Source organism: Pholcus phalangioides, unplaced genomic scaffold (genome assembly GCF_987345545.1).
Source record: "Pholcus phalangioides strain wild (caught in Gottingen) unplaced genomic scaffold, Ppha-v1.0 ptg000027l_1, whole genome shotgun sequence".
Classification (NCBI taxonomy): domain Eukaryota; kingdom Metazoa; phylum Arthropoda; class Arachnida; order Araneae; family Pholcidae; genus Pholcus; species Pholcus phalangioides.
In genome coordinates, this window is record NW_028301617.1 from 13179322 (window position 1) to 13323500 (window position 144179).

Sequence of the window (144179 nt, forward strand, 5' to 3'; positions counted from 1 at the left end):
GCATCTCTTTGTATCTGTCAACCTAAAATTTATGGTTTTTAGTGTTGACAATACGCATGCAAAACCAATTCAGCGACGCGTTTTCACAATCTGCAAAAACTGCTTGGATTTGATAGTTGGAAATGATGTCTAAATGCCAAAGATTTGGAGTTCGAATCAAAATGAAAATGTCAAATAATTGAAATTGTGCATCGTATAAATGAAATATTTTAATATTGAAAGCTATATATATAGAGATTAATCTCGTGCCCGTAGTCATACGTCTCATAAATGTGAAATTTTGTCATAAAACTGAGAGTGAGACACGAATCCCCTTGCGCACAAGTGGAATTTCGAGGCATTTACGCACAACCGAGCCCGACTTGGCCATTTTTCTTTTTCTTCCCACCCTTTCTTCCTTTTGTTTCCTTCCTAACTTTATAAAAGTAAAAAGGACATAATCATTATAAAAAGGACTGCTTTCAGATCAAATTGCCGAAGTTCAATTAATTTAGTGGAAAAATATCAGATTTTTTTTGGGGGAAATACAGTCAAACCCAAAGCGTATTAAAGACCCTTTATTAATACGATTTGGTCAAACCCCATTAGACCGGAACTCCAAGAGGCCTGAGAAATCACTTCGTAATAACGAAATTTCGTTACAAAGGAATTCCAGATTTTTATATTGTTCCTATGTAAACCTATCCGAGGGATTTTCGTTAAAACGATATTTTTCCCGTTATAATGGTATTTGTTAAAATGAGAGTTGACTGTATTTCGTCTCAAGCTATTTTTTTACGTGTGGGCGGCTGCATGGGTAACACGGCGTATGGCACTTTACTGGTCGGCCATTAGTCTTAGAGACATACCCAACTAGAAAAAGTATCCAAATCACTTGTCCAACTCAGATATGTCATTCATGTTGTAAGGGGTTGTATAGCTATAAAATGAAAAAAAAAAAGCCAACTTTTTATACCGTCCCCTGTGCCAAAGAACCCAATTAAGAAGTTGTGCTCTGTCTTTCCCGACGCCAACTAAAATAATTTCATGTTTCTAAGTGCAATATTCACCGAGATATGCGAATTAAAAAATTGAAGAAATTTGGGAAAAAACAGCATTAAATGCGGGTAAAATGGTTTCCCCTCATTTAATGCTGTTTTTTTCCAACTTTCTTGGAATATCTCAGTGAAAATTTGAACTTAGACACGTTGAATTTTTTTGTTGGAGACCAGGAATCAACTTTACAATTGGGGTTTGGGGCACAGGGTATCCGCATAAACAGTTAACATTTTTATTTTAATAACTCTGTAACCCCTGGCAACATGAATCAAATATCTGAGTACTACACATTATTCGGGTACTTTTTCCAACTGGAAGTATGCCTCTAGGACCAATGGTTCGCCAGTAAAATGCCATATGCCCCTCTACCTATGCGCCCTGTATATTAAACATAGTACGGACTGTTATGTGAAATATTGTGTTGTGTTTAAGCCAATACGCACGTTGCTTCGTTCGCCTGCGAGAGAGCGGTCACATTATGAACCAAAAAGCCACTTGAAGGTAGCTTGTCATCCAATGAAATATCAGATTTTCACCGTATCGAAATTGAATCGAATTCAAATCGAAAATTATCGAACCAATGGCGTCGGAGCCGGGGGTGCTGTGGGTGCTCGAGCACCCACGGAAGTTTGTAAAACAGGTCCGAGCACCCACAGAATTGATTCAGAAATCGAAATTTCCTGCATGGAACTCAAGACGAGCACCCACAGGTTCGAAACACTTCCGACGCCCCTGTATCGAACTGATAATTTTCTTATTTGAAAATCTGATTATTTATATTTTCCGATGGGCTTGAACTCCTGATAATGAATCATTATTATGTTCACACGAACAGTTTTGTCACTGCGTACAAGATTTCTCTGGAATGAATGGTTCAAACAAATATTTAAAAAAAATTTCACACGCATTGTAGTTCTTTTTTTAAATTCATAGTAGGGCCACAACATGAACCTATATCCTTGATACATGTATTATTGTTGAAATCGATGTGAAAGGTTGAACTTTTCAATTGTGATTCATTTGTGTGGCTACTCCCTCGTTACTACTTTTATCCGCACGAAGAGAATAAAATTAACAAAACAGCTTGCTACCACTTTTTGCGATTTTTATCATTATAAGAATGCGTATTTTGGGAGCTACAACTGACATTTCTCAATGAAATCATAATTATTTACACACAAAAAAACTAATTTGGAAATAATAATAAATTTCATCCAGTAAAGTAACTTGATGACATTGTGCCGTCTTCGAGCGCAGAGTTTACATTGATTGCAAATATTTTTTTTTTAAATTGGACTGACACAACACATAAAACATACAAATCAAACTGAGAAAAACACAAAACAATAAACTTCACAAAAAGTAACAATACGATGATACAGACCCTTTGTGACCCCAAGGGATTTATTCCATTTTTACTGTATTCTATTGTGTTTATTTTGCTTTTTCGTTATTTTCGTAAATTAAAAATTAATCAAATTAAATTCAAAAATATTTATACTTCAGACAATTTTTGAATAACTATCTTCTAATGGGAAAACGGGGGGGGGGGGAGAAAGGAAGGGGGAGTAGAAAATTATTCGTGTTCACAAGGGGGCCACAGGAACGAAAAATGGTTGAAAGGGGGACATGGACAAAAAAAGGTTGAGAACCACTGAGCTAGTGTGCAATTGACTTTATGAGTGAATGACCGTATGAGTGACCACGTGACTGACCGAATGGCCGTATGAGTGAGCAAATGAATGACCGCATGAGTGAGCAAATGAATGACCGCATGAGCGACCAAGTGATTAACTGTATGAGTGATCAAGTGAGTGATAGTGGGATTGACCGTGTCAGTGACAAAGGGAGGAATTGAGCGATGGAACGTTTGAGTGAATAAGTGACTGACCGAATGAGTGACCAAGTGAGTGGCTAATTAAATACTGGTGTAAGTTTCCTAGTGAATGATTGAGCGTATGAGTGACCGAGTGGCTGACGGAATGAAAGACAGAGTGAATGCTTGAATAAATTTGCGAGTGATTGAGCATATGAGTGATCAAGGGAGAGACCGCGTGGTTAACTGCATGAGTGACCAAGTGAGTGACGGTACGAGTGTTCAAGTGAGTGATCAAGGGACTGACCGAGTGAGTGACCAAGGGAGTTACTGAGTGAGTGACCGAAAGATTGATAAAGTGAATGACCGTATGATTGACCCAGTGAGCGACTGAGTGATTGACAGAGTGAGCGATTGAGTGATTGCCAAAGTGCGAGGGTGGAGTATCTGCAAAGATGATCCTCCTCATCCCCTCCTTTTTTACAGGTGGTTACGTAGTACTGAGTGACTCACACTTTAATGGATTCTAAGAATTTGGAATTTTCAGTTTGAGCATAAAATATTTTTCCCAAATTTACGACTCACACCGGTGTGGTCACTCACACTATCATTCATATATTCACTCATACGGTCACGCGTACGGTCAAGGTAGGCAAAATGACGGGGGGTCAATTTCCGATTCACTTGATTACTCACTTAATAACTCATATGGGTAACTCATATGGTCAGGGCAGGTGAAATGTCCAGGGATAAATTTTCAATTCACTCGATCACTCATGTATTCATTCACTTGGTCACTCATGCGATCAGGGGAAGCAAAATGTCACGAGTAAATGTCCAACTCACTTGATCACTCATGTGGTCACTCACTTGGTCACTTGTACCATCATTCATATGTTCACTCATACAGTCACGCGTACGATAAGGGCTGGCGAAATATCAGAGATAAATTTCCGATTTACTTGATTACTTACGGAGTCACTCATATGGTCACTCACTGGGTCACTGATATGGTCAGGGCAGGCGAAAGGTCAGGGCGAAATTCCCGGTGTGAAATGTCCGGAGCGAAATTTCCGGGGGCTAAATGTACCGGGGTGAGATGTCAGGGGCGAAATTTCCGGGGGCCAAATGTACTGGGGACGAAACGTGCCAGGGGCGAGATGTCGGAGGCGAAATATCGGGGGCAAAGGTTCCGTGAACCCGGAAATTCACATGTAATCTGAGCTATTGAAATGTGAATGATATGAACACAAATATGCGGTGACAATGACGTGTGATAGATTAGGCGTTACCCAGAGTGCACCACGGGGAGGCCTATCACATTACACCCCTCCTTGAAATGAAACAGTCATTCCCATCTCCTCGATTCTTCCCACAGAAAGGAGGTTACCGTCGAGCTCTGGTACGTACAGAACGTCGGCTAGATAGAATGTTTCTTTACCACAGGATTTAACAGGCTCCAAAACAACATCACCTTTTCCAACCACTTCCATTTTCTCGCAATTAGCTATTTCCACTTCGGACTTCACAGTTGTCAAGTTGAGAAACTTATATTTTTGTGAACACATGTGCTCCGTTGCACCACTGTCTAGATAACAATCGCAGCTAGGCTTCTTGTTACCAGCGTTTGCAGTCAGTGTTCGATTCGCGTTCTGCAAAACCATCTCGGCCCGATGGGACGTGTTCTTCGACGGGCAGTTTCTGGCTATGTGTCCCCAAACACCACAGGAAAAACATCGAATTCTTCTCTCATTATTTCTGGAGTATCTCCCTGATTGCACGCGAGTTTTTCCTATATCGTCAGTTTTAAGAGCTCTGTCGCTCACAGCTACGCGATTCGTTTGCGTATATATAGTCACGCAGTAACTTCTTCTCTCCCACAATCAGATGCGATTTTACCATTCTTGTGGACAGTTCGTTCTCATCACGCTCTAAGTTCAGTATCAGACTTTCGTATTCTTTGGGTAGACCCATTAACATCACAAGAGCGACTTCCTTGTCGGTGAAACCATATCCACAGGACGCTACCTTTCGATGTAAGTCCATCAATCTTCCCAAGTATGCACTTACGCATTCGTCAGGCCTCATCGACACATTAAAAAGCTCTCTAAGAAGCTGCAGTGTATGTAATAATCCGAACTTCGTGTGAATGTCCCTCAAGGATGCCCAAGCGTCCCTCGCTCTCGTACAGTCCGCGATATCGTCTAAAAAGTAATCTTCGACCACTTAAAACAGAAACGTGAGGGCCCTTTCATTGGTTTTCCTCTCGTTCTCCCTCAGTTCTGGTCCGTATCCGGGTTCTATGGCATCCCAGCAGTCTTTCTGCACCAGTGCGGCGCGAGTCCGAATACTCCACGCGTTGTAATTGTCCCTATTGAGCTTTGAAATCTTCAATTCCTCCATCTTTATCAGGCTTAGTTGCGGGCGCGTGTAGAATTTTCTTCGATCCTTTGTGAAACTAGATTTAACTTATCTACTTCCCACTTACCGATGAAACGTCTATCCAGGAGCCTTCGTGCTGATAACGTGTTGCGAAACAACGGGGTGGGTGGACTGGATACATCGTATAAGTGAAATACACTAACTAATCACACAAAGAAACGCACGTCCTTCATCATCACACTTTATTTACGGGGACCATTCCACTTAGCATGATGCCAAAAAGGGCCAACTACAATACTCTTCATGCTTTTGGCATAACCAGCCATTATCAAGGCTTCACTTTTATATCGTAACAAGTTTTTATTTAGCCGTGATTCTCCCATAATTTTTATTTAAAAGTTACCTGAATATGAAGAAAACAAAGAAAGGTCATGAGATTATTATTTTTTTTATAAATTTAATCCCTCTCTCTCTCTCTCTTCAGTATCCTTACGATTATTTTACAAATGACAAAGAATTAAAAACAAATTTGTAAGATTTTCTGCGAACAATACTGTTTATATTTACAGATTTATTATTATTATTTTTGCAACAGTCTCCAAAAGTAATTCGGCGTATTTAATTTCTTCACAAGTTTTACTCTTTCATAGATCCAGATGTTTTTTTTTGTCGAAATTTTCATTTTACGTTGAAGAGAGAAGGTGGGGGGCTTTTTTTTTTTCCAGAAATCAAGAACAGCTGATTCCACGCAGCCAGCTAGCAAGCAAGATACCACAACCAAAGGAAATTCTACTGGAAATGAAAGAACGAACTCATATATTGTACTTGTTCCTCACCAGCAGACCAGTTGCAAATGCTTCAGAAATAACACTGGGAAACGAAGCACCAACACAGTGGAAAAAACTCGGAAGGAAAATGTAATATGTGAAGAAGTATGGTCTGTACATGTAGTATAGTTTCCTTTCGACAAATGTAAATTATTTTGCTTATGGCTCGCCGCATTTTTCCGTAGTTCTCAAAAACTCACAATAAACAAACCATTTTAAAGGGGTCATCAGCTTGCTGAACAATTATGTATCCGTTTACAATCATACTAAAAATTATGGCTTTTCTGGCGATAATATTCGCAAAAATATTCATTTCAGTGACGTCTTTTGCTACCTACAAAAAAAAAAAAAATTGAAATCCTATTCACAGAAATGAATCTTTTACCAAGTTTCGGGGTTCCAGTTGAAATGAAAACGCCGTGTAATTGATGTTGTGCGTCTGATAAATTAAATATTTTAACGTTAATATGTATGGAACTCTCTTCCCTCCACTGTGGTTGATTCACCCAGGCCATTTATATATTTCAACAAATGTGAAACTTTTTTCTGTCATCAACCGCATTCTCATGTTTAGGTCGGCCAACATTATTATATATATAAATAAATAAATAAATATATATATATATAGGAATAAACTGTGACCGAAGCCAAACGTATATAATGAATGAGTAAATGTCGTATAAATGAGAGTCGTATTAACGAGTGTTCCACTGTATTGTGGTTTCATGAGGTTTTCTGTGTATACTGAACCCCCCACTAATGTGAGTTTGTGAGTATACAATACTTGAAGAGTGATTCCGTCACTATATTGAATCTCAAATGTTTGTAAAAATTAGAGGGGGGGGGAAGGGCAGATTGGCATGGCGCTTGTCTTTGGGGGATGTATTCATGACAGTATCTCTTTGTGATGAAGCTAGCCAATGGTCACTCTCAAGCGGGGCCATACAGTCATAACAAACCATAAAAAAAATATCAATCAAGACATGGGGTATCATATGTCAACGCCTTTTTTAGGAGGATCTGAGTTACGTAAGATGAAATTTGAGATGATTATAACCGAGAATTTCATGTTGATAATTTATTATTCGCAAATGCGGACTCGTGTAAAAATTACATCTTGTTCAGATTTTTGAATATTTGTTTTTCATCTCTTGTTGTGTTCTTTCTGGATTGTTTTCTTGTTATAATTGAAAAAAGATAGAAATCAAAAATCTACATTTTAACATCGAAAAAAGGGTAGAATTTTTTTCTTGTTTTTATTTTCCATTCTAAAATTTGAGTGTTTGCACGTGTTTCTTTAGTGCCTGCTCAAGCTAGAACAGTGTTGACAACTTGGTTATTTTCCAACTAGATCAGGCCTTTTTCTTGGCCATTTGGATGGAAAAAATACCCATCTAGTTGTTTGCCTTTTTCAAAAAAATTTCCTGTGTACTAGTAGTCTATTATTATAAATCACGTGAAAATACGGGAATGTTCCAGGAAATACGAGACATATGGTCATCCAAATAATGATTAAAATTAATTTTAGTTGTTAAAGTCCGGTTTCTAATTGTTTTCGATGAAGAGATGAATCCCTTTTTTAAAAAGCATCATTTTTCTACGTCTGCTATGCAATGCCATCTTGCTTACTTTTGTACCTGCAATAATTTTCTACCTCGCATGCTTTTTATATCGTTTTGAATCAATGCCAGCGCCTCGCAACCCTCTCCGATCATGCCCAAACACTCTTGTTTTTGCCTATTTAGTACCTATTTTTGCAAATGTTATACACTCCTGTTCTGCATGTGCTATACAACTTCACCTTACATCCTTTTGTACATGCAATAATTTCATACCTCTTTTTTTTCATACCTGTTTTTTATATTGTTTCGAATCAATGCCAACACAATGTGTCATTATCCCCATTGTACATAATTTTTAATTGCAGCTCGCTCTATAAACTTCTGATAAAAGCATAGCAAGAAATCTTTTTTTCAAGTTTATATCTCTACCCTCCCTGTTTTGTATATGTTATGCATCAACACAGAAAGAGAGTTATAATTAATTAATGAGTTTAATAATTTCATTAGTTAATGCTTTTATTAATTAATATTTTTATTGATTAATGTTTTTAATAAAATTTGAAATTTTTTCCTGCTATATGTCATTTGTACGGAACAGATTGAAGCTTAGTCCGCTTCGAGTGCCTTCTTTTTCCAGTGCCCCAACAGTTTAAATTTCTTATAAAATGGCCTGCACGATATCGTCTCCAGATCTCCGTGCCTTCGGGCAGCAGCAATTGGCAGCACTCATTTTGGTTGGAGTGGCACGGGCGACCGAGAGATTACTATTGTTACAGAACAAGATTTTCAAAGAACTATAATGGATTAAGATTTTTAAAAAAAATGTAATAAAACAAAATTTCTACTAGCTACTATTAAGAAAAAAAAATTTCAGCTAAGTTTGATTAAACATATCAACCCAGTTCGTAAGCCCTCTGGCCACCCCCAAATGGTGTGATTTGTCCGTCCATGAAGCTCGTTTTCTTTTCCTTTTATAATATGTATCGGTACGTTCTGTTCGTTCGACGCATGTCTCGCTTGTGTATGGGTGCGTTCGTAGTGAACCGCTTCTCGCGGCTGAAAAAAGATCGTGAAAACTAAATTGGGGCGGCCATAGTGCTCCCGCCTACCTACTTCTATCGGCTCAAACTTCGTTTACCCGCTTTAACCGGAATGAATTATTTCTTTTTCTCACTTTCACTGCGGAGGGCCTTAAAACGGCTTCTTTCCTCTAAGTATTCGTTTTATAGTGGACTAGTAAATCGACGGAGTTTTTGTAACGATTACTCATCGTTGATAATTATGACAATACAAGCAAAATCTTTATTTAATAATTAATTAACAGTAATTAATGATTTTACTGAATCCTACGGAGTTTTTGTGATGATTATTAATACTAATCCTTAGTTATGACTAGGGACCCCATACGTCCCGTATTTTCTGGAGCAGTCCAGGTATTTCCTGTATTTTTGGTCGTCCCGACTTTTTGGCAAAAGTGTCCCGGTTTTTCCCGTATTTTACACGAAGTCAACTTGAATTATTCTTTATTGAAGTCAAAGATTGAAATTATTTTTCAACTCATAAATTATATTGTGATAATTGCAACTACGAATGAGAGTATTAATCTCCCACATTTGTCTTGGAGAACGTTTTGTTTTGCGTGGAATTCTCATTTTAATCCACTGCAATTTTTGTAGTAATGCTTCATTTCCCACCATTGTGTTTTTCCGTAATTTCACCAATATTTGGCAACTTTGTTCGGATTTAGCGTCATTTTTGGCGATAATTGCAATGTCCCGTATTTCTCTCGAGCAAATATGGTCACCCTAGTTATGACAATAAAAGCGAAATCGTTAATTAATCAAAATACCGTTGGAGTTAGTTTTATCGTAAAATAGTTAACTAATTAACGATAAAAATAAATCCAACGGAATTTTGTAACGATTAACTGTCGTTTTTCTAATCAAAAATTAATTACGACACTAAAAACGAAATCGCTGATTTATCATCAATTACTTAACTATAATTAGCGATTACACTAAATCCATTACAACTTCAAGGCGAGTCCTATCAACACCACCTATAGAACAAGGCCTCTGCACGAAGCTCGTGACGTCACTGGAGGAGGCCATTTCCCCTATTGCCATTGGATATAGCAGGCCGATGCGATATCTTTCCCTTTTCATGCAATATCTGCCTTCATTGACGTCACAAGCTTCGTGCGGAGGCCTTGTGCTATAGGTGGTGTTGGTCCTATTCATTTCATGAACGTTCGTCATTCTTTCATATTTAATTTTATGATAAATATTATCAGTTATCAACAATGAATCCCCACGTGATAGCTCCAACTGATCATGCAGGCGGACGCTCCCGCGAGCGGTGCACTGTAACCACCACCACCGGCTAGAATCGCGCGGGATCATCTCGATTTCTGCAACTGCCGCTGTTTAAGCGATAAATCGAGAAGCGATGCACTATGGACGTACCCTATTAAGTAAATAAAATCATTTTCTTCTGCGATCTTTGCTCTTCCATAATATAAAGTTTTTTCGACCACGACAGTAACTGTGCACTTTATGCAGTTGAAGCTACAAATCTCAAACGTTTAGACACAGAATTCTCGAATGCTTATTATGTGTTAGTGAGTATGAATTATTATATTAATTAGTAATGTCTAAGAGTGATGTGTAAGCATGTGAGCAGCATAATTGGAATGAAGCAACCTAGTGCTGCATATGCAAGTTAAAATTAAAACTATACAAACGGTAAGACATTTTTTTTCCCCTTTGCTAACTGTAGGAAAATGAGAGGAAATAAAATTTCATGCTGCGTAAATTTAATTTGCAACAAGAAAAACAGGAACTCGTATAAGTTTTTCGGATCCTGGCCAAACTGCAATGGAATTTAGGACCTGGTGCCAGGGCCTCCACCAGAAGAGTCGAGCACACAAGCACGAGTGCCAATTCACCCTTTAACATAAAGATTTGTACACCACCTACATTTAACTGCATTGATCATTAGCGTTATAATAATTACAGCCCGAAGTTTAGGAACTAAAAATGGTCGAAATAGGAAGGCAAAAAGGCACTTAAAATACCTGAAATAGGCACTAAAAAAAGGCATTTATAATTTTTGGAAGGAAATATAACTAAAAACTAAGGTATTAAGGGTCAAAAAACTAGCTGAAAAATTGGTTGCACTTAATCCATCAACTGTTTTAATTATGGTTTATAATTTCATTATTATCCAAGTTATATTGATTCAAGCCCAAAATAAAGTATTTGAAGTTGTTCTTCGGGCCAATTTCAGGGCCACCATTACCAGACGCGGGGCCCGAAGAGAAAATGATCTCAACGGGTGCCTTCGAGTTGCGAATAATTCTCGTTTATTTGGAGCAATCACTATCATTTCTATAGTTGAAACATAGCTATCTTGTTCTATTCTATTGTAAAAAATATATATTCCCCTCATACGTATGAGGGACTCCTCCAAGAATGGGGCCCCTGTGTGGCCGCATTAGTCTGATACCCCCTGAGGGCGATTCTGGTCAATTTAACTGAATACCAAAAAAAGCTATGGTTGTTTGCAGTGCATTTATAGTGTAAAAAACAAAATTAAAACAACATGAGGCCCCCAGAATCCTGTCTTCTCCTAGCTCACCTGTGTGAGTCATGATGTCAACTGATGATCTCTTGGGACTATCACCGATCTCCTCCGATGAGATTGTCCACACATACAATGCTTGAGCGAGACATATAACGTGAAGCATGTGGAGAAGCAAATCACAAATTTTCCTCTGCTCTTCTAAAAGTGGGCCGCGTTCATCTGAAACAAAATTATTCACGTCTAACATCATCCGGTCAAAGCAAAGTTAATATGCATGGCAACACCGAGTTCCCTATTTTTCAGATCACTAATTCACGTTCAAATGGGTCTGGAAGGCGGGGCTTTCTGATGATTCCAATTGATACTGAGAGTTGGAAGATTTTAAAAAGTGTAATTCTTTTGTTTTCAATGCTCAAAATATCCAAGTTTGCATAATATGGCCCCTGAAATGCACCAATAAACTTAAAACTGCTAAAAATAGGTCATTCAAAAAAGACATTTTTTTTCAGACAAGCATGAAAATAGGCATTTTGCCCGAACTTCCGGGCACTAATGATAATATAAATATATCAATTATAAAATTTGGGATTCTTGTCGTGAAAACATCGTAATTGACGTTGTGTGGGGCATAAATTAAATATTTGAAGTTTAAAAAGTATAGAGTAAGCGATGTCGAAAAAACGTCGTATAAACGGGGTTCCAGTGGTAATAAGGGCCCTTTCACACGGAGCGGGTCCGGAAGAAGTTTTAACAATTGGAATATACTGCGCCTTTCAGACGAGCCGAAAAATCTCCGCACCTAGGAAATGTTCATGCGGGTCCGGACGTCGTCCGCATGTGTCAAAACCTAAGTGCGGGCTCCGCATCCGCACATAGAAGTTTTGACAATAGGTTTATTCGGGGCTATTCAGACGATGCGGAGCGAATTCGTCCGCATCTTTGGCTACTTTTTGAAGGTGATTTTTCACGGAATTTTTTTAATTATTTGCCATAAATACCCTTAAAAACACCATGTGATGGTCCCTGCTCGTTAATATTATGTACCTACATACGTCTATCCCTCCGTTTCCTTCTGAGATGGAGATATAGCAACTTCAACTGCCTTTTGTCCATATTTCACAATTTTATACAATAAAACGTGTCAACAACGGCCATTGGCGGGACCAAAATTATAAGCCGTTCTGTTCATTACGAATATTTAACTGACTACATACTTTAATAACTTTTAAATTTAATTTAAAAATTTTAATTTTTTTCTTTTTAAAATTATTTAAAAATATCTGAAATATTATTTTAAATATTTGTCATTTTTTAAAATTTTTAATCTGTTAATTTTTTTAAACTTAAAAGAAAAATACTTTCATTAAACAACGTTATCCACGTACGGTGTTCACTCAGGGCCGGATTAAGACGTTTGAAGACCCTAGCACTTGAATATTTTTGGTGGTTCCGTCGATACCTACAAGTATATTTTACTCAATATTTAGACTATAAACTTAAAAAAATGAAATTTTATATTTCAGAAGTGACTAATCTAAGGATGGGATTTCACTCTAAAAGGTTTATGAAAGTTATTTTATAAAACTTGAAAAAAGCAACTAATAAATTGCAAGTGCAACCGATAAATTTATTAGTTGCTTTTTTAAAAGAATTATTATAAAATTTTTATAGTGTAATCCGTACTTGAGGCCGGGATTATACTATAAAGTTTTGTAAAAGATCTTTTATAAAAGTTGAAAAATTCAACCAATAGGCGCATCGGTTGTATTCAAGCAAATGCAACCGGTGATCTTAATGGTTGAATTTTTCACGTTTTATCAAAGAGCTTTTACAAAACTTTTATAGTGTAATCCCGGCCTAAGACAGAATTGTGATGTGAATATTTCTAAGCACAGACATTTTAAAAATTCCAAACCCCTCCCTTTTTTTATACTTGCAAATTCTTTGATATTTGCTGAATTTTTTTTTTTTGGAACATCGAATATTTTGGATGTTTTTGGATTGGATTTTTCGAACATTGGATGTGTTTTTGGAATTTTCTTTCATATTTTTCCGAAAAGACAGATTTTTTTTCAAAATTTTTTGAAAATATTTTAAGATATTTTCTCCCATCGACTAGTGAGGATCGGAATGGAGGCATCTTTAGGCTCAATGATAAAAACCACCAAAGAATGCCTCTAGGCCGCCTATGGGCACTGAATCAGGGGTGAAGGAGAAAAATAATTACAAAAATTGCGAAAAAACAGTTTTTATGCACGAATTTCGAACTAAAGATGCGGGCGATTCGTCCGCATCTTCAGCGCTCGTTTGAAAGGGTATGCGGACCCGCGTCCGCTCCGTGTGAAAGGGGCCTAAGTGCGGGCTCCGCATCCGCACATAAAAGTTTTGACAATAGGTTTATTCGGAGCTATTCAGACGATGCGGAGCGAATTCATCCGCATCTTTAGCTACTTTTTGAAGGTGATTTTTCACGGAATTTTTTTAATTATTTGCCATAAATACCCTTAAAAACACCATATGAGGGTCTCTGTTCATCAAATACGATGTACCCACATACGTCTATCCCTTTGTTTAATTCTGAGATTGAGATATAGCAACTTTAACTGCCTTTTGTCCATACTTTACAATTTTATACAATAAAACCTGCCAACAACGGCCACTGACGGGACCAAAATGATAAGCCATTTAATTGACTACATACTTTAATAACTTTTAAATTTAATTTAAAAATTTTAATTTTTTTCTTTTTAAATTTTTAAAATTATTTAAAAATATGAATACCTGAAATATTATTTTAAATATTTGTTATTTTTTTAAATTTTTTAACTGTTAATATTTTTAAACTTTAAAAAAAATACTTTCATTAAACAACGTTATCCACGTACGGTGTTCACTCAGGGCCGGATTAAGACGTTTGAAGACCCTAGCACTTGAATATTTTTGGTGGTTTCCCCGATACCTACAAGTATATTTTACTCAATATTCAGTCTATAAACTTAAAAAATGTAATTTTATATTTCAGAAATGACTAATCTAAGGGTGGGATTTCACTATAAAAGGTTTATGAAAGTTATTTTATAAAACTTGAAAAAAAGCAACTAATAAATTTATTAGTTGCTTTTTTTTAAATAATTGTTATAAAATTTTTATAGTGTAATCCGGCCGGGATTATACTATAAAGTTTTATAAAAGAACTTTTATGAAAGTTGAAAAATTCAACCAATAGGCGCATCGGTTGCATTCAAGAAAATGCAACCGGTGCACACACACACACATTTTGCATTCAAAAAATTCAACCAATAAGATAATATTGGTTGAATTTTTCACGTTTTATCAAAGAGCTTTTACAAAACTTTTATAGTGTAATCCCGGCCTAAGGCTGGTATTACACTATAAAACTTGAAAAATGTAACCAATAAACACATCTGTTACATTCGAGCGAACTTAACTGATCGGCCTATCGGTTGCATTTTTCAAGTTTTATAAACTAACTTTTATAAAACTTTTATACTGTAATCCCAGCCTAAGACAGAATTGTGACATGAATATTTCTAAGCACAGACATTTTGAACGTTCCCACCCCTCCCCTTTTTTTCTACTTGCAAATTCTTTGATATCTCCTGAATTTTTTTTTTAGGAACATATTAGTTTTGGATGTTTTTGGATTGGATTTTTCGAACATTGGATGTTTTTGGAATTTTTCTTTCATATTTTTCCGGAAAGACAGATTTGTTTTCAAAATCTTTGAAAATATTTGAAGACATTTTCTCCCATCGACTACTTGTGAGGATCGGAATTAAGACATCTTTATTCCCATATTCTATGTGGCTCTAAACTAAACCACCAAAGAATACCTCTAGGCTGCATATGGGCACTGAATCAGGGGTGAAGGAGAAAAACAGTTACAAAAATTGCGAAAAAATAGTTTTTATGCACGAATTTCAACCTAGAGATGCGGGCGAAACACCCGCATCTTCAGTGCTCGTGCGAAAGGGTATGCGGACCCGCTTCCGCTCCGTGTGTAAGGGGCCTAAGTGATTAACACTCGGGAATTTTCGAGAAATTCCATTTCCGTTGGCTTTATACAAATACAACGCCACAACAGGCAAATTGCCCAACGAGGTGGCTGACTTAAGAACATCGTGGATCCCCGAGCCATTTTTTGGAGGCCCTACCTACTACTGCTACACCACACATGCAACCCCCCCCTCCCCCACCCCCAACGAATCGATACATGCGGGAAGGTACGTGTAGTGAAACCTGACGTGAAGTTTTTTTTGTTTCTCTGTAATGCTTGTTATGTGTAGTGCTGCAATCTGCCACCAGTTTTTCTAACTATGAGTGAAGTGTTATGATTGAATGATTTATCGTTGTAGGACTGTTGCTCTCTGTGACGAGACTTTTTTACGGGGAGATCGGCTCGCATTTGCGCCTTGAAGTTGGGAACCACAGAAAACCAACTTCAGCCGACCACCACTGTGGGGTTCGAACCCGGATCCTCGCATCGCGAGTCCGTCACTATAACCACTCGACCACCACAGCGGCGGGGATTCGGAAATCCTACGGATGACATTGCATTCTGCTGTATATATACGGAACGTCGGACACACTTGATCCCAAATATTTTCTTCGTATCAGCATCACTCGTTACTATATTAGTTATCTGATTATAAACACAGCAAAATAATTTTAATGCGTGATAAATTTTTCCTAAAAAAATTAAATTCTTAGCAGATAATATTGCACCTTGAAAATTGAAAGGTATCCGAAGGTTTTGGGTTTATCTTTTCAGCATCTCAGATTGATAACATAAAAATTTCCCCCACTCCCAAAAAAAACTGCTCATATTATTCGAACGCTCGAAAAAAGGAATTTATAATGCAAATAGTGCACCCAAGATCGATTTCTTGTTTTAGTCATCTGGTCTTGAATGCCTTTACAATTTATATTCCCACGTGTAATACATATATTCACGCACAAAAGATGGAAGAACAATCATTTTTCAGGGTGCAATATTACCTGCTAAGAATTTAAATTTTTAGGGAAAATTTATCATCCATTAAAATTATTTTGCTGTGTTTATAATCAGATAACTAATGTAGTAACGAGTGATGCTGATACGAAGAAAATGAGTAAATCCTTTCAATTTTTCTTGGGCCATTTGACATAATAACAAATAAATAAATATGGCGATTCAATGATAAACTTCTTTAAGTGAAATACATAACACATATCGTTTGTACATTCAATAAGAGACGTTTCTTATATCCACATTTGATACTGAAATGAAGAAAAATACTATCTGTGTAGTTGACAGTATGAATTGGGAAAGTTCCGTTGATATTTAAGTTTTCATGTCAATCAATAAAAGATTCGCAGAAAACTACTTAAGCTCGATGAGGGGCAAAAACCAATTCAAACTTCTCACAGAAAAAAAAAAAAATTATAATAAAACAGACTTTTTAAAATAGATTTTGGAAGAGTTCTTACTGAATTATTTCCCTCTAACACTCTTCAAAGAGGTGCAGGTTCTTCCACTAAAATATTGTGGTAAAGGTAAGACATACTTTTATGCTAAGCCATATTTGCTTGAAGCTACCAATTTCATTTGAACTCTTTCCAGAAGGAAATTGAGATTTTTCAGATAAGAAAGGGTGAAAACTTCCGGTAATAAAATTGCATTCGCTTGGCTTCTCACCAGGGTGGGCCTTATCGTGTGCTTCCAATTTCTGCTGCTGGAAAACGTTTTTAAACAGATGATGCACTTGTGCTGCTTCTTTCCACTATGGACCTTTTTGTCAGATTTTAAACTAGAGAAAATGTTTTGCACACAGATTTGACACTCGTGTGGCTTTTCTCCCATGTGGACTAGCATGTCTAAATCAGTTACGAGAGAGAGAATGTTTTATCACAGATATCAGATTCATGTGGACTCTTTTGTGAATGTTTAAATGACTACTTTGAGAAAATTTTTTATGACAAATGCCACACTCATGTGGTTTCTCTCCAGTGTGGACTCTTTTGTGAACGCTTAAACTGCTACTTTGAGAAAATGCTTTATGACAGATATCACACTCATGTGGCTTCTCTCCAGTGTGGTGGACTCTTTTGTGAATGTTTAAACTGCTGCTGTTAGAAAACGTATTGCTACAAATATCACACTCATGTGGCTTCTCTCCTGTGTGGTGGACTCTTTTGTGCATTTTCAAATTGCTGCTGTTAGAAAACGTTTTACGACAGACTTCACACTCGAACGGTTTCTCTCCGGTGTGAACCCTGTGGTGTAATTTTAGATGGGACAGTTGAGAAAATGTTTTACTACAGATATCACACTTATATGGCTGCTCTCCAGTGTGCAATCTTTTGTGCATTTTCAAATTGCTGCCGTTAGAAAACGTTTTACGACAGACTTCACACTCGTATGGCTTCTCTGCAGTATGGACTCTTTCGTGTAGGTTTAAATGGTCCATTCGGGAAAAGGTTTTGCTGCAAACTTCACACTTGTGTGGTTTCTCTCCTGTGTGCACTCTTTGGTGTAGGTTTAAATGGCCCATTCGAGAAAACGTTTTGCTACAGACCTCACACTTGTGTGGCTTCTCTCCCGTGTGCACTTTTTTGTCCATGTTCAAGTTGCTGCTACTAGAAAGCATTTTACTACAGATATCATACTCATATGGCTTCTCTGAAATATGTACTTTGTGGCATCATTTTAAATGAAAAAAGATGAGAAATGTTTTTTTTACCACAGATATCACACTGTGTGTGTTTTCCTATGGTGTAGACATTTCACAATAAAATCTTTACAGACATTAGTCTAAATCATTCCCTCTCATTTCTGCAGCACTGACATTCATGTGAGTTTTCTTCAGTTAGAAATCGATCAGAAACTATAGATTGTGCTTAAATTGGAACCAAACTGATGTTGCCTTCATCCACATCATTCTTGTTCTTAAAATGTGTTTGAATAGAGAGCAGGCAGTCACACAGATTCTCTTGCAGTTTCTATGATTTTTGTAAAGTTTAAATTTCTCTCTTAAAATTTCTCTATAAAGATTTAGCTGTTCAATCCTACAGATTCTGATGGGAATCTCTGGTTACCTGCAAAAGAAAAAGTATAATCAGAAAATCTAAATCAAGGTTGGAAAGGTTTTGGGTAGTATGCCAAAAGCCATGACATTTACCAACACTGTTCAAAGCACCCACCTAAAAAACTATACATAAAAAATGTAAGTAAAAATATTGTCTACAACAGGGGTGCACACAATTTTTTCAGTCCGCAGGCCAGATATATGGTATTTCTGCTGCTCGCGGGCCATAAACTATGATATATACCATATGATCCGTATTTTATGGGGCATTTCTATTATTTTAGCCGCCCAACTTTATCTTTTTTTACAAAATGCCCCAATTTCTCCCTTATTTTCAACAAGGCTTACTCGAATTTTTGAAATCAACACTTAAGACTACTTTGATGACTTGTGAATTATATTATCATAATTATGACTATCATAGTCATGTTAAAAAAAAATCATCTCAAATATTAATCGTAATTGCCAAACATAAGTTTTTAAATGGTTTACATTTTCACCCATTGTGACTTTCAGCCCCCTATTTTCACCATTGCCAATTTCATTAATTAATTGTCTTAAAAATGTTTGTGGCTGTCATTGTCAACAATACTGGTTTTTGACAGTTTTTTTGGCCATAGTCAATGAATTCACACGCGTTTGACTAATTTCCTGAAGGCAATTGGAAATTTTGCTTGCCTTAAACAACTTGGTTTTACTGTAATAGTTGTACTTCAAATGCTTTCAACAATTATTTCAGCTTTAAAGCCAGGGACCCGATACCATCCCTCCCACATTAGAGAAATGGACTACTATGGTGGCAGAGATGTCATGGTCTGGGCAGGCATCATGCTGGAAGGCAGCACACACCTTCATGTGTATAACAGAAGGTTCTTGACTGCTAGTTGGTACAGAGAGATCTTAGAACCCTATATTTGACTTTTAAAGGGGTGCAGTTGGCCTTATGTTCCTGTTCATGGACACACTCGTCCACATTGAGCTCACCTGGTCAATGATTATCTGGAAAGTGAGAATATTCAGCGTATGGATTGGCAAGCCAGATCTCCTGATCTAAACCCTATAGAACATGTCTGGGGCGCTCTCGGAAGGGAAATGGAATCCTGTAATCCCCTTCCAAGAACCATACAATGCATTAATAACTCCTCCATCGATAAATTTCCATCCTGTTGAAAATTTTAAACACTTTGATCATTTTGATACCCGAGCTCTTCAAATGTAAGTATTTTCAGAAAATCAAGTCTCTCTTCATAGCTTAAGCCCTGTGTGCCATCTAGAGCATGTGTGGCTCTTCTCTGAGTCAATGTCAATGTCCAAGGGAATCACGAGGCCTTCAAATGTTACACGGAGGAATCATCACAGAGTAATTTTGAGATAACCAAATCCACACAAAGCAGCAGGTAACAACTAGTAAGTTATGTAACTACTGCACTTGTATAAACACTGCTTTGAATTCTTTTATTTGCATACAAAAATTGGCGTTTTATTTCTCATGTATGATTTTGACAGTTTTGCACAGTAATGTGGTTTTAACAATATACTGTCTAAAACTTTGCCAACCCTGTTTAAAACATCCGTGTCTCCAAAGAGTACAGTAAAAACCTGTTAATTCGTCACTCCTGTTAGGTCATAATTTTTTTTCGGTCCCATCTACCTTTCATAGATAAATATTATTAAACCCTTGTTAACTCATTGCTAATTTCGGTGAACTCGTCACTATGGAAAAGTTTATAGAGAGAGAGAGGAACAGATGATTTTTCTGTTTCTTATATTGATTATACTCCCTTTAAAGAAAGAGCTTGATAACATCATTGCCTTCATCCATCATTCAAAAGTGATGATTGAACTGTTTTGTAGTGGCACGTAAGTCGAAAGACTTATATACCTCAACCAAACAGTTCAAGTAATGAAAGTTACATTGAGAAAGATCGTTTGTGCTAATTGCATAAGTGCCAATTCACAGACTTGAAAAATCTGTAGTTTATTCCAGATGACACACATCAAAGAAAACGTGTCAAACAAATAAATTGGAAAAACCAGGGATTTTTTGAAATTGCAATGGGTGACCATATATAAATCCCATTTTTCCAGGATGCATTTTTCCCTCTCCTGATTTTTTTAGTAGTAATTACCCACTTTGCTTGCTTTAATCATCATATTTGGTGACAATTACCAATTTTTCTTAATTGAAATCCTGATTTTCATATTTTTCCTGAGAAAATGGAGAAACGGTCAACCTGAAATTACAAGGACTGGAAGAGTATTTTCTTTAGGAATTTTCCATTCAAAGAAGTTCAGTTTGAGGACTTTTGATACCAAGCTGCAAGATTACTTTGAAAAAATTACAGCCTGCTGCTGCATTTACCCCGGGTTGACCCTGTATATATAATTACTTACAGCTTTAAACACTGCTGTAAAAAGAATTGGAAGGACCAAAGGATTTCTACCTTCACAGTCTTACATCAGAGCACACTAAAGATAAACTTTCGGCTACAATTTCTGCTGCATTATAAACAATATCCGTCTAGAACATCTAAGGAAAAAAATGAAAAATTTGGATAATAATCACACGAATGGTACACAGTTACAAAATCTATACATAAAAAATTGATTTTCTCTGTGTGTGTCTACCTGCGTGTGTATGCTCTCTATAGAAATCTACAATTTTAGATTGATTGTCGCCAAATTTTACATATATATACCACACAGGGCCACAGATTGTGAATGATAGGCTACTTTAAAAAATTTCAGAGGCGGGCAAATGCCCGAAAAGGGCGAAAAACAGTTTGGGCAGCACTGGTTTTTGGGCCTCAACAATCACTTTCGGAATGTTTACCTTGGTTACAGTGGTTCCCTAGCAATACGTTTCAGATACGCATGTGCCTGTACAATGGTTTGTCACTTCTTTAATGCTGCCAGAAATTGAAGAAAACCCAGGCAACACTGGGTATTATAGCTATTGACTTATATTTTTTCAAAACATTAGACTAAACTTAAATTTTTCATAGCGTTTCTGAAAGCCATTTCTGTAACGGTAGGAAATGTTGAAACTAACAGATCTGCCCACAGGTCATTAAAAAGAATTTTCTTGTTTGACAGCGTATGGGTTATAGACAAGAAATTGTGGCACTAAGTTGTACAAATATTCAAATAAATAATGACGTTTTAATCTAATCCTTAAATGAGATTTAAAAAAAAGATACATAATTGATAAAAAAATTATTCAATACAAAAACAAATAATAATTTACAGTTGAATTTTGGATATTTGATAAGAGTAATATTTTGTTCCATTGACGCTTTCCCCCATAAGTGAGACAGGACATGAGGGAGGTGGTCTGTCTGTGGTAGGTCTGAGAAGTGTACTAGAGAAGGAAGCCTATAGCAGGGATGCAAGTACCACTCATCTAGAGATGTAAAATTCTTGAGAATATTTTCATCGAGGAGAATATTCTCTGTTAGGACTACTATTATAAATAACTTCAGAATATTCTTATAAGTTCTTGATGAGGATATCCTCCTCTTATTTAATATAGTTACATATAATATCCTTGAGAATATTCTCTGCAAGGACTACTTTCATAAATTAATGGGGAATATTCTTATACAAAATAATAAGAATTATTCTGAAGTTATTAATAATAGTCCATGAGAATATTCTTCAGTTACCGAAATCTTTCCAGAGAGTATTATCAAGAATATATGTAATAACATGTATTATAATAAATAATCTTGATAAATAACTTGAGAATAATTATTTTTGATAAGAATATTCTCTAGTAATTTATAATAGTAGTCCTTCGAAAGAATATTCTCCGGAGAATGTCCGTCTCTCTTCCCATCAAGAAGATGAGTATATTGAAGTTTATAGACCACAATATTAAAGTTTGAAAGCAAGAAAATTAAACCAACATGGGGCTGAATTGCACACAAAAATTTTAAAGAAATGTGAGTGATACAGAATTTAAGTGTATGTGCATTGAAGAAAAATGAATATTCTCGATTATTATCCAATTTTTACATCCATTTCTCACCTCACATCTCTACACTCATCCACTTTGGAACAGCAAACTTTCATTTTTGGAGTAGAAATTTCGAAAATGGAGCAGGAGTTAAAACGGAATATATCTGCAATATAAGGGGTCATTTTCCCTAAAATGCTGAAAGTTTCGCCAAAAATGGTTAGATAATTTGACAGGTTTGACAAATTCTAAATAAATTTTCTTCACAAATTAAAGTAAGCCTAAGCAATACTGAAATGACAAAACCAACTATTTGACTTTTTTCAAAACATACAAAGGCATTCTAAAAGCAAAAGCAATAATTTACATCCCCCCCCCCCCAGACAACATATATAGCACAATAAAAAAAAACTTAATTTTTTACTCAAACGGCAGAGGCCCTCAAATAATTCAGGAACATTCAATGCAATCCATCCCTGCATATGCATTTTCGGTCATCTGGCAACCCTAGACCATAGCATGCCTTCTCGGAGCCCCATGGTAGAATTTTCTTTGGGGCTCTCCTTGAAAGGGTTATGAAAGATTATTATGAGAAATAAGTGTAAACTTTCGGTGGGGCTCCCATTCAGCTGGGGGGAGGGGGGGGGCCCATTGCCTCAGCCTAGTTACGGGCCTGCCTAGATCCACTGCCAATGTTTTTGTCATATCAGAGCTCTTTCGGCACCTATGATGAAACTTTCCGAAACATGCTCCGCGGCCACGCCCCTGAAAATGCATCCTGAGCATCAAAACTCCTGAATACACTATTGATCTGTATTTACCCGAGTCCACACCAGCCTCGTTCTGTTGCGAAGCGCTATGACGAGTAGCAATAGTGGGCTCAAATCAGGGCAGAGAAGTGCTTAGAACAACGTTAAATGGAGCGAGGTGTGAACCATTATTTCATACTTTGCCTGAAATGACCAGGCATTGTATAAAATGCCTGGATTTCATACTTTGCCGGTAACATGTACACTGCAAGGAGATTTTCAGAAGCACTCATTTTCACACTCCGATCGGCACAGGCTGTCAGCCAAGCGCGGATTCAGGGCAATGTGTTGGGAGGGGCGATCTATTTTGTGTACGTCGGTTCGGTTGTCCCATATTTTACGGCCAGACCAATTATTTCCCATATTATTCGGCTGCTGGGAGGGGCGATCGTACACCTCTGGACCCGCGCCTGCTGTCGGAATCAAAAAAACCTGCCTGCACCTGCATAACAACTCTTACCACAAACCGGAATTGGCACAAATGCGCAGGGATTCAGCACTTTGACGCACCTTGTAGCAAGAGAACTGTTTCAGATCATTTCTTGCACCCCTGCTATAGAGGACTTATCAGTGGGGGGGGGGGGCGGTGTTTGTTAGTCCACAAACTAAGAGTTTTTTTGGCATTCTCAGTAAAGGTAAAAGGTAGTATTAACACTATTTCATATTTTATAAAGAGTGGTTGATGACGTAAACATCATTCAACCCCCACTCCCATGTCATCAAAAGTTAGCAAATCCACTCACCCCCTCCCCTTATCGTTGCTGATGTAATGGGGTCATTCAAGTATAACGTTAGCATCGATGGGGGGGGGGGGTTAATGATGCTTATGTCATCAACCACACCCTTTATAAGAATAGAAGATATTTTTAGTGGTATTTCACAAGTTGTACCAAAGACAAGAAAAAACCTTTCCCTAGTTTTTGGGCACCTGAACTGACATTCTTTCTATTGATAAGTTCTCTATAGAACCACTATAGTGATCCCCAAATATCTCACTGATCCTTCAAGTGACCTGGAAATGTGTCTGGGCCGCTCAAGTGTTCCAGAAATATGTGCAGCGAAGCGAGCCGCTTAAGTGCTCTGGAACTGTGCTGCACGTCACTCATCTGTAAGTATGCTGCGGATCACTTAAATAAACTGGGAATGTGCAGCAGGCAACTTCAGTGATGTGAAACTGCACCTGCAGGCCACTTAAGAGCTCCAAAACTTTGGCGTGAGTCACTCAAGTGATTTGTAAATGCGTTGCGAGTGACTTAAGAGATCTGTGAATATGCCACAGGCCTACTTGAGTGATCTGAAAATGTGCCGCAGGCCGCTTAAATGCTCTGGAATTGTGCCACAGGTTGTTTAAGTGATCTGTAAGTGTGCCACTTAATTCATTTTTACAAAATTAAGTTTGAGGTGGCGGGCCACATTCAGTCCATGGGTCATAGGTTTAGCATATATGGCTTGGACGGTGGGTCGCAATGAATTTCTGGAAGAGAAATTTTGAGTTTTTAGCCTTCAAATAGCATTGAAATGAACAGAAACTAATTATATAAACATATAAAGGTATTTTATTCCAAAATTTAAATTAAAACAAATATTTTTTTTTGCATAAAAAAAAATCCAGGGGGTGCTCCATGAGCCCCGCTATGCCCCCTCCCCCCTTGCATCCGGTGTATGTCTCTAATCCCAATATGCATTGGCAGGTGGCAGGGGATATGCAGTCAAAAATGGCTAAAAATCTGCTGACGTAATACTTGAATGGCCCCTAAGAACTATTTATCTGATCAGAACAGTAATGCTTGGTTTTTAGAAGCTGCCATGGAAGCAGTTAGAGACGCAAAGTTTGCAGTAATTCAAAAATGGAATCCTGAAGCTTGTATGACTGTCATTATCGCATACTAGTCACAGTTTCTTACCGATCTCCAATATTATTGTTGGGTAAACATTGTCTGGTTCTTGTGTAGAAAAAATATGGATATATAATAATATTTCCCACATGAAACATGAAATATACTTTTGGGCTTCTCATGGATATGGTTCGGTTATTATTATCAGAAATTCCAGAGTCCTCCTGATGCAATCACATGAAGCGGTGTGCACCATAGATCTTACGAACATTCCCGAGGCTTGATAAATCTAATAAAAGCGCCCAAGTAGTGCAAGTGGTAAGATACTCATCTTCCACCATGAAGGTTACCATTAGAGTCTACTGGTTTTATCCCGGGGGACAAAACCAGTCAAAACCAAACAAGTTCTTTACCTACTCACCACTGATAGATGGCACATACATTTTCCACCCTTAGCTAATGTTAAATCCAATTTTCTCAAATTCGGATTCGAATAATTTCATTTTCAAATTTTATATTTTTGTGCATTGGGGTTGCTCTGAAATAATCATTATTCAATCCCCCCCCCCACAGTGTCATTAAAAGTATGCAAAGGCGATACAAAACTCTTGTCACCCCTTTTTTCTCCTGCTTACATATTATGGGGCCATTGAAGTATTGTTAGCAAATTTTTAGTCATTTTTGACCGCCTGTCAGCGAAATTTTGTCAGCACTGGCCCCTACCTCCTGATACATATTGGTGGGATCAGAAACGTATGCGGGAGGGGGGAGGTTATCTGATGTGGCTTGCCCCTCAAACCTAATTTTGTAAAAATGAACTAAGTGCCACATTTACAAATCACTTAAATGACCCGTGGCACAATTCTAGAGCATTTAAGTGGCCTGTGGCACATTTTCAGATCACTGAAGTAGGCCTCAAAGATCACTTTCACATTCAAAGATCACGTAAACAACCCTCGACACAGTTCCAGAACACTTAATTGATTGACATGTGGAACAGTTTTGGAGCCCCAGTGTGGTGTCACATCACTCAAGTTACCCGCGGAACATTCCCAGATTGATCCGTGGCATAATTACGGATCACTTGAGTGATACATGGCACAGTTCCAGAGCATTTAAGCGGCCCGGACACATTTCCAGAGCACTCGAAAGATCCGTGAAACATTTAGAGATCACTAAAGTGGCTATGTAGGGGAAATGCAGCGGATCAATAGGGAAAATGTTAGTTCAGGTGCCCAATAACTATCGAAAGATTTTATCTATTTTTGGTGCACCAAATAAGATGGCATTAAGGATATTTCATAAACGGTGGTTGATGTCGTAAGCACCATCCTAACCCTCCACCCTCCCACCTTGTCATCAAAAGTCAGCAAATCAGAAACCCCTTTCCTTCCCTCCATCGATGTTGATGTAATATTTGAATGACCCCTATTCTGAATGAATACAAAACAAAAGCCTGCTTTTGAAAGGGATGATCCAAATCGAGACTCACTATATATATATTGTTGCGGATAATTTTCCACAAGACTTCGAGGTTGCAAAACAATAAGCGGTTCGGTGGACAAACACAGATTTATTTACAGAACAACAATTTACACGTATTTACAGCCTAATCAGACAGCTAACAACTTTCTCGCAAACTTTAAACACGACTGACTGAATCTCCTTGTGCCTCTCTGAGCCTGTCTAGCCTGCCATCTTGTGAGCGCAACACTATTTATAACCACGACAGAAACTTCGAGAAATAGAACATTCCAGAAAATTCTATCTTACAGTTTCCTAGTCGGTGGCACTACTGTACGGAGTCCCTGGACATGTTCTTCTGGTAGAAGAGCAGCATCTATTGGTCGCCGAAACATCAGATCACCTGGCTTGCGAAGGTACTGTCCCATCAGCAATGGCGAGTATCCGGTGCTCTCGTGGGCAGTCCTTGGTAGCGGGCGCAGGATGTTCGGGACAATTACTTTGACGGGCGGCGCAAGCATCGCAATCCTTGCACCACTCGTGCACATCAGTCCTGGATTTGTCCCAACAGAATCGTTCACGGACCTTCTGTAGAGTCTTAATCAAGCCGAAATGTCCACCGGTTGGGCTTTCGTGCAATTCTTTCAGCACTTCTTTCACACGGCTCCTTGGCAGGACAAGTTGCCACCGGAACGTCTTTCCATCCTCCGACTCCCATCTGCGGTACAGCATGCCATCTCTCATCTCCAGAGAGTCTCATAGCGCCCAGTATCTCTTGGTCATCGGACTGGAAGAGGCGACGTCTTGCCACGCTGGTTTACTACCGGTGGATTCTTTCAAAACCATTATCGGCCTTACGTCATGATCTTCTAGTTGGGCCTTTCGGGTGTTCTCATCGCTCCACGGATCGTCACTTGAGACTTGTGATGTTACCTGTCTCTCTAGAGGGTTCACCGGTCCACACTCCTCTTCTGCATTGGGGCAACGACGACGGTAATGTGTACCCGGTCCTCTTGTCAGGGCGTTGGCATCTCCATGCGCTTTTTCTCTACGATGAAGCTGGATAGTCTTCTTCATGCCATCTGACCCTTGTGAGAGCACAGTTCCGGTCCTGCCATTGGTCTTCTTTCCATCGGCGATGCACTCTTTTTCTGCTTCTGGAATGTCCATCACTTTCTTTGGAGGTACTTCGTTATGACCACATCCGAGCAGGTCGATACGCTCCTTCGGCGTGTGCAGCTGGTCATTCTTCACGTCCATGGAAAATCAGTGTTTCCTCAAGAAGTCCACTCTGATGATGCACAGATCCCTTATGTCTGCCACGAAGACGGTGTGTCGATAGGTGACAGTGGTGAACTTCAGTGAGACTTCCAATTTTCCGCGCACAGTCATTTTCTCACCCGTGACTGTCCGCAGCGTCAACGATGGTGGTAAGTAGAGAAGTCGTTGCTGGAATTTCCGCGCCAGGTCCGTCCTGACAATGCTCACGTTGGCTCCGGTGTCGATGACCATCCTACACGGCAATCCCTCAATCCCTTACGTGGAGTACGTGGTCTCCTCCGTGCAGCTGCGAGACGTGGTACACTCGGATGGCGCATCTTCCGTACCGGTAGCTGTGACATATGCTCCGCAGGTGGCCTTTTTCGTGGAGTTTCCAGGTTCCCAACGACTTGTCTTTCTCGGTCTCACGATCGTTTTTGGCAATCTTCAGATCTTTCAGCTCTCTGACGCAGCAATGGAGGTGGTGACATCTATCACGGCTGCCTTCATGTCCTCTAACTTCATGGCTTCGATGCCTGATTTCATCTGGCCCATCAGAGACATCAGTTGGTTCAGCTGTTCTCGAATTTCGTCCATGTCCATTCTTCTTGTCTTCATACAAGTCTTCAATTATTCCACTTCTGATACCAAACTGTTGCGGATAATTTTCCACAAGACTTCGAGAAATGCAAAACAAGAAGCGGTTCGACGGACAAACACAGATTTATTTACAGAACAGCAATTTACACGTATTTTCAGCCTAATCAGAGAGCTAACAACTTTCTCGCAAAGTTTAAACATGACTGACTGAATCTCCTTGTGCCTCTCTGAGCCTGCCATCTTGTGAGCGCCACACTATTTATAACCCCGACAGAAACTTCGAGAAATAGAACATTCCAGAAAATTCTATCTTACAGTTTCCTAGTCTGCGGCGCTACTGTACGGAGGGGTTGGACCACTGTCTGAAGGGGCGGGGCTTTCTAGAATGTTCTCACCAATAGCATCTTCCTCATATGAACCGAAACCGGTATCAACCGATTTCGATATTTCTGCGAGCCATCGAACAAATCGCGCCATCTATCGCCTACAGACCGTAACAATATGAATTGATATTTTTCTCAAAAAATTACCTCTGACAAAATGCACACCATTTGCGTTTGCTGAATTGCGATACAATTTATTTATTTATTACATTTTTATACCGTCATTCATGAAACATTCCATGACCAACATCACATAATTTGTGGTTACCTTTTGTTTCCGGTATATTATACACACAAAAGAAATATATAAGCACAAAAATTATAGTCTTACCGAATTAAATATTAAAATTTATATTCATATGTGACATCTATAAAAAAAAACCCATCAATTCTCAATATACGGTATACTATATTGTCGCCAAATTTTCTATGTGATAAAACAGCAATATGTCGGCAACATAATTCTTCCAGATCCTAAAATGTAGATGGTGGCATTGCGCAAATTTTTTTTTTCCAGCTTATTGTTGCTATTTCCTTTTACTTTTTCCATGACGTTTTTTTCATACCATTTCCTGGCTTTTTTTCAGAGTTATGGCCGTTCACGCAATTAATGTATCTGCATCAGCTACAATTCAAAGGGCAGAGAAGCGGCATCGACTTCTGTATGAAGATGGGCCTGTGTTTGGGCAGTAACCCTAGTGCACAGCACCTTGCCATAGCATTTGTGGTGGTCCGAAGTTGATATTTTCAGGTATGGGGGGTGGGGCCCCATTGGCAAATTGGCAAGAAGCGACGTCCGAGCACGAATGCGGGTAGCAAAGCCATTTGCATGCACCATACATGAGCCGTACGAAATACAGCTATACAGGTGTTTGATTAAATAACAATTATTAATCTTAGTATATTATATATATATATTTTATTTCCATGTTTTCAATCGTTTTTTAGTATTGGGAGGGGGGGGGGTAACCCTGATGCCAAAGTGGGTTTGGCGATAAAAAAAAGTCGCCAAATCATGGTATACCATATATTGGGAATTTACCCAATGGGACGAAATTGCTGCTGTACACGCACTTACTAACACTGTAGACCCTCTCACACAATAGATCTGCATGGAATACACCACCTTGCACTCACACACACATGCATACCAGTCTTTTCATTTATAGAAAGATATGGGTACTCAATGCATATATATATATATATTTTATAAATAACGTGAACCTCACGTATTCGCAAGGGATCAGCAGGATCTGTCCAGGGTATTTGTTAATGTTAGTAGACACTTTAGTGTAGTTTACAAAGAGATAATACTGTGGGGAGAGAGAGAGAGGGGGTGTTTTCAATAGACAAATTATCTCCCGAAAATCCATTGCAATGGAAGGGTGAACGTCATTGCAAATGGTAGCATGAATAGACTCGTGGAGAAAGGGTGGGGGAGAGGGAAAGTGGTCGAAATTGAGACAAGTCCACTTCAAACACAAAAAACAAGGTATTTTCACGAACCTCCCCGGTCTTCTATACAGGAATTAAAGAGTTAATCTTGGCCCAGCTAAAAGATGTTTTTTTTTTGGGGGGGGGGGGGACAAGCATAGTTCCCACATCCTGGAGCAAATTCCCTAGGCTGGGACCTTTACGGGCTGCTTTATAGTGAATTTATAGGCATGAGAATCGTCCCAAAACTACTTATCCTTCAGGAAATGATGAAACAGTGAACAAGTTACTAGTGCTTTACGCATACTACACGTACTTTCATTCACTGCGAAAAAGCACAGCTTACCGGTGATGTTAATCTCTAGTCACCGGAAACCACGTACAGCTTCGGTATAAGAGACACGCCAAGTTGGCGACTTCTTCCCGACAATAAGTTGCCATCGTCTGCGCACTCGGGTTCCTTGTTGTTCGGCTGGGTTGTCGTCATTCCAGAATGTTCTATTCTTGATACAAAAATACGGCTACATGGTGCTGGTTGTTGCTTTCTCTTATTCCTAACGCGTCTTTTGAATTTTCCAACTGTCATTTTGTCATAAGTGATTCTCTCTCCCTCTATTTTCTTCCAAATGACGTCACCCCATAGCCACGACATTTTGAAAACCGTTGGTAGATGAGATCTTTTTTCGTGATCGAGAGCTTGATTTCCACAATGTAGTGCGTGTATTGGATTAATTATTGGATACATCGCGCTGGCAAAAAGAATCGCCAGCATAAAAAAACAACAGAAACCAACATCGTCAGATTTTTCTATCGTCTCTCAGGTTGTACCTTTAACATTTTCCTTTATTTAAACAGTGCCCATATTTTATTTATACCCTGATCGCTTTATTATTTAAACAAGCGTCTCCGCTTTATTTACCCTGATTGATTTATTTTTATCCACAGTTTCATTTTCTAAACAACATGAAACGCTGTCGTTTATTTAAAAGTGTCTGGATGCCTTATGTTGTTTTAATTATTATGTGCTTGTTGGTTTCCGTTGCTGGCGATTTTTTTTTTTTCGGCGCCCGTAATGTGTCTAAGGGCCTTGGCGACTTTTGATCAAGTCATCGAACATGTTTGGAGCCAAAAAAGTCGCCAAAAATCGCCAGGCTGTCCCTTATACCGAAGCGGGTCCCTTTACGCATACTTCACGTACTTTCATTCACCGGGAAAAAGCACAGCTTACCCGTGATGTTGATCTCTAGTCACCGGAAACCACGTGCACCGATGAGAGAATGTGGTAATTAATGCACCGATGACTAATTAGTGAAACTTGAAAAAAAATATATCGCGATAAATGAGGGCGCAAATACAAACGCTGACCGAAGCCACAAATACAAAATGAAAGAGAATTGCTCCCTTCCGCCAGTTTGTTTATAAATTTTCTTTAGTGTTGCCAAAACTGAAAACTAAATACTAAATAGAGTCTGCAAAACAAATGACGTTTGTTGACCATATATTATAAAATACTAAAAATGATAAATTAAAATGTATTTCAAGATACCTAAATACGTTGGACTTGACAAGAATTGTCTGGTGTGTATCATTGTCATAAATGTGAGAAAAGACGATGTCTTCATAGAAAATAATTCAGAAAAAAAAATATACTAAAACAACAACCACTACGAACTTCACGCTTTGTGTACTCCCGAGTTTTGTGCAGTCACAGTCGACGATGTTTACCCTGGCATTGCAGTTGAGATCGTGCTCTCCCTGATTTCGATCGTTAAATGGTCATAATCGGTCATCAAAGGATATAATTAGGATTCCTGCTTCGTTGAATTCACTAATTCCTTGGGCGGATTTATCGGTGATCGAGTTATAGTACAGGTTAGTGGATGCGCATAGCGCAATTTTAACAAATAAACTTTTATTCTTTAGTAGGTTGCTCTTGTACTAATTTTGTTTATTAGCGTTTTGTTTAAAAATCAGTAATAATAGAGATATTTTTCTGAAATTTCTGGTACTTTGAAGCCCAGGGGACCCCGTTGTTGGCCAACCAATCCGTCAAGGCAGGGCCGTCGTAAGAACATCACGGGCCCCCGGGCAAAGTGATTTTTCTGATTCCCTACCTTGCAAATTCTCGAAAAATTCAATTACTTCTCATTTTTTGAGGCCTTATTCTCTCATGCGTTAAGACGGCCGTCCGTCAAGGACCTTGCCCGTCTCAATGGTCATCTCGAAAATGTTCTCGGATCCGTCACTTATCATTGAAATGCTGACACCTTCTAAAGAAACATTTTTCCCCCCCCATGCAGTTTCTGAAACTGTAGTATAATCCCTTTTCAGCGATGTGTTGGCGATTTTTCTTTTTGAAGAGTCGTCGTCAAGACTGAAAAAAGGGCTCATGCTTTCGGACGTCTTACCTGCCAAAGAAAAAAGTCGCTAACTTTGCCAAAAGTTGGTAATACCATGGCTGTTAAAATGAAAAAAACTGGACAACGATAAAAGCAATAAAGGAAGTACAGCATTCTTAAGGCCCGTGTACGCGCGTTAAGGGGCCATTCAAGTATTACGTAAGCAGATTTGTAGCCATTTTTGATCCCCGCCCCCCCCCTGCCAGCAAAAGTCAGCAAAACACTGAGCCGCCCCCCCCCCCTTGTCAGCAAAATTTCGCCAGCAGCTTAGAATATTTCATATCTTCAAAAAGGGTGGTTGATGACGTAAGCAACCTTCAAACCCTGCAAGCCGATCTCCCCGTTGAAAAGTCTCGCCACAGAGAGCAACAGTCTTACAAACAGTACAAATATTCAGTCATTACACTTCACTCACTTCACTTCTGAGATATAGATGGCAGCACTAAAAAATCATACACAACACTAGATACGCACTCAGTCTGTTAGGTACACATACTTACACTTCCGGCGCAACTCACTAGGTAGTAAATTGCCCATGGCGATAGACCTGAGTTGTGCTCGGCTTGAAAAAACATGCCTTCAAACCCCCCTCCCTCCCCCTTGTCATCAAAGGTCAGCAAATACTAAACCCCCTCCCCCTCTCGATGCTGATGTAATACTTGAATGACCCCTAAGTAGTAAATTCAATTCTAAGTTGAAACTACTTTGAAAGTACTTCAAAATATATGCAGACGCGCGTGTTAAAGCCCGTTTACATGGGCTCAGTTGGTAAGTGATTTACTGGTTAAGCAGAAATTTTCCGATTTAAGTAGGAATGGGGGGTGTTCCATTTGACAACTTGGAATTTAGTTCACTACTAAAGCACTCATTGAAACGTTCCTATAGACTAAATAAGGGATCGAGATTAGGAATATGAAACTGCGACTATTACTAAGTACACTTCCTGCTGTTTGCCTCCAATTTTCGAAGTCACTAAACAATTCTCGCATCATAGGCGGAGATAGACTTGGTAGTCTGGGGGGGGGGGGACACAATGATGTTGATGCCAATTCATATATACACATATACATTAAATCAATCGACTCCACCTTTGAAGCCGGGGGGCAATGCCCCCCACGCCCTCCCCGTATCTCCGCCCATGGTGAGGAAATGTCTAAAATGCTGTATTGTATCCTGATTGAATACTCATCCATTCCATAGATGCAGAATTAATTTCGATGTATTTATTCATATTTTTATTTGTTTCTTTGTTGTCCTTGAAGTTGTATTGAAATTAATCAATTACACTTCGTGTATAATGATTAATACTTCTTGTTCATGAGTACAGATCCACGTGATCACTTAATGAATTCGTTTTTCTCATTTTATCATGGTAATATTTCATCATGATAAATGAAAAAAACCGTCGTTTTCATTTTCTTCTCGCCATTTCTCGTATTCACCGTCTCCCCCCTCCCAGCTCGCGTAGGAAACGGGGTGGACGATGGAGGCCATCGCTTAAAGAATAAAATGATTTTCTAGTGTCTATGTGTATTTTTGGGCGTCCAGTCTGTCATTTATTAGGATTGCTAAAGATGTGTGTCCATTAAATGTGGAGGTCGCCCATACCATCACAGAGCCTCTACCCTGATGTCTGCTGAAGTATGAGCGTAGCTTTTCCCTCAAATGATGACAATACCTCGTATAATGCATTGGAACCATCTAAGTTACATTTATTTTCACCACTGAAAATAACACTGATCTATTTGTCTCCATAAGCTACGTAGGTTTGGGACAACTTCAATCTCTCGAAACATGGTGTATTGTGTGTTCGAATGTGGTGCTTTGAAAGGGCTATTACTACTACTAAACTACATATCCAAGGATGATGTCACTCTCCGCTATCCATACGAAGGTTTTTGACTGGCTAATATGAAAATATATTTAGGAAAGAGGGAAAATTCAACTGCCCCTGCGGGGAATCGAACCTACTTCCTTTCACTTTCCAGGTGAACGCCCTAGACTACAGAGGCAACGAATATCTCGATCTTTCCTTAGAGCTCGTGTGCACTGAACGGGACAGCACATGGACGGTTGTACCTAACTCAGAGCAAAGCTCACATTGATGACACTGGCACCAGATGGCGACTTATCCGAGGATGATGTCACTCTCCGCTATCTATACGAAGGTTTTAACAGCTGGCTGATGCGAAGATATACATTAGAACCTCCATTAACGGGCACTCCCCCATTCATAGGCGTACGCAGAATCTTCTTGGGGGGGGGGGGGTAGAGGTTACGTTTTTTCCTGAAAAATAACGCTATAATCTTGGCTCGGAGGGGGGGGGGGTGTTAGAATCCCCCCCCCCTTGCGTACGCCATTTAACGGACACTTTTCGGATCCCCGGTCCCATGGAATAGGGCTGTAATGTATTTCACTCCCCGTTAGCGGACAGTAAAATTAGACAAACTAATTTTTTTTTTCAAACTCTAATTTATTCATTTTTGTTCATAAATCGGGAATTTATCCTATTCAACGGTGATTATGTATAAGCCCAAGCTCACATATTGGTAAATATGAGTATCCGGTAATCAATTACTCGAACCAGGAACTATGGTCCAGGACGCAGGACCGTCATTTCAATTTTTTCCAGAGGGGGAGGGGTCAAAGCACGTGTACTCAATTTATGTATATATATATATCATTTTTAGTGTATTTTCAAAAGCCGGGAGGGGGCAGCATCCACCCCTTGGTCCCCCCCCCCCTAAATCACGGGCCTTCCAGGACGGTGATTCCGAATGGTAATATTAGTTTTGTTTGCTCATGTTGATACGTGTGAAGAAAGCCAACATAACTAACTGATAATGTTGTTTGTTTATTCTTCACACTTATTACTTGGTAATTTAATTTTTGTCCATGTACGGAAAGTGAAAGGAAGTAGGTTCGATTCCCCGCAGGCAGTTGAATTTTCTCTTTCCTATATATATAACAAATTGGTACTTGATAAGATGTGCGTGCACTTGTTGTGAACCTGACGTGAGGTTTGTTTCTGTGTAATGCTTGCTATATGTAGTTTGCTGGGGTCTAGGTCAATTCGTCGCGATCAACTTGTCGCACGACAATTCGTCGCAATCAATTTGTCGCAGCGTCAATTCGTCGTGCTACAAACTCGTCGCGGTACAAATTTGTCGCAGAGTCAGTTCGTCGCGGTACAAATTTGTCGCAGAGTCAGTTCGTCGCGGTGAAAATTTGTCGCAGACTCATTTCGTCGCGGTACAAATTTGTCGCAGAGTCAGTTCGTCGCGGTACAAATTTGTCGCAGAATCAGTTCGTCGCGGTACGAATTTGTCGCAGAATCAGTTCGTCGCGGTACAAATTTGTCGCAGAGTCAGTACGCCGATCAAATAAATTTTCAAAATTCAGTTTTCATGGTATTCATGCCACACTTCCCGCTTTCTGGCGGGATCTCCATTTCTCGCAGCGAGGGGCGTTGGGCGAACACACGAAGATGATAGATAAGTTATGATAAAATAAATTTTCAAAATTAAATTTTCACCGTATAAGCCGCACTCCCGCTTTCTGGCGGGATCTCCATTTCTCGCAGCGAGTGGCGTTGGGCGAACACACCAAGATGATAAATTACGATAAAATAAATTTTCAAAATTCAGTTTTCATGGTATTCATGCCACACTTCCCGCTTTCTGGCGGGATCTCCATTTCTCGCAGCGAGGGGCGTTGGGCGAACACACGAAGATGATAGATAAGTTATGATAAAATAAATTTTCAAAATTAAATTTTCACCGTATAAGCCGCACTCCCGCTTTCTGGCGGGATCTCCATTTCTCGCAGCGAGTGGCGTTGGGCGAACACACCAAGATGATAAATTACGATAAAATAAATTTTCAAAATTAAATTTTCATGGTATTCATGCCACACTTCCCGCTTTCTGGCGGGATCTCCATTTCTCGCAGCGAGTGGCGTTGGGCGAACACACCAAGATGATAAATTACGATAAAATAAATTTTCAAAATTAAATTTTCACCGTATAAGCCGCACTCCCGCTTTCTGGCGGGATCTCCATTTCTCGCAGCGAGGGGCGTTGGGCGAACACACCAAGATGATAAATTACGATAAAATAAATTTTCAAAATTAAATTTTCACCGTATAAGCCGCACTCCCGCTTTCTGGCGGGAACTCCATTTCTCACAGCGAGTGGCGTTGGGCGAACACACCAAGATGATAAATTACGATAAAATAAATTTTCAAAATTAAATTTTCACCGTATAAGCCGCACTCCCGCTTTCTGGCGGGATCTCCATTTCTCGCAGCGAGGGGCGTTGGGCGAACACACCAAGATGATAAATTACGATAAAATAAATTTTCAAAATTAAATTTTCACCGTATAAGCCGCACTCCCGCTTTCTGGCGGGAACTCCATTTCTCACAGCGAGTGGCGTTGGGCGAACACACCAAGATGATAAATTACGATAAAATAAATTTTCAAAATTAAATTTTCACCGTATAAGCCGCACTCCCGCTTTCTGGCGGGATCTCCATTTCTCGCAGCGAGTGGCGTTGGGCGAACACACCAAGATGATAAATTACGATAAAATAAATTTTCAAAATTAAATTTTCACCGTATAAGCCGCACTCCCGCTTTCTGGCGGGATCTCCATTTCTCACAGCGAGTGGCGTTGGGCGAACACACCAAGATGATAAATTACGATAAAATAAATTTTCAAAATTAAATTTTCACCGTATAAGCCGCACTCCCGCTTTCTGGCGGGATCTCCATTTCTCGCAGCGAGTGGCGTTGGGCGAACACACCAAGATGATAAATTACGATAAAATAAATTTTCAAAATTAAATTTTCACCGTATAAGCCGCACTCCCGCTTTCTGGCGGGATCTCCATTTCTCGCAGCGAGTGGCGTTGGGCGAACACACCAAGATGATAAATTACGATAAAATAAATTTTCAAAATTAAATTTTCACCGTATAAGCCGCACTCCCGCTTTCTGGCGGGATCTCCATTTCTCACAGCGAGTGGCGTTGGGCGAACACACCAAGATGATAAATTACGATAAAATAAATTTTCAAAATTAAATTTTCACCGTATAAGCCGCACTCCCGCTTTCTGGCGGGATCTCCATTTCTCGCAGCGAGGGGTGTTGCGGGAACACACCAAGATGATAAATTAGGATCAATGCCCATCCCAAAGCACAATTTGCCTAAGGGGTCATTCAAGTATTACGTCAGGATCGGGGAGGGAGTTTCGGATTTGTTGACTTTTGATGGCGGGGGGGGGGGGGGTTGAAGGTCGCTTACGTCATCAACCACCCCTTTTTGAAGATATGAAATATTCTAAGCTTCTGGTGAAATTTTGCTGACGGGGGAGGGGATGGGGGTCAGTGTTTTGCTGATTTTTGCTGACAAGGGGGAGGGGGTCAAAAATGGCTGAAAATCTGCTCACGTAATACTTGAATGGCCCTAATTCACTATTGAATATGTATCTGCCATGTAGGGAATACATCTTTGAGGAATTTTTTACCGACAATATATCTAAGGCTAGCATTACACTATGAAAGTGTTCTAAAAGTCCTTTTATAAAACTTGAAAAATTCAACCAATAAGATTATCGGTTGCATTTGCTCGAATGTAACCTATGAACTTTATTGGTTGGATTTTTTGAGTTTTTAACTTGAGCAACTTATCCGGTGCAAATTAAATTTTGAAAATGTATGTGATCGCAATTTATCATCTCGGTGTGCGCCCCAACTCCCCTCGCTACGAGTAATGCAAATCTCGAGAGAAAGCGACAAGTGTGGCTTATCCGGTGAAAATGAAATATTAATTAAATTAAATTATTAATTATTTCAGGTTCTTGTGGAGATACTGTAGTGGTTAATGTTGGTGGGAGTCTCGATTCCACATGGGACAGATACAAGTTTACACTTAAAGACAGCCTCCGCTGTACTGTAATTTGGGGAATATCATAAACACCGACATTTTTTTACAGAATTTTAAAATTTTATCATAGAAAAAATGATTTTTTTAACATTTACAATAATTAAATAATAAAACATTAATATCAATTGTAATTTTAATTTCGATGTAATTTCGATGATTTTTTTCGAAATGACAAAAAAAAAAATTTAGTAAACTGTGTGCATTTCTTGATGGAAAAAAACTTTTCTTCATGTTTATTTTTTCACGTATGAGACAAAAAAAACCTACATACAGATCGCGTGACGAGTTGACTCTGCGATAAATTGACGTCCCGACGAATTGGTTACACGACAAATTGTCACTGCGACGAATTTGTACCGCGACGAATTGGCTCTGCGACGAATTTGTACCGCGACGAATTGGCTCTGCGACGAATTTGTACCGCGACGAATTTGTATCGCGACGAATTTGTACCGCGACGAATTTGTATCGCGACGAATTGGCTCTGCGACGAATTTGTACCGCGACGAATTGGCACTGCGACAAATTGATGCGCGACGAGTTGAGCGCGACAAGTTGATTGCGACAAATTGACCGGCTACGAGTTTGCTGCCATCAATTTTTCTAACTATGATTGAAGTGTGATGATTGAATAATTGTACCGTTGTAGGCTTTTTACTCTATGTGGCAAGACTTTTTAACGTGTAGGTCGGCCCGCATTTGCTTTGAAAAACTAGTTGACGGACAATTTTCATATGAACTATAAAACAAGTTTTTAAATTCCTTCTTAAAGCCGTATCTGGCGATATAATTCAAACCAGAAGCCCGAGAAATTCCACAAAGAAACATCACGTGGGTATAGACACCATTCTTTTTGTCAACCTATCATCTCGTGAAGCCGTATATTGAGGTCTTCCAAAACGTGATTTTGGATGGTGAGTCGTCTTAATGACTAAAATGTGATAAATTATGCTTTTGCAACGATTTAATGCCTTTGAAAAATATTCAACTGGCTAACTTTGTAATCTCAATCTCAAAATTTTGTTGATCTCGTCCACTGATAGCGAAGTCATTTTTGCCGTCATGTGAACAGAAGATATTCTCGCACTTTAATTCCGTCTTTCAGCACATTTATAGGTTTCAAGCTTTGCGTCACGATTACGCATTTAAAATTTGCATGCATTCAATAGTTTCCATAAACTTTTGGGACGCGTAATTTCAACAGACTAACGATTATAAATGCAATTCTTATTATTTTGTGATAAATGCTCTATATATTATTGAAAAAAAGGATTTTTCTGTGAAAAAATCCATTACACCACATGCAACAAAAGTTATACAGAATAAACAGGAGTCTATAAACTTATGGAACATAGATATGTACATCTGATCATTTTTGTCTCACTGCTGTCATTTTCTGCACACAAGGTCTAAGTAGACCGGAACCTACATTTCCTTGCCGAATCCGAACGGCAGCGTTCGATATTGTAATTTTTTTTCACATACAGTATTTCACCCAGAGGTTAGCGTACTAATCCTTCCGAGGGAGAGACTCGCGGCGGTAGCAACGTGTTCTATGATCATTTTATCGACTTTTCTATTGTACTGCGTCAAGGAAAGATTTTCACAACGACGAATCGGGTATTGAACTCATGACAACTACATCCCTTGGTACATTAGGCGAGTATCTTGTCAACCTCTGTCGGACCATGCCTCTGTCCCTTCCGGGATATTAGCCCTTTAACCGTGTGGTTGGACCATGCTGGGGAGAAAACATCCAACAATATCTTCTCGACCATGTACCTGGGCTACCGCGCCCAACTTTAATGAAAGACGCGCCATGTTAAAGCCGTTGTTGGGGTAATGAATTACACTAAAGTGTCTATGTATAGCACAATATGCATTCACTTACATAAATTGTTATGAGACCTCTCTTTTTTCAGGTGACTGAAGATCCTTATAAAAGTCTCGAAGGGGAAAAAAAAATAACCTTCTGCTGTCAATAAAACATAAATGATATGCTTCTTACTCTTTTGAAATGGATGAATCATCTCGTACGACATCAGATGACGATCATAATGTAGATGGATGTGATTCCAGTTGCGTTCCGATCCCGGCGAAATTAAGTGTGAAGCGCTCTGATCCAATCGCTACAGATCCCTTCCATACTGAAGATCGCCATAAGGGTGAATGCAGCAGCAAAGGTATTCCAAAACGTTCTGATTCGAACGGACACAAAAGAGTTCGCACTGGAGAGATGCCACACGAGTGCGAATTTTGTGGTAAAATGTTTTCTCACATCGGAAAATTGAATTTTCACAAAAGAGTTCATACCGGAGAAAAGCCGTATGAGTGCGATTTTTGCGGTAAAATGTTTCCAGAAATCGGACGTTTAAAGAGTCATGAACGAGTTCACACTGGAGAGAAACCGTATAAGTGTGATGTCTGTGGTAGAACGTTTTCTCAAAAGGGAAGTATGAAGATTCACAAAAGAGTTCATTCTGGGGAGAAGCCATATAAGTGCGATTTTTGTGGTAAAACTTTTTCTCAAACCGGGAATTTAAAGCAGCACTTGAGAATTCACACGGGAGAGAAACCATATGAATGTGATGTTTGTAATAAAACGTTTTCTCATATGGAAACTTTAAACAGTCATAAAGGAGTTCACATTCGGGAGAAGCCAAAGGGAATGCGATTTTCCATAATCCGAATCGAAACACCTCATTAATGTTTTCGAAAAAACAAGAAAATGAATTTTTTTTTCCATATTCATAAAATAGTGAATAAAAGCTTTTCACTTTTACGTATTAATTTATAATGTATAGTGAGTGAATAGTGAAACTTTGATACATTAAACTAAGAGATGATAAAGGTTTTCTGATAAAATATGAAGAAAGGTTATGTTTCTACTTCATTGTTGTTAACGGTAGTGGCCAGTGCTAAATTTCCCCCGTAAACTAGACGGGCTAGGAACCCGAGGTCTTCATAGAGCCTTAAAAATCGCAAACTGTTTTTTCTTGGAGAAGTTGGTCAAAGATCAAATTTTGTTACTTCCCATTACAAATGTTCTGTGACTTTTACCCATTGGTCAGTAATCCCAATGCACATATGAGGTCCCCAATAGCCTAGGGCTCCGTAAAGCCTACATCCGGCTCTGGTAACAGCAGAGGTGGGAACTATGCTCCAATTGCGCTGCACTGCGCCAAAATTAACATCTTGCGCATCCTGCTCCAATAGTGTATTTTCGTATTTTTCTGCGCCAAATAGCGAATTTTGCTTCAGTATGCCCGGAATTTCGGAAAGAACGCAAAAAAAGAAAAAATTGATCCTACTTGCCGCGAAACGTTTCTTTCCGTGAAGAGCGCGTTTTATTCCACGGTACTTCAACCATCGCCTTATTTAAACTCTCGGCCCCTCATCGGACGGACTTTCCATCGCAAAACCCCGATAATATCTGTGATCGTGCAACTGAAGATGGTTTGCGATGGTCTTCCAGCTTTAAAGCGCAAATGTGAGTCAGTTTCCGTTTTCCAAAAAAAAAGTCGCCACTGGAAGCAGCAGAAATTACTAGTCGATCGTCATTGCGTCAAATCCCGATGTTTCGTGAAAAGAATTTCATTCCGGGAGTAAAAGGCGCATGTCCGCCGAATTACGAATGCTAATTTAGAAACCTTGCCGAATAACGAGTATCAGATCGCCAAACACCGAGTGTCAGGTTGCCAATCTCGCCAAATAATGAGTTCTGAATCACCAAGCATCGTGTTGGCTCAGCACCTCCTAGAGACAGAAGGCCTCTGCACTGTTTTCCATAAACGTCATTCAGACTACGTAGCAAGTTTGTCACATTTTGAAACACAGCATCCTATTTAGTTTCTTCTTATTTTCGCGTAGAATCTTCTTAACTGGCTCACAAATACCGCATGGTGATTTTATGTGGGGCATAGAAATCGCCAATTCTGAGCCCGATCATTTCTTTTCCTCACAACGATGATACTGGCACAAGCAGGGAATTTTTTTTTACTTGAATATTCTGAGGAAAAATGGACTACTTACTGACGTCACAAGCAGACTGCGGAGGCCTTCTATCTCTAGGAGGTGCTGGTTGATTCTTCCGAAACTCTCTCTCATTTTGCAACAATTTTTTTCCGAGTATAAAAGAATTGAAAACTAATAGAAAATTTTTAGCCCATTTGAAGTGCTGCCTTTCAAGAGAGCAAATAGTGCCCTCGGTAAGCAAAAATCATCTTAAATGGTGCGAAAAATTGTATGACAGCCGCTCTTTCAAACAAGGTGTCAAAAGCCTGAAACACCAGAAACAAAAAAACAAACTAGTATGCTGTGCTGTAGTCTTTGACCTCGTTCCTATACTTATAGGAAATAACGGAACTTGGCACACGTTGGACTCTGTACCTTGTGCTTTTAGATAAGTGTGCTGTCCGTGATAAGAGTCCTTGAGATCCTGATCAAAGTGCATGATAATATTTAATCTTCTGAATAGAGCAGATCTGTTTACGATATTAGGATACCAGTCGAACGGGTCCTGATTAGATGTTATGATAACGAAACGTGCCTTGAACTGTACGAACGCTCCTTTTACGGGTACACGTAGAGGATAACGGTCTATGAGTCTCAAGAGCGAATCAAAGGTCAGCCAGGAGTAGAAGTCGTTGATGATAACGACATCTTAGTCTGTGTATCCGTCCCACCAGTCACCTCTCATCTTGTGGTACGCATCAGGATAGTTGAGTGCAGCTTGTGCAGATTTGCCAGTACCAGGGGGTCCCCAGAAAACGACGCAGGCTGTTTGAAAGTCTCTGGGGGGTTTCATATAGCATAGCATGCTTCGTAAAGAAAGTATGAAATCTAGCGCTTACGCTAAAGAATTTGTCGTATACTTCACGTAGAGTGTACCCGTCTTGAAATCTCTTTTGTATTTCTAGCATTGTGCTATATCCTATTGGCGCACCCTGTTGATACACTGGTGATACGCTAGTCTCGACTTTGGAGCAGTACGAGACGTTGTCTTGCAATGAAAAGATGTTTGATAACAAAAGACAGTGCAGTTGTTTTATTTTGAAAAGGGATGAGAGTTAACGAAAATATTCTTGTTAATTTCGCTGCTCTAATTTATAAATACCTGCTCCGAATCCTATATTTTGCTGCTCTAAAACTGCTCCGAAATAGACTTTGTCACTTCCCACCCCTGTAATAGTGAAATAAAATATTCGCGCTGTTTTCTAGACGCATAAATCCTACTCATGTGCGATCATGTGAGGACTAGCATAGTGAAGATCCGGATTTGAACCCGGCTGACGACATTAGGATCCACTGTATTTGGTTTCCTGACTTCGACGTGCAAATGCTGTGATCCTCACCACCCCCCCCCCCACTAAAAAAATCTCCGAGAGCGAGTAACACGCTTTACAACATTCAAAATGCACACACAACTAGGGTTAACAAACGGCCTACCCTTTTATGCCATCTTAACCCTCTATGGTTCCACCCGCGATAATGCGAGCCGATCTCCCCGTTAAAGATGCCTCGCCCCAGAGAACACTAGGCCTACGTCGGTACAAATATTCAATCATCACACTTCACTTCTGAAATATAGACGGCAGCCCTGAAAAATCATACACAACACTAGATATGCACTCAGACTGTTACGTACACAAACACACACACTTCTGGCACAGCCTATGCCGTCTTATCCGACCCTGCCGGGAACGGCTCGGGGGCCTCTGGGTGAAATACTGTATGTGAAAAAAATTACAATATCGAACGCTGCCGTTCGGATTCGGCAAGGAAATGTAGGTTCCGGTCTACTTAGACCTTGTGTGCAGAAAATGACAGCAGTGAGACAAAAATGATCAGATGTACATATCTATGTTCCATAAGTTTATAGACTCCTGTTTATTCTGTATAACTTTTGTTGCATGTGGTGTAATGGATTTTTTCACAGAAAAGAGAAAGCCCTTTTTTTCAATAATATATAGAGCATTTATCACAAAAGAATAAGAATTGCATTTATAATCGTTAGTCTGTTGAAATTACGCGTCCCAAAAGTTTATGGAAACTATTGAATGCATGCAAATTTTAAATGCGTAATCGTGACGCAAAGCTTGAAAGGGGGATTTTTTTTAGGTAGGTCCTCAAAAATAATCACTTGGCTCGGTTTGAAAGAAAGGAAGGTTTACATATCAATTTTTTTTATAGAAAAATAGTGGTCCATATATGTATTTCATTTCAATTACTATACAACCCCTTGCAACATGAATGTCGTAGTCAAGTTCTACACGTTATTTAGCTACTTTTTTAATTGGGAGTATGCCTTTAGGATCAAAGGTTCGCCAATAAAATGCTGCGCGTGCTGTTACCTATGCACTCTTTATAGTACCTTTAGAGCTGGGTTCCAATTATGTGATTTAATAGTACAAACAAAAGAAGATCCGTCCTGAGCTAGCACCTCCTAGAGATAGAAGCACCCCCCCCCACCCCCACAGTCTGCTTGTGAAGTCATTAAGTAGTCCATTTTCCCTGAGAATATTCAGGGAAAAAAAATTCCCTGCTCGTGCCAGTATCTGAGCTGAGCTGAATAGAGCCTAATTTGCCAGTTCCGTGGCACATTTTTAAAGGCCACTCTACTGGTCTTATCCATGGGTCACTATAGGAGTGACTTATCTTGTGAGGTGAGAGTGAGTGTATGTGAAAATGTGTGTAAGACGCGGTGTAAGGACAAATTTGGGAATTAAGTTAAAGCTCCACCGATTAAACTTTTCGCAGATAAAATGTCGCCGAGACCAACTGCACCTATAAGAGAAAAGAAAAAAATAGCCGAAGTCCAGTGACAGAATGCCATTGGCTTAGGGCTCGCCTGCTCAGGATTGGCTGTTGACCTGTGAAGAAAATTTTTTTTGGATTTTTGCTGGAAGAGGTAGAGAAATTATAAAAATAAGATAAAAAGACATTTAGAAAGAGGACGCTACAAAAAAGAAGGGGGAAGAAAAAAGAGGGGGGGGGGGCGGCCGGAGACAAGTTGCCAGGAATTAGGCGATGGTATCCTTCGATGAATTTTGTTGGCGTCTTTCCCTCATTCGCCGTGCAAAGTCATCCATAGTTTTCTTGTTCTCAGGAGTTGCGAGCACCGCATTCACCCATTCTTGGGTAGTGAAGATGGCCTGTCGGACTTTGAATATGGCATCATTTCTGGAGAGCCCTTCTTCTTCTGTAAGTTTGACCATTACATCCTGGTAGGCCAGTTTTAATATGTCCATTGGATCAGCTTCTGCTTCGTCCAGACTAGTGTCTGGCGAGTAGGATGTGGACGTTTCGGCTGTTGTCGGGATTACAGCTACTGGCTTGGGCGTTTAAGTCGGTTCCGCTGCACTCTGGATACCCTTGGTGGGTTTTGGGCGCTTTTTCTTCTCTGCCTGTTTGAAGTTTTTGCTATAAGGAGAGAATTCACAGTTTTTAAAGTTCGCTGTGTGGAACTTTTTGCAATTTGTGCACTGGGGTTTATTGACCCCGCGTACATTAGTGCAGTCTCTGGACGCATGTGGCAGGATACACTTGACGCACTTCACTCGTGCCAGTATCATCGTTGTGAGGAAAAGAAATAATCGGGCTCAGAATTGGCGATTTCTATGCCCCACATCCAATCAGTATGCGGTATTTGTGAGCCAATCAGGAAGATTCTACGCCAAATAGTGGATGTCGTGGAGATGTGTAGACACAATATGTGTTGTTGATTATTTAAATCATAGTTTCCCAAACTTTCTGTTCCGTGGCCCCCTTCGTCAGAAAATTTCCTTCTCTAGATGGCTTTGCCCGCAGTAAGAGAAAGTGAACTTTCGACTTTTTCAATTGTAGTAACGTGACGCTAGAAAGCGAATATGCAAAGCCTCATATAGTCTCTCATACGAAAGTCCAAAGTCTTATATAGACTGGTGCTCCGGAGTCTTTGATATACTTACTGACTCGTACTGCGGGAACTATTTCGTTTATCAAGACAAAATGTGTTTAAAAAATTCTAAAATTTTCGCTCGTCTTGCAAAAGAAACACTCGTGAATCGAAGATCCACTGTATATTTATGTTTTACATTGACCTTTACCCGATAGTCAACACAGTAATCGATTTCGGCAAATAACGAGCAAAATCTAGATTTTTCGTAACCCCGTTTCAACACACTAGGGACACTGTCTTCAGAGGGTAGACTATGAATAACCACGATCAGTATAAAACGCTGACCCACTTGGGTCAGTTAGCAATTTCTCAACATTGCCCAGTTTCAGAAAACGTGTCGACACGGTGCTGACGAACTTGATTGTTCATCAGCTCACTGCAGGGGCGGATCTAGAGCTCTCTGTTGGGACAATACCTTCTAGAGCAAGCACCTTCTGCTTTAGAAGGTATTGGTTGGGAGGGTTGATTAAAAGATGACCATACGTCCCGTATTTACCTAGATAGTGTAGATTTTATTTCTGTCTAGATTTTTTTGAAAATAAAATGCCTCAGGGTTTTTCCCTTTTTCAGTCGAAGTTTTCTTCAATTTGTCATTTAATCAAAAATATTGATACAAGTAATTTTCAACGGATTTATTAACTGCAATATCATCATATTCACATTTCGCTTGGGGGAGAGGGTATTACCCCCTCATAGATCCGCGCCTGGCTCACTGCGCCTTTACCACATTGATTAATCAGGCTTTCTTGAACTAAAGATGTCCACGAAGTTCTCGTTTCAATGACAGTTGTGCACAAAATGTTCAGGGGTGAAATTTAATCCCTACAAATTCCTTTGCAGATGACCATCAAAAATTTAGACTCAGCGCGATGCACTTGGCGAAGTTTGGCGACGTCTCTCAGAGCCGTTGTGTGCAGTTTGACAGAAATAGAATGAGAGCCCGATCAAATAGCGCTCAACCAAATTCCTTTGGGATCCGGAAATTTCGCCCCTGTCTTGATCCTTTCTTCTTTAATTTATATTTTTCTTTGATTCAAAATTGGAATCCATTCACCCAGGTTCGAATAAATATTGCAGGATCAAGACAAGGGGTTTAGCAATCCATAAGATGAAAGAAAACAACACAACACTTTCATGAGCAAGTAAATCAGAGTCAAATTTTAAGGAAAAGAAGATATTTAATTTTTAACAATAGAAAATAATGGTGTAGGTAGCTACCTTTTAACAATTAAAAAGGTTATACAGATAAATGCAAACATCTACCAAATGAAGGTTAGATTTTCCGAGACAAAAAAAAAACAACATCGCTTTACAATGATTTAAATAAAAAAAACTTACATATTATCGTTCTGTCTATTTATGCAAACTACGGTTGAAGCTCGAAAAGGTGAGCATGGAGGTTTGTCCATAATGAAGACGGAATTTATTTTCCCGCATATTCTGCAGGTCACTGGCGGCTAGGAATCCTTCCTGTTGTTAGGAACACCTTTCCAGAGCAGGTTCGTAGGAGCACTCCTGTTGTTAAGAGCACCTCTCAGGAACAGGTTGGTAGGGGCACTCACCGACTGGCTACTATCGCTAGCTGGCTACTATCGGCCTTTTGGAAGGCGAAGCCGTCCTCTATCATAGTAATTGCTGGAATGACCATTGATCCAGACCCTCCATCCATATGATTTCTGCTCTTTCGTACAATCTTAACGATTGTACACACATTGATTAGCACATAGCGGTAGACGCACGCGATTTACTCGAGAACACAGGAGTCGTGAATACTCGAGGCACATAGTAAATTCAAATCACCAGCGAACGAACATATATAACTCGCGCAAGCTTCAATTACAAGCGAGAGCAAAAAAAAAAAAACTCTCCTCCGACAGTCGTGTTGAAAAATTATCTCTCCCGAGACTGCGAGCGAATTTTCCCAGAGGGTATGTTAAAAAGGCCCCTTGGCGATCCAAAACTATATGAAATTGTACTGAGTACAGCTCCTGAAGGGAATTATTCGGCGTTTTAATTTACAGTTGGCGGAGAAGGGAGAGAGGGGGGGGGGGGGGAATGAGGTACAACAGAAAAAAGGGGAAAACTTAAGGGGACCGTTAAGACCTTCGGAGAAATTCTTCTCGCCAAGGACCCTTAATCACACCCCCTGAAAAACAAACATTACCTTATATGGCTCGATGACCATCTCCTTCACTCTCTTACAACCCTTTGTAATTCGACCCGTGTTTCTCATCTGGGGCCCCAAGGCAGCAGTACCGTGTACAACTGTATCTTAAGGCCTAAACTTTCTATAGAATAGATTTTGCTTTCCACTATTATTATTATTATATGTACCATAATATATACAATTAAATATCGGTATAATCAAATGATTAATTATGTAAGATTCCACTGTACAAATACAACATAAGGCAAAATCTATTCAATATAATAATCTTTTCTTTTCTCTACAATTAAAACTATTTTAAGATTAAGTTAATGTAATGTTATGATGAATTTTGACAATTCAACATAACACCCCCGTGACATTTCACCTGCCCTGAGCGTATGAGTGACTGACTGTGTGAGTGACCGAATGATTTGGTGAGTCACCATATAATTGGGTGAGTGACCAAGTGAGATACCAAAGTGATTGACCGAGTGACCAAATGAATGACCGAATGAGTGTATGAGTATGTGAACGTGAGTGATTGCATGATTGAGTAAATGACCATGTGATCGCATGAATGACCAAGTGAGTAATTGAGGAAGTGACCAATTGAGTGGCCAAGTGATTGGCTTTATCAGTGTGCAAGTCAGTGATTGACCATATTTGTTCTATCATAAATAGTTTCTCTTTTTCGCCGCACAGTGTAATATTGTTATTTCCCCTGAATGTTGTGCGCATAGTTCTTGTTGCAAAATGTTCAATTTGCCTGCTCTTTTTGCTAAAATTGAATGTACTTGTCCTTGCAAAAAGTTGCTTCATATAAGTTTTTAATTTTTTCTTTAAGTATCATATTTTTTATTTTTCATTTTGAATCTTAGCAACTTGCAAATTTGTATGCATATGATATTTCTTTTACTTTGAAAATTTTGCAAAAAATGTATTGCAACAAATTTTAGCAGATTTCTTTTTCAATTTTTTGTAAAAATTTTTCATTTTGCTTCTGTGTAATGCTTGTTATGTGTAGTGCTGCCATCTGCCACCACTTTTTCTAACTATGAGTGAAGTGTAATGATTGAATAATTAATCGTTGTAGGCCTGTTGCTCTCTGTGGCGAGACTTTTTAATGGGGAGATCGGCTCGCATTTGCGCCTCGAAGTTGGGAACCACAGGAAACCAACTTAAGCCGACCACCAAGGGACAGAGCCTGGGTTATGTCTGGTCTTAAAGTGATTGACCATATGGGTGACCAACTGAGTAAATGTCCAGCTCACTTGATCACTCATCTCATAGGGTTACTCACTGGGACACTCATATTGTCAGGGGGTTAACTTCCAACTCACTTGATAATTCATACGGTCACTCATTTGTTCACTCATACAGTCAGGGTAGGCGAAATGTCAAGGGAAAAACGTCTGACTCACTTGATAAGGTCGCTCATACGGTTGGGCAAGCGAAATTTCCGTGGGCCAAATGTACCGGGGACGTAACGTGCTGGGGCGAGGTGCCGAGGCAGAGGTTCAGTGAACCATTCTTTTAAGCCAGGTTTTCCTAAGAACAGGTTTTCCGTGCTGCGTGCAACTTGAATTACCCAGCGCGACACTCCGTCCACTCACCAATAAGAAAAGCAGTATGACTGTTTTCCTACAGAGCGCAATACGTCTCACGACAGCGCTTTACGTCGGGCGTTATTGGCGGACTGCTTCTGGAGGAGTCAAATGCGTAGTGTGCCGCGCGTTTCACTGATCTTCCCTTCATTTTGTTGTGTTTTCTTTTTTTCCCCTTCAAACCGGAGCATGCAGACGATAGAGTAGCTGATGCCAAGGCCATATAATATACAGCCGCCCTCTGAGCTGATGCGCCATGCTAGGAAAACACAAACGCGTAGCGTGATCATATAACACGTTTCTGCCGACGCGAAATGATCCAGTGCGGTTCACGCGGCATAAAACACCTATTCCTAGGAAAACAAGGCTTTACATGCGTAACGTGACGTAAAACGATTATGTTTCGCGCAAATTATGTACGCTTTGAGAGACTCCCGAGCAGGGAAGGGGAGGAGGCAAATGGGAAGTTACCCCCCCCCCTATTCCTTTTATGAAGAAGGTTGTGCGAGGGGGGGGGGCTATCAGTTTCGATTATCTGTCACAATCATCCGCGTCGTCTTGAAATACATTTAATGAGTCTCATCCCCGTTTTTACGTTTTGGTCAGCAAGAACGGGCCAGTGTGTTACGAACGTCATTTCAACGAATGCCCGACACGAAGTTCCACTCTCCTTGAATTTTTCTGAAAAATACTGCGCTTTCTTCCGTTTTCTAGAATTTTTCACCTTTTCCTGCATTTCTGACCTTGCTTCTTTTTGCTTCTTCTTCTTCATTATTATTTTTAATTTTTGCGTCCCTTTGCTCTTTCCTGTCTTTCTACCGTCTTCTGCCTTTTTCAGAAGAATATCTGCCCCTCTTCTCCAAATATATGCTCCCTCTCCGTTTCTGAATTGCTCACGCCAGCTAATGGGTCTTTTCTATTGTTGGTGGGCTTCCAGGTGAGTCCACATTGGTCGGTTTGGCCCTTTCATGCATGGCAAATACAGTAGGCATGGAAAGTATAATATGCAAATACAATGCACATGGAAATACAATATGTATACATAGAAAATAAATTATGCAAGATTCTCAAACTCCAAGCAAAGAACATTACAAAAAAAGGCACAGCGCGAGAAATTCATGCAGAATTTACAGTTACAGAATATATCCAGAGTAAGCGCACTGAAAAATGTACATGACAAGTGTGCACATTTCGAATTGAAGATATGTACAAGATGGGAATGCAACTCGGAAACTCACAATTTCTCTACTCCTATTCCGTGTCTGGGATAGAATTCCGATTCATGTTTTCATTCTACAGTGGTACATTGCACTGCATGTCTTTTTAAGCAGTTATATTATCTCTTATTGTGTGAGAGAGAGATACACGACAAATCAGAACAATATTGTACATGCTATGACTTACATGAATACTCTTCCTCGACACATTGCAAGAAAAGGTAAAATATATTGGTTCCAAAGATTATGTAGTACCAAATACCTGATTCAAAAGACCACACAGACTATATACTGTATCTATTCTTACACAAAATTTCATTAAATTACAGCCCTGTAATTACAAAATAGGAATTTTTTTTTAATTACAAATTGTTACAATATTGTAAACTGCTATAGCAGCATTTACGTGATCGGATACTCAAAATCAATCACACTTTAACTCTCATCTGCCAATAGGGGTTTCGTGATGAAACTTGGTGCATGTACGAGAAACGAGCATGGTTCCAGGAGCGAACAAAAAAATAACATAAATAAAAAGCGGTTTGCAGGGTTAGTATCGCTAGGTCGGACGAGAACCGGTGTTTTCAGCATGGTATGGCCGTTGGCTCAAGGAAGCCCGAGTGGCATGGTGGTAAGATGCTCGTCTACCATCGTGAAGGTTGTTGTCAGGGTCCCGGGTTCGAACCCAAGGGAGGATATCGATAAGATATTTTCCCTAACGAACTCGAGGCGACCACCGATAGACAGCGCCTTCACTTCCAACCCATCTCACTAATGGCACTAAAATGCAATATAGCGATATGGCCAGAGTTGGTGTTTGGTGAAGTAGTAGTAGTATCGCTAGGTCACGGGAATTTTTTTAAGACAGGAAAAAAAACTAAAAACAGCCGATAGGTGGTGCTGATGTACACAAGTCAAAGAAAAGATACGCAAATAACGAATAGAATGCCTCCAAATCGTTTATTACAACAGTGTGTGTTTCACGTCACCACCACCACCACAGGGGATAGCACATTGCAGGCGAGTCACAAATCCAGCAACGGCAGAGTGCATCAGGTCCACATACACGGTTTACAACGGACTGGTTGTGGATTAGTAGCGCAAGTTCTTATACCCGTCTCATTTGCATATTTCCATCGAAGTCGCTAGTACCAGTGCCACCTATCGGCTATTTTTGAATTATTGTTTTTCCTGTCAAAAAATTCGTGTGAAGGTAGCGATGCTAACCTTGCAAACCGTTTTTTTATTTCGGTTATTTTTCCGGTTTTTACATTTCCTGCCTGAGCAGCAATTTTTAAAAACAGTAGATGACCGCAAATGCTTTCAACATAATAATATTGCTACGGATTCATTCATGATTTTTGATCTATTTTTTTTGTGTTTTGTAGGTTTTCCAGACACAAGTTGGTCCAAAGTGATCTGTAACATCAGCCGAAAGTGGAATCAATCTCTCACTTTAGGGGTGGATACTTGCTAGTTTAATTTTTAGATTCGAATTCTGTTGCTGTTAATCATTTGGTGAAATGAAAATGGAAAATTCGTCTTCAAGTGAAGGAGAATCGAACAGCCCCACTCACACTGGAGGGAAACACTTTGAATGTGGTGTTTGCCAGCGGGTTTTTTCACGAAAAAATGCTTTGTCATCCCATAAAAAAGTTCACTCAAAGAGAAGGCATGAATGTGGTGTTTGCAAACGGATATTTTCGCGAAAGGATCATCTAAAAATCCATGAAAGAATTCACTCAGGAGTGAAGCCCTACGAGTGCGGTATTTGCCAAAAAGCATTTTCTGATAGGAGTCATCTAAAACACCATGAAAACACTCACTCTGGGGTGAAGACCTATGAATGTGGTATTTGCAAATGTGCTTTTTCTGCAATTAGTAGTCTAAGGGTCCATGAAAAAATTCACTCTGGAGTGAAGCCCTATGAGTGTGGTATTTGCAAAAAGACATTTTCTCATAGGGGCCATCTAAACTGCCATGAAAGCACTCACTCGGGAGTGAAGCCCTATGAATGTGGTGTTTGCAAGAAAGTATTTTCACTAAAGAGTTATCTGAAAAAGCATGAAAAAACTCACTCTGAGGTGAAACCCCACGAGTGTGGTGTTTGCAAACGGCAGTTTTCACAGAAAGTTCATCTGAAAATCCATGAGAAAACTCACTCTGAGCCGAAAGAATTCTATGAATGTGGTGTTTGCAAAAAGTTATTTTCGCAGAAAAAATGTCTAAAAACGCACGAAAATATTCATTCCGAATTAAAGCCCTATAAATGTGGTGTTTGCAAATGGCAATTTTCACAAAAATATCAACTAAAAACCCACGAAAACACTCACTCCGGGGTGAAACCCCATGAATGTGGTATTTGCAAAAAGGTATTTTCAAGAAAAAATGTACTAAAACGTCATGCGAGGGTTCATACTGGAGAGAAGCCTTATGAATGTGTTACTTGCAACCAAGCATATTCAGATAAGATATCTCTAAAGAAGCACGAAAGGGTTCATACTAGAGAAACCTAACGAATGTGGAATTCTCAAACAAGCTTATTCAAGTCAATTTAACCTAAAAAAAAGGCATAAAAAGCTACATTTCAAGTTGAAACATTATGCAAGAATCCACACTAGAGAAAAACCTTCTTCGAATATCACACATTCGCAGTTTTTACATTGTAATAAAAAAAAACCAGTGCAGTTAATATATCATTGATTACGGAAAAAGACATTGATAACTGATCATTCTAAAAATACATAAGGAATCATTGGGAAGAGCCGTGAAGTCAACCTCGTTTGAAGTAATTTTTAGATCTCAAAGAAAATAAAAATGGTTTGCAAAATATGCATTAGAGCTCTAGGAGGCTTCACAACACTTGTGAATCATTGAAGAGAAATTTTATCACGTGAAAAAGGATTCTCTCAAAACAAAGTAACGCTTTTGTCTGCTGAACTTGCGGCAGATATGCCGCTCTACTCTAATTTACCTAAGCCCTGGGACCCAATAGATCCCTTATGGAAGACTTACGCACGAGGAACTCGATTTCGGTCAACAAACACAAAATGACGAAGAGCCAAAGATTTTTTTAACTTTCATTTTGCCTGTTCGATAAATTAAACCTGAAGGGAGTACGAAAATTATGTTTTTCAGTGGGTTGGGGGGGGGGGGAGTACATCCTGATACCTCTTACATAGTTTGCATGGCTAATAAAGATAACTTAAGCAGCTACGAGCTGCTTGAAATTTATTTATTTTTTTAAATTTGGCCCAACGGAATAAAATCCCAGTGATGCATTGACTTTAAATATTTATTTTGAACTATAACAGGATTAAATTCTGAAAGTTCTGATACGCAACTTGCGTGCGCGTAAACTAAAAATCTGCACATGAAAATGGCAAGCGACTGAGTATTACACAGCTTTTTATACTCTTCGAGGCTGAAGTTATACTTTGCACAAAGTGTTTCCACAATAACCCTTATCCCGTTAAGAAGTGTGTGGAATCACAGCTCGGACTTTTCTGCCACTTCGAGTGAAAGTCTCTTTGGGTGGCACTGTAGACTTCACCTTAGTCAACAGTGGACGTAGGCTTTGATTGCATTGTAAAGGCAAGTTTGACACGGTCAATCGACACTGTGAGCTGTTACCCTTCACCTGTAAGAGAAACGTTCCGTCCTTTCTTTGAAGCACACGGTAAGGACTTTCGCATGGTATCTGTAGTGATCACTGAATCGGTGCGCAGATTCATGTCTTAATGAATGAAAATGGCTGGCTGACTATGGCGGTTCGCTGGAACAGCTCGGAGATTGATTATCTTCTCTCTTAAACAAGAATCGAATTCGAGCACGTTACACGATGGCACTTGCTATTCGGAACGGAAAAATTCCCCTGGAGAGTAGTTCCGTTCCATATACGAGTTCCGCAACAGAACTGCCGATATCCTATCGTAGACGTGAGCGCAATCCCAAGAGAACCAGTGGAATTGTCTCTACCCATCTTTGTCTTTGTCGTCCATTAGCATGATAGAAATGGACGACTTGCGGTTTTTAAGTGGTTACGTTTTTTTTTTACACTTCACTATCGCTAGAGGTTCATTTTTCTCACAACGTTACTAGCGATCTTCGTTATCGTCATTGCTATGCGAAGCGGTAGATAATGTGAATGGAAAGCACTCGTTAAGCTCGCGCGTGCATTTTTCGATGAAGGCGAGAACAACGGAGACAAATTAGTGGAATTGAAAATTATTCATTCATTATTAATTTATGAAGTTCATTATAATAAATAATAATGAATTCTCTGAATTACGTTACTTAATTTAGTAACATGATTCAGAGACAACATTATCGTTTAAAATGATATCTAATTACACATAATTGGAAAAATTATTCATAGTAATAAATCGTTATAAATTATTATACTCGGTACTAAGATAAATTGTCTACAACGATATTTTTTTCAAATCTTGCATGGAAATGCCTTTATTCTTAAGTTAAACTCATCTCAATGTAAGAATATTATTTAACTGGTAAATCTCTCTATCGCGATATGTTTTCAAGACATTTTTTTTATTTCTCGTTCAAGACGATGAATTTTTTCACTTTTAGATGCTACCAATATGCCATCTAAACGTGGAAAGCAGTAAAATTTCATATAGAAACCTTTGAAATTCATTCGCAACCCAAAAAGCATGCATTTAAATTCAAACGCCCCGAAAGGTGTAACAACTGCTGTTTTTTTTTTTACATCTGATTCCTCGACTGATATTTCGATTCCTTTACCAAATAGATTATGTAAAAAATTGTGTAGGTGTGGTATCGGATAACAATACGGTATTGTCACCGCAATAAGCCTGCGATGATCACCACAAACGTACTATGAATTATCTTTTTTTTTTTGGGCCCATTTGAACGGGACTGGCCCACGGGTTATTTGAGGAAATACAACGCCACAACAGGCAAAATGCCCAACGAGGTGGCTGAGAAAAAGATGCCAATAACAAATATGGATGTCATATATTTCCAAAAAAAAAATATATATAGCAAACCAAATAAAAATGCAATTAACAAAAATTATAATCAATATATACACATGATAAAATACTATACAATGCTCATAAAGAATACTTATGGTTGTCTTATTCTAAGAATGGATAGCTTCTCGATTTACCCCAACATATTTCTCGTATTTCTTTTCAAACGTGTCAATTGTGTTACAATTTACTACCTCCGGGGTTAAGCTATTCCATTTATTAACAACCCTATTAGAGAAAAATTCCCTGCGACACCATAGCCTCGCATTGTCGGTGCCCCCTTGTAAAATCAGTCGATTGGCGGTGTACTAAAAGTTCATGGTCCATCCTATCCATCCCATTGAAAATTTTGAATACTTCGATCATATCTCCTCGACACCTGTGTTCATCCAATGTAAACATATTCAAAAAATGAAGTCTCTCTTCATAACTCAAGCCCCGTGTGCCAATAAGGACACGCGTAACTCTTCTCTGCACCCCTTCAACCAAGTCTATGTCCCTCTGTAGGTATGGTCTCCAAAACCTTACAGCATACTCCAGTCCAGGACGAACTAAGCCTCGAAAAAGCGGAAGAATGACTTTAGGAGAGCGCGAAGAGACCTTTTTGAAAATTAGACCAAGCATTCTATTCGCTTTTTTGACCAGCGCTGAACAATGTTCAGAAAACCTAAGTCGCTCGTCAATGAGAATTCCCAAATCGGTGACCCTAGTTGCATCCGGGATAGTGACACCATTCAACTCGTAAGAGAACCGTGGGTTGTTCGAACCAAAATGAGCGACCATGCACTTATCAACGCTAAACGTCATGCTCCATTCAATTGTCCATGCTGCAATCCTGTTCAAGTTGGTCTGGAGCAACTCCCTTTCGCTTTCATTCCCGATTACCCCCATTAGCTTCACATCATCTGCGAATTTGCTAGCAATCCCATCGATACCCTGATCGAGTTTATCGATAAAAAGTGAAAAAAGTATGGGGCCAAGGACACTTCCCTGAGGAACTCCACCTGTGACGTCTGTCCAACCAGAGAATTCCCCGTTCACCATAACTCGTTGCGACCTACCTCTTAACCACGATTCTATCCAATTCAGCAAGTTGCCCCCAATTCCAATCTCGTGTAAACACTTCAAGAGTTTGCCATGTTGGACCCGATCCAATGCTTTCTGGAAATCAAGGTAAACAACGTCGACATTTTTGCTCTTACCCAAAGCCTTCGTCACGTGATCATAGAAGCAAAGGAGGTTAGTTACACATGATTTCCCCTTCCTGAACCCATGCTGATTATCCGACAATACATTATTCTCGTCTATCCACTTCACAAACTGCCTTTTGATGATAATTTACAAAATTTTCGAGAGGGAACTGGTCAAACTCACTGAACGATAATTGGACACAGCTTCTCTACTACCCTTCTTAAATATCGGAACAATATTAACAAGTTTCCAGTTCCTTGGGGCGATACCCTCAGCAACACTACTCCTGTATATCTGTGCGACTGGCCCCAACAATTCATTAGTGTCCCCTTACATCCATTATTGACGTATCGAAAAAATGATTTTGGGTGAAAGCCAATGTTATCTGCCAACCTAGATTCAACTTCCTTTTTACTATCCCTTATCGCTTTTTTCAACACTCTTTTATCAGTAAACAATGATAGGTCACCTCGTCCACTTTAAACTCTCTGAATGCTCTTTTCTTTTCAAGATAAAGGTTACGCACACTATTACATTATTGACGTATCGAAAAAATGATTTTGGGTGAAAGCCAATGTTATCTGCCAGCCTAAATTCAACTTCCTTTTCACTATCTTTTATCGCTTTCTTCAACGCTCATTTTTTTTTTATCCGTAAACAAGGATACGCCACGTCATCCATTTTTATACTCCCTGAATGCTCTTTTCTTTTCAAGATAAAAGTCACGCCCGTTATCCATGAACCATAGAGGGTGCGATGTACAAACACGCTTTTTTCGAACAAAAGGTATGATGTCGTGCACAACATAGGATAGCTTCGTACTAAATTCTTCCCATTGACTTACCACCCCTACTTATTTCAACCGGTCTTTGAAAACTTCCGCTAACCTTGCTCTCAAAACATCAAAGTTAGTTCTCCGAAAACAAGGAACCAGTCTTTTGTTATCAACCTTACCCGAGGAAAGGTTACAGTGAAATCTGACGATACGATGATCACTGGAAGAAAACTCTTCCCCCACCGAAATATGTTCAACAAGATCCTCAGAACTAGTAAGAACTAAATCCAAAATAGCAGTACCCCTAGTGGCTTCTGATACATGCTGATACAAAAACGCCTTTTTGAAGCATACGGTCAAATTCCTGTCGAGCAAGTTTAAGTTTCTCTGGCGACAATCTACGTGGCTTCGAAAAAATTTGTGGACCGGTAGTATGAATGCAATGAGTGGTGTTATGCAGTACGGATGATCGAGACAAGTTCGAATTTACTAAGGCCCCTTTCACACGGAGCGGACGCGGGTCCGCATACCCTTTCAAACGAGCGCTGAAGATGCGGGCGATTCGTCCGCATCTTTAGTTCGAAATTCGTGCATATAAACTGTTTTTTCGCAATTTTTGTAATTATTTTTCTCCTTCACCCCTGATTCAGTGCCTAGAGGCATTCTTTAGTGGTTTAATCTAGAGCCACATAGAATATGGGAATAAAGATGTCTTCATTCCGATCCTCACAAGTAGTCGATGGGAGAAAATGTCTTCAAATATTTTCAAAATATTTTGAAAAAAAAAAAAAATCCGTCTTTTCGGAAAAATATGGAAGAAAAATTCCGAAACATCCAATGTTCGAAAAATCAAATCCAAAAACATCAAAACATTCGATGTTCCAAAAAAAAAAAAAAAAAATTCAGGAGATATCAAAGAATTTGCAAGTAGTAAAAAAGGGAAGGGGTAGAGACTTTCAAAATGCCTGTGCTTAGAAATATTCACATCACAATTCTGTCTTAGGCCGGGTTTACACTATAAAAGTTCGTTTATAAAACTTGAAAAATGCAACCAATAGGCGGATCAGTTAAGTTCTCTCGAATGTAACAGAGGTGTTTATTGGTTACGTTTTTCAAGTTTTATAAAATAACTTTCATAAAACTTTTAGAGTGAAATCCCATCCTTAGATTAGTCTCACTTCTGAAATATAAAATTTCATTTTTTCAAGTTCATAGACTGAATATCGAGTAAAATAAACTTGTAGGTATCGGGGGAACCACCAAAACTATTCAAGCGCTAGGGTCTTCAAACGTCTTAATCCGGCCCTGAGTGAACACCGTACGTGGATAACGTTGTTTAATAAAAGTATTTTTTTTAAAGTTTAAAAAAATTAACAGTTAAAAAATTTAAAAAAATAACAAATATTTAAAATAATATTTCAGATATTCATATTTTTGAATAATTTTAAAAATTTAAAAAGAAAAAAATTAAAATTTTTAAATTAAATTTAAAAGTTATTAAAGTATGTAGTCAATTAAATATTCGTAATGAACAGAACGGCTTATAATTTTGGTCCCGTCAGTGGCAGGTTTTATTGTATAAAATTGTGAAATATGGACAAAAGGCAGTTGAAGTTGCTATATCTCCATCTCAGAAGGAAACGGAGGGATAGACGTATGTAGGTACATAATATTAACGAGCAGGGACCATCATATGGTGTTTTTAAGGGTATTTATGGCAAATAATTAAAAAAATTCCGTGAAAAATCACCTTCAAAAAGTAGCCAAAGATCCGGACGAATTCGCTCCGCATCCGCATCGTCTGAATAGCTCCGAATAAACCTATTGTCAAAACTTCTATGTGCGGATGCGGAGCCCGCACTTAGGTTTTGACACCGGCGGACGACGTCCGGACCCTCATGAACATTTCCTAGGTGCGGAGATTTTTCGGCTCGTCTGAAAGGCGCAGTATATTCCAATTGTTAAAACTTCTTCCGGACCCGCATCCGCTCCGTGTGAAAGGGCCCTAACTCCGGAAATTCCGTAAGTTATTTATGAATTTCGCAATCATTAGAAACAAAACGCAAGCCGATCGAAGGACCAGTTACAGCTCTAGCCCTGTTACGGCCCGAAGTCACTTGATCGGTAAGACGTCGATTTTTTATACTACTAATACTTAAAATTTACTCAAAAAATCGGCTCCGAGACCTCTTGTGACCTCTGCGATCAAGAGTGTAAAGGGAAACTTTCGTTACAACCTTAAATTGGCATTTTCAAAATGAGCGACAAAAGTTCTTGTTTGCGAGCCGTTCGCAGCGAACAATTTTAAATTCGTGGGTTTTAAATTTTTATTACGTGGAATCATGGCAGGGTGGTAACTATGATTTTTGCCGCCCCCAGAACTTTAAAATTCAATAATTTTGTAATGGTGTTTTTTTTCCCCACCTAAAACTGCCGCCCGGGTCAGTTGCTCTCCTCTTCGCGAGGCAGTTCTCATAAGAATTAAATCCACCATCAGAAACAATTCATATGCCAAAGGAATGTGGATAATAATTGGATGCATCTATTGTAACGAATGTAGATAATTTACGTATTCAAATAAAGCATCCGGGGGATTTTTGGAGTCGGGCCTCTGGGGGGGGGGGGCTGAGGGCGTCTCTCGGGTTTGTGAGCCCCATGGCCCGTTCTGAGTGGGGGCTGCGGGTTGCTCCGGACAATGGTGGTAGAGTGCCCGGGCCATTCAGCCTGGGACCCCAATCGTAGGAACTGAGGGCCGGGCTGCGGGACTTGTTTTTTGAGCCTTGTGGCCCGGTTTCTCTCCAGCATAGCCCAACCTCTCTGGGGTAACTGGCTTATATCCCCTAAGGGACAGAGCCTGGGTCATGTCTGGTCTAAAAGTTGCTCCCCTCTAGTTACGGCCCTGAATCATGGAAATTCTGCTCCTGTATCGAATAGGTACCGATTTCCGATAGCTTTGTCGAAAACAAAAGGGAGACTAGCTTCAAGTTCAACATTATCCGTCGCCGTGAGTGTTGGACGATTCAGTTTTCCGACCCGAAGTTACATGGCTTGCGACATTAAGTGGCTTTATTACCAAAGAGAAAATAAATACTAGCAATTTTCAAATTTTCTAGAGCTATTTCTACTTCTGGATCGCGATTGCCTGTCTCTGGATGTCGATCGCATCATATTTCGTACTCGTTCAACGCTGCGATTTCTTGACGCAACAAGGCGATCTCAAATCCATCATCGACGTGCGCGATTTTTGCGGATACAGCCGAAACTTCAACGATTTTGTCGGCTATTAGAGCCAGTTTGTCAAACGGATCGGCTGAAACGCTCAAAATTTGCTGGACATGAACCGGAAGCCTGTAGCCATAGAGCACGTATCGCATCATATTTGAAATTGGAATCAAGCAAGCTCTTTCATCTTGCGCAAGAGATGACTAGGTTTTTTTTTTTGTCACCCAAGTTTAGCTCTTGTAACAACATGCGAAGTCTATCGGTCTCCTATTCTCAAAATTGACTAATAATTCGAGCTTTTAGAGCATCGTACTTCTGAGGATTTCGCAACAAGTCACTCTAAGAATATCTGAGCTCAGAGCTGAAATAACCAAATGCGGTGCATTGTGGGATAGATTTACGTCACCACCGCTAAAGGTTGATTTTTCTCACAGCGCTACTAGTGAACTTTGTTATTGCATCGCTACGCGAAGCGTTAAGCCGGGTTTTCCTAGGAGTAGAACTTTTGCGCCGGGTGCAGCGTGAAAACGCTGATATTCAGGTTTTTTGGACCAATCAGCGTTTTCACGCTGCGCGTGCTGTAGAAACCTGCTCCTAGGAAAACTTGGCTTTAGCTAATGAGGACTGGAAACTACTCGTTGGGTTCGCGTTACGGAAATAAATATGGCCGTTCGCGTGTACATTTTTCGATGAAAGCGAGAGCAACGGAGACAAATTAGTATAATTAAAAATTATTAATTCATGAAGTTGTTTACTATAATGAATAATAATTCTCTGAATTACGTTACTTAATTTAGTAACATGTCTCAGAGAGACAGCGTTACCGTTCAAAATGTTATCTAATTACACATACTGATTGAAAAAATTGTTCACTGTGATACCTCGTTATAAAAATACTCGGTGCTACGCGGCTCTACAATATTTGTTCTCAAATCTTGCTCGATGCGCCTTATTCTAATGTTATACTCCTCTCAATAAAAGGATATTATTTTACTGGTAAATCTCTCTATCACGATATATTTTCTAGACATTTTGAAAAGTCGCTACAATATTTTTTTATTTCTCGTTCAAAATCGACGTCAATATATTTTTAAACTCGTCCCCCGATATTTTTTCTTAATTCGTTTAATAACATCGATATTTTGTATCATAATGGTTTCAGCACTGATAGTGTTAATTTTGTAGGTATTGCTACTTTCTGTGCAGTCACAGAAATGTAATGCATTAAACACTCTTATATATACACACACACAATACACTGTATGCTCTGCTTACTAAGTACAGTACAAAAAGTCTAAATAAATTCTATTGATCAACAAATAAATTGTTTAATCCTTTAGTGCATTTTCTGGTCAGAGTATCAACACCGGTTTAAAAGAGATGCCAGCAGTGGAAATTTGGTGACACTTCTTTTTTATGTTGTGTGGAACAAGCAAAAAAAATTTCTAATTAATGATGTGAATAAAAGGCTATTTGTTATTGATTTTACCTTAATATGAAGACGGTAAATAAATATGTAAAAACATGAGAATTTGATGGAATTTTTGTCAGTCGTTTTGAAAATTAATTGAGCATTATAATGTTTAAACGTAATAATTTAGAAAATTTCCCTGTGCGAGTTTCATGTGCGTGCATAGCCTACCTCTTTCTCAGCCATTTGACGAAAATAAAAAGGATCCGGATGAATTAAAAAAATATATATATAGCTTACAAAAATTAAGGATATAAAACACAAAAATATAATACAATAATAATTATACAGGGCTCTCGGCTACTAGGACCATACCCTGATCATGAGAAAAAATAGAGGAGAAAATTGACAGGAAAGAAGATGCTCGATCATAACAAGAACCATAAATAAAGCATTTCCACAAACAATGACAATAACAAAAGCATTAATAATGCCTCATAGTTAAACAGATACTGAAAAAAAAAAAATTATAACAGTACAAAGTTACGAGTATGGAAATAACTAGAGAGGGAGGGAAAAAAAAAATTATATATATACATATGCACATGCAAATAAGTAACAAAAGAAACAGTAGCACGCATTAGCCGAAACACTACGAAAACAAAGAATCAAAATATAACAATAAATATTAAAATGAGATGTACCTTACATTCAATGAGAAAACCTTAATACTGCTGTCACATAATTCATAAGGAGCAATCAGGAGAAATAAGTAAAAAAAAAATATATATATATATAATAAAAAAAAAAAAAGGAAAAAAATACATCTGTTAAAAATAGCCCAGACTGATGGGAGGAAAAAAAAAAAATTAAACAAGATAACAATGAACTCTTTTCACTGAAAGCGGAAAGAAAAACAAGAGAGAGAGAGGGGGGGGATAACACAAACATAAAGGCAACATTATCTACTTGATAACAATCGGGGGGGGCGGGGGACCATCAAGTTTTGAGATGGGGCTTAAAAACCCTTTTTTTTTTTTAAAAAGTTCGACGTTTCTTTGCTCTTGCCGCGGGCGAGATGAGAGAATCGGTACAATCAATTTCACAAGAATTATTGGAACCAGGATCTTCATCAGATGGAAGGGGGGTCATTAAAGTTTATACCTGAAAAAATACCTGAGGCCTCCATGGCCACATTTACACCTGAAGGTGGCATGCACGTGTTTTGGAGAGATGATTTAACTGAATTCACGATCACCGGTATCAAGGATCTAATAGAGTTATGAAGGGATTCTTGGAGACTGGAGCTAAGCTCCTTGAGAACGATTTCGCGAAGCGCATTTATTTCCTCATGTACCAGAGATCTGATCTCAAGTTTCAAAGAGTTAATGTCCGACGACGTTGAAATATTAGCACGACCAGCATACGACGAATTATTTGATTTACACCTTGCGCGTGCAATATTTATAGGGACGTGGTTTTCAGCTTTGTATTTGAGGACTTTAGCTTCAAAAATAAATGACGAACAATTCCGGTCAGTGGCTAGGTGTGAAGCTTTGCAGTTTATACAAGAAACTGAATTTTGACATAGCTCAAAGACATGGTCATCACCACCACACTTTTTACACAATTGAAGAGGGGCTCTACAAAACTTTTTTCGGTGCGAGTAACTAAAACATCTAGGGCATTGATTTGGATGATCGATGAAGCGACGGGGATGGAAAATCAAGAACCACAATTTTACCTCACTTGGTATACTTTTACCAAGAATCGTAACTAATACTGTGTGTAAGGGATTATTGTCTTTGATGAAACGACGAACACTGATAACATGGAGGTTTTCACCAAGCAGCTCTTCAGCAATCTCGCTGACTGGAATATCAGTAGGAACATTATTGAGCACAAACTTAGATGAGATGGATTCCGTAAGAAGGAAAGGTTTAACCGGAATATCAAATATATTCTCAATGTTTAAGAACTCCTTCGCAATTTGTGGATTACCTGTGGTGATAAGAAGCTCACCATCACGTGTGAAGCGGATTTCATGAATATCTTTGGAATTAGAGATTTGGCCACATATAAATTTTTTCAGTTCAATAGGTCTTGTTTTCGGAACGGCTACCGGACCCGAAAATTTGATAGTATATAAACACGCGCAGGTTCAATAAGATCGATGATTTCAGCATCACAAATCGAGGACGACCAAACATTAGAAAGGCTGGGCACCTTACCTTTGTTGGCCGAAGAAAAGGAATCCGCCTTGGCAGAACACATGGTTTTTGGGAACTCTTTGGCACCTTCAACCATAGATTGAATTAGTTTATCATTGTTTTCATCTTACAAACAACATGACCACGTGGGGTAACTAAGCCTTTACTTATAGACTTAACTGTATAAAAATTCACTTTGAAGCGAGAAGGAAAAAAAAAAATTAAAAATAAAGCAGAATTTTTTTTTTTTTTTAACACCGAACCACTAGAACACACTCCCCGGCGTGTCTCGTAAATCCAAAACACAAAAAATATAATAATACCAACGCACGTGCTGCAACATTCGTTGGTAGTGATGATTATCAGTATTTTTTCTTTCAATATTTTAATTTATTAAAAAAAATAATTTTAATTTTTGGTTGTCTTGGGCAGGGCCGTCCCGTCTTTAGAGCGTCATGGGCCCCCCGGGCTAAGTAATTTTTCTGAGATTCCACCTAGCGAATTCTCGAAAATTTTAACTGGGTCTCATTTTTGTGAGGCCAACATTCTTTTGAGGTGCCCGGGTGGGCCCATGCGTTAAGGCGGCACTGGTCTTGGGGCAGACATGGTACCCCTATACCCCCTTCTGGATAGGTTTGTTACATTTTACTGTGGTAAAAATCTTACCCCTACTGTAAAAATAGGTTGAAGAACGGGTCATCGTTGAAATCAAATAGATTCGAAACAAAAAAACGGGACGCTCTACTTCAAAAAAGGACGTATGGTAAGCCGAAAATATGTGTAAATATCGTGGCCTGTACAAAGAAATAACTGACATACTTTGAGCAACACCAATCATTTTTGACTTCCGGCGTCCCTGAACCATTTCAAATATGCTGATTAATAAAATAGTTAGTTTGGATAGAAGTTTCTGATTGAATCTCGTTATTATTTTATTGTTTTATAATCTGTGTTGTGCTACCATTTTTACATCATTCATTGAAGCGTTTTACGCGCAACAGTTTCGATGAAATTTAAAAATTGCTCAAAAAATGTTTCCTTTGTTTCATTGATCAACATGTGATCTAATTCGAAAGACGGTAAAAAACGATCGCGCTGTAAACACTATGCACCTCTCCTCAAAATATTTCATTTAACAGTGTAGGAGAGAAAATTACCACATTTTGGGGGGAAAAAGTTGATTTTGGGAAACAATTTTTTTTTAAATTTTTCATTTGGATAGTGAACGAAGGTACTACGTAATAAGTTTACAACGTCACACTTGGTGTCATTAGAAAGAACGGAGAAAATTGGGGTTTTGTCAAGGCTTGGTGCGCCAAGCGTAAATTCCACCTCTGGCGGACGAGGTTTAGTTTGCAAAATATGTCAATATCAAATTCAATTGTCCAATTACACTAGACAAAGTGCTCAGTTTAGAGTTGGGGTTCATAGGATTGGTCTCAATAGATTTTAATACTGGGTGACACCAATTTATAGCGTAAAAAGACAAAAAGTGACGAGAATCTCCCAGGCCCGGCATTTCTCGGTATCTAATTAGCACAAGTTTTATTATGAGGTTTCAAGCTACATGTACTCGTATGATTTTTTTTTTTTTTAATTCTTGGAAGTGCGTCATAAAACACACGCAAGTTAGGATACTTTAGCGCGAAAAACTCCGGTCAAACACCTTTTTGGGGAAAGCACGAGTATGAGAATGTATTTTAGATTAGGCTGTTTCACGATTAATTTAAGACCGCATGAAAGAGAAGGAAAAAAAATGTCTGAGGAGAGGGGCAAAAATCTTATATTTTTAAACATTGTTTTTGAAAATCAATAAAAGGTGGCCTCTCCTAAGTCTTACCCCACGGGTCTCACAAAACCCAAGAACAGATTCAGAGATGAGGGGAAAGGGCATGGGTTCGTGTCCATATGTGTCTCTTACCAAAGCCTAAGACATTTTGTTTTCATATGCATAGGCGGAGATAGACTTGGAAGTCTGGGGGGGGGGCACAATGATGATGTCAATTCATGTGAGCATATATACATTAGATCAGTCGACTTCACCTTTGACACTGGGGGGGGGGGGGCACGTATCTCCGCCCATGTTCATATGACGCATTTATAAATCGTTATAATTTCATATTGACTTAAACATGGCTTTGTTGAAGTCAAAAGCCTATATTTTAGTACTGTGGTTCCCAAACCTTTTGAAGCTTGACCCCCTTCATACAAGAATTTTATCGGTCACATGAGATGATCATAAGAACCGTTTTCCAGAACATTCTTGATTTATTTTGTTAATGAATGTGTTTTAATTTTCGCAATCAGTAATGAATGAAATCAAATAATTTTTCGATACTTAATTAGCACAACAGTTTTATTATATGAGATTCCAAGCTACACGTACTCGTATGATTTTTTTTTCTTTTGATTCCTGGAAGTACGTCATTAAATACAACCGCAAGTTAGGATGGAATGCGCATCTTGCACGTCATTAGGGCCGTATTCACCGACATGGTTTAAACTGTAGTCACAATTCTTGGATAAGAAATCAACATAGATTGGTTAAAAATTCGAATTTAACCAATCCGTGTCGATCTCTTATCAAAAAATTGTGACTACAGTTCAAACCATGTTGGTGAATACGGTCCTTAATGGTGCAGACTGGGTAACCAAACTCACGGTCATCATTACAAAATGCAGAGCACAGTGCAAAAATATTTTCCATTTCCTTTTGTAGAAATAAAAATAGTTGATTTATTTCTCTCACGCATTATTTTTGAATATTCCCGATGTTATTGAGCTCTCCCAATATTTTCAATGACTTCACTTATTCCTCAAAAACGCTTTATAGACGACTCGCACTGCGTTATTAACTGTTCATAGTAAAAAATTTACACATTTCCCCTATACATTTACATACTATTCATCGAACTCAGTGTTTTTAATTTTTGAAAATATTTTAAAGTCGGTCGCTTGATTCTTTCTGAATCCCCACCCCAGTAAAAATATTAACACTTGATCATTCGATAAAATTACAATATACGACACAAGTGTGGTATCTATTCAGCTGAGTTGAGGCATTTTTTTTTTAGTTTTGACAAATTTTTACTAACGTTGTGAAAAATAAATTCCCTATTCGGATGTTTTAGTTTTGGAGAATGTCTCACGAGCCGTCCAGTTCATTAAAAGATCCCCCCGTGGATCGTAACACACACTTTGGGAACCACTGTGTCAGCATATATGAGCTATTAACTGAGTTAGGTCTGACTTCCCACGTATGGTTCCTGTTCAGCCTATATATGCTCTAAGAAAAGATGTCCGTTGCTTCTGTAGCATAGTGATCTAGCGTATCATCCAGATTGCAAAGGGATGTTCGTTTCCCCCACAGAGACAGTTGAATTTTCTTTCCTGAATTTCATCTTCGCAACAGCTAGTTGAAAAAACCTTTGTATAAATAGTGGAAAGTGACATCGATATCGCAAAAAATGTAATATGTAATCAAATCTGATTATGCGGCCGAATGTGATCGCACCTGGTAAGTCTGGCTGAAGTTATTGCGCATGAGAATTTGTGATTACATTCTTTCTGGGTTTATAAATGAAGTTAGGAGCAATTTCACTACAAACAGAGCATTTTTAAGGCTTACCAGAAACGAAAAAAATATTTCCGTGTTGTGTTAGGCTGTGTTTACACTGGACCCATACAATAAGCGATACTACAGTGACATCAACACGGATCGTATCGTTGCAGTATCGTCCAAGTGTGAACCCGGCAGTAGAAGAGACGGAAACACGATTTCTTGCTAAATATCATGATACATTGCATAGTTTATTTCGTGACTGCTCATAAAATTTGTTTAATTCCAAATATGTGGACAATTTTGTGGATCTTAAATGATTCGCCGAAGAAAATGGCAATTTCATCAGTCTTTCTGTAGAGTCAACTCTTGTCTTTTTTTTTTGGATTAATCAAGCTTCAAACGTGTTTCTTCTCCGTGTGGATTTTTTCGTGTCTGTATAAACTGCGGCGGTCCCTAAATTTTTCACTGCAAACGTCGCATTCGAAGGGTTTTTCCCCAGTATGAATTCTCATGTGGATTCTCAAGTTTGACTGATCTGAAAATTCTTTATTGCAAATAGAGCAGACAAAAGGTTTTTCATTGGTGTGAGTCCTAGTGTGTCTGACAAGATGACTCTTCAATGAGAATGATTTACCACAATGTTCGCATTTGAAAGGTTTCTCTGAGGAGTGAAACCTTTTATGAAGTGCTACATCATAAATACGAGCGAATCTTTTATTGCAAACATCGCATTCGTAAGGTTTTTGTCCGGTATGAACCTTTTCATGGCATACCAGCCGGGACCTCAGTGGAAATTCTCTATTGCAAATGTCACACTTGTAAGAATTCTCCTCGGTTTGAACCTTTTTACGCTTGTCTGGACGAGAACGACTGGGTAATGTTTTCTTGCTGGCATCACATTTATAAGTCATTGTATCGACGCAAATTCCACCGGTCGAGTTTGTGATTTGTATCTGCATCGAAAGCTTCTTAGAACGAATTCCTCGGGTAATATTTGTCTGTCTGTTGATAGAATTGTTCATTTTTGATTTTTTTGATTCCCTTCAAGATGATGCTTCCGTTTTCAATATCAAGCAAAACTGTTTCCAATTAACATATAAGAAAGTTTAGCTTCTGTATCTTGATTCTGATCACATCAATGAACTTCGGAAATACCTGAAGAGAAGAATAACACTTTAATTAATATGGAGTTATTTATTTGTGTTAAAAACAAAATAATTTCGGTTAAGCATATAATTGAGCTTTTATGAGATCCAGTTATATAATTTAACAATGTTTTTCAGCATACCATGTCTTAATCTGTCAATGGCCAAATGATAATGTTGCGAAAATTATGTAAATAGGCATCATTTACTATGTTTTATCATATTTATGTCATTTTTCACCTGTAAATAATCGGTAGCGCATTTTTTTTAAACCCCTCGAAATTTACGGAAAATTGGCACGATTGGCGACGGCTATAACTTAGCGACGTTATGATGCCAAAAGAGAAATGTAAAGATCTCATTTCGATACGAATCGTCGAGACAATTCTAGAAGGTTGATTCATCCCAGTGATTCCCAACGTTAGCGATGGAATGTTCCAGGGAGGCGGTAGAAGCTATGAGTATAACATAGGATTGTATGGGCAACATTGCGTTGGGGGGGGGGGGCGATGGGACAAAAAAGGTAGGGAAACTATGATTTAGGCTATATAAAATGCTTCCATACAAGGCCGGATCAAAACGTTTGAAGGCCCTAAGCACTTGAATGGTTTTGGTGCCCGTCCTTAAAAGTACATATTACTCGATATCGAATCTATAAATGAAAAAAAAACATCATCATTAAATGAAATTTTATACTTCAGAAGTAACTAATCTGAGGCAGAATTATGATTTTAATATTTTTAAGCACGGACATAGAAAAAAAATGTGGAGGGAAGACTTTCGACTTTCAAATCATTAATAATATCTCTCCAATAATGGATGGGAGAACGACTGCTTGTTAGGATTTCACAAAGTGGCTTCAAATGCAACCACTGAATCTTGGATTGGCAGATATTACATCATTTTTGGTGAACCATAATCATTGGGTACCCGTTCTTTCAGATGCATTTTCGAGTTGCAATCTGTTAGCATTTCTTTTACTTCCACGGTAGATCGAACTAAAGTCTTAATATCTATATTCTAGGAGTTCTAGATAGAACCACAAACGGGTGGCTCTAGGCAGAAGCAAAAAAAAAAAAAAAACTGTTTTTATGCAAAATTTCAAACTATGAGCGTGCTGAACTGAATGATTCACAGAGAAACCCGTGATTTTTGTTGTAAACGTGATTCTCACGCAATTCCAAAAGATCCGTAAGATCTGGCCAGGAAATTTGATAGTGTTAGTAGACATCGAAGAACTGGGATTCAAAACCAGACTTGCACAATCAGAGACTAGCACTCTAACCACTGGACTACCAGGTGACAATTTTTGATGCATTTCATCTGTCTGGGAACACAGCAGCGAGTTTTCGGGGTTTACTGGTGCGACTTATAAGCCAGACAGGCACCGAAACTGTCTCGCACGGGTAATAATAATTAACTATAAGATAAAACACCTGAAACCACCCAGTCGATCCGCTAATAACTCATGTTACCAGTTTTTCTGTATATATATTTGTGCCATCCTTTTGATATCTTCCACTATACAATCAACTGAAAATTTTAGGATTTTCTGCCTGGGGCTTGATGCTGGAAAAAAAATTTACATTAAAAAAAACCATTTTGGCAACTTTTTGTGGTGCTGACTAAAAAAATCAGGTTAATCCCAAAATTCCTAGGCTGAAGCGATCTCAGCTTTCCACTAGGATCGTATTTAGGGGCGGCAGGTGAGCTCCAGCCGCCTCCGCATAAGATTTCTCAAACCTATTCACAGCAATTTCCACAAAATTCTTACAATTATCAACCCAACATAGGACTAAGGGCAAGACTAAAGAATTAATTTCAATTTGCCACATCTAATAAAAAATTTTAATTTCTGAAAAAATGCTTTGATTTATAATTTTGCAAAAATGGAGTTTCATGTCTACAACACATATTCATATCTCAAAACAAAAATTAGAGCTCTAAATAGCAAATATTTGTGTGATCAGCCCCCTTAAAACTCCTGTGTTTTTTCTGCAGCAAATTATGACGGAACGTTTTTTACTTTGGAATAAAGATACAAAGAGCTGACAAAAATTTCATGTTGTTTTCAGACTGTAATTTATTGTTCGAGGCAAGATGCTCATCTACCACCATGAAAGTTAAAGTCAGGTCCCAGGTTCTATCCAGGGAAATAATATAGGTAACAATACATATTTCCACTAATGCACTTGAAGCAATTAGCGATAGATGACGCCTTCATTTCGAACCCAACTCGTTAATGGCAGTAAATTACAGTGTAGTGATATGGCTGGGGTTGGTATGTGGTAAAGTAATTTAACCACACCGGTGCCACAGTGGCGGTTCCGAACTGCAAGGTGCAAATGTGAGCCAATCTCCCTGTTAAAAGTGTCACCACAGAGTGAAACAGTCCTTCAACAGTACAAATATCCAATTATTACACTTCACTCCTGAAATATAGATGGCAGCACTGAAAATCAGACACAACACTATATACACACTCAGAGTATTAGGTACACACACTCACACTTCCATGACAATAGCAGAGTTGTGTTCAATTTTTGAAAGAAATACTTTAATTTGCCACTGTGGTGGTCCAGTGGTTGCAGTGACAGACTCTCAGTGTGATGACTCCGGTTTGAACCCCACTTTCGCAATAGAGGTGGTTGGCTGAAGTTGATTTTCTGTGGTTCTGAAATGAGAGCCAATCTCCTCGTTGAAAAGTCTTGCCAAAGAGAAAAACAGGTCTACACACACACACACATACACGATACAATTATTCAATCATTACACTTCCTTCACAGTTGGAAAAATTGACCGCAAGTGGCAGCATTACACACAACAAAACAGAAACAAACTTCATGTTAGGTTCTCAACACGAACCATTAGTCAGAAATTCTGTAGAGGAATATGAACGAGGAGCATGTGTGGTTTAGTAATAATAGACTTTAATTTGATAATTACAAATAGAAAACTTTAGGTGCCAATGCCGATTATTTAGATGCCATGACAACCTGGGATTTGTCAAGCCCTTAATTATGGATTAACTTATCTATATCCTTCAAAATTTTGAATATTTCCATTATGCACCATAAATTCACCCTTTATTATTCTGGGATTGGGGAATTCGTTCCATGTCATTGTATAATCATTTAATTAATAAGTTATACACAACTTCTTTTTTTGTTACATTAATACATTAAGTGTTTAATGTTATTCCCAAGGATGCCACAAACTTCAAAAGGTTGGAAAACACTGGTCTAGAGAATTAATTTCAATCTGCGACATTGAATAAAAAATTTTCATTTCAGAAAAAACACTTTGATTGATAATTTTGCAAAAATGGAGTTTGTAGGCCTACGCATACTCATATCTTGAAACAAAAATTGGAGCTCTAAGTAGAAAATAACTCATACAATCATGCCCACAAAACGATTGTGTTTTTCAAGTGGCAAATTATGATGAAAAGTTGTTTGCTTCAGAAGGAGGATACATAGAGCTAGCTGCATGAGATATTTCAAAAAGTTCACAATAAGAGATAAAAATGATTGTGCGCACGATGAATTTTTTCACGGACTCGTATATCACTAACTCTATTAAATTTCTTGGAATCACCTTGCAACATGAGTTGGACAATTCATATACATAACCTTTGCGTCAATCACACTCGGAAAAGTATCTGGAATTTTTTTCATTGAAAATTACATGAATAAAAAAGTTTTTTTCAATGCTTTATCATTCACATGTACAAACATTAATTATTGTCAGGGTTGGCAAGTTTTTGACACATGGCAGGTTTTGACGGTTTAAACTGTCATCAAAAAACCTTTGTCAGAAACCTCAAATATTGCTTTCAATATAAAAATTCCCATTGGAAATGTGCACGTTAATTGCAAGTAATGTTTAAAGTGACTATGTTATACAAAGAATAAATATTTAATATGATTCTAAAATAATTTTCTACTCTCTAGAATTATTTTGAACATTATATGTGTTTTCTTTTCTTATAAAATATACAATTTGAATAAAGCATAGCATAAACACTGGAAGGAAAACTATGGAATGATTTGACATTCTCTGATTCAAGATGATTCTTGACCTTCCAAAATTTCTTTAACTGCTTATATATGCGTGCATTGATATAAACCATCTGCTGTACTCTTTTTACAACAGATAAGTGTTTAAAAAAGTTTATTACATCATGTATGTAATGTTGATTTCTGTTATTATTAAATTGTCTAGATAACCACTGATACTTAAAACGATACTCTTGCATAACATTGAAATATATCTAGAAATCAAAATACTGAATTGTCGGACTAAAATGCCATTTAATTTGACAATGCTAGCTTGTATATGATGCGTAAGAAACTTATCCTTAGTCAAACTTAGTTATTCTTACTTCTGCACTATGATATGGTATATTTACTAGCATTTATAATGCAATGGTTTTCCAATGAGGCTTCTCGAATAGACATCATCATCAGCATCACTCTTGCGGTACATACACTGGATGATCCCCATAGAGATCAATGTTAAAATTGCAGATTTTAGCGTTTAAATGTGGAAATTTAGTGGGGTTTTCCGCTGCATCAATAACTTTAAAAATTGAATTGAATTTTTGATTTTCAAAATATTGAGTTCGCTTAGAGATACGAAGCCCAGAAAATTAAATATAAAATAATGAGCCAGACTCACTTTTGAGGCGGATGTCCATGCAATAATGTTGATTTCAACTTTTTATTTATATCTTCTCAAGCACGAAAATGAGAATTAATGTCTTGGTGTTGTCTTATATTATCCAATTGCATCAATCCATATAGTTTAGGATGTTTTGAAACTAATTATGGGCCCATATAAATTACAAAATTACATTGAAGACATGGGCGGAGGTACGGGGGGGGGGGGGCAGACCTCCAAGTCTATCTCCGCCTATGATTGAAGAAATTCCACAGCTTTAATCAAGCATTTTTTGAAGGAAAAACAAGCGGATTGATAACTTGAAGTTTAAAAAAGATTTCGAAATATCTAGCTCCCATTAAAAAGAAGAAAAAACGACTCATTTCTATGTTTCTTTAATTTAGATTTGTTTCTTTCATTAGTTGCATAGGAAGTCACCATGCTGATTACTTTGTATGTCCCTCAAGAAAAAGGGAAATATCACGTGATCCAAAAAGCCTCATTGAAACTGTATTTAAACGTGTAATATTTGGTATTAAGTCTTGTCAGAACTGATTTGGTTGAAAATACTCTTTAAAGCTCTGTGAATTTATACACTCTGATCTAAGAAATTTTTAGGTGAAAATAAATGAGTTTAATTAGTACATTAACAGATGCTGCATGAGAATTTTTATATGGAATAAAATTTTGGGCTGATCAGAAAATTTAAAATATCAAAATAGGTATTTTTTCACAGTAATTATAATTCTGAATATAAAACCCTTTAATCTACATAAAAGTAAGTGTTTCGTTATTTAACATATCTATTAGGTTAAAAAAAACTATTTGACAACATTGACAATAAGTTTTTGACTGTTTTAATACTGATTTATAGTTTCTGAAGTCTAAAACCTAACTCTGTGATGACCCTATCATACATATTTTGAATAAACAGCTCTATTCCACTTAGCAAATTGAACACAGGTAATGAGTAGCTTAGATAAATAAACCATAAAATTATATTTTATATGTTCTAGACACTTATGTTGAAAAATTCAAAATTGCAAATTATAATTAATATTTTGTTTTAATTATTGTAATAAATTAATTATCACAAAAAATGAGTAACTTTGTCTGGTTTTAATTTATACAAAAATTGCCACGTTTTTAAGACAAATAAATTTAATTGGTCGAATGGTCGACGCGTTTCGGCTCTTCAATGGAGAGCCGTCATCAGGACTTCGTGGTGAGAATTCACACGAATGAGTCGTGGAAGAGTGATGTTTACGTATGGTCATCCGAAGAGTTCGCCTTTGTATTTGCTGCGTCCGAGTGGTCTTTGGATGCGAATTGGGGAGCCATCTGTTGTAAAGTGTTGAAAGTTTTTTCACGACTGAGGTTAATAAAGCCTGTCCAAGAAGTGGTCTTCTCACCACGAAGTCCTGATGACGGCTCTCCATTGAAGAGCCGAAACGCGTCGACCATTCGACCAATTAAATTTATTTGTCTTAAAAACGTGGCAATTTTTGTATAAATTAATAAATTAATGTTTAAAAATAAAACATTGCAATATGCCAAAAAGTAAGTTTTTCATCATGTTGTATACCTATTGTGTTCAAAACATTATCGGAAGGCATTCATTTAGGTTTTCGACAGTTTAAACCTCTTTTTGACACTTGCATGTCAAAAACCCAATCCTGATTATTGTATATCCTAATTACAGTTGCTTTGATCATTTTTGCAAAATCCAGTGCCGATTCTTGAAACTCTCTTCAGAAATGGGATCACGATCTCATAACCAAAATAATCACCCTATCACAAATGAAACTAATCTTCTGGCCGTGGATAGCCTTTATGCCTTGAAGATATGTATAATAATGTTTCAATGAATTAAAATGAACAGATATCATGATATCGTATGTAACAACTCTCAACATAACTACGCTACAAGGAACCATAACATACTCATCCCACTCCAAATCAAAATCAAATATATGAGATGCAGTCTACATTTTGTTGGTCCAGTGATGTGGAACAAACTCTCCAGCAGCCTCAGAAATCTTAATAGCCTTTCAACGTTCAGGAAACGTTTAAAAACCTGGTTACTCAATGGAAACGATCTTACAAATTAATTTAAATATCGCAAAACATGTTCAATATCTATTTTGGATCTTCCAACAATTTTATGCTTTTTCCTTGTTTGGAATGAAATCATGTATAATGGTGGAAATTTAGAAAAAATCTAGCCTTCCTCTCTTTCGGCTAAATTAATTTGTAACATTTTGAGACCTCTTAATTCGGGAGTTTATTGTTGCCAAACATAGCAGTGGGAACAGTCAGGGCATATAATTGTCCTTTCTTCCCCTCTGCCAGCTCAATGACACTCGCATAATAATAATCATGATCAAGTGTTTTTTTATGTTCATTGGGATTGGTTTATGTGAATTACCCGATCGCCTCCATGAATCTGACTTTTATATCTTTGCCTAATTAATGATTTTGTTGATATTTTATGTATAACATGAATGCTGGGTATAAATCCCTCGAAGATTGCTTGTGTCATCAACCACCCCTTTTGAAGATATGAAATATTCTAAGCTGCTGACGAAATTTTGCTGACAAGGGGGGGAGGGGGTCAAAAATGGTTAAAAATCTGCTTACGTAATACTTGAACAGCCCCTACCGCATAAACGCCCTTGGCATCGTGGACCAAATATAACTCTGGGGGTTATCTGATGTGGCCTGCCCTCCTCAAATCTAATTTTGCAAAAATAAACTAAGCGGCACATTTACAGATCGCTTAAGTGTCCTGTGGTACATTTCCAGAGCATTTAAGCGGCCCATGGCACATTTTCAGATCATCTAAATGACCTGGGACGCAGTTCCAGAACACTTAAGTGATCCGAAACACATTTAGAGATCCCTTGAGTGACATGGGACGTAGTTTTAGAGCACTTAATTGGCCCCCAGTGTGGTTCTACATCACTCAAGTTATCCGCAGCACATTCTCAGATTATTTAAGTGACGCGTGGCAATTACGGATCACTTCAGTGATGCATGGCACAGTTCCAGAGCACTTAAGTGGCTCGGGCACATTTTCAGATCACTTGGATCCACAAAACATTTAGAGATTACTAAAGTGACTCTGTAGGGCACTTATCAATGGGGGGGGGGGATGTTACTTCAAGTGCTCACAAACTATCGAAAGGTTTTTCTCGTTTTTGATGCACTGAGTAAGATGCCATTAAGAATATTTCATATTTTCATAAAAGGTGGTTGATGATGTAAGCATCATCCAAACCCTCCTCTTGTCATCCAAAAGTCAGCAAATTGGAACGGCCCCTTTACACTGTTGTCACACTAACATGACCTGGCTGCCTGGGACTACATCATGTTTGACAAAAGGAAGAACGACGTGCGAGGTCAGCAGCTGCAGAGTTTTACAGGTTATTGTCCATAGATGGTGCACCAACACAAGCGTGGAGTGGCTCACTGCAGCCACTCTGAAACTCCCAGCCAAATGGCGGAACTGCTTGCACAGGAACGAGGAGTACGTCTAATAAATATCTTTTCTTTTTTTTGTGAATAAAATATTTTCCACCCTGGGACTGCATTTGTGTCAATCATTTCTGTAAGAAATCTATCCTGAATTGGGAGCATAATTTTCAGCATTTGAAATGAGCTGGGGCGACACACAGTTAATACTTAACTGTAAATGTTTTAACGACCATTCAATTAGGAAGATCAATGACCTTCCTAATTTTTTTTTCAGTGCATGATTTGTACGGATTTACAAACAGTGCGGAAAGTGGTCATTGCGTGATTTATTTTTCAGCTGTAAAGTTGAAGCTTGAGTAGGCTGACCATATTTCCTTGAGAAATACGGAAAATATAGATTCCAAATACGAGACATTGTCAACAAACCTGTCCACATCATAAACAAACTCTGCCTTCCTCCACCAGAGGGGGCTATCAATACAGATATTTTACAAGAAGCCACATTTTCATCGCAATGCATCATTGCCTTGTTCAATTTTTCTTCCCGTTCTTATGATGGCCTCCTTGAAGGGGTCAGCTGACACCTTTTTTATTTTTTAGCATGGGGCCAAGGTAGTGAAAGGGGGGGGGGTGTAAAATATTCTTCCCAAAATTAATAGAAATTAATCATAAGAATAAGTCTCTGCGTTTTGAAGACCCCCGAAAAAATATTATTTCCACCCTCCCCCCCAGAAACAGTGAAAAATACCCTAATAATCTACTGACCTGTACTCGAATGTGAACTCGACACGAATGAATACACCAAAGGAATTAGTGAATCCGTGGAAGGTGGAATCCTAATTGAATCGTTTCATGACAAGTTATGACCATTTAACGATTAAACATTGACGAGAGCACGATCCAAACAGCAATTATTATATTGACCGACAGTTGGGTAAACATTGCCGTCTGTGACTGCACTTGACTCTCGAGATAAACAAAGAGTAACATTTGTAGTGGTTGTTACAGTTTTTTTTTTTTTTAATTAATATGACGCGTCTGGCTTTTTTTCAAAATTTCTAATTTGATATCCATTAAATCTTCTTTTAAATCAATCTAATTATTCTTGTCAGGGTGAATCTAATCCAATATCGTTAAAAATTGGTCTTGGTTGTTTTCGAAAGAACAACCACTACGAGCTTCAACTTCATCCTCTGTTTATCTGGTGAGCTGAGTTCAGTCACAGTCGACGATATTTACCCAATGAACTCGGCTGATTGTGCTTTCACTGATTTGGTTTGTCCTAAAGCCTCTAGCAGGTATAGAGGACACTAATCACTCAAGTCAAGTCACTGATTTAGGCACACCAATTTCTAACTATGATGTGCATGGCTCGATCCTTAAATGACTGTTATAAATAATCATAATTAGTCATTAAGAGATGCAATAGGATACTTTCTTGGCGTGGATTCACTAATACTTTCGATGGATTCATTCGTGGTCAAGTTCATCTTCAAGTGCAGGTCAGTAGATGTAGGCCCGTTTTAATGTATTCGGAGGAAGGAAGCTTTTCTTTTTTTTGTAGCAGGTAGGGAAGGGGGGGGGGTTGTCTTTTATAGTCAGTTTGTTTACTCAAAGTATAAAAGTATGGGTGTTAATGAGACGAGATCTCAATAATTATCAGCCCTGTTGGTCAATTGGGCATCAAGGATCTTGGCTCTGTGCTGAACAGTCTGATTAACTCTATAATGCCCAGATCGCCACAAGTCGGCCGAGTAGGTTAATGCCCATAACCGCCTTAAGTTGGCCCAGCTACGGGGTATGGGTATGTTTTGGTGGGCTTTTGTCACCAACGGGGAAGAAGATGAAAGCTCTTGTCAGAGGCGGGAACGGAAAAGACAACTGCAACGCCCTATCAATGGGATTTTAAAAGCTGATGTACTAGAATGTTCCTTGAGAATGGACTAAGGGTACTCAATGCATTTTACAAACAGATAATACTGTGAGGAAAGGGGTGTTTTCAATATATATAGACAAATTATCTCCCGAAAAGCCATTGAAATGAAAGGGTGAACGTCAATGCAAAGGGTGGCATGAATAGAAACTCATGGAGAAAGGGTGGGGAGAGGGAAAGTGGCCGAAATTTGGACGAGTCCACTTCGAACACAAAAAAATTGGTATTTTCACGACCCTCCCAGGTTTTCTATCTGGGCGTTAAAGAGTTAAGAGGATAGAGCAAAGCCAAGTTGAGAGTTTATAGTTTCATTTCTAATTCTTTACATAGAATATAATACAGTGTAAAGAAATACATAGTAAGTATCAGTAGTTTTACTACGTTGCCACAGTGGTGGTTGGCTGAAGTTTGTTTTCTGTGGTTCCTAACTTGGAAGCGCAAATGTGAACTGTTCTCCTGAGGTAAAAAATCTTGCCACACAAAGTAACAGGCCTAGAACTGTACAATTATTCAATCATCACACTTCAGTCATAGTTAGAAAACACGCACATTCCAACATGTACAAATTGTTAAAAGGAAACAGTTTTGATATAAGGGAAAACTTGGAGATTTTCGGCACCAAGCATGTCCGACGACCCAACCAAAAGTTACCAAGGCCGTTAAACACTGCAGGTGTCAAAAAAAAACACCAGTTTAAAAAACAATAATAAAAACCCATTCAAATATGAAAATTATTATGAAACACAAGAGAATTATAATACAGTGGAATCTTGATAACTTGACACATGGATAACTCGACATCTATTATTCCCTTGGTTGGCACAATACTAATTTCAATGTAGGGGGAAACTTTAAGTCGATACATGTTTGGCCTAACTCCGCTTAAGTTGACGGAACAGCTTCGGTATAAGGGACAGGTTGGCAGTTTTCAGCGGCTTTTTTTTACAGCGCCAAACATGTCTGATGACCCCGTCAAAAGTCGCCTAGGCCGTTAGACACATTATGGGCGCCGAAAAAAAAAACCCGTCAGCATAGGAAACTGTTGATGTTATGGAATGCAATTTCTGTATTGAGCTCAGCGCCCTCATACGGTAATGTGGACTATTTGTCAGTTGCTATATGTCCGTCGTACCGTATGCACATTTGTATCTTTGTTAATCCCGCTTTACTTTATTATGTGTAGTAAATGTTTATATTATACATAATGCGTGTCTATGGATTCTTTCACCTACGTCCATAGGTTATGGGCACCAGGCACACACCCATAGACCTTGGTGAAAGCGAGGATTCGTTTTTGAGATAAGAAACAACGTGGTAACGAAAGAGATGGTGGCAGTTACATTCGGGAAGATCGAAGCACTCGGAAAAAGAAATTATGAAACATGGCATATACAGATGAAAGCTTTACTAGTGAAAAACAACGAATGGACATACGTCACGGGTGAACGACCTACTGAGGGAACAGAACTCTCAAGATGGGAAAATGGTGATGATAAGGGGAAAGCGGACATTATTCTTTCAATTCAGCCATCGGAGTTAAAACAAGTAAAGAAATGCGAAACCGCGAAGGAAATATGGCAGAAGCTCGAGGACATTTATCAGTCGAAAGGTCCTGTATGGCGGATAGTGGACATACTCAAGTGCTTGGAAAAGGCAAGGTGGATATCAAGACAAAAATCAACGGTCGTGATGGCGAGGCATATATGGAACGCGCATTTTATGTTCCCGACCTGCGTACAAATTTGATGTCTGTGGCTAAAGTTTGTGACAAGAACTTTACTGTGACTTTCAGCAAGGAGAAAGCTGTCTTGTGGAATGCTAGTTCTAAAACGTGTATCATTGCTGACAGAATTGGGGACTTGCATTTCCTACAGAGTGGTGAAATGGCAACTACAGCAAGTGAATCTTTCGACATGCGAACAAAACGGAAAGTGGATCCCGCGAGATGGCATGAAAGAATGGGTCATCTAAATGTTCGTGATATCGAGAGGGCTGTGAATCAGCGGTCAGTCAGTGGTATGGTCAACGTGAATTTTCCGGATGATTTTGTGTGTGAAACCTGCATTGAAGGAAAGCTGAGCCGAGCATCGTTTCTGAATCGTGCCGTGAGATGTTCAGAGAAGCTTGGGATCATTCATTCGGATATTTGTGGTCCTATGCGAACACAATCTAAAGGTAAAGCTTCTTATTTCATAACTTTCATTGACGATCATTCACGTTGGTGTGAGGTTGGATTTTTGAAACATAAAAGCGAGGCGCTTGCTGCTTTCAAATCGGTTAAAGCATTGATGGAAAAGAAAACTGGTTGTAAAATTAAGGTGCTGCAATCAGATAACGGTGGTGAATATTTAAGTGAGGAATTTAATAATTATTTGAAGAGTGAAGGAATTACTAGGAGATTAAGTGTTAAAAATACTCCTGAGCAAAATGGAGTTTCTGAGAGGAAAAATTGCACGCTGTTAGACATGACTCGATGTTCTTTGGTTCAATCGAAGTTGTCTACTTCTTTTTGGGCTGAAGCCGCCATATTAACGGCAAATTATATCAGAAACAGATGTCCTTCAAGTACTCTTGATTACAAGACGCCATTTGAAATTTGGAATGGCCGAATTCCTAATGTGAGCTATTTCAAAGTATTCGGCTGCAAAGCATATATTTGGAATAATAATAAAAGTAGGGGTAAATTTGAAGCTCATGCGAAACCAGGTGTATTCGTTGGATACTCTGAAGAATCAAAGGCTTTTCGTATTTGGCTAACTGATGAAAAACGAATGGAAATATCTAGAAGTGTCAAGTTTTTGGAGACTTTTAAAGACGTCGCTGGTGAGCGATTCGAGGACTTCGCACCCGAAAATCAGTCAAAATCCGAAAATTGAAGTACCGCTAATCCAGGTCAACCCTGATGATGGTGTTTGCGAAGAATCTGAAGATGCCAATGGAGACGCGAGTGCTGACAAGGCTGTGACCAGCAGTTCAACGAGGCATGGCAGAGGACGACCAAAGATGATTCATACCGGTTCAGGAGGACGCCCTCGGAAGCCCTGTATGTTGTATAAATAAATATTCGCTCTATAGTATTGATGTGAGGTGAGAATATTCTCAGAGAACGAGAATATTCTGAGAATATTCTCCTGGATGTGAAAATTGGAGAATAATTGAGAATATTCATTTTTCTTTTAATTAATGAAATTTTTTTTACTAATTTTGTTTATATTGTGAAATATAAATCAGTTTTCATTGCCAGAAATATTTAAAACAAAAAAATTTTTTGCATAATCACCTCATAATGACAACTTTTAGTTTAGGTCATGGGTGAGGGGTTTGGAAAGTTTTGTTACACAGAACTGTGCTATTTTCTTCAATGTACATACACTTAAATTGTGCAATTCAGTCATGTTGGTTTCATTTTCTTGCTTTTAAACTTTTATATTGTGGGCTACAAACTTCAATCTTTCCTGTCTTTTTGACGGGAAGAGAGACAGGGACAGAGAATATTCTCAAGGATATTCTCAAAGGACTACAGTACTTCTACAGGGCATTTCAAAAAGAATCGCTCGATTTGAAATGTGTATATTATGAAAAACATATACACTTAAGATTATGCTTAGTCAGATAATATAAAATTAACGTTTTTTTACAAACCAAATTAAAGGTGCTCAATATGTCCACCTTGGGATGGATGGCAAATGTCTATACTGTAGTCAAATTCATCCCAAACTTTTACGAGCATTTTTACATCCACTACTTCCACTGCTGCTGTTATGTGTATCTTCAGTTTGGCTAATGTAGCTGGAATGGGAGACACATAAACGTAGTCTTTTATAAACCCCCACAAGAAGATATCGCACAGTGTGTGATTTCTTCTTGTGGGGGTTCTGTATCTTCTACTGTGATTTCCGGAAATCTTCGAAGCCAGTGATGCTTAACTGAATTGTCAGGTCCCATATGGCCGATCCATCGTTTAGGAATGCGATTGTTCCAAAATTTTTGAACGTCCAAGCTCCAGTGTGGTGGTGCCCCATCCTGCTGGACAATAAAGTCATCCAAATCGGTTTCTAACTGTGGGAAAAGCCGATCTTGACAAATACTGAAGTTGCGGCTGAAGGAAGAGCGTTAGTGCTGCAACTGCGTGAAACTAGAGATTTCCCTCTTTCTACCTATATATTATTCGATCAAAATGGATTAAAAGCTGAATAGTTATGATATTTTTTTAAAATCCTATGATTCTTCTTGAAGCACCCTGTATTTTTATTGTTATTTACATTGCGAAAGATTAAAATTTCTTATCAAATGTTTTTATTTTGCAAATTCACTCATAATTTCCCTATTTCATTCAGGTTTCCTTTTTTCCCCTTTCCCACTCCCATATCACTAAAATCACGTCATTTGAGGCCATGACCCACTGTTACAGTAAGATCCCGCTTAACAGATACCACTCTGATGCGGTTGCCCCTCTTTTGCAGCCAAATAATAATTTCCCCCTTGTATGATAAAAGCATGCACCCATCATTAATGGTCACCCCTCTTTTATGGATAAGTATTTTGTCCCACGGATGTCTGCAAAAGAGGTTTTACTGTATAAGAAAATAGTCCAGCATGGTTAATTTTGTCAGACAAGAAAAAGTCACAAAATTTTACTTTTAGTTATGTGGTAGACCCATTGGTTGATAATCTTTGACACCATATAAATTCACTTATAAAAATATTATGCTACCTTTCTTTTTTTCAGGTAAATGCCAGGAGAAAATTGGCAGTTTGGTACACTTTGGCACGTAAAGACAATTTTGCTAACAGTATTGAATCGGATAAGAAATCTGATATATAACAAACATTTCACTCTAAATTGGAATACATCTTCAACATTTTTCCAACTTTATTAGAGATGAATGAAACATCTCTTATGAGTTCAGATGATGGGCACCACAAGCATGAAGACAATCATAGTCGTGTGCCGATCCCGGAAGCACTGAGCGTGAAGCATCCCGACCCCATTTCTGATGATAACTTCAGCTCCGAAGATTATCTGCATAAGTGTGTGTGCTGTGCAAAAACATTTTCCAGAAGCGCTTATTTGAGTAGGCACATAAGAGTTCACACTGGAGAGAAGCCATACGAGTGCAATGTCTGTGGTAAAACATTTTCTTTAATCAATATTTTAAAAAAACACAAAAGAGTTCACACTGGAGAGAAGCCATATGAGTGCAATGTCTGTGGTAAAATGTTTTCTGAAATCGGCAATTTAAACAGACACAAGAGAGTTCACACTAGAGAAAAACCATATACGTGTGATTTTTGTGATAGAAAGTTTTCTCATATTAACGCTTTAAATGTTCACAAAAGAGTTCACACTGGAGAAAAACCATATGAGTGTGATTACTGTGGGAAAACGTTTTCTATCATCGATAGTTTAAAGAAGCACAAAAGAGTTCACACTAAAGAGAAACCATATAAGTGTGATTCTTGTGATAAATCATTTTCTATAATCTCTAATTTGAATACCCACAAAAGAGTTCACTCTGGAGAGAAGCCATATGCGTGCAATATTTGTAATAAAACTTTTTTCGGAATCAGCAATTTAAAGCAACACAAAAGGGTTGTTCACAGTGGAGAGAAGCCATATGAGTGTGATGTCTGTGGTAAAACATTTTCTGTAATGGTAACTTTAGATAGACACAAAAACGTTCACACAGGAAAGAAGCCGTATGAGTGTGATATTTGTGCTAAAACATTTGCTCAAGTATATCATTTGAATATACACAAAAGAGTTCACACAGGAATGAAGCCGTACGAGTGTGATTTTTGTGCTAAAACGTTTTCTCAAATCGGACATTTAAAGAGACACAAAAAGGTTCACTCCAAGGAGAAACCATGTTAAGTTTGAAAAAGCAAAAAAGCATTGACTTTGGTTAACCACTTCACGTTCAAGCATTTGGCAAGAAATTTGGACTGTCTCAATTTGACGATAAATCTGGTAACCTTGTGCTAACCTAATCATGCCTTGAAAAAAGAAAGAAGGGGAAAGGAAAATATAAAAGTATAATATACAATGTAGATGAGTTTTTTTAAGAGTCCTACTTTCACTCTCACCGTACGTATTTTCTTTCCCTCTTACATATATCGAAGAAAGATGCATTATACGTGTGAGAAAAAATCATTAACAGGAGTATAGGAAAGATAGGAGGGAAAGGAAGAGAAACTTCTGTAGAGATGGGTTACTGTAAAGCAGGGTTCTGCAGTTTCTTTCAAAACGAACAAAAACATAGAAAAAACTGGCCAGAAGAAATAGATTTCTTCCAAGCGAAAGAAACTAGTTTTCCTTTTCAATAATTTATCATATAAGTTAGTTAGAATTCATGCTTTAGATATAGCAAATGTATATTTTTATAACATTAAATAAATTTAATTTCACTAATTTAATTATGTATACAAATTAATAACTTAATTAAGTCTTTTGAATAGTTAAGCAGTTTCTACTGCTTGGAAAGAACTGTTCTACACCAAACAAACTCTGCTTCTTCCCGGCAGAAGAAACTAGTCTTCCTTTCGTATTCATCATTTACACTTATAATGTAAAAATTATGTCAGTCTTTTGATCAAAGTCACATATCTAGCTGAAGCTTTCCATTAGACTTGGAAAAATTTCATTGAAATTTTTAAAAGTTATTTATCTAATTTTAATCTAATTGACAAAATTCTTTTTTTACTTTTTTTAAGTCACAAAGCAATTAGACATTATTCATTTATTAAACGGCTCTGACCTCTTTCATACTATTGAAAAAAGAAAATTTCATCTTATTCTAAAGATTAATAGAAAACGCAGATTATTACAAACAATAATAACAATTTACAATATCGTAAAATATTATAAAAATCCTCATTTTCCTCATTGCAGGGCAACTCTTATAAACAAACGTTTTTTTAGCAGTTGTATGCTGTAATAGATTTTTCAGCTTATAAAGAATGAATGCAAAAGACGAGAAAATTCTTTTGAGTCCTGCATAACTTGAAGGAGTGCTTAAAAACATTTTCCGACATATTTACAAAATTCATCAGGGATGCGCTTTCAGGGTTAGGAATTTTCTTCCGAGTTCGAATCGCAATAGCAAAGGAGGCAGAGGGTGTTTTTGGAAAGTGCACAACAGCAGTTCACAAAAAACCAAACATCATATTTTTTTCTACGTATTTGCGGCGATATGGTTATCAGCCATTCAAGAGCCCATGTGCACCTTTGGCTGCGTCAAACAATGATTAAGTGATATAATGTTTTTCTGGTAGAATTGGCGTTACTGAGGTTGCACTATGAGAAGGCCGACCAATACCCTGCACCCTGGAATGGTTGATTGCACTTATCGCAGAAAATTCGTCAGAGAAATATGATGTTTGCTTTTGGTTGAGTTCTGTTGTGCACTCTCTACCGGCTATTTTCATTCATTTATTTATTTATTTTCTTCGAGTGACTGCGGAGCCTTTCCCGAAGTGCGCATGGAGCCCCAAGCACTCCGTGGAACACCGATTGAGAACCGCTGGTCTAAGGAAATAAATGCACGCACAATTGTACCACTGTCAAGACTTGTAAGCAAATTATCCCATATCTGCCGGCATAGGCGTACGCTGAATTTTCTCGAGGGGGGTTGATTTTTTTTTACGTTTTATCTGCAAAATAACACTATAATCTTGGCTCAAGGGCCCCCCCCCCCCTTTGGATAAGCCAATGTCTGCCGGTATCAGTCATAAACAAGGAGACAAATTTTCCTTAAAAAATCTTTGAAGGCATTCATTTATTTATTTATTTAAGTGAAATGTGTGTCTGCATCACCCCATCAATGCAGAATTTCATTTATTGTAAAATACTTTTAGTCTGAGATAATGGAAGGACGCCTGCTTGCAGGGCCGCAACTAGATACTTTGTCACGCGGGACAAGCCGGAATATTGGCACCCCTTGCATGAAGAGGAAGCAGTTAAAGAATGAACGGCGCCCGTCCTGGTTCAGCGCCCAGGGCACCAGATCCGCCTGCTTCCCCCTAGTTGCGCTCCTGCCTGCGTGGAAAGAATCGTAAAAAAAAGTTGGTGTGGGCTCCAAAAACACCCATCGTAGGTGCCTGAAGCTGTAGGAATAACCACTGGATAAGTAGAGCAACAGGGCAGAACAAGAGGTATAGGATGAAGAAAAAAAGATTTTTCATTTTTTGTTAGGTTTTTGTTTATTGCAAAACACTTTGGGTGCTCAAGCAGCAGCAGCAGCACCCCCGGGTTCTGACGCCACACCAAAGCATATGCATCTGGATACCCTCCATCCCTTAGGCAAAACAGGGAGAAGGGACACAAGCAGAAATGTGAGAAAACGGGGGGGGGGGGGAAGGGGAACTACAGTAAAATGTTTGCTGTATCGGCGCCTAAAGGCTCTATCAATTGTGATGGCAGCGGGGACTCCAGCAAGATTCAAGACTCATAGAGAGGAAAAACAGGCAGTTTGTCCTTTAATTTATTTTTTCGTGTTCGATATTTACGGAAAAAAAATCAGAAATCTATATAAGAGGTTTTTATTCCTAAATTAATTCTGTGGGTGCACTGCCCCGTTCTACAAGAGAGTGTGGGTGCTCGAGCACCCACAGCACCCCCGGCTCTGACGCCACTGAACCCATCGATACCCTGACCGAGTTTATCGATAAAAAGTGAAAAAAAGTATGGAGCCAAGGACACTGTCTTGAGGAACTCCCCTTGTGACGCCTGTCCAACCAGAGAATTCCCCATTCACCATAGCTCGTTGCGACCTGTATCTTAACCACGATTCTATCCAATTCAGCAAGTTGCCCCCCAATCTCGTGTAAACGCTTCAAGAGTTTACCATGTTGACCCGATTGAATGCCTTCTGGAAATCAAGGTAAACAACATCTGCATTTTTGCTCTTACCCAAAGCTTTAGTCATGTGATCATAGAAGCAAAGGAGGTTAGTTACACATGACTTCCCCTTCCTGAACCCATGCTGATTATTCGACAATACATTATTCTGGTCTATCCACTTCACCAACTGCCTTTTGATACTAATTTCCAAAAATTTCCGAGAGGGAGCTCGTCAGACTCACTGGACAATAATTGGACACAGCTTCTCTACTACCGTTTTTAAATAACGGAACAACATTACAGAGTTTCCAATCTCTTGGGACGATACCCTCAGCACAAATACTCCTGTACATCTCTGCGACTGACCCCGAGAATTCATTAGCACATTCCTTGAGGACCCTGGGATAGATATCATCGCGTCCTGGTGCTTTGTTTGCACAGACATTTCTTAGAAGATTCAGGACCTCTACGTCTCCCACTTGAGTATCACCGAGGATTTTATTACCCCATGCAACACTCGTACGTTGAATATCATTATCTCCATTAAAAACTGACGCGAAGAAGTCATTGAAAGCACTACATATGCCTACATTGCTTTCTACCATACACCCTCCTATCGAGAGGGGCCAACTGTCCCCCTACATCCATTACTGACGTATGTAAAAATGATTTTGTGTCAGAGCCAATGTTATTTGCCAGCCTAGATTCAACTTCCTTTTCACTATCTTTTATCGCTTTCTTCAACGCTAATTTTTTTTTATCCGTAAACAAGGATGTCACGTCATCCATTTTTATATTCTCTGAATGCTCTTTTCTTTTCAAGGTAAAAGTCACGCCCGTTATCCATGAACTATAGAGGGCGCGATGTACAAACACGATTTTTCGAACAAAGGGTATGACGTCGTGCAAAATAGAAGACAGTTTAGTACTAAATTCTTCCCATTGATTTACCATCCCAACTGATTCCTAACAAGTTTGCCACATTTTGAAACGCAGCATCCTTTTTCGTTTTTTCTTATTTTGGCGTAGAGTTATCCTGATTGGGTCCTCGCGTAATGCTTGGATATGGGGCCCTTGAAATCAGCAATTCTGAGCCCGATCATTTCTTTTCCGCACAACAATGATACTGGCACGAGCAGGGAATTTTTTCCCTGAATATTCTGAGCGAAAATGTACTACTTACTGACGTCACAAGCACCGTGCGGAGGCCTTCTATCTCTAGAAGGTGCTGACCCGCGTCGTGTGAATAGCTTCATATAACCTAGGGTACAAAAGCTGTATGTGCGGATGCGGAGCGCGCACTTAGGTTTTAAAACATACGGACGCCACCCGGACCCGCACGAACACTTCCAAGTTGCGGGCGCATTCCGCATCGTTTGAAAAGCTCCCTCTCTATGCACCAATAGTTAAAACTTCTTCGGGATCCACGTCCGCGTGAAACGGCCCTTTACCATGGGGAAACTTCTATTTCCAGTACTTTTTAGTACAGTCTTTAATTTCGTTCAATTGTTTTCATATTATTTTATTAGTATAACTGTCCGCCTGTACATATACAAATGGTGATGTCGTGTTGTGTTCTGTGACAATTAATGAACACACAATGCCATGTTGGCACCTCTGGTCTCCCTTGAGCTTCGACTGTATAATTGTGAAAATGCTTATTTAATGCAAGGTTTTTTGAATAGTTTCTAGTTCATTAAAATTATAATGTATCGTCTATGAAATATCTTTTATTGAAATTTTGGGCTACCACCTGGTCATCTTCCTTAATGTGTTGATTACTGTTGAGCTATGTATGTAATATTACAAAGTCTTAACCAGAGGAAAAGGTTTTAGGTTCCGATACCCTTGAAATGTGAAAAAAACATGACAGTTGTAGAGTCATCATGATGAAAATAAATCTAATGAAAATGGTAAAGAAAAAAAAGTTCTTATATGCTGTGAATAATTTTATTGCATATATATTGGAGGAGAAAAAATCCCTTCAAATTTACAGAGTTTGTATAAAAATACTTGACAAAAGTCTGCATTGTAACTAAGTAATTATTTGATAGCAAACACATAAGTGCTCTTGTGAATTGTTATTGTAATATTCCAAATTATGATCTCTGGACCTGTTTGTAAATTTTTTATTGAAAAACTTGTGTGTTTGTATTGTTGTATATATGTATAATGTTGGGGGAAAAAATGTCATTAAAAATCTTTTTTCCCTCTACTTTTTATTTCATTTCTTGCATTGAAAGTTCTTTTTCAGCAAGTGATTCAAGAAAATATTCACTGCTATGAATTTTTGAAGCGGAAGCTTTCACCAAAATGCAAAACATAATGTTAAAATGCATGTTTTTTTATTTAAAAAAAAGTTCTTAAGCTTTTTAAAAAAAAGGATTTTTCTTGTACGAAAGTAAGTATTCATTTTTATAAAGACAAAAGAATTCATAATTATTGGCAGAAAAGTGAAAAAAATATCGGAATGTGTAAGTTACGTACAGTCGAACCCCGTTATAGTGAACCTTCTGTGGACCGAATAAAAAGTTCACTATAACCCTAGGTTACATCCAAATTTGTTGAAACATTGATATTTCTTAGCATTTCATGGTAGTTTTGTTGGAAACATTCACTGCGAATAACGCACAATTTACTAATAAATTATTAATTTCTTAAGTAGACGATTAATCAAATATTAGAAAGGAAGAATTTTGAAGTAGTATTTCTTACTTTTATTTTCACATCCTATGAAAAAAACATATATATTATTTTTGATTGAATACATTTCGATTTTAAGTAAATTTCATAAATTTTCTTATCGACGATTAGGAAAGAGTCCAGTTTTTTGTCCACATTTTCCGTAGAAAAAAAGTATTCAGAATGTTTGCAGCCCTTTCACTTCAAAGATTGATGGTGCTGACATTTCCCCTTCTTCTGAAGGTAGGGAATCTTCTTTGCTTTACTTCGGATATGATGTCATCATCGATAGGAATATCTGAAGTACACACCTCTTTTCACAAGATTCGAAGTGGTCAATTTCATCTTTGGTAAAAGATTTAAGCAATACTTTTCTAGCCATAAAGCGATCGGTAGGTTTTCATCTTCGTCGTTCGCAGTACTGTCTCTTCAGGGGCGTAGCCAGAAATTTCGTTCGGGGGGGGGGGGACCAAAGTGACAGAACAATGGATTTGGCCATCTTTTTCCCTTTTTTCAGTCATTTTCTCACATTCCGGGGGGGGGGGGGACCAGACCCCCAAGTCCCTCCCCCTCGCTACGCCCTTGTGTCTCTTCCTTGCTCCAATACATTATTGGAAAGACCCGTGTCTCGAAAGCAGTTGTGAATTGTTGCACGTTACTTGTCTCTTGAAACTTCTCCAGCAAAACGATTGCTTCCAAAAGAGAGATGTTATACTCGCTGTTCACATCATACCTTTCCAAAATACACATAACAAACTGCTTCCTGTAGTGAGATTTGAGGCTGCGAATAACGCTCTGATCCATCCACCAGTTGCAGCACAGAAGTTGTATTGGGAGGCAAAAAAATACGTTTGATGCACTTAAGATCTTACCTCTAGGTTTGTTCCACTATCGTTCCAATTTTTCAAAAGGTTTGAAAAGAGTGGAGTGTTGTAGATCAGTGATTGATTCTTAGAAACGGCGGGGAGGATGAAAAAGTGGGATTTGACACGGAAGTCAAAGACTGCTGTCGTTTGGGATCCTTATATCTAAACTTACCTTTCAAAAACTGGAAAAAAAAATCTGCGGAGGAGACATTTCAGTTCACTATAAGCGAACTTTCATTTTCTCAGTTCACTATTAGCGTTTAAAATAAAATTAATTAAATAGGTGTTCAGTTGGGACCGGGGTGTAATGTGATAGGCCTCCTCGTGGTGCACTCTGGGTAACGCCAAATCTATCACACGTCATTGTCATCGCTTTTTGTGCTCATATACTTCACCTTCAATAGCCCAAATTACATGTTTATTTCTACACATCTTGCAGTACATGTCTTGCGTCTCGTTTTGTCCTGTACATGTTTGTCTTCTGTGTCCAACCCCTCATTGTGGGCCCCGCTCAGGCGGGGAGGGGTCCTCCCGGATGGGGCATTGCTTCTAGCGTATGCTCCATCCGGGACGCTGTCTACCTGCGTGTTTGCCGTGCGTGGAGACCCGTAAGGCTGGAGATGGGGGATCCTGGTTAGCCTGATGCGCTAGCTTTGGCCTCGGATTCAGCCGAAACGGGAGGCTTGGATTAGCCCCGTCCAGGTCAATCGGCTGTGGTCGCCTCGGTGGCTGAAGGGGTTACACTACTGGGCAGGTAGAGGGGCCGGGCCTGCCGGACGTCGTTGAGGTTTGTTGGTGCTGCTTCACGACGATCTTGGATCTTGAACGCGTCTGCTCGCCTGCTTTGGTGGTGTATAGCTCTCACCTAACCTGACGTTGCTACTAACCTTCACCGGTTACGTGGGCGCGTCCCCTCGTAGGGCTCCATGGTGGGCATGGTGGGTGAGAGTGGAACAATACCCATTCAAATATGGGGAAAAAAAAAATGCACCAAAACGTCAAAGAACTGCTCTTAGTGAAACAATTGTCACAGAAACCGCTTCTTCAAATCTGTCATCTGTCTCATTCTTCTTTTTGCATAGTTCTGATACCGATAAACAGCTGTCAAAAGTATCACCATTCTTGATAGATAAAGCTCTCTATGGCGCAGTTGGAACTTTAAAATCAGTGAAGGCTCTTCGTTCAGGAGACCTTCTCATCGAAACCAACACTCCCAGACAAGCCGAACTCATTCAAAAGCTCACATCTCTCGGAGACATTCCCATAACAGTCAAAATCCATCCCACGCTGAATTATTCACGTGGCGTCATCTCAGACCCTAACTTAATTAACATGGATGAAGATGAACTAACCCAGGAGCTAGCGTCTCAAGGCGTAACATCTACCAAACATATCATGAGCCACAAAGATGGCAATCTAATTCCATCACGTAATATTATCCTGACATTTTCATCACCAACATTGCCGAAAGATATCAAGATCGGTTATTATAACCTCAAAATCCGGCCATACATACCTAACCCTGTAAGATGCTTCAACTGCCAAAATTCGGTCACTCACAAATGGCGTGCCGTAGTCAACCCACCTGCGCAAAGTGCGGTGAGAGGGACCACATTTCGGACAACTGCACTTCAACATCATTCAAGTGCGTCAATTGCGGTGGCAATCACCCCGCATTTGACAGGAAATGTCCGAAATGGAATGAAGAAAAAGAGATCCAGAAGATCAAGGTCCTTAATAACATCTCATATATTGAAGCACGCCGTCGTGTAATCCCTAACCAAACTCCAATAGCTAGTACATCATACTCTAATATGGTAACAAATCCATCAACAGCTAATAAGACTAACAATGTCACCAAAGCATCTGTGACAACTCAGACCGAACCCATAGCTGATACATCCACTCAAACATCATCTAACCAACCATGTAATAGTTGTGGCTGCTGTTGCTCTGCTGGATTACGGAAGGAGTCCACCACCTCCGAAGAAGCAGGAGAAGCAACAGCGAACACATTCAAGGTAACTACAGCTACTAAGCCAAAAATCAATGCTGGAAATAAATCTAAAATAAAACTATTCAAGACCGGATATTCAAGAAAAGCCATTCAGAGAGCAAAGAAGAACCCTACAGTACAAAACATGCCACTGCTTGATGACAAATCAATTGGTGACATGGATCGCCAGAATCCGGTGGTACTCGCCGGAAATTAGACCGAAATAAGTTCAAAGACCTTGAACCGTCTACATCCATTTGAAATTTATGGCCAACATTATTCAATGGAACATTCGTGGTCTTAGATCTAATTACGAAGATCTCAAGGATTTGATCAATCACTATCATCCTGTTTGCGTGGCACTCCAGGAAACTTTCACGAAGCCCTCGGAGACATGGAACATTAGGCGACATTCACTGTTTCGTATTGACTACGATGACGGGAGTAGAGCCTGCCGCGGTGTTGCTCTGCTGGTTCCACACCATGTGTCGTCGCGCGTTCTAACGCTGCGCACGAACCTGCAAGCCATCGCGGTGGAAATCTCTACAGGCCTAAGAATTACCATTTGTTCTATTTATTTGCCACCAAATGACACCATCTTACAGAGAGATCTAGAAGAACTGATTGATCAATTACCACCACCATTTTTTCTTCTTGGAGACTTCAATGCACATAACATGATTTGGGGTTCTAACAGCAACACCCCTCGTGGGGAAATGGTTGAACGACTGTTAGATGACATGGACCTTACCATCATGAATGATGGCAGTTTCACTCATTTCCATTCCCCAAACAATAGTTTCACTGCAATAGTTTTATCATTATGCTCACCTTCACTCTTGCCGAACTAGTCCTGGTCGGTTGATCCAGACCTCCGCGGGAGCAATCATTTCCCTCTAGTGGTTAAGTGCCTTGATCGAAGCCATAGCATACCTGAGGGTCCTCCTCGGTGGAAGCTTGTGGCCGCCCGATGGGCAGACTTCACGGTCAAGGCGGAAATCACGGAGGATATGGTTTCGCAACCCGACGTCGACCATTGTGTCGACCTTGTGACCAGTTGTATCATCTCTGCAGCAAATGAAACAATACCCAAAGTCTCCTCGAAACCCTAAATTTCCTAAACCTTGGTGGAACCACGAATGTAATCTTACTATTAAAGCACAAAAGAAAGCATGGAGTAGGTTCCGGCGGTATCCTACCCATGACAACAAGTTGGCATTTTTAAAAGCAAAGGCGATAGCGAGAAGAACCAGGCGCCAGGCTCAACGCGAGTCCTGGCACAAGTTTACCACGGGAATCAATTCATCTACTTCATCCAAAATCATTTGGGACCGGATCCGAAAAATCAATGGTCATTATCAGTCTCATCCCATCACCATTTTAAATACCAATGGCACTATCATCAGCGATGTGAGGGATATTGCGGACACCATCGCCGCCCATTTCGCCGCTGTTTCCAGCGATGCGAACTATCCCCCATCGTTTCATCCCATTAAATCATCAGCCGAACGTACATCGTACACCTTCCGGCCTTTTACACCAGAGGGGTACAATTCATTTTTCACCGTTCATGAACTGACGACGGCCTTGCAGCGAAGTCCTGACTCAGCTGTAGGGCCCGATGCCATTCATTATTCCATGATACGGCATGTCTCACCAGAATCACTGTCACATTTACTCATATTATTTAATCGGATCTGGGTCAGTCATTCATTTCCTGACACCTGGCGAGCAGCCATTGTTCTTGCATTTCCGAAGCCTGGCAAAAATCCTCAGCAACCTAACAGTTACAGACCTATTGCTTTGACCAGTTGTCTATGTAAGCTCATGGAACGCATGGTCAACTATCGCCTCATGCACTACCTTGAGGTTAACAATATTTTATCGAAACATCAAAGCGGCTTTAGACGGTTCAGGTCTACGACATGCAATTTGTTACGCCTTGAGACATCAATAAGACAAGCATTTGTGAAGAGGGAGCATATGCTAGCCATATTTTTCGACATAGAAAAGGCCTACGACCGTACTTGGAGGCACGGAATTCTTTCCGACCTCTATAATTGCGGCTTACAGGGCAACTTGCCCATTTTTATTATGAACTTTCTTGTTCGCCACATCTTCCAGGTACGGATCGGAAGTACATTATCAGCTCTCCAAGAACAAGGTGTACCTCAAGGTAGTATTTTAAGTGTTACACTGTTTATTTTAAGACTCAACGGTGTGTTGAATCAACTCCCGTTGTCTGTCACTGGCGCACTTTACGTGGATGATCTGTTGATATCATATCAATCAGTAAATATGAGGACAGCCGAGAGACAATTACAAACCGCACTCAACAAGATCAGCAAGTGGGCACATAATAACGGCTTCTCATTCTCCGCTGACAAAACTGTCGCTATGCACTTTTGTCGGCGTCGAGACCTACATGATGACCCACAATTGTTTCTAAACAATAGTCAAATACCAATAGTAGAAAATACAAAATTCCTCGGCGTCACATTCGATAAAAAACTGACTTTCAAACCTCATATTGCGCAATTAAGAGCTCGTTGCATGAAGACGATGAACCTCTTGAAGGTCATCTCGTCTACATCATGGGGAGCAGACCGTAAGTCACTCATTCACTTGTATAAAGCTCTAATAAGATCAAAGCTCGACTACGGTTCCATTGTATACGGGTCAGCACCTCGGAGCTATCCGTGTGTGCTCGACCCAGTTCATCATCTTGCTCTCCGCATTTGTTCTGGAGCTTTCCGGACTTCCCCTATGGAGTGTCTGTATGTTGAATGCAACGAGCCATCTATTGCAACAAGACGCCAACACCTTTCTTTGAAATATTATATTAAAATGAAATCTCTACCAGGTCATCCACTTCATAATGTCATTTTCATTCCGTCATTTCATAGACTTTTTGCTGCTCGCCCTTCATGTGTTCCATCTTACGGTCTTCGTATGAGGGCACTTGTGGAAGAACTAGAATTAGACATCAGTCGTGTGGCCCCAGTGGCTTGGCAACTGGCACCATGGGAGCAGTCTCTGCCAGATGTCTCTCTTTCATTATCATTATACCCTAGAGCCACCACAGCAGATGTCATATATCGACAGATTTTCTTTAGGCACAGGGGTAGGTACAACAGGTACTTCCCCATATATACCGACGGCTCCAAGAGCCCTGGCCATGTCGGTTGTGCCTACATCTGCTGTGAGGAGACATCTTTCAAACTTCCAGACACATTCACTATATATTCGGCAGAACTGTACGCAATCCTTCAGGCTCTACGTCATATACGACGCAAACGCCACCGACGATGCATTATCTATAGCGACTCTCTCAGCGCATTACAAGCACTGAGTTCCTGTACGTTTCACACTCATCCATTCATTCATGCCATTTTTCATGAACTCCATCACCTCATCCATCACGGTACCACAGTAAAATTTTACTGGGTGCCAAGTCATGTAGGAATACCGGGCAACGAAAAAGCAGACAACGCAGCGCGAACAACAACTAACATTGACAATAACCTTTTGGTACCTGCCAGTGACCACTTCTCAATCCTCCGGGAAGTGATGCATCGTCGCTGGCAGGATCATTGAAACCATCAGATAAATAATAAACTTCATGCCATCAAGCCCACACTTGGCCATTGGCGTTCGAGCTGCAGAACTAACAGAAAGGAGGAAGTTCTGCTTGCCCGGTTACGCATAGGACACAGTCGCCTCACACAATCATATTTATTATTACGAGAGAGTCAACCAGAGTGCCCTCATTGTCAAAGTCCATTGACCATTGCTCATGTTTTTACTTGTTCACATCATCGTCATCATTTTACGACCGCTTTTGGTCATAGTCATCTTTCACTTCATGATATTTTAAATGACAATAGCGATACATCTCGCATTTTTAAATTCATCAAAGCCATTGGGTTTTATAACAAATTATAGTTTTACAATTCATGTCATTGTTTTACGTTTGTTTTCCTTTTTATATGTTTTAGTTTTTTGACACGACAAAAGGACATTTTTCTTATTTTTGTGTCATGTTTTGGCGCAGTTTGGCCAAATTGGTCCTTGCGCCAAAAAATTCAAAATACAATCCAATCAGTTGGGACCACTGAAAAAGTTCATTATAATCGAGAGTTCACTATAGCGAGGTTCGACTGCCCCTTGTTTTGAATTCCCCTTTGCATTTTAACACGTTCAGGGAATGTTTTGCCTACTTCGCTTCAAAAGGGAGTGATGCGGTCGCGTAGAGACAAAGCCTCCTAGATATTACTTTGATAGGGATTAGCCCCGCAAAGGCAGTTGAGTTTTCTCTTTCCAAAAAATCATCTTCGCAACAGCTAGTTGTTGAAAATCTTCGCAAGGAAGAATATTTTTACGATCTGAAACGAGCCGAGACAGACGCGTGGAATAGTATTCCCCTAAAAGAAAAACCTCAGGGGAAAAAAACAATCTTGGGATGGAAAAAGTTGATGACATGAACCGAAATCTTGATAACTTTAAACAAAATTTCGCCAATGTACGTTCGTTTTTGGCGAGTGATAACATAATCCGTTATTATAATAAGCGGCATCGACTATACTACTAAACCACACATGCACCTCATTAATATTTCTCTTGAAATGTCTAACGAATGAGTACATGTTGGAATGTATTTGTTGTGAACCTAAAGTGAAGTTTGTTCCCGTATAATGTTTGTTATGTGTACTGCTGCCATCAATTTTGTTTCTGTGTAATGCTTGTCAAATTGTGAGTGAAGTGTATTAGTTGAATACTTGTACCTTTGTAGGTATGTTGCTATCTGTGGCGAGATTTTTAAAAAGCAGATTTGCTCGCATTCGCACCTTAGTGTTGGGAACTAAGATAACAGATAACAAACTTCCGCAGACCTTCACTGTGGCGCCGGTGGGATTTGAACCGGGGTCCTCGCGACGCGACGTGAGTCCCGGGAGGGGGAATTACTGAATTTTTAATATATTTTACATAATTTTTACGGAATTTTTTTTTCAGCCACCTCATTGTATAGTTCACGTACTGTGGCCTTTGCATTTGTAAAACTTGGCTTGAACAACCAGTGTCCTCAACTAACGACAGCAAAATATGACGGCTTACTTGAAAAAGAACGCAACGGGAAACAAAATTAACTTGTATTATTTAATCAACCATTTACATCAAACTGTAATCCAAAAATTCACTCACAAAATAATTAATTTCATTGAACATTAAAGTTACTACAGTATGGCTTTCGAATAGGAATTCCCACAAATGATCCAAAAATAGTGTCAAAACAGTGTTTAACTTCGTTATTACCGTTGATATTAATGGACTTGAAGTACGTGCAATGCTCTGACGACCTGTTTATTTAAAAAAAATCAAATTGCCTTAATTGGCAACCCATATAGTCAACCCAAAGTTTATTAACTCGAAGGTATACTGTATTCAGGGACGTACGTAGGATCGACCTTTGGAGAAGGCACAAAAAACTTGGGATGGAGCAAAAAAAAAATTGTTCCCAAGAAACCTTGAGTTACCACCCTTCAGAAAGCATTTAATGTAACAGAAATTGGTTAAAATAGCATATGAAAGGATTTTTTATACAGTAAAACCTCGTTAAGTCGTCGCCCTAATAATTCGCACTCCGGTTAAGTCGTCGTTTTTCTTCAGGCCTGTCCAGTTTTCATAAACAGCAGTGTTATCGAACCCTCGTTTACTCGTCGCTAATTTCGGTTAACTCGTCACCATGAAAAAGTTTAAGAGAAACAGATAATTTCAATGGCCTCCTTAAAAAAATAGCTTGTTAAAAGCATTGCAAGTCACCATAAAAGCCTTATGTACCAAAACGGAACAGTTCAAGTAGCGAAAGTTACGATGGGGAAGTTCACTCTCCGATTAAAGTGTTTGAAACATTAGGGACTTCTCAAGCTACAAATAGATCTGATGTCTGCATGGGGCAAACCAACTTAGGGCTTCCAATTTAAAAAAATTATCTCTGTCGAAAACCAGACATTTTCTCCCCCAAAATTGAGGTCTTCTAATGTGTGCTTTTCCCTACCCCAGGCTCTCCACAAGTTCTTCAAAGTGGACCCTGTGTTCGAGATTACCTTGATAAATTTTACCACGATCATGATTACCTTGTAGTTGTTTCATGAACTACTGATAAAGAATTAAAACACTAAGATTAAACTTCGAGTATATGTAAAATTAATGTGCAATAGTTCTGTTGTGATGAAAAAGCTAACTATTCTAACAGTTGCTGATTAGTCTTAATTACAAATTACTAGCGTAAATCAAAGTGTACCAGTACATTTTGACACGATAAGTTAATTAATAAGAGCTCTAAAAAGGTAAGAATTTAAATTTTTTTCTTTTGAAATCTATAAATTTTCTTAATATTGTAATTTTAGTTCATATTTTAATAAATGTCATATAACTTCAAATATATACGATTTTCACAATATTGCACATTGAAACTAACGGTACTTCGTTTAAGTCGTCATAATTTTTCGATAACATGAGGTGACGACTTATCGAGGTTTTACGCATGTTAATGGAAATATTGTTTTTTTCTATTTTTTTTTTTTTTTTGTGAGCTTGGTGGGGGAGGGGAGGGGGAGTCTCCTATGCTTACGCTTCTGACTGTATTCCAAAAATTAACAAGTAGAAAGCGTATAGCTTTTTTTCGCAAACAGATAGCATCTTGATCGAAGGATTTTGACATAAACTGCAAAAATCGCATTTCCCTTACGGCGTCTTTCGAGTATGAGAGCTTTTGTGAGTGTTCAAATGGTATGATTGAGAAAACGTTTTATGACAAGTGTCACACTCATATGGCTTTTCACCGGTGTGAACTCTTCTGTGAGCATTTAAACCGTTGCTCTGAGTAAACGCTTTATTACAAACATCACACTCGTATGGCTTTTCACAAGTGTGAACTCTTTTGTGAATCTTCAAACTATTAATCTGAGAAAAAGTTTTACCACAAAATTCGCACTCATATGGCTTTTCACCTGTGTGAACTCTTTTGTGAAGGTTTAAAAAATCGATCCGAGAGAACTTTTTACCACAAAAATCACAGCCATACGGCTTTGCTCCTGTGTGAATCCTTTCGTGCTTCTTCAAGTTTTCACTGTCAGAAAACGTTTTGCCACAAAAATTGCACTGATATGGCTTTTCTCTGGTGTGAACTCTCCTGTGTTTGTTTAAATTGCCGATTTCAGAAAACGTTTTACCACAAAACTCGCATTCATGCGGCTTTTCTCCAGTGTGAACTTTTATGTGTCTTTTCAAATCGTAGCTTTTCAAAAATGTTTTTCTGCAGCACTCACACCTATGTGGATTATCTTCAATACCGAAGAGATCATGAGAAATGGGTTCGGAATGTTTAACGTTCAATGCCGCCGGAATAGGAGCAAAACTAGAATTGCCTTCATCCTCATATTGTCCATTATGTAATCTCGTGCAAGATGCTTCATTCATTTCTAATAGAGTTGGAAGAATAGCCAAGATTTGTTTCAATAAAGACCAGAATCTTTGTTATTAACCGCGTTTCTTATCTGATTCGATATCATTCGAAAAACTGGTATTGCATGTCAAATTGTACAGAGCTGACAATTTCGCCCTGGAAAAACAAGAAAATCATATTTTATATAAGTAAATCTATATAGTGTGGGAGATATTTATTTCATCAACTCAACAACGATTTTAATACACAATAGTGTGTTCATAACTGAAGTTTTCATATTTTGAGCTGGAAAGTTTGTCACAGAAACTACACTCCAGGCACTTAAGGCTTTTTCTTATTTTCATAGAATTAAAAAAATCTAATCCTCTGCAGTTGTGCCGGCATTTTATCCCAAATATTATGGACCATTTACTTGACACATGTTTAAATTTTTCTTTCTAATCCACTTGCACACACTACAGTATCACTGCGAACCAAGGTTGGGTTTTTGCCACCTGGTTTACGAATGTAAGATAATGTAGATCATAATGATTACCATAATGTAAGATAATGATAATCATAACATCCTAAATGAATGTTTTGAACATAATATAAGTATATTAAAATGATAAAAACTTGTTTTTACATATTACAATGTTTTAGTTTTTATTTTTAAACATTACTTCATTACAATAATTAAAATAAAATGTCAATTATAATTTGCAATTTTAAACTCTTCGTGAACAATGATTTTAGACACAGAATAAAGATGGAAAAATGCTCTCACACAAAAGGGGGGGGGGAAATGCCGCTGTGGTGGTCGAGTGGTTATAGTGACGGACTCTTAAGGCGCAAATGCGAGCCGATCTCCCCGTTAAAAAGTCAACAGTCCTACAACGATAAATCATTCAATCATATCACTTCACTCATAGTTAGAAAAACTGGTGGCAGATGGCAGCACTATACATAACAAGCATTACAGAGAAACAAAAAAAAAATCTTCACGTCAGGTTTCACTACACGTACACTCCCGCATGTACCGATTCGTTGGGGGTTCCGCGGGCAGCAGCAGCGGCGAGGGGGGGGGTGCATGAGTGGTGTAGCAGTAGTAGGTAGGGCCTCCAAAAAATGGCTCGGGGATCCATGATGTTCTTAAGTCAGCCACCTCGTTGGGCAATTTGCCTGTTGTGGCGTTGTATTTGTAAAAGAGTCCAGCACATTCACAGTAGAAACAAATTTGTGGCATGCGCAGAAAGCGATATGTGTGTGTGTGTTACTAATGTGTAGTTCGTGCTTAGGGGTCATTCAAGTATTACATCAGCATCGATGGGGAGGGGGGTTTCGGATGATACTTACGTCATCAACCACCCTCTTTGAAGATATTAAATATACTTAAAGGCATCTTATTCGGTGCGCCAAAAACGGGAAAACCTTTTGATAGTTATTGGTCACCTGAACTAACATTCTACCTATGTATAAGTCTCCTACAGAGCCACTTCAGTGATCTCTAAATGTTTCACGGATCCTTCAAGTGCTCTGGAACTGTGCCTAGTATTACTCAAGTAATCCGTAATTATGCCACGTATCACTTAAGTAATCTGGGAATGTTCCACGGGTAACTTAAGTGATGTAGAACCGCACTGGAGCAACACTTAGAAGGTGTTGACTGGGGGCCTCTTAAGTGCTCTAAAACTGTGCCACTTGTGGCTCAAGGGTGCTACGGATAGTTTTAAGTGCTCTGAAACTATGTCGCGGGTTACTTAAGTGATCTTTGAATGTGAAAGTAATCTTTGAGGCCTACTTCAGTGATCTTTGAATGTGCCACGGGCCACTTAAATGTTCTGGAATTGTGCCACGGGTCATTTAAGCAATTTGTAAATGCGCTGCTTTGTTCATTTTTACAAAATTAGGTTTGGAGGGGGCAAGCCACATCAGGTAACCTTCAGGGCCACATTTGGTCTGCGGGTTTACCATATATGGCTGAAAGGGTGGGTCGCAATGAATTTCTTAAAGAGAAATTTTGAGTTCTTACCCTTCAAATGGCATTGAAATTAACAGAAATTTATTATTATAGCATATAAAGGTATTTTCTTTCGAAATTTTAATTTTTTGTTTAATTTTTTTTATTTAAAAATATTTTCTTTTTCGTGGTGGGGGGGGGGAGGCACGAGCTCCCTATGCCCCTCCTTCCGCGTACGTTTCTGATCCCACCAATATGCGTTAGGAGGTAGGGGGCAGTGCTGACGAAATTTTGCTGACGGGGAGGGGTCAAAAATGGCAAAATATTTTCTGACGTAATACTTGAACGGTCCCTTACGAATTTGAGGTTATAATTCAGGTATAAAAGTATCACTGTAACATTGAGTATATGTCCTAAACAAACGTTCTACGTCGAGATTCTAGAGGAATGGACGAATGGAAGTTATAAGAAACGGTCGTGTAAAACCATTTCCTTGCATAGTGATTGACTGTAAATAAGAAATTTTTAAAGCTTGGACAAATTTTTTAAAACTTATGTACCAGAAAAAATGCCCACTGCAGACAAGGCCAATTAGATGCTTTCATGTAGATAGTTCTACGCCACGTTTAGTGTACCACAGTTCCAGTTTCTTTGGTAGTTACACCAGTCATGAAGTTATTGTTAAAAACAAGCAAAAAGGAAAAAAGGACCATCAACAAAAGAAGGACATGCCTATCAAATAATTGTAAGGCCCCTAATCCCAATCTCTCGTGCGAAGTATAGTGACCTGCAATCTTTAATAAGGCTTCGCAACAATCCTGAAGCTAAGAACTTTTATGACAACTTGACATGGGATGGACGTGAGAGCGATGAGCAGCATGATGACGTATACTTGGAGTATATAAAAGAGAGAGATAATTGAAGAGATAATAAATTTTCTTTTTTCATTGAATATTTTTCTGCACTAACCACCAATAATTATTTTTACTTTAATTCATTATACCATCATCAAATGTAATAATTATTCAAATTTTATACAATGTGTGTGTGTGTTCGGTTTCAGAATCCTGCTCAAAGTACATGTTCGGGGGTGGATGAAGCCAAGAAAAACTTTTTTATGTATACAACCATTTTTTCATTTGCTTTTTAAAAATAGTTTGGTTTGAGTTTTACGTAACATGTACCATGATATAAAATTAAAACAAAGTTTCTAACATTGCAATTAAACCAGATTTTTGAAAGAAAACTTTGTTTTTAGTCTCCTGAAAAATTTGTTTTATGGACTGAAACAAAATCAAAATGAATCAAAAATTATCTGAAGTTGACGGACCAACAACTTACAGTAGAGTTATGCGACCATACAACAAGTATTTCACAAGACTTTCCTGTTTTCTTTTTCTTAATCATTCCTGAAATTGGGAATGCAGATAATTATGGTCACTATGGCTTTTTAAATATAAATGCCTGTCTCAAATATTTGTCATGTTTATGGTTTTTTTTTCAGTGAACTACAGTTCAATTCAATGAGAGTAGCACTTCATTTCCCTGCAAATGGTAATTTTGCCATTTTTAGTGATAATTGGTGATTTTGTAGACTAATGGCAATGTTTCTGATAACAATTGTCAATGCCCAGTATTAAAGACTTCTCATACTGTTCTCGCTGAGACAAGGGCAGCCTTAGAAAATGATCAACATATTTTTTTTTCTCGAAATGGATTTCACCCACTGCCATTTGCAGTAGCCATTTATTTCCTTGTCTTCAAGCAACAATTGGAAATTTTTACAAAAACTGAATTTTTGTGGTGACAAAGTCTCATGTTTGGGATTGCCATTTCCAGTATTTTTCTAAACAAAATATGGTCTTCTCGAGTGAGGTTTAATCTCTTATTCTAATTAGTAAGAATATCAATTATATAAGAGTTGCACATGCAGTTCAGTAATTGAATTAGAATAAATTTTCAATTATTTACCCATCTAGCCGGAAGTGTTGGTGTCTTGAACTTTCAAGTTTGAATGATTGAGAGCAGAAGGGGTGGGGGTGGGGGTCGGCTTTAGCTTACCTGCCGCACAGGTGAAAACCTCATGTTGGAGGCTGAAAAAACTTTCACCAAGGGGGGGATGCTGGGATAAACCTGATTTTTCACCCATCCAAAGCCATACATCAATGTTTAACAAACAAAATGTAACTTGACCCATACCTCCTGTTTCAGGAGAAACTGTATAGTTTTTTTTGCTCCAGAATAATTTTACTGTTCTTAATTATGTCTGATAACTTTTTCCACATTACCGCTCTTATTAAAAAGCCATAATATTTTTCTTCCCTTTAGCAGGTCAGTAACTAGGATTTTTGCCACCCCTACAACTTTAAAATTTGATAATTTAATAAAAGTGTTCTTTGTTCCCACCTAAAACTGCTGTGTCGCCTTAAATTTTAGTGCAGAAGTGATTGCCCTCCCCCTCCCCACCCTCTAGTTGTAGCCCTGCTTTTGGATTGAATTTTTCAATTATTCTAAATTTTTTTAATAGCTGAACCTTGCTAATGCTAAAGTACCTACTCAAAGCTTCCCAAGGCAGAAATTAGGGAAGTACGAGTTGTTTCTGGTGCTTCAGACCCAGGATAATTGAGAACCCAAATTTCCTCTTTTTTGCCTTTATTTGGCCGCTCCAGAAAAATTACTGGGTGGGGCTGACAGAGCTCTAACCTGGGATGATTCTCATAATGTTTTTTTTTTGTTTTTTCACACTATAAATTTACTATTTGCTCCATAAAAAATCTGACATTTTGTCTTGCCAAAGATCCCAGCAAAGGGTACACTGTACCCTTACGGCTACCTTTAAAGCTACACTGTAGGATATGGGGGCCATGGCCGAATCAAAGTGCACACTTGCTCCCCCAACTTCTTGTGATAGGGTCCATTCTTGTTTCTAGTATTACGGCCCCAGGCCCAGTCCGTTACCCCCAAGTTATGTTAACATTTCCGTTATCGAAGTATGGCTCAAAACAGTGACAGCGCATACTGCGGTGTGAATATTTATTGCTCCAAAACGAAAACAAAATTATATATATATATAAAGAAAAGCTTAGGCTACCACCCCTTACAACCTGTTGCCCGGGTGCACTGCACCCCCTGCTTAAGCCGCCCGTGATTGAGAGCAAAAGGTCCAATAAAGTCAGATGGAATTTCCATCTTTTAGCAATTTCAGTAATTTCTTCTTTCTACCATTGAATTCAAGGGTTAAAATAAGTGAGATATAACATACAGATACTTTTTCCCCTTTTTAATTTAATTACAAAAATATCTAGCGACTGATTTGACAGTTCGCTAATGAACCAAAAAAAATTGTTTTATTTAATAATTTCCATGAAAAACAGTTTAATCCACCAGACTTGAAAGGTTAATTTCCCTTAAGCGTTGTGAGTGCCAATGTGGTGACTTTTTTTGCACCAAAATTGGCAACCTTGATAACCGAATCAAGGTTTTGCTAGTTTTGGCAACCCTTTATCAAACCAAATTAACAGCATATTTTGTAAATACAATTTTTTGTCGTCGTAAACAATTTCTCAGTAGTTTCCCACATATTTTGATGATTGGTTATTTCACATTATATAGTGTTGTACATCATATTAGTTTCATTTAATGCAGGGCTCCCACTCGGAAAAGTAGGAAAACGCAGGACTAAAAAGTAGGACAGGGGAGGGTAACCCTCTTAGACAACATAATCATAGCATAATGAAAAAAATCATTAAAAAAATATTATTTTTCATTTTGAATAGACTTTTTTTTTCTTTTTAATAGCACTACATCAGTATCTTATAAGCTAATATATCCTATAAGCTTGGGCTAATACTCAAGCTAAAGCAAAATGACAAATGACTTGTACAAAACAGTGTACTAGCAACTACAGATAATTCCTTTCTGTCTCTCCTCATATAGCCTATATTACATTCTTTTTTTTTTTTTGGAGTCTTCCAAAGTGCAGAGTTTATCAACTCTCTTCAACAATGCACAGAAAATTTTGAAGACGTAAATTTTTTAAGAATAATGCTCCTTCGAGACCACTTTCAAAAGCACAGTGCAAAATGTGTAAATTACAAGATCCAATGTAAATAAGGCAAGTTGAACCAGACAGTTTTACTGCGTTGTCCATCCTTCTTTTTAAAGGGATTTGTTTACATTTTACTGTTCAATGCCAGTGTAATCGCCTTTTGACAAATGAAGCACTTTCTTTTCTAACTCTTTGCTAAGGATTGTAAATATTAAGGAAACAGTTATTTTCCGGATATTGTGCTGAGGTGAGCTCGGAAAGAAAAGTCATCACGTCTCCGCCGGGACTCGAACCCAGGCCCTCTTGCATACCGGGCAAGCATGCTACCATCTACACCACTGGAGACACATGAATCTGCCTTCCTAATTTCACGCACTGTGACATGAGGCGCTGAAGTAGAGGCATTAGTAGCCTCTCTTAACTTCAGGAAATGGCCCCCGGGTGGGACGGGCCTGGGTTCGAGTCCCGGCGGAGACGTGATGACTTTTCTTTCCGAGCTCACCTCAGCACAATATCCGGAAAATAACTGTTTCCTTGATATCTCTGGCTGAGAAAAAAGCCATCTATATCTCTCATTGTAAATATTGTTTATGCCTCTTCATGCCTTAAAAATACAGAAGGCAACTGAATGCTATTTGATAGTATCAGAATCACTAAACCTATATACCCAACTGCTTTGAAATGCAAACTGTTGTTTCACCTATTTGCACCATAGTTTTCAATGATGAATGTTAGTTACTGTCCAAGACCACGAAGTAATACATACAAAATTATTTTTCCATCCAGACAGAAGTTTTTAATGACTACTATACGTGTTAAACCCTCAAACTAAGCAAATGAAAAATTAATCAATCAAATGGTCCACATACCCCCCCCCCCTCCTCTAAATTACCTTAACAATGATACAATTTCTGCTTTGACAGAATCATTAATTGCATTTTCCAACATTTATAATATTTGGCAATATATGAATAATTTCCTGCTCAATTAAAATCAATTACATAAATTTTGTTGATAGCATTTGGTAGAAAAGTAGGACATTTTACTAAAAAGTAGGAACAGTAGGACGAGTGGGAGCCCTGTTTAATGTAAAAAATTGAATTTTTTGGGCAACTGTAGGTACGTGTTCTTTTGTCAGCCATCTTGAATTGACTGCTTGGTGCGAAAAAAAAGTCAACGCGTTGGTGGCGACCACGATAATGGACAATTAACAACTTGAAATACGACGCAAGGTGTATTTCAACAAATAAATGACAGAACTTTTTTTTTAATAGAAAAAAGCAACTGGCTGATTTTAGCCGATTGTTTAAGATTTTAGTTTGTGTCAAGATTGCCATTTGCTTTTCACCACCACAAAAAATAGATATAAACAATGGTATTTTATGAGGAATGGTTTTTTTTTTCATTTTAACGCCCGTAGAATTGCGCACACAGCTTAGTAAAATTTTATTTTTTCATTTCCATTGAACCTGTTCTGATCATGGCCTTCAAGAGGAAGCTTAATTATTGTATTTTTTTAGCATTTTGTGGGGGGGGGGGCAGGTAGACAAAAGGGAGATCATTCTTATTTAATGAAAAAATTGCTTCAAGATCAATGCTATGGACCCGATATAATATTCCAGGTAGATTTAATATTTTAAACTTTGCAGTATTTATTTTTATATTTAAACTTTATGTTTTAAACTTTGCTTTCCCCTTTCCCCCCCTTCAAAAAAAACTAGTTAGTTATGAAAAACGAGTCCCGGCGTTTTAACATTAAATTGTAGAAGAGGGCGCAGCAAGATCCTTGACACGTGGTTGGCCAACAGGGCCAGGCCCTGAGCTTCTGAAAATACAATAAGAATTATTGAAATTTTCTTCCCATGGACACACACGTTATAACAATTTTTTTAAATAAATTGAGATCAGGAGACCCTCCAAAAATTTTATGCTCACCCAGTGCTGTCTTAAGGCATGGCCAGGAGGCCTCACAAAAATGAGATCTAATTAAAATTTCCGAGAATTTGTCTGGTAAGGACCTCAGAAAAAAAAAATCCCTTGGCCCGGGGAGCACACGATGATCTTAAGACGGCCCTGTCCCCACCCACTTCCCGGAACAGTGAGAACGGCCGTACATGCATCTACTGACCTGTCCTTGAACTCGACAGCAAGTGAATGCACGAAAGATGGAATCCTAATCCCCGAATGACCAATTATGATCACTTGAAGATACTTTAGAGATCCAAATCAGCGAGAGCACGATCTCTTCTTTTTCTTCTTCAATTATACAGGGCTTTATGCCGATCTCAACAGCAAATGACCTTCTGATAAACAACGTCGACCGTAACCAAAATAAACACCCCACATAAACAAAGGATGAAGGTCGTAGTTGTTGTTATTTTTGATTTTTTTAATGTTTTTTTAAATTCACTGCAATTTGAAATAGTGCTTCATTTTCTTCGACTAACAAACTTTTCATGATTTTAGCACGAGTTACTGACTTCACTTACTTCTGATATCATTTTAACGATGTTTCTCGAGTGAATATGGTCAGCTCAGCTCAATCATGTCACAGAAGATGCTGGTGGGGGGCGGGGAAGAAGATTGAAGGTCATGGGGAAAAAAACCAAAGATTTTTTGAAGAAATTCGATTAGATACATCCTAACAAAAATAATTTTAAAGATCGTTTAATGGAGATGAAATTGGAAAGTTTGACAAAAGCAATGTCATAAACAATCGAAAAGAAGACAATGACGTCATACCAATTTAAAAAAAATCTACAACAACCACTACGAACTTTATTCTTTGTTTATCTTGAGAGTGAGGTGCAGTCACAGACGACAATGTTTACCCACCGGTCATTGCTGGTGGGATCGTGCTCTTGTTGATGTTGATCGGTCATAACTTGTCATGAAACGATTCAGTTAGGATTCCACCTTGCACGGATTCACTAATTCCTTTGGCGGATTCATTTGTGGTCAAGTTCACATTCGAGTCCAGGTTAGTAGATTATTAGGGTATTTTTTACTAGACTGCGAGGGAGGAATGGAAATAATATTTTTCGGAGAGTCGTGAGCTCAAATTATTTTGCAAAAAATTTTGTTGTAAGATGGGTATTAAACAATTAGCTGGTTACGACGGCACATGACGTTAAGTCGAGTTTTCCTAGGAGCAGGTTTTCTGTCCTGCGTGCAACGTGAATCGCCCAGTGCGTCACGCCGTCCACTCACCAATAAGAAAAGTAGCATGACTGTTTTCCTACAGAGCAATACGGCTCACGACAGCGCTTTACGTCGGGCGTGTTGGCTGACTGCTTCTGGAGGAGTCAAATGCCTCTTGCGTCGCGCGTTTTGCCGATGTTCTTTTCACTCTTGTGTGTTTTCTTTCCCTTCAAACCGGAGCATGCAGACAACCACATACTATAATATAGTCGCCCTGATCTGATGCGCCACGCTAGGAAAACACAAACGCATAGCGTGATTATGTAAAATATTTCTGGTCGCGAAATGGTCTAATTCGGTTCACGCGGCGCAAAAACCAAATTCTAGGAAAACCCAGCGTAATGCCGATTTTTCATCTGACTGGAATAGGGCTATATCCAGTGGCTATAGATCTAATTATTTCAATTTTTAAGAACTAATTAGTAATTATTTCAATTATCATAATTTTTTTTCCTGATGATTTAAAAACACATAAGAACATGGTGAAGTCAGTTTCACGTATTTGTAAAAACTTTAACCAGGGAAATATATTATACTAGCTTCAAACTTTAAAAAAAAAAGGAGAAATTAATTGACTGGCTGACTGGTTAAATGAAAGGAGCCAACGGTTGATACGTGTCTATATATAACAGCTGTATTGGATTAGCTTGGAAGCTTAAAAAAGTGAAATTCGAGAAAAAAAACTATATAAAAATAATTATACAAACGGAAATGATTTCCTCTTCCTCCATAGGCGGAGATAGACGTGAAAGTCTGGTGAGGGTGCGCGATGATGATTGCTAGGGCCATGATGATGATGATGATAATTCATATATACGCATGTACATTAGATTAGTAGGCTCCACCTTTGACACTGGGGGAAGGTGGTACCCCCAGTACATGCCCTCTCGTATCTCCGCCCATGTCTTCCTCATACTGGTTCTATAGACGGAATTACGGGGGGATGTCGGCAGAGCCTCGGCTATGTACCGGTTGGAAGAAAAGAAAGTTGGGTAGGTGTGGAGAGGTTCTATCTATCTATCTATATATATATATAGTAGGATAAAATGCAAGAGAAATGAAGATAAAAACGAGGTAGTGAAAAGATATCTTTTGAATGACAAAAGAGCTAGTTCTGCTCACTTGTTCTTTCAAAAATACACTGCTGGCCACCCAAATTGCAACACCAAGAAAGACAAGAGATATCGCAACAATATTTATTTTGTAGATAACATGTTGACCAAGCATCAAATGATCAAATTTATAGACTTCTGTGAAGTGTGGTTCCTGCCAAAATCAGTTGCCAGAGTAGCCGCCATTGTTGGAGATCACCGCTGCCACACGCCTCGGCATTGATTCAAAGAGACTTTGGATGTGTTCTTGGGGTACAGACCAAGCAGCTTCCACGCGTTGCCAAAGTTGATCTGGTGTGGCAGCTGGGGATGTAATCTGGGTCAATCGTTGAGCAACCATGGACCACATGTTTTCTATCGGCGAAAGATCCGGAGAGCGAGCTGGCCAGGGAAGCAATTCAATCTGGCGATTGACGTAGAACCTTTGGACAATGCGTGCCACGTGTGGTCGCGCATTATCCTGTTGAAATATGGCTGTCGGCAAGTCCTGAAGGTAAGGAAGGACAACTGGCTCCAACACCTCGGAGATGTAGCGCTGGCTTTTTAAAGTACCGGCAATGCGTACTAGAGGAGTGCGAGAGTGATATCCAATACCGCCCCATACCATAATACCCGGTGCAGGACCAGTGTGGCGGTGCATAACGCAGCTGTTCAGCATCCTCTCTCCACGGTGTCTCCAGACTCGAATCCGACCATCGTGGTGTTGCAGACAGAAGCGTGACTCGTCAGTAAAGACAATTTCATTCCATTGTGCCGTCCACATCCTTCTTTCATCGCACCATTGGCGGCGGAGACGTCTGTGGTTCTGCGTCAAGGGTAGACGAAGCAATGGACGTCTTGCGGACAGACCACTCTGCTGTAAACGGCGTCGAATGGTACGCGCAGACGCTGGATGATGCGGTACAGACTGAATGTGCTGTGCTATGGTTCGTGATGTGGCTGAGCGATCCGTCACTGCCATACGCACAATACGCCTGTCATCACGTGAAGTGGTGCACTGAGGTGTATGCGATCGAACACGTCGGTCCGTCGTACCCTCTTGCATCCAACGATCACATATCCGCATTACAGTTGTTTGGTTTCGTCCAACACGACTACCGATTTCCCTGAAAGATAATCCACAATCTCGGTAGGCCACTATCCTTCCTCTGTCGAACTCGGATACTTGATCAAAAGATGATCGCTGTTTTCTACGAGGCATAATTCATCGCTTTTTTGAAAAAACCACAAGAAAAACACAATTGCCGTACTTCAAATCGTCGAAATCTCCAAGCCTTAAATAGCACTTTGAAGTGGCGCCACAGGCGCGCGTGATGTGCGTCTGCGCTGAAATTCTAATCATTTGCATATTTCACCTCCGCTAATGCATGTTGTAAATTTCATATTATTTGCATGCTTCCTTTAGGGTGTTGCATTTACGGTGGCCAGCAGTGTATATATATACAAAAAAGAAAAGGGGAAAAAAATTGAATTTTAAGAGAGTGAAATAGAACCCATGGGGTGGGTCTTCATCAGGGGGAACCCCATGCATGGTTCAAAAAGTGTAGGAGTTTCTGAAGGGTGGCTATGCCTAAATGCATTAAAAATACCAACCCTTGTTCCCCGACGCCTGCCTTCTCAAAAACATGTTGGACAAAAAAAGTCCATTTTTTATTTTTTTTTTTCCTCATGCTTCTTTGAGCTTATAATCTGAAGCTCTGTATATATTTTTCTAATATTGTATTTTTACATTTTTTCATGGTCTTTTTTCGTCCAACATGTTTTTGAGAAGGAAGGCGTCGGGGAACAAGGGTTGGCATTTTTAATGCATTTAGGCATAGCCACCCTTCAGAAACACCTACACTTTTCGAATCATGCATGGGGTTCCATCTGATGAAGATCTACTACATAGGTTCTATTTCACTCCCTTAACCGACTGGCGGTTCGAGGTGTTGGCACAAAACCACTTCAAAAATGCTTGGTCTCCAGGATTAAAATTGCTTTGAAAACGTTCTGGCTATTTTTCCTTCCCCCGTACGCACAGCAGGACAGCTAGGACTCTTTGTGAGATTTGATTCTTTGTACTGCCCCGATCGTCACAGAGATGTCTACAATTTTCGCGGAACAACATACCCTCATTGTACTGCGGTTGATAACGTACAGCGTGAGATTTTGCTTCTAAAAAAAGGAGAAAAAAGAATTTTTTCTTACATTCAAATACAATAGTATTAAGAATGCCTAAATAAGCTCAGAACAAGTCTGTTTTGAAATCTAGGTGAATATTTGTAAAGGAAAAAAGAAAATAGAGCATCTCTTCTCTTTTTCTAAATAACTTGGATTTGCACATAAATGTGAATTATATACATACAATGCTATAAGCCGCAAAGGATAATTGACTTTCCGAGTTGACCACACACATGTGGCGACAGCGATTCTCGCTCAGTACCGTGGGGAGCCCAATGGCTTTGGGAGTGTGGAAAAAATGAGGGGGTCCGTTGCCCCCCCCCCTAAATGGCGGGTCTGTTTGCAAGATGAACTTTCGTTATCAATTTAAAATTCTTGTGGAATTCTTCCAAAATTTCCAGTTTTTTACAGAGAGCGTTTTTTGTTTTTCCGACATTACGAACGACGAATTTGACACAGTCAGCAAGCAGTCCCGTCTGAACGCATGGACCCACCCGAGCAGGGCCCGGGGGCCTCACAAAAATGGGAAGTAATTAAAATTTTCGAGAATTCTCTAGGTTGGGCCTCAGAAAAATCAATTGGCCCGGAGGCCCACGATGCTCTTAAGACGGCCGTCAGCAAGCAAAGCACCACATCGAAAGAAAGTTCTACAGGAAATGATCGAAAGAACTTACTGTGCATGTGTACCTATTTTTGGCAGACCTGTACCCCCCAAATGTTACAGTAGACTTTCTCACCCTCTCGGGATAACGTTAAAAACATAGGGAGAGAAAAAACACTGAAAGGTCATATGGCCGTGAAAACAATTGAAACCCATTTCTTCGGGACTCTCTACATCTGCGTATTCTCAGAAAGAGGCAATAAAGAAATCACCTAAGTGTCCACTCTAAATGGTCATCAGCCATCTCACTGGCATTTTTCGTATACGTCAGCAATCACCCTAAAATTTATGTCTTTTGCGGTGACAATATGCTAGAACTGTTGCAGCAACGCTTTTTCACTGCATACAAAAATTTTGTGCGCATTTGATGTGATTATAAATTACGTTTCCGAGTTTTAGTCGAAGTGAAAACGTCGAATAATTGAGGTTTTACGTTAAATAAATAAATGAATGAAATATTTTAACATTAAAATGTATTTGTTGTATTGTTGTTTAAAATGTATTGTTACCAATTGCTACCCAAGTTAAACGTCATATAAACATGAAAGTCGTATAACTGAGTGACGTATGAACGAGGTTACTCTGTAATTTGTAGATATGCCCTATTAAAAATAATCGTTTTTAAACTTTATGAAACACAACTCAACAAACACCGCAACTGGCCTCGATGCAGGGCCAAACTCTTCTGACATAGATTTATTATAGTTAACTCTTAATGCTCAAAATAAAAATTTAACAAAAATTCAAATTTTTAGCTTTGCTTACCGTTCTTTTGGGCTGGAACCGTAGGATTCAACCACGTGGGGAAAAAAATTAATCCTTTATGTACGCAAACTAGTTCAACTATTTTACTAAAAGATTTCGAACAACTGTATTTTTGTAGACGCGAACCGTAAATATTTTTCTGTTCAACCGTCTGTGAATTATATTCACCGATCCAACGATATCGTCTAATCGTTTTGAGGGGAGATGTGTCCTCAAGACAGTACAGCGAATAAAAAAAGCCGATGCGGAATGTAGCCTTTTTTTTTTCAGAAGTAAGGAAAAAACCCCTTGATTTGTTCGGACTGGGAGAGGGTTACTAGAGGGGCCGCGAGCGAAATCACGTGATTCAGTACTCACGTCATTACAGCCATTTCGTACAATACTTTGTGCGGGAAAACGCTTTAAACGAGAAATCTCGATGAGTATCAGTAATAAGAGTTGGCACCAGAGAGTCGCAGGACCCAAGGAGGAAAAAGTAATGCGGGATCCACTGTATACAAAAGCTTGCAGCAAAGCTGTCTCAGTATCGTAACCCGCCCACGAAAGTGGGGCTGGCGGAGCTTTAGGCCTGGGGCCTGGACCATTCTTGTCATTTTTTGTCTTTTTTCCACACTCTTAGTTCACTATAGAGGGGGTCCGCTGAAGAGCGCAGCCTACGGGCCCCTGTTCCAGGATGTTGGGGGGGGGGGGGTTCATGTGCTTTATCGGCACCCAGAGGCAATTTCACTGTGGAATACGACGTCTGTTTACTCCAATTTTCATTCTATCGAGACATTATGGCCTTCTACGAGCTGAAACAGCAGGGGTCGCGTGGTAGCCCTGTAGGTCCCTACACACGCTCGACGACTAGATAAGGATTATTCTAGTGGCCTCCCTTATTTTAGTGGCTATAACCCTGAGGACACACAAAACGCTGGTGTCCTTGACGTCTCAGTAGCCATGACCATCATGATGTCTTTTCTTCCTTCCTATGAGAACGACTGCCATGAGAGCCGTGGGGGGAGGGGGCCTTGTACAATGTTCTTTTCTTCGTTTCCGGGGTTTTTTTTCTTTCTCTCGTTTACTTGTACATGTGTGTAGTTAAAAAAAATATCATTGAGAATAGAAGGTACGTAGTTGAAGATATCCGCCCATACGAGTACAAATTGATATGATTGATATTAAAGAGTCCTGTCTATTTTCCTATGGGACATATCTGAAAGAAAAAAAAATCAAAAAGATCTTTCCACGGGCCCCCCGACTCCCGGGCCCCAGGGCTGGAGCCCTGTCAGCCCCCTCCCCCCATGTGGGGGCCATGCCCTCACTCACTCACTCACTCCTCTCTCACTGACTCAGTAACTCAATCGCTCACTTCCACGCTAACTGACTCGCATCGAACTGTTGTCGATAAATTTTCCTAGCGGTGAATTGCTGGCGGTGAATTTTCCGGACACGACTGTAACCGCCCCTTCTGGCACCCACATTCATGCCGCATTCGAAGTCACTCAAATCTCTTGTTTTCTCCGTGAACAAGCAAATTGAAACGTCAACTGGTGCTTCTGACCAGGAGAAAGCTTTTTATCAGCAAATCCGGTTTATTACTTCAGCGCACGTACTGTACGGATGAATCGAAGTGAGGGGTGTTCCAAATGTGCTTTTGGCCAGAGAGTGAAAAACAATAAAAATCGGTCCCAGACACTCGAGTTGGAGCCCTAGCAGTCCCCCCCCCCCCTAAGCGGGCATGCTTAGGCGCATGAAGTTATATGCTGTTGCGAATAAGTTTCGGAGATTTCCAAGTTCTTCAAATTTTCATTCAACGGAAATGTCTGAAATGCACAAAGTATTTATAATGCATTTCAGCTAGCCCAATCCAATTTCTTGTGTTTAAAATCCTCCCGCATCGCATACCCACGTTGCAAACTTCATTTGCAAGTTCCGCTTCCATCGCGCGAGATTCTCCCGGTTTTTTTCCTTGTCTCTTAATTTTCCACCTTTTTATCTTTAATTTTTCTAGTCACCTTGTTGGGCAAATTGGCTTTTGTGGCTTCAGTTTTGTATATTAGTCATTGTTGAAGGGGGATAATTTCAATATCTTGATCACAATATAGGTTGACTTATAGAAGATTTTATGATGGCTCTATATTTTTGCAGGTAGTTGAAGATTCTCATCAAAATCTGGAGGAGAAAACTTCTAATTCTGTACATGTTGACAAGCATCGGCAGTATTTTTAGCAGTATTGGACCAGACGGGGAACTTGGCAAATTACAAAAGATCTGCTCTCTGTTTGAATAAATCTTTGACATTTCTGTCTTTTAAAATGGACGAATCATCTTCTATGAAATGACATAACGGACATGATATGGAAGACAATTCTAGTTGCATTTCGATCTTGGCATCCAGCGAGAGGCGTTCCGAACCCGTTTCTCATGATCATTTCGGTACTGAAGAAAATCCGCATAGGTGTGAGTGGTGCAAGAAGACATTTTCGAAAAGCTCTGGTTTGAAAAGGCACATAAGTGTTCACACTGGAGAGAAACCGTATGAATGCAAAGTCTGTAATAAAACGTTTTCTCGAATCAGTAATTTAAGCAGACATATTAGAGTTCACACCGGTGAGAAACCACATGGTTGCAATGCTTGTGGTCAAACGTTTTCTCGAATCGATCATTTAAATTTCCACAAAAGACTTCACATCAGAGAGAAGCCATATGCGTGCGATGTCTGTAATAAAACGTTTTCTCAAATCAATCATTTAAACGCACATAAAAGGGTTCACACTGGTGAGAAGCCGTATGAGTGCGATTATTGCGGTAAAACGTTTTCTGAAAATGGCAATCTAAACAAACACAAAAGAGTTCACACCGGAGAGAAGCCACATGAGTGCGATGTTTGTGGTGAAACATTTTCTCGAATCGCCTATCTAAACAAACACAGGAAAGTTCATACTGGAGAGAAGCCCTACGAGTGCGATTTCTGTGGTAAAACGTTTTCTGAAATCAGCCATTTGAACAGACACAAAAGAGTTCACACTGGAGAAAAACCACATGAATGTGATTTGTGTGGTAAAACGTTTGCTCAGACGTACAATTTAAATAAGCACAAAAGAGTTCACTCTGGGGAAAAGGAATGAGTGCGATGTTTGTGGTGAAACATTTTCTGAAATCGACCATTTAAGTAGACATGGAAGCGTTCACATAAGGCTAGAAATTTATTTCAGTGGGAGACAACTGATATATTTGGGGGGGGGGGGGGAATCAAAGTGAAAAATGATAGACTTATGCATCATTCCATATAAGGGCCGGATTTACCATAAAGCAAAATCACGTGCTTAGGGCATCAAGAGAAAAGGGACACCACAAAAAGTTGCCGAAATGTGTTATTTTTACATAAAATGTTTTTTCCAGCATCAAGCATCCGGCAGAAAATCTTGAAATTTTCGATTGATTGTATAGTTGACTATATTGATCAAAAGGATGGCACAAATACAGCAAAAACTGATAACATTGCAAACTAGAGATCACGTTAATGCCGAGTTTTGGATTGAGAGAATTTCTATAAAGTTAGCTTGAGCTATTTTAGCAGCATCATGTAGATCATTGACAAACTGATTTTTCTGAGGGGCCCTCTCTATCAGCTAAAAATTCCTGTCTACCAATTTGCATACTAACTCTCGCAAATTGTAAAAAAGATCTACTTGTTATGGGGTCGTCTGAAAGGCTCCAAATTTAAGGTCTGTCTTTTTGCGAAATGTGGAAGAAAATTTCCAAAAATAAACAAAAATGATCAGATATATTATCAATGATTTAGATTTATAAGTTGGAAGTCTTTCCTCCTCCTATTTTTCTGTGTCCGTACTTAAAAATATTCAAATCATAATTCTGCCTTAGGTTAGTTACTTCTGAAGTATAAGATTTCATTTATGTGTTTTTTTTCCTTTATAGATTTGATATCGAGTAATATGTACTTTTAAGCACGGAGGGGGGGGGGCACCAAAACCATTCAAGTGTTTAAGGTCTTCAAACGTTTTAATCGGGCCCTGCCGTTATATATATGCCATTTCCTAACATTTTGGACGAGCGGACCTCCAGCGCCCTTTTTCTTGCTATGGCCTTGATTTCACACTAATAAGAATCCGAGTGAGTTTGATATTTGTTTTGAAATATTTTCTCGAATCGAACATTTAAATGATCACAAAATTCTCCATAGTCAAGTATATTCCGTAAAGGCCGCTACGACTACTCTGATGTGACGAGAATAAATTGGAAATCGAAACACACCCATTTTGAGCGCAATTCATCGAATCCCGACTGAATAACTGAGCACTCGAAAATTTGGCTAGTTTTATAGAAAAATCCTTGATCAAATTCAACCAAATCAAATATTCCTCTTATTTCTAGTGCAAAAGTTGTATTTCTGGTTTTAAATATTTCCTTGAGTGTGTAGCATGTCTTTTATTATGATGCCAAAAATATAATGATAATAAGAACATTAGTACGGGGGTCTTCAACCCGTGGCCCTCCGAGCTTTTTGGTTTGACCCACTGACCATTTTTAGAAAATATCTACATAATATTTTTAAAAAAACGATTAAATAAAAAAAAAATGTTGAAGAGCTCTGGTTACTGGAATCTGTATTGCTGTATTTATAAGTGTGAGATACTTTCCTGATTCAAAGTAATGCTACTACTGAACCACACACACGCACCTTGCCCATATCCCTCTGCGAAACTTCTAACGAATTGGTACATGCTGGAATGAATGTGTGCGTAGTGAACCTGACGAAGTTTGTTTCTGTGCAATGCTTGTTATGTGTAGTGCTGCCATCTATTTTTCTGACTATGAGAGATGTGTAATGGTTGAATAATTGTATCGTTGTGGGCCTGTTGCTCTCTGTGGCGAGACTTTTTTATCGGGAAGGATTGGCAATGGTAATGCCGTACATTTGATACAAAAAGGCCGTCGTAGTGAAGTCGGAGAACCCTGAGCCAAAACATTTTTTGAAGCCTATGATTTCTACGTATTTCGAGAAGCCAAATTAATCATTCAAAAGGTATATATAATTACAGAATTTGGAGAAATGCTAAAAAAAATACCTTAGTGAAAGAAATAATTTTAGAATTATTGAAAAAATAATTGCATAATTGATGAAAATTCTTAATTAATGAAAATTCATAATTAATGAAAAAAATCACAGAATTACTGAAAGAAATAATTTCAGAACTGTCAAGAATGATTTCAGAATTGTCATGGTAAAAAATTAAGAATTTTTGAAAAATAATTTCATAATTAATGAAAATTTAAAATTGGTGAAAAAATAATTTCAGAAACATCAGGACAAATTTTAGGCTTAATAAAACAAAATTATTAAAGCAAATTAATTAAAAAGGAAGTTATCTATATATATAAAATTGATTTTCTGTGTGTCTGTGTGTGTATGTTCTCTATACAAATCTACAATTTTAGATCGATCGTCGCCAAATTTTGCATATATACCAAATGGGACCCGACTTGAACGATAGGCTACTTTAAAATTTCGCCAGACCAGAGCAAATGCCCTAAACGGGCAAAAAACTGTCCGGCAACAATGGTTTTTGGGCCTCAACAATCACTTTCCGAACGTTTACTTTGGTTACCGTGGTTCCCTAGCGATGAGTTTCAGACGTGTATATGCCTTTACAACGGTTTGTCACTTCTTTAATCCTGTTAGTATATGTATAATAGTTTATGCCTTTATAATGGTTTGCCACATTTTCAATATACTCTCAGTAATGAGGCTTTTTGAATAGACGTCATAATCATCATCAGCATCGCTTTGAGAGTCAGGAAAAGGGCGATACTCATAGAAATCAGTGCTAAAATTGTCGATTTTACTGTAGAAATGCGGGAATTAGTGGGATTTTCCGCCCCATCAATAATTTTAAAAATTGTATTGAATTCTCGATTTTTGAAATATTCAGTTCGCTTAGAGATATACGAAGCCCAGGAGATTAAATACGAAGTAATTAGCCAAACCTTTACTTTTGAGTTGGATATTCGAGCAATATCATTGATTTCATTTATATCTTCTCAAGTATGAAAATTAATGTCTCCATATTGTCTCTTTTGATATTTATTTGCATAAATTCATGTGGGTTAGGATATTTTAAAATTAGTTATGAGCCCGTGAAAAGTGCATCGAAAAAATTTCACAGCTTTAACTAAGGATTTTTGGAAGCTGGAACAGACAGATGGATAACTTGAAGTTCAGGGTGGGGTGGGTGGGGGGGGGGAGGATCGAAATACCTAGCGCCCCTTAAAAAAAAAAAATTATATTCATTTCTACGTTTCTGTGTAAATCTATATTTGTTTATTTCATGAATCGCGCAGGAAGTCGCCATATTGGTTAACTTGGACACGGCTTGCATGTCCCTCAAAGAAAGAGGGAGATATCACGTGATCCAAAAAGCCTCATTCAAGAAAACCCGGGCAGCGCCGGGTATTATAGCTAGTCTATATATATAAAATTGATTGTCTGTGTGTATGTTCTCTATACAAATCTACAATTTTAGATCGATCGTCGCCAAATTTTGCATATATACCAAATGGGACCCGACTTGAACGATAGGCTACTTTAAAATTTCGTCAGACCAGGGCAAATGCCCCAAATGGGCAAAAAAACTGTCCGGCAACAATGGTTTTTGGGCCTCAACAATCACTTTCCAAACGTTTACTTTGGTTACCGTGGTTCCCTAGCGATGAGTTTCAGACGTGTTTATGTCTTTACAATGGTTTGTCACTTCTTTAATGCTGCCAGTTATGTATAATAGTTTATGCCTTTATAATGGTTTGCCACATTTTCAATATTCTCAGTAATGAGGCTTTTTGAATAGACGTCATAATCATCACCATCATCGATTTGAGGGTCAGGAAAAGGGTGATCCTCATAGAAATCACTATTAAAATTGCCGATTTAACTGCATAAATACGGAAATTTAGTGGGGGGGGGGGGTTCCCTGCCACATCAATAATTTTAAAAATTAAATTGAATTCTCGATTTTTGAAATATGGAATTCACTTGGAGATACGAAGCCCAGAAAATTAAAAATATGGATAATTTGCCGGATCTACTTTTGAGTTGGATATCCATGCAATAACATTGATTTCAACTTTTTATTTATATCTTCTCAAGCATGAAAATTAATGTCCCCGTATTGTCTTTTAATATTTATTTGCATAAATTCATATAGTTTAGGATGTTTTTAAAATTAGTTTTGGGCCCCGTAAAGTGCATCGAAAAAATTCCACAGCTTTAATTAAGCATTTTTGGAAGCTGAAACAGGCAGAGATGGATAACTTGAAGTTCAGGGGGAGGGAATCGAAATACCTAACACCCATAAAAAAAGGGGGGGGGGGAACTATTCATTTCTATGTTTCTTTAAATTTAGATTTATTTCATGAGTCGCGCAGGACGTCGCCATATTGGTAATCTTTAGACACGGTTTGCATGTCCCTCAAAGAAAGAGGGAGATATCACGTGGTTCATAAAGCCTCATTGAAGAAAACCCGGGCAACGCCGGGTATTATAGCTAGTTTACAAATAAAATTCAAATTCAATGAACAAATTCAGAGTGAATAAAAAATGTTCAGTGAATTCGGGGAACCCGGTTTCATAACCGAGAATACCACGGTTTGATTGAGTGGCCTACCGGCTTCGTGGAAAGTTTGATTTGACCCGTAATGTCGGAAAAGTTGGAGACCCCTGCATTAGCATATTAACAATAAAAAAATTTCAAATGTTAAATGCTTCAGTTAAGTTCAATTTGAAAGAAATGTAAAATTTTGTGCTGAATATAAAAAAGTAATCATTGAATGCTGCTTGTGTACCATGATTTACCTTACTCGATAAGCAATACTTTGATCTCTGAGGTTTCCCATTATAAATACCTGGGCATTATAATTTCTTCCGATCTCAGCTGGAATCTTCACGTTGATTATGCTTTTAATAAATGTCTCCAAAAATTCTTTTTCCTTCGTCGTAACCTTAAAAGCTCTACCAGTCAGCTCCGTCACTTGTGCTACCACACATATATCCTCCCTGCTCTCTCTCCTATGCCCGTGAAGCTTGGGACCACTCATACCCAAACCAACATAGACACAAGTTAGAATCTATTCAAAATGAGTCCACTCGCTTCATTTTTAACTGTTGGTCTTCTTCTGTCTCCATATCGGAGTTCAAGCACCAACTCAATACCCAACCACTTTCCTCTCTTGGACTTATCTCTCGTTTAACTTTTTTTTTTTTCAAAATCCTCCACGGGTTTTTAATATCGACACTTCCAACATTCTAATTAAACCCTCCCATTTCTCTGTTAGACTCAACCATTCCCAAAAATTAAAGCCTATCTTTGCTTCTTCAGATTGCCACAAATTTAGCTTCTTCCCAAGAACTATTATCGACTGGAATAACCTACCACCAAATATTATAGGCTGTCCTACGATTTCCGAATTTCCCTGTATCATCTATCGTCATTTTCGTCATCATAACTTCCGCATCCTCTTGTATAGGCCTCAGCCAAACAATATTGAATAAATAAATAAACTCATAAAAAGTTAACATGTTTCAACTTTTTCCCCATTACCTGTGGGGAAAAATAAAGGTAAATGATATTGCTTTTATTTTATTCCCTGCAGCTATATAGAAATTTCTATAGAAGAATCACCGATACTCACTTATACGACAAAATTCTCAACGTCGAATTTATAAATTCTTGAAATCATTAGAAAACGACATTCACCAATATCTCAATAAAATTCAATCGGCTGAGAAAGAAAAACAATTGGATCAGTATACTTGCGATCTTTTCAATAATATTCAAGATAAAGGTAACCTTTACCTAAAAGTCAATAAGCAAAGGAACAGATATTTTGACAATTGGGGTGGACCAAAGATCTGGAGAAAGGCTAGAGAGCCGGTAAAAGGAGATTTCTTACAGCTAATGATGAAAATAGGGAAGTTCTTAGAATAATTTTCTATAGAAATAGACACTTTATACTAAACTGCTCCAAATAACCAAGAGGGATTCATGGAGAAATGTCTGTAGCGCTGCGACCGATCCCTATGGTACGTTTTATAAGGCCACGGTCAAGCAATCTTCCCTATCACCACAAATTTTCTACACAACTGATCCAGAGGAAAATCTATCCGTTAAGGATCAAACATTGAGACAACTTCAACTTTTCTTCCCGGAGAAATTAGTGATACTTCCAGATGCATAAAATTCAATTAAATCTTCACAACCGAAATCAGATAGAACTGAACTTGATAAACGGAAAATTTCGGTTCACGAACTTTGGCACATAGCGGTCCATCTCAACAAACGTAAAGCTCCGGGAATTGACTCAATTAACAACGTAGTACTTTTAGCCTTGCTTAAACGATTTCTGGAGAAGTTTGTAAATTTATTCAACAAATGTCTGGAACTTTCATTCTTTCCCAGTCATTTTAAGCAAAGCAAGGTTTTATTCTTCTTTAAAAAAGATAAAGATCCCTCACTAATTAATTCATATAGGCCTATACACCTACTGTCTACATTTGCGGAAACTTTTTGAGAAGATCTTGTGCCAAAGAATCTCTTTCCTTCTCGATAAATCTTCTGTTTTCAGCCCATTTTAATATGGTTTCCTTCATGGCAGATCGACTGACCAGGCTTCCAGGCTTTGTTTCAAATCTTGATGGAAATCCATAAACAAAAGGCAAAGCAGCTTAACGTTGTGGTTATTACTCTGGATATTCAGCGAGCTTTTGATATTTTGAGAACATTGATCATCAGATTATTGGTCATAAGATGTCTGAGCTCCCTATCCCATCCAACCTTGTGGACACAATGAAGAGCCTTTTGCAGAATAGAATGGTTCAAATCAACACTCCGCTAGGTCCAGTCTCACACAAGATGACGAAAGGATGCCCGCATGTTCTGGTCCCCTGATGTGGAACCTGTTTATAAATGACCTACTGAAGCATAGGTGGCCTAATAACGTTAGGGTCCAGGCTTATGCAGACGACATCATTGTAATAGCCTCGGGCCCGGCGGTGGAAAGGATAAAGTCCTTGCAACGCTTGTAGTAAATAAAATCAACGACTGGCTGGATATTCATGGCCTAAACATGGCTAATGAAAAAACTAACTTTATGTGGATTTCCTCGAAAAGACTAATTAAGATTGAAGAATCTATTAAGATTGGTGATAGATTCATAAAAAAAAAAGTCTAGTGTCAAGATATTTCGAGTACTTTTCGACGATAAACTTAATTGGTATCAACACATCGCGGGTCTCTCCTTGGAAATAAATGCGCTACTGCAAAGGTTCTGGTGCTCAACCGGGAAAAATTGGGGCATTTCTACAACTATGAGGAGAACCCTTTATCAGACGGTCGCTCAGAGAATTTTGGTATATGGTGCGACTACATGGAGCTTTAGACTGAACAAGGAAGAAGGCTTTTTTTTTTTAAAACCGAGCACAACTGAGGTCTATCGCCATAGGCAATTTACTACCTAGTGAGTTGTGCTGGAAGTGTAGGTGTACCTAACAGTCTGAGTGCGTATCTAGTGTTGTGTAGGATTTTTCAGTGCTGCCATCTATATCTCAGAAGTGAAGTAAGTGATGTGTAGTGACTGAATATTTGTACTGTTTGTAGGACTGTTGCTCTCTGTGGCGAGACTTTTTAATGGGGAGATCGGCTTGCATTTGCGCCTCGAAGTTGGGAACCACAGAAAACCAACTTCAGCCGACCACCACTGTGGCGACGGTGGGGCTCGAACCCGGATCTCCGCGATGCGAGTCCGTCACTATGACCACTCGACCACCACAGCGGCAAGGAAGAAGGCTGGATTCCATTCAACGGGGATGTCTTCTTTATATCTTGAAGGCCTATTCAACATCTCCAACTAATGCTCTTCGGGTATTAGCTGGCGTTCCACCTCTCCACCCATTTGTGGAATATGAAGCAAACAAAGGAGCTCTCTTCAGGAATAGAAGAGATAATTATCTTCAGGATGGGACTATAGTAGGCCATCAACAAATATAACGAAAAATCACGGGATGGTCTTCCCATCCGAGTACCCAAATATCCACTATAGAGTCTTCAGCGAATTCAGATTAGCTTAGAGTATATACAGACAGATCAAAGGCTGAAGATGGGGTCGCAGCTGCGTTTACCATTCTCAAAAGTAAAATGCTATTGTAGACTAAATCACAATAACTCTATATTCCAGGCGGAATTATTTGTAATATACATTGCCATTAAGAAAGCAGAGGAATTACAGGAACGTTGCTCCATATTCTCAGACTCACTTTCATCGATTCACGCAGTTAAAGATCCCTTATCTATACATCTCCTTGCACGGCGAATTAGATCAACTTTATGTTCTAACCCCCAGATCAGTTTATCGCAGGTAAAAGCACATAAAGGTACCCGTGGTAATGAACTTGATGATCAATTGGTAAAAGTCGGCCGAACATCAAGCCTTCGACTTATGACGGAAGGACGTCGTGGTCGATCTTCAGGACCCAGTTCGAGATAATCGCCTCTGCGAATGGATGGGACTGTGTTTTCAAGGCCTTCCACCTAGCCGCCGCACTCCGAAGGGAAGCTGCCGAAGTGCTTCAGACGCTCGACACCGAGGACCGATCCAGCCCTGATGAACATGTACATCGAAAGGCTCTCCCAGTTAGCGTATCCCGATTGCTCACCAGACATAGGAGATGGATTGACTCTGCAATGCTTCGTCGACTCCGTTAAGAACCCCGACATCCAGCAGGCGTTGCGTCTGGGGAATACAAGGACGTCAACAGTGCCCTCGTCTACGCTATGAAGTTTGAAGCAGCCAATCGCGCTTCGAGAAGACAGCGACGAGTGGTCCGCGGTGCTGTTGCGGAGGACACTACGGTGGATATCATCAGAGAGCTGAAATAACTCCTGAAAAATACCAGGAACGACCGGGATAATCGGAAATACAGGCCCTTGGTGTGCTGAAAGTGCAATGAGGTGGGCCACCTACGTCGATCCTGCTCTTTGACAGTTCCCAAGAGAGAAGACACCTCCCGAAGCTCCAAGCCGTTAAAGTGAAAGTGACCATCTTGCGGGGCGGAGGTCGCTGCAAGGAGGAAATGGTCCATCACGTGTTTATCATATCTCACAGCTGAGTGGTGGAGACCATGGAATGTACGTGGAAGATGAAATTGATGGATTTCCTTGCCGGATGGTCATCGACACCGGAGCCAATGTGAGCATCGTCCGTACTAACATCAGGGATGGATTGACCCTGCAATACTTCGTTGACTCTTGTCAAGAATCCCGAATCAGCAAGAATTGCGTCTGCAGAAATATAAGGACGAAGAAAGTGCCCATCAAGCTTCGCGGAGAGAACGAGTGGTCCGCGGTGCTGTTGTGGAGAACGCTGCGTCGAACATCATCAGGGAGTTTAAGGAACTCCTCAAAAGTGTCAGGAGTGAACGAAAAAAATCGGAAAGACAAGCCCCTGGTCTGTGGAGGTGTCATGAAGAAGACCACCTACGAAGATCCTACCCGATTACCATTCCGAAGAAAGGGTACACCCCCTCGAAGCTCCGAGCCGTTAAAATGAAAAAAAAAGCGGCCATCTCGCGGAGAAGAGATCGTTGCAAGATGCCCCATCAAGTGTCTACCATATCTCACAGCTGAGCGGTGGAGACCATGGAATGTATGTGGAAGGTGAAATTGACGGATTTCCTTTGCTGGATGGTCATCGACACCGGAGCCAATGTGAGCATCGTCCGGACAGACTTGGCTCAAAAACTCCGACAACGACTCCTGTACGTGGCACGTTCACTGACTCTATAGACAGTTACCGGGGACAAGATGATCGTGCATGGGAAGATGGAAGCTTCGGTGAAATTCGCTGCGGTCTCCTATCGTCACGCCATCTTCGGGCCGTCATTCAGAACCCGTGCATCATCGGATTTGACTTTCTCAGAAAATACGGGATCTCCCTGGACTTGAAAAATCACCAGATGCATACATCAAAAGAGCACGTCACGCTATTCGGATGTGACAACGAAAAGGTCTTTTCCCGAAAGATATTGGCTGCCCGGGACTTCACGATTCCGCCAAGAGCGAAGAGCATCATTCACGGCACAGTTGGGGCGGCCAGGGACTTTCAGCTCGGACTGGCGGATTTTCCCAGCGATTACAAGAACGGCCTGTTGATTGCCGCCGCTCTGGTGGCAATCAATTTACAATTTTACAACCTGAGATAGGTTGAAGCGGATCCACTGACCAATCAATAATGGATACATTAAAATCACCAATGATCATAAGCTCATGCCTTTTCGAAACAGGGAATGCTTCCTCAACAACTTGAAAGAATTCAATGTAATCAGCACTTACCAATTTAGGTGGAAAATAAAAATTGCAAATAGTGACTATATGATGATCGGAAGGCCTGACCCGAACGCATATAAATTCTGCGGAACAACATCATGTAGCCAGTTTAGTGCTTTGAAAGTTTTTATTAACGGCAATTAAAACGCCACCTCCTATACATATGCTTGGATGAACATATCGATCTCTGCAATAAATTACATATCTGCAATCATACCTCGGAATCAGACACACTATCAACCACGTTTCCGTTAAACAAGTAACATCATCGGCCAAGAGAGCAGTGTAAAATTCGTGTGACTTAGATCTCAGTCCATTCACATTTTGTTAATACAGTCTAATACCATTGAACTTATTGCGTCATGAATTCATTTGAGCCGTCTGATCAATCCTTACATTTTGCGTTTCTGGGATTGCTTGAACATTTGTGAGCGGGACGTGTGGAACCCGTCGTACCATAACACCGACTGACAGAAAGAACTGTCTGTCAGTAACTTTGTACCGACATCAGCATGACTATTTACAGGTGAAAAATGACAGTGAATGGTAAATAAAAACTATATACACAATTTTCGTAATATTTATATTCTTGTACTTCCTTTTTCTGTAATAGATTTTTACAGTACATAACATTTACATTATGTATACATTTATTTATAAAGTACTGACGTGTACCAAGAGGTCAAAATATGAATAAGAGTGGTTTTTGGTATCAAAATGTTGTTTTTGATGGTATGGTGGTTGTAGGAGAAGTGAGCATTTCTAGAACTCCGTCGTATCTGGCCCGCCGGTCGTTCACATTAGACCGTGTGTAGTCCGGATTCTACTGTATTTTCTTTTCGAAAAAATATGGTCCCGAGTTCTTGCCGAAATTTTTGTCGCTCACCCACCCGAATGTATATGTAGATTCCACTTGTTTTCACGACAGTTTCAGTCTTTTGTTACAGTTGATGTGCTGCTCATGCTTATTACGGATGATTATTTTTTGTTTACAGCAAGTATTCAAACACCAAAAATATATTATTGAGGAGTGAAAAGAGCAGAGAACTTTTTTAGCATGGCTATCTCCGGTGAAAAGAAAGATATAGCTGTCGCATAAAAGATGCAAGCCTAAACCACTGTGGTTCACTTCTCTCGCTTATGTTATCGGAGATGGGTCAGTTGCACTGGAAGGTAGGCGTGGCTACTACTAAACCGGACATGCACCTCGTCCATATTCCGCTGCGAACTTCTAAAGAATTGGAAAGTGTGTACGTATAGTGAACCTTCCGTGAAGTTTGTTTTTTGTTATGCTTGTTTGTGTAGTGCTGCCATCTGCAATGGGGAAAACTCAGTTTAAAATACTCAACTCAGTGAGTGAAATGTAAAAAGGCAAAGCTTGTATTCACAAACAGAAAATAAAATTTTCTTCTTCAAATTGCATTATCGAGGACCTTGATCTATGACATACGGCACATCTCTATGACTGACGCTTTCGCGCTTCATTAAACCACCAATGAGGAAAAATGTCTTACTACAGAAATTACACTCACGGTTTACAGCAGGGCTAGTCAAATTGCAAAAAAAAAAAAAAATCTAGACGCCAGAAAAAATATCTAGGCAACAAAATTTTTTTTACCCGAACTAAAAGGTCCAAAATAATGCTTCTTTTTGAATTTTTCAAGGCACAGCTACCCTCTTTCATGTTGGTAGATATGCTGTGATAAATTCTAAACATTGTGCTGCTTTCAGCCTGCAATTTAACAACTACACAAAGAAAATTTTAGGCACCAATACCTATATTTTAATTGCCACGGCGAATTGGCGCCTGGGATTTGTCCAGTCCCGATAGACAGCTTACCTTTGATAGTCTTTTGTCAGTATTTAAATGACAAATTTGAAAACTTTCCGAACAAAAAACACACTCTTACCAGTATGATTTCTTGTTTTTTTTTTAACTTTTGTTTTCAAAACACGTTTTACCACAAACATCGCACTCATATGACTTCTCTCAAGTGTGAACTCTTTTGTGTTTGTTCAAACTGCTGCTATGAGAGACCATTTTACCACAAACATCGCACTCATATGGCTTCTCTCCAGTGTGAACTTTTTTGTGTTTGTTCAAACTACCGCTTTCAGAGAACATTTTACGACAAACATCGCAGTCATATGGCTTCTCTCCAGTGTGAACTCTTTTGTGCTTATTTAAACCATCAATTCGAAAAAACGTTTTACCACAAACATCACATTCATGTGGCTTCTCTCCAGTGTAAACTCTTTTGTGCTTGTTCAAATTGCTGCTTTGAGAGAACATTTTGCCACAAACATCGCACTCATATGGCTTCTCTCGAGTGTGAACTCTTTTGTGAATATTTAAACTATGAATTCGAGAAAACGTTTTAGCACAAACGTTGCACTCATTTGACTTCTATCCAGTGTGAAATCTTTTGTGAACATCCAACTCAGACTGTTTCGAAAATGTTTTCCTGCAGTACTTACACTTATGAGGATAGTCTTTGGTACCGAAGAGAACATTAGAGATGGTTTCGGAATACCTCTCAATCAATGTTGTCGAGATTGGAAAAAAACTTGAATTGTCTCCATTCACATCCTGTTTATTATGTGATATCATAGATGATGGTTCATTCATTTAGATAGAGTTAGAAGAATGTTAGAAGAGTCGAAGATGTATTCAAGTTGAGAGATTTATTGTAATTCTCCGTTTCTTGTCCGATTCAATATTGCTGCAAATACTATCGTTGCATTACGACTTGTACAGAATTAAGAGTATTCTTCTTCAAATTTTGAAAAGTAGCTTCAGTTACCTGCAAAAAAGATTGTGCTGTCATATATATATATCACCAATACAGTAAGCAATATATTGATATTATTACTTTCAACACTGCTAATATGGAGTTGATTTATAAATAAAGTACATAAAATAAATTGTCCTATTCGACGCCTTGCTGTAGCCACGTGCAGATGTCTATTTCCCTCTCTCCTAACGTCAGCAGCTTGCCAAAGCTGAGCAACGGGATCGTACACAGCACTTCTTACGTTCATTTATTCGCTTGTAGGGTCTTTTTTTAGGTTGTCATATTCGTTATTTCCCTTGTTTCATTTGTGTGATTTTTGTTTATTCAGTTTAATCTCTTCGATATTATCGTTTTCTTCTGCTTGATTTGTGTTCGTTTTAGTTGGTATCAGCTACCGTATCTTTGTTTTGGAAAAACATAACCGCCATTTTGGATTTGTGAGAGAAAGAGAGGTGTTTTTTTTATTTACTTCTGTCTCAATTTTTATTTGCATATTTTCCGATCGGTTCGAATTTATTTTCTCCCTCACTTTCATTTCATTATCATTGTTTTTGTACTTTTGAGATGCCCCCTCCCCGTTTTCTCTTTGTCGATGTCCAAATTTTTACCCACGTGCTCGTGTAAGAAGGAATATCTGGCGGTTTGTTTCCTGCCATCTTGTTTTCCCAACTTAGTCGATATATTTTTCTCGAATGTTTTTGATGTTAGTTTTAGCACACAGTCTAGAATTTTTCCCCAAATAATCTTAGCACTTTTTGTTATTTTGCTTAGAGCCTAATTGTTTTTAATTGATAGTAAATAAGTATATTGTATAAGATAGCTAAGTTAGCTAATAATAAGTATAAATTGTATTTTGTATCTTAACCCTCTTTTCGGCGAGTGCTTTTGAAGACGCTCAAAGATGCTGTACCCATTTTCGGCAAGAACTGATGAAAGCAGTTTCTTCCCACAAAAACCCTTTGTGCTCTGACAAGCTAAAACTCCCCTTCCTATTCAGCATCCCCCCTTCTTTTCCATTGGGCTGAAAAATATACTGAAGGAAAGAGTGTGCATTAAATAGATTGTTCATATAGTATTCTTTCAATTTTATAAGATTTCCTTATCAAGGCGCTCCATTCAAGAGGAGTAGAGCCTCCGCGCACAGAACGATTACTCGGCGATCGAGTCAAGCGATCGCGGCAAATTTCCAAAGATATGGGCGATTCATATGATTAGCATCCGCCAATGGGACGATTTTTCGCCTTTGTACCCGTGCTCTTCCTACTTTCCCGCAACTTCTTCCACCTGTTCTCTGCCTTGTAATTTCCTTCCTTGTTATTTTGTGCACTACATAAAAGTATTCTATTTTTCGTTGTTAAAACACGGAAAGTTCTAGCGACGAGGAGGGTATCGTCATGTTCTATTTCTACAAAAAATACAAAAAAAAAAAAAAGAGAAAGCATTGGGTTCATCCCTACATTGAAAGGAACTTGCATAGCAGGTTGTTCGTGGCACCAAGAGAACTGCAGGACAGTGATGCTAAATTTATGGCATTTTATAGAATGTCCAAAGAGACATAAAATGAGCTGGTGGCAATTATTTCGCCAGCTATAAGGAAACAAAATACCAACATGCGAGAATGTATAGGTCCAGAAAAACGACTTGTGATCACATTGAGGTAAGTTTTTTTCATATTACTTCATGTATCAAAATTTGAACAATGAATAGAAACCCCCAATTTAATTAAAAATTAATTTATTAGTTTAGGAAATTATATAAAGCAAACCCTGACACATAAAAAGTCAATATTTCTCCAAAGGGCAAATAAATACCATGTTGGGAAATTAAAAGGCACATAAACATAAATAAATCATATTACACAAGTGGGGAAAAAAATATTGATACATAAAAAGTTAATAAAATTCACAAATAGATATAAAATTTCTCCAAGGATCAGCTAGATACTAGCATTGGGAAATTGTGAAACAAGAAAATAAAAATGCACCATCTAATATTACTCATACAAAATGCAAGGCGTATATGGGTCAGTAGCCCAAAATTGGACAAAGACGTATCAAAAATAAATCATCTACATAAAGGGATAAACATGTCTGAAACACATCATTTTGTAACTAAAGTAAACATTGCAAAAGATATTGTTGAGGTCCACGAACCATTTTATCCAATCTTCAACATTTCTTCTGGCCAGCTTTGCAAAACTTTTATAAACCTATAACTTTTAAGCCCATCATTCAAGTCTGGCCCTGTTTGGTGCCGATTGGTGTAAAATTGTAGATTTGTTTAGAGAATGCACACACAACAGATAAAAAAACCAATGATACACACAGATCATACTACTTCCTAACAGAATATGGAAATTTAAATTAGCTTCATTTTAATAATGAACAAAATTGCCAATAGTAAATGCGAATTACCTAATTTTTTTAAATTTAAACATCACACATTCATCCAAGGACGATATCACTCTCGGCTATCCATCGAAGGTTTTTAACAGCTGGCTGATGCGAAGACATATTTAGGAAAGACAGAAAATTCAACTGCCCTTGTGGGGAATCGAACCCATGTCCTCTCACTTGCCGGGTGAGTGCCCTACACCACAAAAGCAACAAATATCTTGATCTTTCCTTGGAGCTTGTGTGCACTGAACGGCACCTTACATGGATGGTAAAATCTAGTTAAGTAGCCATATGGAGGCAGTTTCAGCAATTGCGAGCTTTGGCCTGAAGTGGGTCCAACAGTCCACGTACGGTCCTGTTCAGTGCACATGAGCTCCAAGGAAAGATCAAGATATTTGTTGCCTTTGTAGTCTAGTGGTCAAGGGTGCTCACCCTGCAAGTGAGAGGATGTGGGTTCGATTCCCCGCAAGGGCAGTTGAATTTTCTCTTTCCTAAATATATCTTCCCTTCAGCCAGCTATTAAAAACCTTTGTATTACACATTTAAATTGGAAAATTCAAACGTCAATAACCTAATAATGTGGTTATCATATATATATATATATAAGAAATATTTCTTCATAAAAGAAATACATCTGGAGAAAAATGTTTTCAGAAAAATAGCTAAATATCAGACTGGAACCGTATCCCTAGATACAATGTGAAAAGTATACAATTATATTAAGTGGTATATGATTAATGTTAAGTAGGCAAAAAAAAAAGAATTTGGATTTTGTGATTTAAATCAATGATTTTTTAAATCAGGTAATTTGCATTGATGAACCCTGTCAGTGCATTTATTTCAAACAACACCATAAAAACACAGCAAATTCTTTGTCACAAGATGAATAAAAGCAGTGAAATAAACATATTTTTCAATAACATCAAATGATGAGATAAAACCCTTGAGTTTCAAAAAAAAAAGATGAAATTAAATAAAAAGGTCTAGGATGAAAACAACTAAAGTTTGGCTTCTTTGGGTCTTTTTCGTATTAGACCTTTTATTTAATTTTAATCCTTTGATAATGAAACCCATAGTTTCAAAATGACAATGAAGTTTTATCTCATCATTTGATTTGAATTTGTTGAGAAATACATTGATTTCACCGATTTTATTATTTAAATTTATTCAGTCAAACTTGTATCAGCCTGTTTATATGGTGAATTGAAGCTAATATCTGGGCACTGCTGTATCAATTCCACTGGTTGGACAACAGCTTGTGTTGTCTCAAAGAGACTGGTTCCAAGAATTTTGTCTATCAATAGAATAGACTTCCTCTTAAATAATCTGAGTTATACACTAGTCATCAACTTGAGATCGGGTAAAAGGCATCTGATGAACTGCTGCATGGACTCTTTCAGATCATCTGTAGGAGGAGGTGCAGCAGAAACAGTAGTCATTTTTGCCTTCTTTATGCTGAAATATTCTGCAAAGGCGGCATCTGCATTGTTGGTGCTGCAGGTCTTTCGTTTTCAGGATATCCCACTGCTGCTCTGAGATTGTGTGTTGGGAAGTGTTAATGCTGCAGCTGATGTTAACGGAGGAGGAATGGTTGGTTTGGATGGCGAGTCTGGGATTTCTATGTAATCAAGTCCCAGAGTTGTCACCAGTTGACACCTGAGAGCTTTCGGGTTGATCAACAATTTGGGAATGTTCCATTGGAACAGTCAACAAATTCCCACTCGGTGCCCCCGCAGTCTTCACAAAAGGTAGGGTGAACTGCATGGCTTCATTCAAGTAATAAGGTTTTTTGACTTTTGTTCCTGAACTGCTTGGAAGAAGTCACAGTTTTCTCACAAAGGTAGTCCTCAAATTTTTCCATTTATCTTTGCAGTCATGCACTGCAAAATAAAAACATGAAAAATTAACACAGAAGGCCTAGGATGAAATACATATTCAATGACCAAGTCATAAAGTACATACGGTCAAACCCTGTTGTAGTGCCAACCTCGCTTAGTGATAAAATTTTTCAGTGAACAAATCTTCCACATAAAAGGAATTAAATGTGTTTAATTTGTGATCCGATATGACACCAAACTCATTATAGCGCCAGAAACTTACAAGACAAATGGTGGCATTACATCAGGGTTAGACTGTATATTTTAAAAATGAGGTGAAATCGCATGCAATTTTAGGTTTTTAAAAAAATTCAACCAAAATAACAAAAATAATTTTTTGTTTAAATTTCGATATGTTTCTGTTGTCTCCAACCCCCATGTAAAATTGATATAAATTGTTTTGCAAATATCTGGCTACAAGATGTACCTTTGTCTCCCTTGGTCTGTACTTTGCCCAAGGGGAGACCACAGTCGGGCGGATTGTAGCTGAGACTGAAAAGATATTGTGGGACAAGCTACACATACAATATTTTGCAAAACTTGACACGCAGCACCGATGGAGACAAATTGCAAAACGTTTTCTGCCATTGTGGAACCTGCCAAACTGCATAGGTGTAGTAGACAGAAAACATATCTGTATAAAAACTTCCAAATACAGGTTCTACCAACTTCAATTATAAATCGTACCACTCCATCATGCTGTTAGCATGCTGCGATGCAGATGGTGTATTCACGATGGTAGAGGCCGGGTATGTGGGTAGGAATAGTGACGGCGGCATATTTTGAGCGTCTGCTACGAAATATTGGTTGACACATTCGCAACTGGAGATTCCTGTCCCCTCCAGATTGCCCTCCCATGAACACACGACAGTGCTTTCTCCCATTACCTTGTGGCAGATGAAGCATTCCCATTGTGGCAAAATTTAATGAAACCCCATTCTAAAAGAATCCTTGGCAACTCGAAGAGAGTCTTCAATTATAGATTGAGCAGGAATAAAATTGAATGCACCTTTGGCATGATGGCTGAAAAGTTTCAAGTGCTAAGTGCGCCAATACGGTGCTTCAACAACAGCAAAGTAGTGAAGAGTGTGAAGGAATGATAGGACTTCAGAAATAGCAGTAGACTCCATAATCAACATAACTGTTATTTATTACATTTTATCTTATCAGAAGGTTAAATATTCAGAATTGAGTAACATGGTTAATTAACGTGAACTATTGAATGATGGTTACAGAGATGAACGAATATAATGCAATGCGAATGTACGATAGAATTCTGCAGTATTTATAGATCCACGATGTGACGTATATTTCACGGTTATGGTTAAAGTAAAAAAGTTCAGTTCGCCACAAATACTCCCCCTTGAGTCGTGACGATAATCAAGAAGTAAAACGGACAACCGGACGAGAACGACAACCAGAGCGTGTAATCACTGCGCCATCCCGAACTCCATTACTTGACTCTTGAACCAAGGGATCACTAAGTACGTAGGCTGGTTTTAGCCTGTCGATGGAAATTGTTGCTTTCTTGCCGTTCATGTCCAAAGTGTAGAACTTTTCCGTTCTCTGCAAGACACGATGTGGACCTTGATACGGCTGTTGCAGTGGGCGACGAACGGCATCATTCCTGACAAAAACTTACTTGACCATCGGTAGATCTTTGTGAACAAAGCATGCTTTAGAGGTGTAGCTTGAAGTAGGAGTTGGACGTAGTCGCTGCACATAAGCTTTCAGACTGTCCATGAAATCTTGCCTTCAAGAGATGTCTTTGGAAGAGTTTCGGAAGAACTCACCGGGCAAACTGAGGGAGCATCCATACAACAAATTGGCAGGAGTAGCTTACATATCCTCTTTCAAACTTGCACATATCCCAAGCAGCACGCTGGGAAGAACTTCTGTCCATCGGATGTCAGTATGGCACATGATGGCGCTTTTCAACTGGCGATGAAAGCACTCTACGCAGCCATCTTAAGTGCCTATATGTCAATATTTTTTGTAATATACACATTTCAAATCGGGTGATTCTTTTTTAAACACCCTGTATACCAAATAAAAAAGCTTTCAACATAGGTTAAAGTTGGAAAAGATGTGTACATCTACATCTATCAATTTGAATTTTTCTAGCTGGCCCTAAAGCAGGATGTTTTGCAATGAGCCCTCAGCTGACAAAAAATATTCTGCAGTGAAAATTCCACGATGATGTTTCATATGCAGAAGAGGATTCTTTTCTTAAAGTTTTACCGGCATTGTTTTGCAACAATACTGAATATTCTGCAACATACGTTGCAGTTTCTAGTATATTCTGCCACAACCTCTTGCCTCATGCATATTATCAAGGCATTGTTAAGAAATAGTCTGTATTTGAGCATGTCTATACATTGTTTTGAAATGTTTGTAATCAAAATAAACACTACAGAAGCATTTATTTGATGTCTAAAAAGCATTGGTGTTTTTTTCCTTCTCAATTTCAATCATCTGTCACAGTGTTAAATTTTTTAAAGTAATTTAGCCCTTCATTTGTCAGTAAATAGTGGAACCTCCATAACTCGGGAGTGTCCACGTTGACTCAAAGCAGATGTTATGTTCGTGAAGTTTTTTGTTTGATCACACTTTCACAATGGTTTGCTATCATTGTTGTATGCATGCATAATCATAATAAATAAGAGCGATTCTATATCTTGTCATAAAAAAAAACAAAATTATATATTTTTTTTCAAAAAGTTTCAGAATCTCATATTAGAGTGCAAAAAAGTGTATCATGTCGCAATAGCTGTGTTAAAAAAAGGCGGACTATTTATTTGTGACTCGCAGCCCGCAGGTTGAATTTTCAGGTTCCAAACAGTGGGAAGTGACCCGAGGTGTGAAGAATATCTGCAAACAGGGGCTTTGGAAGTGTTTCACACCTGTGGATGACCCTTTTGAGCTGTACATGGAAGATTTAATTTTTTAATAAAATTTGTGAATGCTCCAGACCCTTGCCACAATACCATGGGTGCTTGCTCGAGCACACTCCCGGCTCTGACACCACTATGTGTAAAAACAATGAAATGAGGAAATGTTGAAATGTGAGTGAGCAATGTTTTGAAACTTCATGGACTTGGCCAATGCACGGGTAATTTGAAAAATTAATGGTGATAGCACAGCACAAATTTCAGTTGACTTAAACAGGGTTTAGACATCTTGGAGGTTTCTCTCATTGAGTTTAGTAATATGCCAAACATGAGAATAATATTTGTCAAGTTATAAGGGTAGTCACTTATCGAGGTTCTGCTGCATTTATTTTTAAGCACAATTTAATAAAAGGGCTAAGATTTCTAAAAATATTTTTGCAAAATGTAACAAGGAAACTCTTTTTTTAGGACATAAATGCATTTTTTTAGCAATTCCCAGGTAAGAAAAAGTTTATGATAACATTGCATATACCCGGCTGAAAGCATGTGGGATACGACATGCTTTCCCGCCCCCCCCCCAACAGGCTGGAATTTTTCATGGACCCCATCAAAAGCAAATCCTACTGTATTAAGCCAAAACATAAACAAAAATTCATCCCGTGCTGGCTGAATGCCATGAAGATATGTCGTTTTCATCACGTTCATATATGTAAAACAATGAAAAAATAGCTACACTGCGATGAAACAGTATTGTTTATTATATGAAAAAAAAATGCTACATACCTGATAAATTTACTTCCTCGCCTATTTCACTCCAGGCTTTCTCAACAGCATCCTTCCTGGAGTAACTGGGCCTCGTGCAGTCGTACAATTCCGGATATCTCTCAACGAAACTGACAAATTTTAGATTGAAAGCCTCCATTTTTTCCTGACGATTTGGATGATTCGATTAGGATCGCACTTCCTTTCAGATCGCTTGGCAATCGCAATGCGTAAAAATCGCCAAGCAATTGCGCCGTTGGCAGTCTTCAACTCATTTAGTTGAGAAGCGAGGGAGAGGGAAAAAGAATCGTAGCTCGCTCGCCAAGGAATCGCTCTGTGGGCCTTATACTTTCAACAAGATCATCATCCTTGTGTTCAAGTACCGCAGACAATCCTGGCATGGAAAGGCATCCCCCAGACTATCTTGGGGGGGGGGGGACATCCAAAGGATATTTAAAAAAAATTAAAATATCAGAAAATACCTTTATATGTTATTATAATAAATTTCTGTTAATTTCAATGCTATTTAAAGGCTAAGAACTCAAAATTTCTCTTCAAGAAATTCACATTGCAACCCACCCTCTAAGCCGAGCCTCTGCAACTTATGATCTGCAGGTCACCAAGTGACCTACTTGAGTTCCGAAAATGAAGTATAATTATATCCGGGTATATAAAGAATATACCGGAACATCTTCTTAATACATTTTGGTTGATTTTGACCTGCAGCCCCTGCCCCTGATTTTGCCAACCCCTGCTCTAAGCTATATATGCTCAATCCATGGCTGAGGGACAAACGTGGCCCTCTGGGTTATCTGGTGTGACTAGCCACCCCCCAAACATAATTTTGTAAAAATAACTAAACACAATTACAGATCGCTTAAGTGACTCGTGGCACAATTCCAGAGCATTTAAACAGTTTGTGGCACATTTTCAGATCACTCAAGTAGGACCATGCCACATTCACAGACTACTTAAGTATACGCAGCACATTTACATATCACTTAGCAGTCTGTGGTGCATTTAGAGGTGCCTTAAGTGACACGTGGCACATTTTTAGGGCACTTAAGCGACCTGAACACATTTCCAGATCATTTTATGGATTCGTGGAACATTTGGAGATCACTAGAGTGGCTCTATTGGGGACTTATCAATAGGGGGATATTAATTCAGGTGCCCACAATCTAGATCAAGTTTTTTTTTTTTTCATTTTTGACACTCAGTAAAGATGCCATTAAGAATATTCCATATTTTTATAAAGGGTTGTTGATGACGTAAGCATCATTCAAACTCCTCCCTCCCTTCCTGTCATCAGAAGTCAGCAAATCTGAAAACCGTTCTCCCCCCCATCGATGCTGACGTGCTACTTGAATGTCCCCCCATATTTCCAGTTAATACAGCTGCTATGTTCAATCATGATGAGAAAATAATTGAAAATTTTCAATTATTTTTCCAAGTCTATGAATTTAATGTTAAGGATATTTGGATTTTCTCGCTCAGGGATTTCTTATCCGCCCATCAAGTCTTGACACGTTGGAACTGTAGCTATTCCTCCTTATATACATATTTTGACAAATATTATTTGATACTATAAATTTCGGTATTACTAGAGCCATGCCATAATATTCTGCACCATACCTTGCAATCAAATTTTAATTTCTTTCCAACACTTGAATCTTTCCAAATTTTTTAGAAACATACACTCGTGTGCAAAATTAAGAGAATTTGCACATTGTGTCTATTTTCACAAAAAGTACTGAACCAAAGATACCAATAATGCCACTGAAGAAGTATGCAAATATTCAGTGTAGAATACATAAGTATGCATGTGGGCAGAGCTGTGACCATGGAGGGAATGATAAGGACACGAGACGTTTTCACGATTCGTGTGCTCGTACTCCTCTGCGAAATTTGATCCTCAACTGCCTTGTGTCCAGTATGCTGTCTCTCTGTGTAACCTGTCTGATTGTGAGAGGGGGGACCATACCCTATATTATTCATTTTTGGTTCGATCTCGCAACGTGGATTTTAAACGTTCCTGCAATGATGAGCTTTACTGACAATCATGCTTGCGTACTATGACTTTTGTATGGTACATCTCTTTCTTTGTTATAACTGTGCATTTGTACCAAATTTCATCAAAATCTGTCCACTAGTTTTTCAGAAATTCGATATAATGTGCAAATTCTTTTGATTTTGCACATGAGTGTAAATAGCAATATAACAAGTTATCAACTGCAGTGGATTCTGTGTCGGAAGTGAAATGAAGTGATGTATAAGAATCGAATCAGGTGAAAAGGCCATGGAGCCAAAGGGAGACAAGTTGTTGACTGTTGGACATGAGAGCAGGTCGAAAGCTCTGGTTTAGGCGTCTATGTAAATAAATATGATTATAAGTTATTCTTGTTGGCTCTAGCGTATACTTGAATCGTGATACGTCTAGGAGGCCAAGCGAAGCAGATTACACTTATTTTTTTTTCGAAAAACTTTGTAAACAGGAAAGCACTTTGAACAAGAAATCTCAATGAAAAAAAGTAAATGTTGTGACCACAAAAATGAGTCATTCGAAAGGGGAACATGTTATAAGCGGGATGCAATTGTTATACATATGATATAAAGCCAAACATTTGCACATAAAAAAAATGCCACACACGCACATAATTTAACTGTTAATTTTACAATTTCAGCTGCATCTAATCAAGAAAATGAATTATGGCTCTGGTTTAAGTAGATTAAAATCAAAATTTCATTCGATTGAGCTGTTGAAAGCAGTTTTCTATGCAACTAATTATAGATTTATTGCAGTAGCAAAATAATATACATTCATAAACATTTTTTCTGAATGCTTTGTGTCATATTAAATGCAGGTAGCAAGCATCAATAGCATGGGAAAAACGCGAAAAGTTTTTGAGCAAAAACTATCTTCCATGTGAGCACACATCGACGCTGTCATTACAGGGAAAAACGTTGTTATGAGCTGAATGAGACAGGCTTCTTTGTTATTGTATATGAGGAAAATAAATTTCCTTATTTAGGAAAAGGCGAGCACGGGGTGCAGAAATTTTCCCTCTTTTCGTTGAATAATGACAAAAAGCACACGTGAGGAAAAAACTTTCTAAGGACAACAGGATTGTTCATCCCGTATATACATAAGCTTATCCTAGCCATGAAAGAATACAATGACTTTGATAAAATACTGCATTCTTCCGCATTGTACAAGAGATGCCCAGTTTTGTTAATTGACAACTGCAATTATAAGTTGTTTATCCATTCTAAAACTAAAAATGGCAGGGAAAGGGTTTTTTACTATGTTTTCGTCTGGTTAGAACTTATTTCTACAGACATAAGAATTTCTAGCTATTTCTGAGAAGGGCCACAACTAGATGCTTTGTCACCCAGGGCAAGTGCACATTTTGACGCCCCCTTGTAATGTTGAAGGAGAGGGTTCAGAATGAAATTTGCGCCCCCTCAGGTCTAGCGCCCGCGCCACGAGACCCGCCTGCTCCCCCCTAGTTGTGGCCCTGTTTCTGAGGCACACAAAACAAGTAATCCTATTTCAAGGGGAAATTTTTTTCTTAAATAGTTGCAGCATTCCGTATGCTGGGCTGTTTTTTTTCTTCATTTTATTTTTTTTTTTTTCGCTCAGACACGTAGCAGTCATGATTGACATCATTTTTTACTGTCATGATCTTAAGAAAATAATGGTTCTCAAAAGGAACCAAATTATAAAGGGGGCAATCTTCTAAATCTGGCAGATAATTCGGTCATAGTAGTGATTTTAATTTTTTTTTATTTAATACCTCCTCCTTCTAACCAGAACTTTGCCCGCCACTCTGTATCTCTTCATTGAGAAGAGATGTAAGCAGGTGATCAAAGATGTGGGTCATCCGGAAAACTTATTCTGTACCAGAGTCTCTCTCTCTTTCTCAAAAGACTATGTATGCATTACAAAACTTTGAATTTGCGTCTGCCACTTCATAAGAATATGTGTAAATCATACAACAATATAGAACACAATATACAATTCACACGAATAAGAATATGGAAAATTCCAAAAATAAGGAATGCGCAAAGAAAAAGGAGAAAAAATTAAACAGATACAGCACCAAAAAAAGTGCAATGGTGCCTCGAGTTTTAAGAACAGTTTGATTTGTTTTGTTATTTTTATTCATGTTACCTCGTTTCCTGACAGAATAAATGAACATTACCGAATTTCTGCGTGTCGTCTTGTAAAATAAATGTGACAGTATTTAAAACCATTAAAAACATGTTTAAAAAGATCAGATCAAATGGTCACAACCCATAGTCACTGTGACTCTCGATTAGTCTGACAAATGAAATGCTCAATACTCAATTCATAATCAAAATGAACATGCAAAGAAAAGGCAAATTTTAATTCATGTTAAAAAATTTTTTATTGTCCCAATGCATTACCGAGGGTTTT

At 38.8% G+C, this 144179-nt stretch overlaps 4 protein-coding genes and 2 long non-coding RNA genes across 8 annotated transcripts; 3 read left to right on the forward strand and 3 right to left on the reverse strand.

The window, feature by feature from the left end:
* Positions 1–16403: 16403 nt before the first annotated feature.
* LOC149068478 (uncharacterized) lies at positions 16404–31461 on the reverse strand. The gene is made up of 2 exons (XR_016195190.1): positions 31270–31461; positions 16404–18308 (listed from the first exon to the last, which is right to left on the reverse strand). It is a non-coding gene; the product is annotated as an uncharacterized LOC149068478 (long non-coding RNA).
* A 282-nt stretch (positions 31462–31743) lies between these two features.
* On the forward strand, positions 31744–54478 carry LOC149068479 (uncharacterized). Of its 2 annotated transcripts, none has more exons than XR_016195187.1 (2): positions 31744–31913; positions 40312–41171. XR_016195187.1 is itself a non-coding variant. In XM_089251589.1 (2 exons), the coding sequence occupies exon 2, from the start codon at positions 52822–52824 to the stop codon at positions 53812–53814; it is 993 nt and encodes a 330-aa protein (XP_089107715.1). In that variant the 5' UTR covers positions 31750–31913; positions 52687–52821; the 3' UTR covers positions 53815–54478. The 2 variants fall into 2 exon arrangements, 1 of the variants encoding a protein (XP_089107715.1); XM_089251589.1 differs by lacking the exon at positions 40312–41171 and adding an exon at positions 52687–54478 and having other exon boundaries at positions 31750–31913.
* Positions 54479–67460: 12982 nt separating this feature from the next.
* LOC149068480 (uncharacterized) lies at positions 67461–78924 on the reverse strand. The gene is made up of 2 exons (XR_016195189.1): positions 78734–78924; positions 67461–69839 (listed from the first exon to the last, which is right to left on the reverse strand). It is a non-coding gene; the product is annotated as an uncharacterized LOC149068480 (long non-coding RNA).
* A 259-nt stretch (positions 78925–79183) lies between these two features.
* Positions 79184–86229, forward strand: LOC149068481 (uncharacterized). Its single transcript, XM_089251588.1, has 2 exons — positions 79184–79470; positions 84631–86229. Exon 2 carries the CDS (start codon positions 84784–84786, stop codon positions 85774–85776), a length of 993 nt encoding a protein of 330 aa, XP_089107714.1. The 5' UTR covers positions 79184–79470; positions 84631–84783; the 3' UTR covers positions 85777–86229.
* Positions 86230–99430: 13201 nt separating this feature from the next.
* LOC149068482 (uncharacterized) lies at positions 99431–135647 on the reverse strand. The gene is made up of 4 exons (XM_089251564.1): positions 135546–135647; positions 131013–131424; positions 127796–127973; positions 99431–101821 (listed from the first exon to the last, which is right to left on the reverse strand). The coding sequence occupies exons 1-4, from the start codon at positions 135645–135647 to the stop codon at positions 101032–101034; spliced, it is 1482 nt and encodes a 493-aa protein (XP_089107690.1). The 3' UTR covers positions 99431–101031.
* LOC149068483 (uncharacterized) lies at positions 110590–130090 on the forward strand. Of its 2 annotated transcripts, none has more exons than XM_089251590.1 (2): positions 110590–110719; positions 117772–119430. In XM_089251590.1, the coding sequence occupies exon 2, from the start codon at positions 117981–117983 to the stop codon at positions 118749–118751; it is 771 nt and encodes a 256-aa protein (XP_089107716.1). In that variant the 5' UTR covers positions 110590–110719; positions 117772–117980; the 3' UTR covers positions 118752–119430. The 2 variants fall into 2 exon arrangements, 1 of the variants encoding a protein (XP_089107716.1); XR_016195188.1 differs by lacking the exon at positions 117772–119430 and adding an exon at positions 130013–130090 and having other exon boundaries at positions 110606–110719.
* Positions 135648–144179: the final 8532 nt, after the last annotated feature.

Coding starts and splice junctions, on each gene's coding strand:
- LOC149068482 (XM_089251564.1), bottom strand. CDS start 135,647: ATGACTACTGTTTCTGCTGCACCTCCTCCTACAGATGATCTGAAAGAG. Junction 127,974..131,012: donor CAAACACAAAAGAGTTCACA/CTTGAGAGAAGT, acceptor ATATTTCTGCAG/ACGCAATTCTTGCTGATTCG. Junction 101,822..127,795: donor ATGGTCTCCACCACTCAGCT/GTGAGATATGAT, acceptor CGGTTAATAACA/AAGATTCTGGTCTTTATTGA.
- LOC149068479 (XM_089251589.1), top strand. CDS start 52,822: ATGAAAATGGAAAATTCGTCTTCAAGTGAAGGAGAATCGAACAGCCCC.
- LOC149068483 (XM_089251590.1), top strand. CDS start 117,981: ATGGAAGACAATTCTAGTTGCATTTCGATCTTGGCATCCAGCGAGAGG.
- LOC149068481 (XM_089251588.1), top strand. CDS start 84,784: ATGAATGAAACATCTCTTATGAGTTCAGATGATGGGCACCACAAGCAT.